Source organism: Sturnus vulgaris, chromosome 3 (genome assembly GCF_052056855.1).
Source record: "Sturnus vulgaris isolate bStuVul1 chromosome 3, bStuVul1.hap1, whole genome shotgun sequence".
NCBI lineage: Eukaryota > Metazoa > Chordata > Aves > Passeriformes > Sturnidae > Sturnus > Sturnus vulgaris.
This window is the reverse complement of record NC_142245.1, coordinates 84,302,631-84,441,620: the sequence shown is the minus strand read 5'-3', so window position 1 is coordinate 84,441,620 and position 138,990 is coordinate 84,302,631. Positions and strand designations below refer to the sequence as shown.

At 40.2% G+C, this 138,990-nt stretch overlaps 3 protein-coding genes and 1 long non-coding RNA gene across 8 annotated transcripts; 1 reads left to right on the top strand and 3 right to left on the bottom strand.

Annotated features, from left to right (window-relative positions):
* Positions 1-11,710: 11,710 nt before the first annotated feature.
* Positions 11,711-15,593, bottom strand: COX7A2 (cytochrome c oxidase subunit 7A2). Its single transcript, XM_014870214.2, has 4 exons — positions 15,446-15,593; positions 14,273-14,362; positions 12,766-12,850; positions 11,711-11,922 (listed from the first exon to the last, which is right to left on the bottom strand). Exons 1-4 carry the CDS (start codon positions 15,461-15,463, stop codon positions 11,864-11,866), a joined length of 252 nt encoding a protein of 83 aa, XP_014725700.1. The 5' UTR covers positions 15,464-15,593; the 3' UTR covers positions 11,711-11,863.
* A 4,117-nt stretch (positions 15,594-19,710) lies between these two features.
* CDC50A (cell division cycle 50 P4-ATPase accessory subunit A) lies at positions 19,711-31,311 on the bottom strand. The gene is made up of 7 exons (XM_014870213.2): positions 30,985-31,311; positions 25,597-25,707; positions 24,871-24,978; positions 24,532-24,619; positions 23,919-24,062; positions 22,101-22,307; positions 19,711-21,210 (listed from the first exon to the last, which is right to left on the bottom strand). Exons 1-7 carry the CDS (start codon positions 31,255-31,257, stop codon positions 21,017-21,019), a joined length of 1,125 nt encoding a protein of 374 aa, XP_014725699.1. The 5' UTR covers positions 31,258-31,311; the 3' UTR covers positions 19,711-21,016.
* Positions 31,312-35,848: 4,537 nt separating this feature from the next.
* On the bottom strand, positions 35,849-138,379 carry FILIP1 (filamin A interacting protein 1). Of its 5 annotated transcripts, XM_014870208.2 has the most exons (8): positions 137,901-138,379; positions 109,582-109,720; positions 95,619-95,897; positions 78,100-78,273; positions 75,853-76,031; positions 50,577-53,382; positions 44,292-44,515; positions 35,849-36,673 (listed from the first exon to the last, which is right to left on the bottom strand). In XM_014870208.2, the coding sequence occupies exons 3-7, from the start codon at positions 95,889-95,891 to the stop codon at positions 44,309-44,311; spliced, it is 3,639 nt and encodes a 1,212-aa protein (XP_014725694.1). In that variant the 5' UTR covers positions 95,892-95,897; positions 109,582-109,720; positions 137,901-138,379; the 3' UTR covers positions 35,849-36,673; positions 44,292-44,308. The 5 variants fall into 5 exon arrangements, with proteins under 5 accessions (XP_014725694.1, XP_014725695.1, XP_088018274.1 ...); XM_014870209.2 differs by lacking the exon at positions 109,582-109,720 and having other exon boundaries at positions 137,901-138,378; XM_088162148.1 differs by lacking the exon at positions 109,582-109,720 and having other exon boundaries at positions 44,458-44,515; positions 137,901-138,376.
* On the top strand, positions 67,162-87,019 carry LOC148224460 (uncharacterized). Its single transcript, XR_015802665.1, has 3 exons — positions 67,162-67,553; positions 68,320-68,581; positions 71,152-87,019. It is a non-coding gene; the product is annotated as an uncharacterized LOC148224460 (long non-coding RNA).
* Positions 138,380-138,990: the final 611 nt, after the last annotated feature.

Below are 138,990 nucleotides of genomic sequence, written 5' to 3'. Positions count from 1 at the left end.
AGGACTTGTGTCTCCTGAGCTTCATTTCTGCAACAGACCTGTCATCTGCACAAGAACCCAAATGCTGAAAAGAAATGATAAGCAGAAGACATGCGCTGACATTTCCAGACACTTTGGAAGTGAGTCAGCTCCTCTTTGGGACACGGCACAGTTTCAGCTGTCTGGTATTGATAGAATGCACTTCCCAAAAGCAACATCTCCTCTGCTGATAAAACTCTTGACCTATTAAACCCCCTTGCCCAGCTGTTGAATTAGATTTTCTCTTTTGGCATCATTTTGGCATGGGAAACTGGATTTCTTCTTATCCAGATCTGATATGGAAAAGCAATATTTATAAAATATAATACATTTTTAAAAATTTAGTTCCCTGAATGAACACACCAAGGACACAGGTATAAACATGGGGTGGAAAATAGTTTCAGAAGAATGGACATCAGCGATTACAATGAAATATCCTCCCACAGGAAGGGAATTAATGCAAATGAGGTATTTTTATCACTTGTGCACTACGGCGGTATTTTTTTACAATATACTGTGGATTTTTTTCATCATAAGATAACCAAGATAGTTAATAGTTAAACGCAATTAATGCAAAAAATGAGGCTGGAAGAAAATATGCATTATTCTGAACAAAAGTTAAATCACTCAGAAATACTGTTTTTAAATGTTTATATAATTTTAATATGTACATGTACATGTATTATAATATGTAAAGCTACAAGTGGATTTACATTAGTGGAGACTTTTGAAAGCAAGAGGTCTCTCAGGTCTGCAAGAACCTCACACACCCTCCCTCTCAGACCTAGATGCTGCCAAGGAGAGTATTTGCCCTTCCTGTCAGCTGACCAGCTTTGCTTAATTTCTTTGTGCAAAATAAGATTCAGAGCTGGCAAGAGCAAACAGATTGACTCCAAGGGCAGCAGGATTTTGTTCTTATCCTTAACTCCTTATTCTAACTCTTCTAACCATGAATCTCCTAAGATCATTTATGTGCAAAATACACCAACAAATTGCATTTAGAGTGTGTGCTTCCATGTATCACAGTAATTAAATGGGCTGTTTTTCATCAGGACAGTTGCTATGTACATTCATAGTCTGAGTACATAGTATGTGATGCAGAAGGCATTTCTGAAATGCATAAACATTTACTAACACTCTCCTGTCTGCTTGTTTCTTAGACAAGTGTTAAACACATTAAGACCATTGCACTCCATCCCCACAATTTTCTTTGCTATCTAACCTGAACACACTGAAACGGTGACAGATTTAAATACAAAAATCAACACTTAAATTCATATTTATACTTTTAATAAAACTGTCCATTTCTGGTATAGGTATGTAGTAGTAATATTGCAGGTATCCAGGAATTTCTTAGAAATTTTGAAATGGTTTTGGATCTAGAGTAATTCAGGCAACTTTGTCTTTCTGACACCTCTTTTGTATTTGTTACCTCAAACTGCATTGCCAGGGCAGAATAATACAGGACATTCTGTATTTCAGCACTGTAAACCTTGAATATCATTTCCATGTGGCTATCACACTAGATTTGACCTCTGTGTTGTCCTGACAGTTGGTTGCATCTGCTTTACATATGAATATGGTAAATGTGTTATTCATATGTATATATGGATTATATGCATTTATTTATTATTATATGTTTTGCACAGAGGAAGAATAATAAAAAAAAAAGTTTCAGCTCTTTGAACATCAAACAGTATATAGATTAAGCATTAAGTGTTGTTATACAAGCAAAATTGTGCTGCTGCCAGTGACTTGCAGTCAGTACAGTACATCTGCCCAGGAAATACTTTGCTGGTCAGTCTATCACTGCATCTATCACTACAGTGCCTCTAAATTAAACACTGTCTTTGTACAGTCATTTAAGAGGCCCATTCGGACAGACTTTCCAGTATATTTTTTATTCCCCATTAAATCAGTCATAAGACTAATATTACACAGGATTATATCTGCACTCATAAAATGCAGAAGGACAAGACATACTAAACCACTTCCACCAGGCTCTTCCTTCTATGAGAGATTTCCAGTCAATGGCAGGGGAAAAACTTAGTCTGGTGTTTGTTTATTTGGATAAGTTCGTTTCAGATTTGGTATTCAGAGAGCAGAACTAGTCTGACCTCGCATAATGAAGACTGGCTTCTTATATTAGCACTGTTCAGACAGGACTGCTGCTATCTGAAATCTGCTCATTCAGTGGAACAACTACAGAAGCAGCATCTCTGGAAAGTGTGACAGCCATGAAATAATTATCTGCCTTACCAGGTATGTTTTCTTTAGCAACTATTTATTTCTCTAATTTGTGTAACTGTCTTTTCCCATCATGTAATGGTCTGAAAGTTATTTATTGTGGCTCCAGATAAGTAGAACTGGAAAAGTAAATAAATATTTCAAAAGCAGAGTTATAAATAGAAAGAAGCTGGTATTTAGTGGAGTTTGGGAGTCTGAGAAAGTCCAGTTAATTTGTAGGTAATAATTTAAAAAAATATATATAGATCTTTAATACTAAAATTGGAAAAAATAGATGCAATGATCTTATAGTCCCATATACATATACAAACACACTTTATATTGTAACATTTCTAAATAAAGTTGCTTTCTTTCAAATAAGCTGTTATTTCATGACAGAGTCCTGATCTATTCAGGAAGCATTACTTTATGAAACCCGTACAAATCTTGCTTGATTAAAGAAGACAATAAAATAAATTAACTCAGGACAGTGACTCTGTATATTTTTCAGGTATCACTGTATGTTTTAATGTAATTGTTCCTGTCACAGCAATGGACTAGCCACAAAGAACTGTGAATGCAGATCTCTTCATGTAGCTAAGGGTTCCTTGGTGAAAGAATTATGACTTACTGAGAAAACCCATAATTCTGAAAAATCAAAATATTTTTAGAAATCACTAGCCACTAGCTGCTATTTGCCGAATATTATAGTACAGTGCTCACCGAGTACCTAATTGGATTCAACATCTGCTGAAGGGTTAATAGCCATGGGTTTCTATATATTTGGTATATTTCAACTATTGCAAAGTAATTTATTCCTATGAAGAAGCTCTCCAAATTTACTGGCAAAAAATTCTGAAAAGGCACAGTGCCAAGCTCTGAATAGGAACATTTTGCTAATTCTTCTTAGCACTTCTACATGTTAAAAAAAATCAGTATATATTGGGACAGCAGGGTCTGTGTAGGTGGTAAGCAGTCTTATGGAGAAGATAAGCTTGTGTCTGAATGGGCAAAGTATTCAAAGCTGTTGAAGGTTCAGGTTGCATTAGCTAATGAGTGACCTGATCCTTTTGTTGCAGACAGTGGAATAATTAATGATGGGGGAATTTTAAGACCTTTGTCATTAGGCCAGCTGTTGATGCTGGCCTTCTCTCCCCCACAAACACAAAAAGCATTGAGGATGTGGTGATTCCTCTGACGGAAAAGCAGGTTGGAGGAAAGCTGTCAAGGGGGAATAATCAGCTGCTGCTGCACTCTATCCCAATACGTATCTTTCCAAGAAGGTTTAGAGGATGTAAAGGTCGGCCCCAAATCCTCAGTTCAGCAGGAAAAACATTCAAAACTCTAAGCATTCTGACAAGTGAATCTGATGCAAATGCACAGAACCATAGTAAATGAGGCTGGAAAAGATCCCTAGAGGCCATTTAGTTCATGACCTGCTATTTCAAGTACCCCAGGACTTCAAAGAGAAATTCTCCATACCATAGTTAGTACTAACAGCATACTTTGGGGAGCTGTTTTGTAGCAGCTGACAATAGATAATAACTTGTTTTAGGTGACTTGCAAGTTGTCCAGAATATGACTATGAGCACAGCTGTCAGAAATAAAAAAATACGACTACACGAGAAGAGCTTGTATCTTTGGATCAGAGAATCATCAAATGGTATGGGTTGGAAAGGACCTTAAGAATCATCAAGTTTCAACCCTTTTGACTCCACAAAAATAACCTTGGTTTATTGTGAAAAATTGCTTGCTTAACTGGCATGTCTGCAAACTCTCAGACAGAGAGCAAAGAAGCCAGACTGGGAGAATCCTTCTTGTATGTGACTGTCAGAGGTGCAGATCCCACCAATCTTGCTAAAACCCCTTTTGCTGTTTCAGTATGTCGGTATACAATAGTCACGTGATTTTTTTTTACCATTTCCAAACTTCATGGGAAATGGATTCCATGGTCACCACCATCCCTGCTCCCCACTCCCCCCAGCTTCTCAATCTCTTATTCAAACTGGCAGGCTGTGGCATTCATAACAGCTTTTTCCTCTGCAAAAGATAGAGCACCAGGGACAAAAGTTGGGCTGCAACAGGCCTAAGGAGCTGGATAGCCTAAATTATATGTACTTTACTAGGACCTATCATCTGGGGCTCTCATCTGCATGTCCCCTATCGCAGATATTGATGGATACTTGGAAACTTTGAGGGTTTGTGAAAAAAGAGTCATGCAAGAGTTTAACTCACAGGCATTAAAAGCACAGCCTAGGTATCATCTGTCACAACATTTATGAACTCCTCACGAGCCAGCTTTGAAAAAGAAACCTGTTTCTTTTGCAGAAGTCATCATTGGCAAGTGACTAAGAAGGAAAATGCATGAACCAAAACAATGCAGATCTAAATCAGTATTTCTTAATGCAGCCTTGTGTCTGCTGCTTCCCAATGTGTTGAATACAGACAGTTCCAAATGCCAGAACACAAGATTTATTTGGATTATAAATAGATGTTGCCCTGTGCTTCAGTATCAGAAGCACTCTGTTGTGTAAATAGAAAACTGTTGGCTTTTGTTTCTACTTTTAAAGGTTACTTGAAAGCTTCCATGTACTCTTTGCTGACAGCCTTTTTCACCTGTTGGAGTTGAGTCTCTCTCCTGGGTATCAACACCTCTACAGCCTGCTGAGAGGCTTCACTTGAAGCTGTTAAAATGTCTCCTCTCATATGCCCTTTCCTCCGATCTCTTGGATGCTCTCCAGCTGGCCTTGCTACTCTGTTAGCTTTTAGTCAGCCCAGTTTAGTGAATGTCTTGGGTTTGGCATTGTCTTGATTTCTGCATGTATTTTTTAGCTGAAGAAATGTGTTTGCTACTAGCTCCAATTTGTTTATCAAAAATTAAAAAAAAATAAACTAATTAATTTGTCTGCTTAGGATTTTAAAACAAATAGGCTTTTGGTAAATCTGACCTGTTGCTCCTTTACCCTCTGCCCAGTGCCCTTTGAAATGTAATTAGGGGATTTCCTGTTTAAGGCACATCACAATATGGGGCTTTACTACATCATGATCTTCTTCCACAGTTAAGAGCAGCTGCTGCAATATGAGGTCCCTTTATGCCAGGAGTAGCTGTTGGGACCTTATTTTCTAATAAAAGCTCCAGTGTCTGTTTCTCTAACCTCCAGAGTGGTTGAGAGGGCAGACAGGGGACGTGCACTCCTTGACAGATGCCCCACCTCTGTAGCTTTGTTCTTTTGGGACATTGGCTGTGCCCACTGCTTTTTCCTGCATGGTCACCTCAGGTGGCATTTGGCTCTGGGTTATGACACATTAGTTGCCTGCATATGAGCCCAGCATCTAAATTTCTGTGGTGGATGATGAAGACCTGAGTTACTGAACTCAGCAGTGCCTGAGCAGTTTGGCCACCCACTATCCATGGGGTTTAGATCTGTTGTTGTCACAGTGGGCTCTAGAGCCATCTGAATGCTCTGCAGCATCAGAGATCTCTTGTGGAGCTGTCAGCTACAGACAAGGACCCACATATGCTGACACATCTCAAACTGTTCTGGACCACCCAGGAGGCAGAGGCATGGCCTCTGTGCAGTTGAGGCACTGGATCAAGCACTTTTACTTGTCATCTCTGGTACTTTAGCCAGTGAAGTCTTCTGCTGGTGCAAAGCTTTGTAGTCTGCTCATGTAAATATCTATTTACCAGGAACCAGAATAAGATCAGTAAATGGGCCTGGAGCTAATCAAAAGATGTGGTTTTCAGGTCCTACTCATCTGTTTTTCTGCTTTTGGGTCTCAGACCCAAACAGAGAGGTACAGATTGAGACAGGTATTCCTGCCTAACTCTGTAAAACACATCATATACGGAATACCCAGAGTGTTGAGGTCTATCCTGCACCACACCCATTTTGCTACTTTCTTTCAGAAACTGCATTTACATCCCACAATTAATTAAACTGGGGAAACCAAAAGTTTCTTTTCCCAGAAATCTGTTCATAAATTTGAGCACTATTTCCAGAAATAATAACATCTTTCCCTGTTGTAAGACATTTTTCTATTTTATTATTTTACTAGAAGAGAATTTCTTGGTATTACTTTTCTGAAAAATCAAGCTATTTATGTAAATGTCAGAGTATGGATTTAGCAGTCTAAGTTTACGTACTTCTTTCTGAATATCTCAGCCAAAGGGAGGTGGGCTAACATCCTGTGCACTGCATTGCAGCTCTGGGGCACAGTGATCCCAGTGCAATGCTCCACACGGAGGACTTATTAGCACACCACACTATATTTAGCAAAATGTGCCCACTGCTCCTAAGAGATGACTGAATAAACCTTGATAACACAGTTGGCCTGACTCCTGTGGGACTTGTAACTGCCCACTGAGCAATAGAGATCATTATAATGTTTTAATTATATAATTCCCTTTTGCATAGTGCTGTGATAGATAAGATTGAGTGTGTCAGCCTTTCCATTATAAACTTCAGGGCCCAGAACATTAGTCATCCAGAGTAAGTGCTCATGTTGAGATGAAACAATGTAGAACCATTTTTATATTACATAAACATATATAACTCAATTATTATTATGAACACGTTAGTAACTTAAAGGTCCTGATAGAATCACAAGCTTCTCTTTGGAACCCTGTAGGAACAGAAGCCACTCACAGTTATTTGGAGAAAACTGTCTCAATACCTGCAATAAAGTCTAACAGCACTGAATCTCCCTCTCTCTCTTTATTCCCAAAAGCATCTGCGAATATCTATGAATCATGTACAGTCGCAATGATGAGGATCACACCATAAGATTTGCATAGAAACTCTTACAAGAATCTTAATCTGTAATAAGGAACATTTTGGAAAGATCATGTACTTCGGATCCTGCACAGCCCAGATTTCTTGGCTAAAAGGGAAAACTTCCATGGAAAAAATAAGACAGCCATCTAAAAGTATTTAATTTTTTTCTGCTGTTTCAGATATTGTTAAAACTGGACTATGTCTCTTTGGGCCTGAAAAGTCCTCTACAAAATGTTTAACTCAATTAGTACATTTTAAGTATCTCCAGTGAGCATCTTACTGTTCCTTTCAAGGAAAACATTCTCCTGCTGCTCCTGGTGAAATCACAAAGAACTGTATCTCTAGGTGAGCTTCACAGGCAACCTCCAGAGAGCTATTCCACAATATATCTCTAAGATAAAGGATACCATTGTATTAGATTGACTTATCACAAGACACTCTACTTCTCTCTTATTTTACAACTCTGTTAGCAGTCAAACATGTAGTTCACAGAGGAAAGTTCTTATGCTGAAATATGCTTTTAAAGCAATACTGTGATCTTGTTCATTTTATACTTAGTTTGCAACAATTCCCTTTAGGAAACTTTAACTTAGAAAACTAAAACTCCAAGCCTCCTGTGGTCTTTCTTATTGTAACTCCTTCCATGTTCTGATATACATAAAGCTTAAATATTACTGAATCTGACCTCATCATCACTTTCCAACTTATTTCCATGCCCACCAGACAGCAGAGACTCAACAAGGCAAGGGACAGACATTTTCATGAATGAAAATACTAAAGTGGGTTAATATAATAATAAAATAATAAAATACCATAGAGGCAGAAGGAAGATGACACCTTATAAACCAGACTGAAGAGACAAGAGATCCTTATGTTTCAGAAAGTTCAGACTTGTGGATTGGGAACTCAAAGAAAGAAACACATAAGCAAAGGACAAATTCATCTCTCTTTGGCAGTTTTCTCTAGGAATCAGCAGACTATATGCTATGGGAGTGAATGTTTTGAGAACTTAGTGAGATGTATACAGATACTGGTTTTCTCTGAGGATCTAAGCTCAGAACTGACTGACTAGGGACTCAGTGGGATAACCCCTTCCCTCAAGTACCTCTCATACCCCCTGAGAATGAATTTGGCTTGTCACAACATTAATAAACAGGAATCCCAGCCAATGACCACCTTTGATGAGGATACATATTTCTGAGGAAATAGGTACAAGTGTGCTTTTAGCTTTAGATCTGTTTTGGGGAAGGCTGTGATCAGTTAGTCTAATAGAAAACCTGTGGATAAAAAAAACAACTCTTCAAGAATACTGAGGCAAGACTGAGTTAGAAGACTTGGATATAGGCTGGACTTCATGATCTCAAAAGTCTTTTCCAGCCTAGTTAATTCTGTGATTCTGTAAATACCTACATTTAGAAAAACTACAGTTCAGCCAAGAGATTCTCCTCAGGTGGTGTTTCTGGATAAGCCTTTATTTTTACAGCAGAATTGACTTGAGTACTGAAAAAATAAGAGGAAAGGCTCAGGCAGGTTAGATTAGAGAAGGTAGTGTTATTGCTAAAAGGAACTTCTTAAAAAAATAATCATACAAGCATGCACATGAAAAGATACATTAATTCTGACTTACTCATCCCCTAAATACCTTATTTAGGGTCAAGTCAGGTTGATCAGATTGATTTTGCTTCTGAAAGTCTGATTCACCCTAGCAACTGTGAAGGTTAACCTCCAGCTCTGATATTTAAAAGAATTAAGAAAGAATGGGAGAGTAAGGAACAACAGCATAGTATGAAAAAAAAGCCAAAAATATCCCAACATTCATCATGCTTTCTCATAGTTTAGAACAGTGACAGCTAAGGTGAGCAACATTAGAAAAGTGGTATTTTTACTCTGGTATCTGGAAAAAGAAAACAAAGTACAATGAACATCATATACTTAGAGATATCCCTGAGTTTGTTTCTTTTTTAACTTCTAAGAGTTTCTGAACTTTTTCATGGTGTCTTTTAGGAAGTCAATGCTGTGTTATTGTGGTTTCATTAGTACTCAGACTTTTACTGGGGAAATTTTTGTTTGTGTCAAGCTAATTGGATTTTTACATGTATTCAGCAGCCAACAAAATGTAGCCCAGGGCACCATTCTAGGAGTTGATACTCTGAGCTACCTTCCAAATGGAGAAAGTAAAACATGGTCTGTACATCTGGAGTCTCGGAAAGGATTGTGGACCTGGAACTGCAGTACTGAGGATTTAATTTTATGGTTAGTCTGATTATTATTTGAATATTAATTTCTCTTACAGTAGAAAGAAGAATTTTTTGGTTTTCATTTTGACAAAGCTGGCACACTTCTAAGCTGAGGGTGTTAACTGCTAGAAGCCCATGACTTCATATCAGTGACCACTTTATTCCTTTATAGTTACAACATTTTTCACATTAGCAAGGAGTAATGGAAGTTGCTTATTTTATTTTCTGCTACTCATATAATACCCATAGGGAGGTTGAAGTTAAGATCTTCAGACATTTCAGCAATAGAGAAGATACATAGCTCTCTTTTTGTATTTTCCTAGAGATAGTACAGGCAATACAGGCACCCAGTTTACCTCTCGCAGTTTGCGATGTGGTTGAGCCTGCAATAAAATACATGTATAGACTGCACAGCAGATGGGAAGTTCCCTGCTAGTGCTGTAAAGCAGTCCCATAAAAAGGTGCTGAGCAGCTGACCGTGGGTTTTGTTTGGCTTCCTCCTGCTCCTGCAGCAGCAGAGCTCCCGGAGTGCTGGCAGCCCCGCGGATCGCGGACGCCTCCCTGTGAGCCCTGGCAATGCCACCGCTCTCCCTCCTGCTCCAGCTGCACGCTCCAGGGACTTGTCTCGGGGTTACTGGACCCAACTCTGCCAGAACAAGTTTTTGCCGTTTGATATTCATTTAAAGAACATTTCAAGGCTCCGACAATAAACAGTGATTGCTCTGTAGGATGAAGGCTTTTCCTAGCTTGCATTTTACCCCCTGTTCTCTTCCAACAGGGCTGCTACCAGCCACACAGCTCACAGACGGCTGTGGATCCCAGGATGTTGGACTCAGAGACACAGCTCAGAGCAAAAACAAGAACAGCTGCACAGTCTGCTTTGGTTGTACACACAAACATGCATTTACTGCCTAGCTCATCACAGGATTTCTATAATTTGGAGTATTTGAACAATTACTCTTTTCAAAGTTCTTCATAATCCCTGTGGGCAGGAAAAGATGTGGGTTTTTAAAACATGTTGATCTTTCCTTATGCTGCCTTCCAGATGCCCATCACTTGGTCCACATCTTGAGGGTAACCCTGTCATGTGATGGCAGCAGAAGCCTTATCAGCATTGCACAGAGCAGAGTGATTGCTTCAGATTCTGTGTAGTATAGTTCACTGTGCCATGAGGTTCCTCTTCTTTGTAGGCATCAATGTTCATCCCCACTTCCCAAACCTTTTTCCAACAAACCCACCCAGGTATTTCTTATTAGTTTAGTCATGCAGTTGGCCAAAGCCACCTGTGCAGAGAAGCTACCACTGAGGGGTATTCCCCCAGTCACCTTTTCTTAAAGAGTTTTAGTTCTACTAGAGAGAGTCCTGAGTACACTTGTTTTTCTCTTCCAGTTTGCCTCAAGTTTAACAAGCATACTCTGGTTCTCAAGGATAGCAACAAAAAATTGGAAACAAACTTAATCCACAAGAGGCTTAAAATAGCACTATAGTGGGAGGCCAGATTTTTGAGCTTGTTTTCACATTTTGAAAATTCCACTGTTTCCTTGAAAAGAGAAACAAAAGGATTACTTTGATGAAACTGGGGGTTTTTAGAAGCCCTATTTGTTACAGAGTCAATACCACACTTTGGGCATAATAACCCGCAAGAAACAACCTGACAGGCAAGTTTAAAAGGCACAAATTCTGTTAAGAATGTAAAACTGAGCTAGGGATGCACAGCTTCGTGTTTCCATTATGATTTTTCCCAATAATTGCAATAATCTAGCTAATAAGAGCCATCACAGTACCTTAAAAGTGATGCTTATGCCCTGTGTTGTCCTTCAGAGACATGGCGTGAAGTCCCCCACGAGGCCCAGGGCTGGTGAATGTGAGGTTGCTCCTGTCTGTCTACAGACTCATCCACTCAGTCCTCCTGGTTGAGTGGCCAGCAACAGACCCCAACCACAACGTCACCTGTCCCTGTCCCCCGCTTTAATCCTGACCCAAAAGCTCCCCAACAACTCCTCCATGCACCCTGGCCGGTCACTGACACAGAGAGCAGCACCTCCTCTTCCCTTGCCAGTCCTTCCATCCCAGCACTCCAGCTGTAGGAGCCACCATCCATCACTTCTCTGTGATGCCACTGAGGCGTGCAGGTACGAGCACGTCTCTAACTCCTCCTGTTCATTCCCTAGGCTGCGTGCATTCCCACAGAGGCACTGTTGTGTCCCTGATGAGACAGACTTCCCGGCTGGAATGTCTGTGAGTCCTTTGTGCTGCTCTGCAGGTGCTCCTGCTGACCTGTGACCCCTTTCCTGGCTCTGGACAGCTATGGCTGGCACTGGCATCAAACTGAGGTGAGGAGTGGGATGGACTGAGCCTCTTCTCTGCCGGCAACCTTAGTAAAGCCCCTTGGCAACCCTACGACCAAAAATGCTCACACACATAAATGATGATACAGCCCAGACACTCACACCACATAAAAACTGCTTTATTGATTGCAGTTTACATGTTACAATCAACATATGATTCCAATCATTAGGCCAGCTGCTTATAATAAGCTGCCACCACAGTCACATGGGAACTTGGACAAAGAGATGTTAGTTGCTGAGGCATCCTCAAATGGAATCAGTTTGGCTTCTTGGGCATTGAAGAGACAAGCAGATAATAAACAGCATACATTGTTCCTGAATTAAGAGACAGAAAAGATATTTTCAGATTAGCATACAGAATTCCTTTCAAGTCGGTTTTCCAGTTTGTTCCAGAAGAAATACTGACAATAAGCATCTGCAATTCACATAAAATACATTCCCACAGCCACGTCTCAATTTTTTTTGGTAATTCCTATTTTAGAGAAAAAAACATACATTTCCATAGGCTGCACAAAAAGAAAGACACAGAAAAAAAAAATGGGGAGAGGCATGTCTGTGAAACCTACACAATCAAGAAGTCAATGTTACTCATTCTTAAAGCAGCTGAACTGAAAATCTTTTGATCAATACATTTAAATTAGAGGCTATTGCAAAATTAGGTAACAATCAACATAAAGGTTAAATATATCCAATATTATGAACCTTGGTTATAATTCTGCTAGTTTTCACAGCACATGAAAACTCAGTACACTGAGTATCACCTATCACTAAGAGGAGTCAGGCTAGTGTGAAAACTGGTTCATATATGTGCTATAATTACATTGTACTCCTTTGCAGAATAGATGAAGTAGTTCTGTTTTTCTCTAACACCATACATTAAAGCTGAAGGAGTATTCAGACCACAGTACTTAGTCTGGGAAAAAGCCATATGAAAATCTAAACCTGGAAAAAGCACAAATGAATACACAGTATGTCCAAATGTGGTTTCTTCTTCTCTACATAAACTTTGCATGTTATAAAGAACAGACTGAAGACACTGCGTAATTATTTTACAGAGCAAACACCATCTGTTTTGGACACTGCACCAAAGAAAAAATATTTTAATGCTAGTGCACTGGAAATTGTACCAAAGCATAAATATTTCAGTATTAGCCTTACCAAGCATTGTGAGACCTGCAGTGGTTCTGTACAACAGAGAATCTTTTGCCCCGCCTTTAAGATGCACTGGGAGGCCATTATCCTCCTAATGGAAACAAGTGACAAAAATAAACTATTTATATGCAGTTCTGCAATATTGTGTTACTATAACTACAATTACCCAGCGGAAGAATTACTACCCCACATTATCTTTCTGACTCCCAAAAGACACTGAACCTTATTTAGACCCCACTCTGTCTTGAAAGCTTTCATTCTGGGATCAGGTGATGACTCACTAGGGGAGTACAATAAATCATGTGCACAGTTCATAACTGAAGCAGTGACTGGCAGATGCCTGAACACTTCTGACACCAGCCAGACCCCTCGGGTGCACGGGATGTGATTACCATCCCTAGAAACTATCCATCCATCTCCAGTATAGTCGAACCCTGATACAGGGAGCAACAGGGGTAGGAGTCTGTATTGTCATTTGGTGGCATACAGGAAATTGTTTTGCTCCACCCAAAGTAAAACTAAGCAGCAGATCCACATGATCTTTACCCCTGTCAGTAAGATCACACTGCTTTGGACTTCAAGCCAGCCTTCAGTGCTGGTGACCTGCAACCTACTCCAGCTTAACTTTCTGTCCCGCAAGAAAGGAATGAAAGCAGGAAGAGATATGCCTAGAGATCTCTGCCAGCAGAAACTGAACCTCTGACCCCCTCCCATCACCTACATCATCCTCCCATTTCCTTCCCTTGGCTCACAATGAACACCATGCTCCTTAGTCAACTGTCTCAACAAGACTGGCTTTCTCTTTCAGGGAAAAGGAAAGCAATAAGACACTAAAACTACTTAGGTGGGGCTTCTAAAGTGGGTCCCTTTCACAGATCTGAAGGCCAGTTTATCCTCAGTATGAAGCTACAGCTCCAGGTTGTGACTCACAGCTGGGATTACTCTCTTTGAGTGTTCTCTGCTTTTACTACTTTGCTCAGAGGCCCTATCAGGAAAAGAGTAATTCAGAAATAACTTTTAAAGATCCAGTAATTTTCAAGGAATGAATCCAATCACTTAAGACCTTTATAGTTTTCATAACAGAGAATAATACCATATCTTAATTAAAAATTATGGTGCTCATCTATGAGTTATAGAAAGAGATATAAGATTTCAGGTTTACTTTTTCACTGTATTTCTGTCTTCTCACTCTTTTTCTCTATTTGATCTTTGGAAATATTCCCCCATATCAACTCATTTCAGAGTACCATGCCTAATACTTACGAGAAACTCTGGCACAAATCATTTCATGGGGTAAAAAAACCCCTAAAGAGTCAGCAAGTCAAGTATGCATATAAAAATACTCAACCTCTGCAGAAAATAACTGCTAATGGCAAACGCTCTAGTCATGCAACTGATTTTGAGAGCTCTCTTCGGATGTAAAGGGGAGCCTGACCAGCTCTTTAGAAAAAAATCATGCAGTTACAATCTAAAACCTTGTTAATCTACTAACATTACTCAACTCACTCATTACCTGAAAAAGCTTCTGACTCTCAGAAACCCTGTTTTCAAGCTGCCTGCGTGAAGCAGTGCTTATAGTCCTCTGGGAAACCTGGCGGAGAGCCTGAAATAAAAGATAAGCAGTGTTTTAATAACAGTGACATTTTACAGCTCTGTCCACACTGGGTAGAAACTGCTTCTTTGAAAAGAAAGAAGTGAGACAGCAAAAAAATGGCTTTTAAAAACAAACAAACAAACACACAAAACTTCACCAAAACATGCTAATTTTGAATTCAGTAAAATTTTCAACAAACTTTGTAAAGGACTGCTTGACTAGCTACCTGAAAAGGAAAAACTAGGGAAAATTTCTTTCAGTAAGATACAACAGTTTTACAGATCTGCAGCATAACCTTCAGGTTCCCTTTCAGGGGAAATCTTGGCCTCTGCCCCTTAGACCTCAGTTTTAGGCACCACTTTCTGTGTCAGGGACAATAAAAATATTATTGTACCTAGCAAAAGGGAGAATAATAATTTAAACAAGTGTGTTTGTGTCCTGTCACTGCTGCAGTTCACCTCCGAGCCACCAGCACAGGAGACAACCTTCACAGTGCTAAGGAGGCACATCCTGCCACAGACACAGTTTAAATCACCCTGCTGTGTCCTGAGCTGGAATCTGTTCCCCTAGACTGATCATACAGGGTAGCCTACCAAAATCAATGACCTATATATACAATTCTTTAATCTGCCTTCGCTAAAATGCAATGTCTCAAAAGCGCAGTAGCCCTAAGCTGCTAGCGGCCTCGGCCTCCTCCAAGCAACATTGACAACACATCGTTCCCACACAATTAACACCGCTAAAAACGCAGCCACGGGGCGAGCAAACATACAAGTGATGCTGTTCCAAGGAACGGGACAAGGCATCTTCTGTCCCTACCCACCCCAAATAAACATGCTATAAAATGTATCTCCTTAAAGACGAGCTAAGCATACCCGAGCCCCCTGACTCAATCTCATCCTCTCAAGTCCCTGAAGCTCAGCACTACGAGCAGCGAGCGGGCCCCTAAGACCTTGCGCCGACCCCCGCAGGTCGCTCCGCAGCGCCCGGCAGGGACGGCGGCCAGCGCGGCCGAGCCCCGCAGCCGGGCGGGCACCCGGAACGAGCCCCACACACCGCCGGCGGCAGCGGGCCGCTCTCCCCGGGCCTCACCAGCACGTTCCGCCACATCGCGGCTCTTGGTCCTGTCACCTCCCGCCGGCAACAAGGGCAGCGGAAGGGGAAGCGGCTCCCCCGCCCACGGCGGACGCACCACAGAGGGAGCGGCCCGGAGCGCCGCCGCAGAGCGCACAGCGCCCCCCGCCAGTCCTCCCGGCCCCGCCTGGCTGCGGCAGCACGGCGGGGCTGGGCTGGGGATGGGCCTGGGAGCCCCGGGCTGGGATCCCGGCACTGGGATAGAGGAGCGGTGACCTCTCAGAAGACGCAGGGCCGGCAGCGGCTGAGACACGCCTAGAGCGTTCGTTTCCTCATGCCACACAGCCCCGGCGGGGAAGCTGCTGCCATGACCTTCTGTGGTTGCCGGCTGCCTCCCTGCGCCTTCAGAGGGCGCTTTGGGAAATCCATGAAACGTCCTCCCGAGCTCCTACGTTCAGAATTTTAAATCTCCTTTCGTTGAAAAGTTTAATATCTGCAGTGGGCGGGATGCGTGTCCTGGCAGAGCAGCGCCCTGGGTCGCGCTGTTCGTACGGACTCGCTGGACATCTGCAGGGCCGCCACTTCAGGCCAGGACACCGAGCGAGGCAGAGCCTGGGTCCCACTCAGGCCAGGGGGTCTGGCACCCCTGGGTGGATGTGGCATCCCTTGTGGAGCCACCACACTCAGAAAACCCCGAACTACCCTTTGTAGTACCTGCCCACTGCATCTGCGTGTGGAAATAAAAAACAAGCCCAACTTCAGCTTCGTGTTTCACGATGTATAATTACATAGAGTGAAGCAATGCCGGAAGTGTATGAAACAAACCTGTTTGATTCTCAAAGACGAATCATTTGCCCTTCAAGAAACTGCTCTGAGAAGTCTGTATTTTTTCTGCATTGCAGAGCTAACCCGTAATTGCATCTTCTCATGCTTCAACCTTATGCTGAAATACAATGCTGTCGGGAATGCTCTTTCCTGGCTTTGCTGCAGTTTAAGTGCACTTGGTTTTTGGCATTACAATGCTTTTGCACTGGTGCCAAACCTCACGATGAACAACGTGTGTCAAACAGGGCAAATCAGTGCTCAATTCAGTATGAAAATAACAAGGATCGTATTTCAAAGCACTACACTTCTCAATCTGATGAGCTGTCCCAGAAATAAACTAAAAATGCAATGATGAAGTATAGGTATAGCCTTAGCCATGCAGAATATTAAAAATGGAATTTAGAAAGCACCATCATGGACAAATAGGTGCTTTAAGAAAGGAGGAAACTGGATGCATTATTTAACAAATGGTTTTCAAACATTCAAGCAGTGCTATCACAGAATAACACCTAAAAATACATTACTACCATTCCAAGACAGATTTCCATTCATTCCTCTTGCAATCCTACGAGTGCATACAATATTTTATTCTGATATTCATACACTCAGTTGCATTGAGATACTGGCAAAAGGATCATAATTCATAGAGAAATTATTTTTCCTAATTTCTGCTGTGTGGGCTACTTGCTGATATGTCTCAGTGTAAACTTTAGGGATAATTTCTGCAAAAATACACTTTACAACAAGGCCATACTTAAGGACTGGCATGTGAGTTACCGAGCCATCAAAGCTACATGATACCTGCTCAGAGCAAGCACAGCTGGTCTCTTCAGTGTTCACCAATTCGTGAAAACTTGAGGGAATGAGAAATGGCAACTTGCTGCTTTAAGATGAAGATATTTAATGAGAAACACACGGTTTCTTCCTAACTGAACAGAGCAACTCTTGAATGTGTTGCATTGTATAACAAAACTGTTTATCAAAAGTCATTGTTGAACAGTTCTGTTTAAGCCAGAAACAAAGTAGGGCTGTTAATCTAGTGTTTAAAAGCGTTCGTCACAAAAGTGTTCTACCTCTTCAGCCCGTAATACAGCGGTATATAAATCCTGCTAGAGATATGACACATAAAATTAGGCCTCAGTAGGCAACCCTAGAGACAATCATATTTTCCTTTCTTCCAAGAACATCACAGTCCAGTCCTTCCATTTTCATAACAGAACTAATGATGTTATTAATTACATTCTTCACCTCTAACACTAAGCAACTCACCATTGTATTTTGCAAAATTTGGGAACAGTACTCAGGTAAAAATTCAATTAAATTTGCACATAACTCTGGTATTCCCTTTGCTCAAATTGTTTATTTTACGTGATCTTTATCCAGGATCCAGTGAGAAAGATCTGCACATACTTCAATTTATACTTTTTAAAAAACTTCTTGAGCTTTCTTAATGGTTGACTTATACTTTTATTCCTCTTTGTTTCATCCCTATCATAAAATGAGAGATAATCTTCCAACTTTCAGACTTTGTAGCAGCAGTTGATATACCTCAAGTGGACAGTATCACTTTCAAGCAGAGTCTGAGGATGTTCAGAATGGGAGGCTTATGGGGAGGTACATTCTTATTTGAGACTCAGGTCATGTAAAGACCAGCTAATTTTTATCAGGCCATTTCGTAATGGTCATCAGTCTTAACTGAAACTGTCAAATAAGATTAGACTTCACATGTAGGCACAGAAGGCAATATTGAACATTCTGTGAGCTAGAAGGGAAGGAATTTTTACATGAAAACACTCCTGGTGCTCTGAGGAAAAATTAATATTACTAAATAAAAAAACAAAATCCCCAAACTTTTCACAATTAGGCTTTCTGAAAATAAATCTCAGAGTCTATTTTTACACTGCCAGATGCAGTCTCTTCCATAAACTGGCTACATTGCTAGGAATAATGCAAGAATAAAATTCACTTAGATTTTCATTGTTTTTTCTTCTCCTTTGAAAGACAGCATTTTGGGCAGATTGTTCAATACAGACAAGCCTTTTATATGTGGAACATTTCGGGGTATTGGAGAGATTTTATGTTAAGTTATTGAATTAAAAAAAACCCCAACTTATGTAATACCAAGCGTAGATCACATTTTCAGGAAAGATCAGAAACCACTGTCTTGTCACAGGAACCCTGAAGATCAGATTACTCTGTGTTTATGCAATGTTCTTTGTATTCAGCAGTTGTATTCCAGTAACTTACTTCTTTTTTTCATTTACTGTAGGTGCCTGATTTAGACTTATTCCACTTTTTTCACTAATCAATCTCTTCAACTCAGTCTAACTGTTCTTTTCCCACTGCAAGTGAGGCATGTGAGAGAAGGGTGCAGTAGTATTTCCTGGGAATCCAATCCAACCAGCCTTTCTCACTGCTCCATTTGCAGATGGTTACTTGACCTACACTGTCATGGCCTTTCCTCCCTCAGAAATTTCTATTAAAAAAAGTCAAAACTTGTATCCTTCAAGGTTTGCTATTCATAATTAATCCCTGAAAGATTCCAAGGATCTCCATTGTTATCAACATGACATCCAGACAAATGAGCAAATGAGTGAAGGAAGAGTTTACAAATTTGACCAATATTTTAAACTCTTAAAAGCATTTTAAGCTCCATGGGCACACTATCCCATGTATTATTTACTGCTAAAGGCTCTCAGAGAACCCACTTAACTGCAACAAAAACCAGATGGCAATTCTCACCCTGGTGCACTTCATTGAGATTGAAGATACATTGGCAACTATAGTCAGTAAAAAAAAAAGTAAGGCATTGAAAAATATTACAAGGTGAAGACAGAAAAATACTTCCTTTTTAATTTTAAGCACAGCCCAAAAAGCAGCCTTTCCCACTTGGAAAAAACAGGAATTATGAATGACACAGAATATATCTGCATTTCAAGTGACAAAGTTTAAAAATCAAAACATTTTAACAACCACTAATTGTGACACATCTCCTTGCTCATTTACTCTATCTTGGACTAGCTGAAGCCAGTTTAACACGTTCTGCAAGTTTTTGAGGGTACATTACCCTTATTCTGTAACTCCAGCAACATGAGCAACACTGTAAATAAAATCTTAAAAGGTACTATTTGAAAGCCGTGGCTGTACTATGCAAATAAATTATTATATGGAGGTACACAGAGCTAGCACACTGGAAATGCTTCCTCATTCCAGTTTATCCTGACTTACATATTTCAACTCTTAGGCTACACAAGGTATTAAGTAAAACCAGCCATGTGATTATGTGATAAATTAATAGTTTTCTTTAAAGTTGCCTGCAGATTAAGCTACGGGACCATGCATTTTTAAATAAATATGCAATCCCAGAAATACAACTCATTTAAAACTGCATTTACACTTAATGATGTCTTTTCATCCAGATAAAAATAAATGTATGTTCAAGAACAAAACCAAATCTCTTACTAAATAGTTTGCAGAATTTATTAGGTCTTTTTTAATATACTCCATACTTTATCAAGCTAGTTGCATATAAAGTGATCTCCACCATATACATTACAGTTTATGTGCATCATCTAAAAAAAAAGTCACCAAAAAGTAGTATTTTACAGGTTGCAGTTAACTTTTAATTAACCTAAAGGTGAATCCTTCTGTAATGTAAGACACTAAGCTGCACATTGTGTCTAACTGCAGTATTTAAATTATGTTTCACAGCAAGCTAAACCTGCATTTCAGGGAAAAATGTCACTGCCATCTGAACTTCTGAACTTCTGTAGTTTAATTCCTTAACATTGCAAAAATTAATGTGGTGTTCACTCCAAATGAGGAAAAAGTATACAATTCCCTTAAAACAAAGCCTGCTCAGAATACATATGCTTTAAAAAATTAGGAAACTCCTCCAAGTAAAAGGAATTCATCCCTATGTATGAATGGAAAAAAACCTTTAAAGTTCTTGATTAACACTTGGTGCTGCTCATAAAAAGCAAAACCAGCAAAAAGTGAATTAGTATTGGATATGACTTACAGCAAAGAAAACTAGAAAAATATTATACCTGCAACAAGCATGTCCCAATTTAGATCAATCTGTTAAAGGGTCTCACACAGATAATTAACAAATAGGTTTTCTGGTATTTTCATAGAATGCTCATTTACTGGCCAGGCACATATATTGTAAATATACAAAGAATCCAGAGTGCTGAAGTTTACAGAGCACTTAAAGGATTTAATATAACAGAGGTGGGTAGGACACAGGAAAAATATTTAACAACTTGTATAAATATATTAAAATCTCAGCAAGAAATGTAGGAGCCCATGCACACAAGACAGTAAATCGAAGAAAACATTTAAGACTTGACTTCTTCCAAAAGCACTGACACCTGAATTCTGGAAAGTCAACAATTTAGAGCATCTTATAACCATCTTTCTCCACACAATCTAAAAATACTGAATCATACCGACATGACATAGCACATGAACAAGCAGCAGATGCATCAAGGGAACAGGAGCTATATGCATCATGTGGCCTGTCCAGTTAGAGGCAAACATCAGAAAAATTGTTCTGACATAGGCTGAGATACAATCAATAGAGCTAATTGTATACCCGTCATTTTCAAGAGTTAATCCACAGTATGGGAAAGGGGAGCTTTAGGTAAAAATTATGCACCCAGTCTCAGAAATGACAGAAGCAGAGATTTGTCTTTCAAAAACTGGGTCCATTCTGGACTGGCCTTGATGCACATGCAGTACAGTTATTTTCAGAATGCAAGATTAATTGGGAATGTCTGCACTCGTGTTTCGATTGCCGTATTTGTGATGAATGAACAGCAACACCACTCCTAAGAAGAAGCATATGGACCCAACAGTAATATAAGCAATTCCCAGGAAGGGATTTTTGCCTCCCATCCACGAGATGGTGCTCAGGATCATCCTTTTTCGTCCATCAAAACTGTGAACAGGATAATCTGAAAAACATTTAGGAAAACAAGAAGCAAGTATCCAAACCCAGCTTGAAGTGGGCACATGAAAATTTTGAGTCATTTCACTCAGGTTCCAAATACTAGCTGCTGCCTTTGGAACTGGAATTGCAAATATGTAACATTCAGCTGTTCTTTTTGGCTAAAACTAATCTGGGCATTGTCAGCAACTTCAAAACAAAAGCCATGTTAGGAGACACTAACCCTGAAGAGTAAAATGCATCGTTTTGTGGCTTATTGAAGCTACTTTCATAAAGTGAGGGAAATAAAAATTTTAGTCCTTGTGTCTATTTTACCACAGAATTTTTCTTTACATTCATTCAGTTTTGCATGCACTCCCCACAGTTTTACAGCAAAGGGAACCATTGCAATAGCTATATAAGAAGTATCATTAAGTGCTTTTGAATTTTAAGAATTCAGTAACTATGACAACTGTCCTTCTCTAGTCTCTTGCATTTCTACCTAATATTTAGTTTCCCCAAAAAAGAATCAGAGACCTTCACCAGATCCACAGCTCTGTCATTTTTGTGACCTTCAGAGTCAGTCTGCCTTTCACTGCATAGTGTCATTTCACCTTGAAGCTACAGTTCTTAAATTCCTTGGCTATCAGCTACCTCTGTTCTTTCCTTTTTTCCTATGCTTTTCTCAATTCCTTCGCAGCACCCAACCAATCTGATTTCCCTGTCTCTATGAAGCTATTAATGCTATAAAACTAGCACGGAAGTAGATGGTAACAGTCTATCTAGGTCTCAGTGCCAGTTTTCAACCACAGCTCAATACCATCTTTTTTAGAGATGGAAAGAAAAAAGGCTAGTTCAATCTGATAACTTGCCAATATATGCTTCTAAGCTCAGCTAAGGTCTCCTTTCAAAGGATACTGTATTCAATATCCAAAGAATATTTTCCAGCCTGTAAGGTAGGCTGAAAGTTATTCTTCCTTTCGATGAGACGATAGAGCTTGCGAAAGGTTGGCAGAGCAGCTGTGCGCATCCACACGATGAAGTCCTCATTGATAAAGCCGTTGTTATCAGGCTCTGTGTCCAGCATATACACTGGCTTGGGCCAGTTCACAGGTTTTGTTGTGCCTACGATTAAACAAAAATAACAAAGTATTTCAAATACAGGACTGCGTAACACACTGGCTCATCAAAATCCATTCTAATATCCTGAAAAACCACATTAACTTCTAAACAGTATGAACAGACAGGCTGACTCACTACTATTGAAACACATTAGGCTGCTTAAGAACTTTTTATTTTGCAGTTTAAACTCTTTAAATTCTATAAATAACATAATTCATGACAGCACTGTCTATTTATTTAAACAATTCATATGGATGGGTAGGAAGTCATGTCTCAAAGCACAGCTTGGTGGGCAATTCTCCATTATGATGACAGATCCTCTGCTCACTTGGTAGAATTTGAGAACCATTTCCTGAACCATGAGCAAGTAATATTGTAAACATTTTTTCAGATTATGTCCAAATGCTTTTGCTACTGCTATTGGAAATACAATTCCACATTGTATTAGCGTAAGGTATCTGCTTTTCCAAAGGTAGCCATCACACTGACAACACATAATTTGGCTGTGACTAAGCAAGAAACCCACATCAGGTTAAGCCTGAAGTTATTATACACCTTGCATAAACACATATGCTCTTACAGCCCTAAGAAGACTTTTCAGACACAGTACCCAAAGGAAACTTTTATTTGCCGAACTGTATATAACCTAAACTATGAGACAAATCAGTCACTTCTAATAACAAAAAAATCCGTTTTTTTAGAGAACAGCACAACCTAGCCATAGAAACATTTAAATGAAAATTCCATATGCAGAGTTTCATTTAGCAACTGCAGAATTTCTTTGTAAGTTAAATCCAAACATGATAGAACTTGTACTGGTCTTGACTGGGAAAAAAAAATAAATTTATTTACAGTGGCTAATAAGGGACAGTGTTTTGGATTTGTGCTGGACACAGTGTTGATAAAGAGGGATGTTTCTGTTATTGCTAAGCAGTATTTTCCAGCCTCTGCAGTTCCTCACCTCACCCCACCTGTGATGAGATTGGGGGACCAGGAGAGATTGGGAGGGGACACAGATGACCAGAGAGATATCCCATACCACAGAAAACGGCAGGTAGAGGTAGGCAGGGCCTGCTTTGGCTCAGGGACTCGGATGGCAGTTAGCAATTCTTTTCTTTTCCATTACTTGTTTTTCTTGGGTTTTGTTTTCCTCTCTCCTTGCTGTGTTTTTGGTTTGGTTGTTTGTTTTTAATTACTAAACAGTCTCAACCTATGTGCCTTCTCACTTTCAGCCTCCCAGTTCTTCCATCCACTGAGCAAGGGCATGGTTAATGAGACATTGTGTGATGCTTAATTGTTACGTGGGGTTAAACCCCAGCAGCATACATTACACATATTTTAGTATTCAGGGTACAAAAAAAAAAATTAAAAAAATTAAAACTACAAAATTAATTATTAAAGAAAAGGTAAAAACCAAATACTTTCATCAGAAACTTGCAGCTTTTATTACTTCAAGACAACCTCTCAAATAGCAGAGTACTCCTTAGCTTGGATTTCTTTAGAGAACATTCATTTAGCACATTCAGTAAAACGTCAGTGAGGCAAAATTCTGAAATCAAAATGTGTTTGAAGCATTTTGCCATTCTTAAAATGTCATTTTTTTTCTTTTTTTACCTTGGAAAAGTGCAGTTAAGTTGTTTCCATCTCCTGTGGGATTCCTGAACTTTACATTTTTATCTGTCCACCACGCAATGCCTTTTTTGATCAAAGGAATCTGAGTCCTCGTGTCATTATCAATGCGGAATAACTTCAGTGTATCTAAAGACAAAGTCAAATTAGAAGACCAGCTGCAGAAACTTTCATTAGACAGATGATCTTGATAAGCACTGAAACAATTACCTCCAGGAGAAAACAAAACAAAAATAACCGAGCAAGGCATTTACTATCTGCCTGACACAATCACAAGCTGTTCTGTAAGAATCAGTGTATATGAGACAGCAGTTTATTATCCATATATGATATCTACATTTCTACATCACAGCAGCAGCAGATTCTCACAACAGGTATTTCCATCCTTTGTGTGCTGCAAGTTTAAATTAATTCTCCTAGCACTTCTGAAACATGTACAAGCAGTACACAGTATTTATTTTATTCTGAACAATGAAAATATGTTAATTCAAAACAAAACAGCTCACAGCATCTTCATTCAGAACAATGTGCAATACAACAGAAAACATACACTAGATCACAGACCCCTATAAATGATAACTTTAAATTGTTACCATACCATTAAACATACTGTTGGCAATAGCTCCACAAGGAGCAATGGGTTTGTCCTCATTTGTGCGGTAAGGCTCACATTCCTTACTTGGATTCTGATAGTTAGAAAGAAAAAAGGCAAATGAGTCTGTGCTGGTTTATACAACTAACCTGCTTTTTACATGATCAATATGAATTATAATACTTTACAGTTATTTTCAGTAAACAAAATATAGATTCCTTATGGTTGCCTACTGTTATGCAAAAATTCTAGTACCTCAGTATAATGAAACTAAATACTCTATGTGGTGATTCATGCAACAGTCAGAAAGCAGTTGCTCAATCACATCCAAGCATGAATACCTACAAGTAGTGAACTGTTATCTCCATTTAGCTGGCTGTCATCCCGAGATTTCACGTAACGACGGTGGTTTTGATAGAAGTTGGAGAGTCCGTAATACATGAATACATTGCTCTACAAAAAGCAAGATAGGGAAAGAGGGATTTTCATTCACACAAACCTGCAATTTTAAGCTCTTAAAACTCTCAGGTTTATAGCAATATTCATAAAGTAAGAACCTCAATCCTCTCTTCATACTGCATACATAAAAGTACTATCCTAACAAGGCTGAAGTCAAACAATATAAACGTGCCACCAACTATCAAAATGATATTCACCATATCTAATCCCAATACCTGTCCAATGTGGAACTCATAAGCCTCATTTGCCTCCAATCTGCCAGAAAGCACTGATCTGCTATTTCCAATTCCTGCTGAACTGAGATTTTTTTTACATCATGCAGGAATAGCTCATCTACTCTCCAGCTATGTAACACATAGGGTAACTCTTACTGTGTAAAACACAAGCATTCCACTTAATGTTGTTCGTTTCCAGATAAACAGAGGCATTAAGAAACATCTCATCCCTGCTGATGAAAAAGGAAACACAAAAAAAAAATCCAAGTTCAAAGGAAAACTAAAAATAATGCTCTAAAATAGAGGAAAAAATCCTTAAGTGACAAAACTTTTATTTTCCATATGAAATAGATCATATAAGCCATTCTGACTTCATCCTGCACACAGGGCAGCATACCTCAAATGAATGTTCCAGTGTGAAATTGATGGTGCATGTACAAGGGCTGTCCCAGGACACATTTAAGCATTTGTTGCAGGGACAAGATGGTTCTGTTCCCGTGTAGTCAATCTGTAATAGGAAAAACAGTCATTAATTTACAATGGAAGAGTTAAGAAAAAATATTATTAAGCCAAAGAGTTGTTGTGGCATTTATTTTGCAATCATATTTCAACATCAAGAGCACATTCAGGCCTATCTGACAATCTCAAGAATTCTCTTCCAACCTTCATCATTCTATGATTCTGTAAACCAGTTTTTGATTCTGACTATATGCTTGATTTCAGATGCAAGCAAATTTAAAAATGAGGTGAAATTACTCCCAAAGTAAAGCCAAACAAAACCAACAAGCACCACCGCCAGCCCAAACCGCACCCCAAACCAACCAACCAACCAAAAAAACCACACCAAAACAAAACCAGCAGACACTCCAGACAACATGATGTTTCCAAACACGCACACTATGAAAAGCAGATTTCAGCTTTTGTATGTTTTTCCAGAGAGATTAAGCTTTTAAAAGTCTAGGTATTTAAAAAATAAAGATTTGTATTAGAAATCTTACTTTGTTGACCATTTTTATCTACTTAATTAGAAAAAAAATTAAAATCAATTAATGTCCAAAAACAGTAAAGATTAATACAGCAATACTATTTTGTCAGGAACGGTAAAATAATCAGTATATGGACAAGAAAGATGATCAGTATGGATCTGGCTTATACAGTATGCTCTGTCTTGAATATTGTAGCCCATAAAAAGCATTTTTTTAAAATCTGTACATTCAGCCTTAGCAGTTACAAGCTCACCCTACAGTCCAAGCCAACTCAAGTAGCTTGACCACATCAGCTCTCTCTCATATGTAGCTCCACCAAGTGTGGCAGGAGAAAGCTTACATCTGCCTATAAAAGATGTATTTCTATACTTACCATGAATTACCGATTTTAGAATTTAGACTCAAACTAGCGAAAAAAAAATCGTGCAGCAGCAGTAGCATTTAAACTACAACATCTATACAGTTATTTGAAAAGCTGCTGCGAGTGGTTTGTCCTATTTATGTTTGTAGTAAAAGGCATAAGTAAGAACTAGTGATTTATGATTGGTCCTAATACCCATGTTAAGGTTAGCTAAAACAAACACACAAGGAAAGAACTGACGCCTGTTCTCCTCAGCATCTTATCGGAGTCTTTTTTCCTATGATTTCTCCAGTATCTATTAAGCTGCAACCAGTTCCATCAGGAAGCACTTTTATTGATTGGCATTTGCTCTGCTGCCAGATTTCTGACAGACAAAACCTACATGCTAATAAGCCTAGCTGAAACTAGAGAGCTTCAGAAGCTATTAGCTGGCAGAGAAGGAGATTGAGAGAGGATCACCATCTTTGTTCCTGAGCTGAGCAAGATATTAAGTTTATGCAGATCTAGAAATAGCACTGCTGCAGCAGCCAGGACGAGCTCTGTTTAGCAACAGCAGACAGACCCCACTGCTGCTCTCAATGAACAATGCATCTCATAAACTGAAGGCTAATTCGGGTGGGTGTGTTCTGCTAAAGTAAGCTGAAGCAAGCATTTATTTTAGAAAGAACTTGCCAGTGTGAGAAGTTTTAGATCAAGAGCACACACTTAAAGACTAAGGCTGCAAAAGACCTAAAGACTCCACTTTTAAAAACGTAATTGACTAAGTTCTGTGGAGCATGAAATTGATGTATATTGAAGCAGAACCATGCTTTAATGCACTGTTATCAGCCTGCATGCTATCAAAGAGCTTTCCTGTACAGTAACTGCTAATACAAGTGGTTTTTTTCTGCATCAATATTTACAGATTACATTCACTAGCAAGCTTATTTAAAAGGATGAAGGCATCCATCTTCAACTCTTGACAAAGTAACACTTTTGACTATGAGAGCTAAGGACTGACTATAGAGTCCACAGCAAGAATCTGCCTGACTGTTCTGTTCAGGTAGGATTGGCCAACATCTGACAACCTGACATAGTAAGCCCTTCCAAAAAAATGCAGACTTAACGACATTGGATATATGTAAGTTATTCCACACCAATGGCCTTTCAGGCTGTTGATGTCTGTCAACTGACATACACCTATAGAAATAACATAACTACTGCATACACATATTCTCCAAATTATTTGTGATTTTGAAGACTTCATACTTTGTCATATATCTATCCTACTCTGCTTGACCATTTCTGTATAAAAGGCAATCCATAAATCTGGTCCTTTCTGCTGTTCCTCTTTGTAGGTTTGATTAATTTTTGTACAATTTCTGACATGGGACTACAGGAACTGCACACAAGGGTGAAGATGTAGGTAACAGTAATGCATTTAAGTTACTTTCAGTTCTCCATTCCTAGCCATGCCTTAAGTCCGTCTGGCTTTTAATCTATCATTATGCATTTCATGTCAGCAGCCACAGCACAAAGATCTCTTTCCTACACACTTCATACTTTGTATATTCCTCATATTTTATCATAAATTAATATGTTCTGTCAATGCTTCTTATTCACTCTGTATATAATAAAATAAAATAAAATTTAAAAAAAAAAACAAAACAAAACAAACACAAAACAAATCTCCAGGAAATACAGAACTCTCTCACCCTTCAGTAACAGGCAAAAAGACTTACACAGCTGATTAATTTTCCACCCAAATGAACTATTTCCACAATAGACCCAAGATAAATAACTGATTATACCCTTTTGAAAAAATGAAAAAATGCTAGAGAAAACACAACAAAAACCCAATAATTCTAGTACACTTAAACTGTTGGAAATCTTCCACATTTAAATTCAAGACATCTTATAAAGGAAATCAATGGAAGAGGTACATTTTGTTGCTCAATCCTTGCACCTGTAGAACAGTGCAGTCCATAGAGACACCAATGGCTAGCATACCTTGTTTCAAGGTATGAAACCTTGAACCTAAATCTGTATTGCAGGGTCACAAATTATACATCCTATTAAATTCCAATACACTAAGTTTACAGGCACATACAAACACATTTTAAGAGGCATGCTATTGTCTAGGAGGCAGGTATAAATAACCACCTGTGCTTCCTCCCCTGATTAGATTTCTAAAAAAGCTTAGTCACTGCATGTAGCTTCTGGATGTCTTGTCTCCCACAGCTAAACTTACAGCTGTTTTTGAATAACTTTTGGAGGTTATAACAAAAGCCAGCATTCTAAGCTGGTATGTATGTCATCTAAGCATATATGTGATAGCAGTGTCTTAAACTGCATCCCTCAGTGGTGCTGAGAGTTGTGATTGGTAAAATGCTTCATTTGTGTTTTGTGGCTGCAACTATAAAAGTTTCTTTTATTTAAACTTGCTTTTTTTCAAAATTCAGCTGCCTTTAGGATGATAATCTCACTTGCAGAACATCACTGGATCAGCACTTCATAAAACATGTAGGAGGATCGCGCAACACAACACAAGTTTCCCCTTCTGATTTACCACAGACTCCAGAGACCCTCTGTCCTCACAAAAGCCTAACAATGGGATTTTCGAGAATTTCAAAAGATGAAGGAGTAAATCCATACAACAAAACAAACAAATGAAACTCTTTCCAGTCTTGAGTATCTTGAAATCAGGGAGGATTGAAGGCCTGTGCCTGCCATACAAATGGTTACTGCTGCTGTATATACACAATCTAATTGTGTAGGGGAGCATCGGTCATACTCCCAGCTCACCTACAACTTTTGTGCCAAATGTTAGGTGGGAACAGCTGATTTTTGGGTTCTACTGGAACTTATCAGGAATATCTGGCTGAGCTGCTTAAGCAACAACAGTATATAAAAATCTCGTACATGCACACAGCAGCATTATAGGCACTAGAAGTTGCATGCATTTTTGGACTCCTGAAACTGATGCATTTCTTGTTCCCAAAGATCAATGCCGATTCAGTCATAATGGAAAAAGGATATGTTTGTCCAATTATAACGATCTAAAACTTTATACTGCTTTACTATTGAAATGATTATTTTAAATGCAGTTGTCAACGAAAATCAGAGTTAGCAAGAATATTTTTTACTTCTCTCCATGGAGTGTTGAAAACATGCAATTGTATTTACCTTAAATATGCTAAAACATGACAATTTAAAAGTCTATGTGCCCATGTTCTCTGAAGCACTTGTGCCAATTTTCAGATGTTCAGCATAATCCCAACAGCTGGTATAAGAAGCAACTATTTTCTAAAAAATATGCTTACATACAAATAAGGATGCTGTAAAATACACTTCCACTTTTGGGTTTTTCCCTTCTGCTTTTCTCCTTGACTGTAACTGTGATCTTAACACAAAAGGGGGTAAAATTGGTTTCATTATAATCTTATTTACATTTTAAGAGAAATATGGAAATACCATTCATTCCCTACCTCATGATTTCTTCAGCCAGTTGGGCTCCACTGACAACTTGCTGCCACCAGGCAAGCTGTCTTAAACACTACTTGTTTGAAAGTGACAGCTTAGTCCAATAACTGGAATGATTTCATCCACAAAACTTCATGTTCTCCAATAAAACAACACAACAAACAACCACACACCTTCTTCCCTACAATCAGTCCCAGCCATATTAGCTCACCGAAACTCATAACAGCTGTCAATTGCTTCTCAAGGCTGTCCGTCCCTAAGCCCTGCGGGTCATTTCCTTACAACACAAACGGGTTCTGTTATCAAATCGATCCATCTGTGACATACAGTTCAGTTTTCAGCTAACGCTCAGCAGCTTTTCACTTTTCACAGCAGCAGCAGATGTAAATGACTCGACTTTTGTAAGAGTTAATTAGATAAAGTCATACTCTTTGATCCTTGTTTCCAAGTTTACTCTGGACACCCTGGTCTCCCATACAGCACCTGCAACATTAAATCGTCGCCGCAAGTAAAAATTACAGCAATACATTCACCACAGAGCTTTGTCCTGGAAATACAATTACTTTGGAACATTTGAAGATAAATAACAGGCTATCCCACGGATGATGCGCATACTTTCTGTACTGAGGGAAAAAAACGTGCACTGGGCTGTGTCGATTAAATGCTGTCAGTAACTTCCCTGGAAGTTCCCTCGGGAGCACTAACAGAACAGAACTGACAGAAGGGCTACAGTCTATACGGAGACGACTGTCAGCTCGGCGTCTGCTCAGGGTAATTAATGGGCGCTTTGCTGACGAGCACAGACGTTAGGCCGGATCGGAGCCGCCCGGGCCCCCGCCGCGTACGGCAGGCCGGGAGGGGACGGGACCGCATTTCCCCGGAGCCGCAGGCGGCCTCGGGGCAGGCCATCCCCGCTCGCCCGGCCCGGCCTCCCCGTGCCCCCAAAGCCCCGGCCCGGGCACGCCCGCCCCCGCACCTCGTACTCGCGGATGTTGTTGGAGGTGACGAAGATGCCGATGCCGATGGGGATGAAGATAAGGCCGATAATGAAGAAGGCCGGCAGCACCGTGCCCGCTGTCAAGATGGGCTGCCAAGCCGGCAGCCGCTGCTGCTTGAACGCGGTGTTGTCGGGCTTGCGGGTCTTCACGGCGCCCCCACCGCCGCCGCCCACCGCGCCTCCGCCCGGCACCCCGACGCCGCCCGAGGGGTGCCCGTCCGCCTCCTCCTTGGCGCTGTAGTTCACCGCCATGGCGCCGCCGCCGCCGCCGCCGCCGCCACCGCGCGACACGTGACCAGGGGCACCGCACCTGCGCACTCGGCCGCGGCAGCTGCGGGAGGGGCACGGCGGGCGCGCGAGTGGTGACGTGGCATGGCCGCGTGCCCGCCCAAATCATGGAGTCATGGAATCGCGGAAACGGCAGGGTCGGAACAGACGCGCAAGATCATCCAGTCCGAGCATCCACTCGGCACTGCCACTGGGACCCCTAAACCACGTCACCCAGTGCCAGATCCAGTCGCCTCTTGAACACCTCCAGGGGTGGTGACTCTCCCACCTTCCCGGGCAACCTGTTCCACTGCCTGACGGCCCTAGCAGTTGTGAAAAACGAGGTTCGCTTTCCTGGTAGATTTTAAAAGGTTTAATAAAAGACAATAAGAGATAAATAATAAAGCAAAAGGTTATGACGGCCGGGTGCTTGGCATTCAGCCAAGAGCACACCTGCTGTTTTGGAGACACCCCTTAAATTCATCAGCCCGTTGCATATTCATAAACCTGTCATACATTTTCAAACTTTCTATAAACTGTTTTCCATATTCCAGGAACTGTTTTACATGGCCTCACCTTTTTAGAGCATGCGTGTTTCTTGGCTGTGGTTTTAAATTTATTTTTCTTATCACTCTTAATCTGGGCTGTGGTTTTCAATTTCTACAGACGGTCAGTGCATGTGATAATGCACAAGAGTTTTGAGAGCTTCTCTGAATGGAGACGTGTGTGCCGACCACCACTTTTGGGAGCTGTTCTGCTCTGTACTCCTGCTCTGCTGTCAGGAGGTGTGAGTGAATCAGTGCAGTGAATACAGGATCACAGAGTGGGTAAGGCTGGAAGGGACCACAGCGGATCATCTGGTCCAACCTCCCTGCTCATGGCACAGGACTGCATCCAGAGGGTTTTTTAATATCTCCAGTCAGGGAGACTCTACAGCCTCTCTGAGAAATCTGTTCTAGGGCTTAGTCACTCACACACTAAAGCTCTTCCTCATATTCAGGTGGAACTTCCTGTGCATCAGTTTCTGCCTGGTGCCTCTTGTTCTGCACCACTGAGAAGAGTCTTGCTCCCTCTGACTCCACACCCACCCTTTAGACACTTACACATATGGATGTTGTTGTTTTCCTGTAAGGAGCTAATCTGTGCTAATAATACTATTCAATCTAAATAGAATCACAGAATCAATTAGGCTGGGACAGACCTCTGAGGTCATTGAGTCCAACCTTTGGCTGAGCACCACCATGCCACTACACCATGGCACTGGGTACCATTTACAGTCTTTTCTTAAACACCTCCAGGAACAGAGATTCTACCACTCCCCCAGGGCCAGCATGTTCTAGTGGTTAAAACCCCTTCCATGGAGAAGCAGTCACCTTGTGGAACATGGTGTAGGAGTATGTACTTGTAGCCCAGAATACCTACTTTAGCAGACATTGCTCAAGCTAATGCAACATTGAAAGTTCACGTTTCTCACTTTATTGGCACTTCTAAAAAGTCTGTTTTGTGAGGACTCCCTAGTCCTTCCTATGCAGTCACTCTAGAGTGCTGCCAAAATCCACATTCAGCAAGTATTTATGAATTTACTTGATTTCAAGAAAAAAAGTAACTCGAAATATGTAATTAAATAACTTTGTAAGTATGTAGTCCAAACTGAAGGCTTTTTAGCTGGCTCTGGAACAGTTTTTGTAAAATAAATGCCTTTTAGTTCTCTGAAGCACTGAGAGCATCAGTGAAGACCGCTGGGGGGAGCACAAGACTTGTGCAAATGTTCGCTCTGGAGCCACAAAAGGCTTCTTTGACATAAGACAGCATAGGAAATTCGGATATATATATATATATATATATATATATATAAGCATCTAAAATGTAATTATTAATTCGGTGCCTAAATAATTATATTGGGTACAAAAGTTAATCATATTCCTTGTGGCATCTGTGCTAAAACTAGATTTCATTCCTATTTTATCTTTTCCACTATCATGTGGACCCCAACTTTTGCTGCCATTCCTCCTAGACAACGGGCTCCTTGTCGCTAGTACCACCCTTTCCTTTATTATCTTCTGTTTGCAATTATTACCTTCAGCTATAGTGACTTTTATTCCCACAGCCTCACAGAGAATCCAGGGAGATGCAGCCTGGGATCCCAAAGGAACAAGAGTGCTTGTAAACCTGTGGTGAGAGATGGCAAGAAATTTCTCTGGCAGCAGGATAACCAAGGGGCAATATTGGGAAGCTGGGACCTGATGCTCTCAGGTGTGAGAGGACTGGCAAAAGTGGGCATGTTAAAGTTGTTCAATTATGTTTCACAACAAGACAAAAAGAAAACTCACGGGCTGTGGAGTTTCTCTCTAGAAATCTAAGTATTTGGGATTTTTTCCATAGATTGAAACGTTATATTTTGTCACTATAATTATACTACACGGGTCTTTCAGTAAGAGATCTAAGGGAAAAGTTCTTTCACTGATTTTCTATTGTTTAAAAGCTACTGATATCTATAGCCTCTACATTATCTTAGTGTGAAAGCACTTCCCAATTACCTCCTTTAAAATTACAGTACTTGTAGAAATTAATCACATCTTTAGTCTATATTAATGTACTTCTTCCTGAGTGTCCCCAAATACAGGTTAGTTATGTGGGCTAATGCACTTTTTTTACATATTTGTCTTAGATTCACATTCAAGTTAGGTAATGTAAAAAATTGACCAGGAACATAAATGCAAGATGAAATCACCAGTCTCCTACTCCAAAGTGTTGCAGTTCATCAAAAATATTTTAAAATTATTTCAATACACCATGATTGTATGTATGCTTTAAACAAAGCTTTATTTTGGGAAGCTTAAAAACGTAATATAAGTGCAAAACCGTAAATGTTTCTGTATTTGTTTATGAATCATAGTCTTACACTCATACTGAATTGGTTTTATATTAAAATTTAGACAAGGAAAAATATGTTCCAACTTCGACTGGGACCTTTTAAATCTAGACTCAGTTTTGGAATAAGATTTTACTTATGTCCTACTCATATTTAAAAGCTGAAGTTTATTTCAGGCATGTCACCGTCACTTTCAAATAGCCAGGAATTTCAGTCCAGCTGAGCTCAGTGTAGATCTTAACATAGTTAAGTTTCAATTCCCAAGTAGTGTTTTGAAAATAGAAGATCTGGGTCGCTACAATGCTCATTCAGCTGCGCTGTAAACTGAAATGTGGCACACACTGAACTTTATTCACCTCAGCTGTATTGCTCTCTAAATGCTGGAATTCTTCTCAGCTTGCACTAAAGTGTGATCTACTGACACAGCTATGTTATTGGCATACATTGTCTGCTGTACAGAAAAAGCTCCACTCCTTAAAAAACATGGTGTACCAGCTAAAAATAAGTTACACTAACAAAATTACTCTTCTGCCAGGATAAACAGCACTTAATTTTGATTCCTCAGTATGGCTGTATTAGTAAACTCTTCACAATGGAGATAAACTCCAAGAAACTTCATACAGGTTCCAGAATATCCTGCTTCTCTAGAGTGTCAGCATTTGCTGCAGAACTCATATGTGAAAGGAAAAACAGCTGCCATGGCTCCCATGAAGACCAAATTGACTACGGATCAGTGTGATATTCCAGCTTCAAAGATGGACCAACCTAACCATCCCAGTGGGATGCTGCATTAATGCTCTCTTTCTGGCATCTCACAGCACATCTCCTGCAAGCAAACACAGTTTTCCTTCCCAAAAAATAGTAATTTCTCCCAGTAGCTTCTGCAGTTAAAAATCTGCAGTATTTTAAGTATGTGCCAATGACTTAGATTAAAAATCATTGGTTATGAAATGTAAAAGGAAAAAAAGACCCTGCCTGGATTGCATGTAGCTTTATTTATCATTCATTCAAAAATCATCCTAAGTATAGGTGCCACAGGACTCTCTGGATGCTATTTGAGAAGCTACAACCATCAGTGTACAAGGGGACTCTCAGTGTGTGGCAGAGTGCCTGGTCTCTAGTCCAGGTGCTAGCCCAGGACTAAAGATTCTGACGGTACCAGTCGAACAGCTCTACTGGTACTGTGAAAGCATAAGGTTAGAAACAATTAAGTCATTAAGGGATTGGTGATTGATCCATCTCTGTATCTTAACTTCTGAGCCTACAAGAAGGATGGAGAGATTTGCATGGGCATGTAGTGACAGGACAAGGAAGAATGGTTTCAAACTGAAATACAGTAGATTTAGATTAGATACTGGTAAGAAATTCTTCACTGTGAGAGTGGTGAGACACTGGAACAAAATGCCCAGAGAAGCTGTTGAACAGCTTTCCTGGAAGTGTTCAAGGCCAGGTTGGATGGGGCTTTGAGAAACCTGATCTAGTGGAAGGTGTCCCTGCCCATAGCAGGGGGATTGGAACTACATGATCTTTAAGGGGCCTTCCAGCCCAAACCATTCTATGAACCAGTTTCACCCTGTACATCACTGGGACACTGTATGAGACACCAGTCAGAAAAAGGAACTTCCAAACACGTATTCTGCCCCCATAAACAAATACATAGATGAGCCAACCTTAAGAAACTGGAGTTGAAATACAAACACCTGATTACATTTGCATAGTTGTGAAAATTTATTAGTTACAGTGTAATGAAAATCAACTTTTTTGGTACAGGCAGAAGTAAAAACATACTTTATATAGAAAAAAATCACAGCTTTAAAAACTGACTGACATTGTTTAAAATGAGTAAATCTGGTTGTACTTCAAGGCATTGGACTTTAATATTTAATTTTATGCCAAACCATCACACAGTGCAAGAAATATTCTGCAACAAATTCCATACAGCAGTCTTCAGAGTATTTAGTCTCACAGAATCTCATGATGGCAAAAAAAATGTACTGAATACTTTTCCATTTAAACAGAAAACATTGCTGAAGTTACATTTTTCTTTCTTCACATACTCTCTATTACAAAAATATCAAATTGAAAATTTGACAGTGTATTCTACAAATAAATGCGTCATAAGCAACAGGAATTGCAACTTTGGCACAGCTACTTTACAAAGTGTATTATAAAAATAAATTATATAGTAAATATCAAACAAAATCAAGCATGTGCCTTAGGCTTTGCAATTAGAAGTGAAATTCAGCTGGCAGAAAGACTGCTGCTCTCTCTGTGATTAGATACTTTTAAAATACCAGCAAGGCCATTCATTTTTAAAGCTCTACCAAGAAAAAAAAAAATATATATATATAAAACTTAATGGAAGCACTAATACTTCCACAAGTAATCAGTAGCACAAGTGACCCTGGTGTTGATGGCAGAGAGCTCCTACAGTGATCCATCCACAGGCATGGAGGGTGGTGCACAGAGTGCTCTAGCGGGCGGTAACTCATCTAGAGTTCACGCGTAACTGGTGAATGATGACACTCTCTAAAAGAAAAGAGAGCAAAACATTCGGGTTTACGAAGCTACAAACACATTGCAACTTACTTTAAAGAAGAACAATTACAACGGCAGTGCAAGGCGTTTTTCTAAAATAGTCTCACAAACTTACTCTCACGTCACTGCTTGATCAATCTGTCCTGGCTAATGGTACAAAGGGAAACTAAATTAGTACCTGTCAAGGGCTCAGAGGGCCTTGGCTTCCACTCCAGTGTCAAGACCATCATTTGGTCGTCCATAGGGAAAAAGGAATAATACAGGTGAATGGATTAAAGCAGAGGGACACCAAAGTTCCAGTTCCACACCCAAACTAGGTAGAGAAAAACTTGGAGTTGGGTGTCTAGTATCTTGTCTAAGCAACTTCATCATAAATCTGGTGGCAATTCATAAAAAGGGATGAGGAAGAGGTATGGGGTCATTTCACATTTTTTTAAATTTAAACTTGGCTTAGAAATCTATGCTGTATTTATTCAATAAGTCTTCTTGAATTTTGCTACTGACTTTAATGGGGATAAATTTCAGCCACAGCATGCAAAACTATGTGTTGGCATTTTCTTTAAAAGTCTGGATTTAATTTTGCCCTATATGTAGCATCAGAGGTCCCTGACCCTGATTAATCCCTGGACTCTCCTGAAGTACTTATGGCGTGGTCTTCTGTTCTTCTACCTATATACACAACTCTTACAGGCAACTTTTTTAATATAAGAATTTACCTGTCAATTAATATTTTTCTCTGAAAAGTGCATTTTAAGCATTTCGAATAATGTAACTGTACCAATACTAATTAAAGCATAGTTATACATTTTCAGAAATATTAATCTTAATTGAAATTACTTTTGTTACCTTCCTTTCTGAATAGTCCTAAGATTTTTCAAAATTTACGTGACCCAAGAAATGACACTATAGATACAGTTTTTGCCTTTTACATTTTTATCGACTTCTGCCTTTATCCACTTCCTAACTAATATTTGCAAAGTGTTTCATGAAGTTACATTAAAAGAAGAAAGAAAAATGAAAATATTTCCCATGTACTCTTACTGCTAGAACTTTGCCACTAGATGGCAGATCCCAGCAGCAGCAGGGCTGAGGCAACGTCCAATAAAATACGTTAAGGCAAATAAAATAATAGAACTTCCCGAATTGAAAGTACTTATTTTCCATAAAATTTATCAATAAAAAATGATTTTCAACAAGAAATATACACCAGTTCTACCACACTTGAGTAATGAATGTGAAAGAACCATGAATTATTGTATGATTTTACCTTACAGCCAGTGCTGTTCTAACTTGAAGCTCTTGTGGAATATGATGTCAAAAGCTCATTTACAAATTATTTTCTTAATATTAAAAATATTATTTTTAAAAGAAAAATTATTTTCTTAGTATTCATAGTGCACCTTTAATAAGCAGTTTAGGCACAAAATTCTAAAAAACTGGGCAGCAGAAAAATATCACACTTCTTGTTAAGGCTCAGTCCCTGAATGAACAGCAAAACTAGAGTCGGTGTCTGAACCAGACACCTTTCTCCCAAACAGTAATTGTGCAGAAAAGAGTAGGAGAAAAAATAATTAAAAATAAAATAAAATAATTTCCACTGATATTTATCTTTCATTCATTTCTTACACACCTAGAGAACACACACTCTAAGTTTGTCCCAGTTGTATTGTATTTGAAATGCTTATATATATATATATATATATTATGTACACACACAGACGTGTAGTTACTACAAGAGGTGTCTGAACAGTTACTAAGCTAAAATTAGAGTAGGATAGATTTTGTCAGAGTTCTTTTAGGCCACCCTCTGTGGGAATATGATTATATTTGAAGGATATGATTAAATATATTTTTCAAGGGTTCTAGATGGGAATATTTCAAGGAGCTATGTATTCACTTAAACAAAACAATTTATTTTAATGACAGAAGAAGAAAATGAATTTAATGTAAAACAGCTAATTCTGCTTTCAGTCCTACTGATGTAAAACAGAATTTCTCGAGGAAACAGATCAGGATACCAGTTCATATAATGAAGCACATCAAGTGGCATTTTAACATATAAAGTTTAATTTATCCTTACAATATATACAAGTATCACCAGATAATACAAAAATGAATGTACCACAGACAATACACACCCAAGCAACAGCAGAGAATCATACATCAGCATTTCTCTTTTTAAAATCCCAAGGAGAGGTTTTTTTGTTTGGAGAACCATTCACACCTGAGTGTTTCATACCTGAGAGCTGACAGCTCTGCACCTGACAGTAGTTAACCCTGGTTACATTTTAAGGAAAAAAAAAAAGCCAAGGTAAGAGCAATGTGCAGGGAATAAGATTCAAAGTAAAGTTAATATCTATAATGAGAAATATTGCATATAATTTTGCCCAAGGGAGCTCAAGCAAAATTAAGAGGGGATAACTCACACTGACACAGGGGAGAAAACCATTCCCCTAAATGAAAACAAGTTCAAAAGATGAGCTCACAAAAACTCCTGCCAGCAAACTACGTGTTTCAAAGCAACTCAGTGAAATTGGCCACTGATGTGTGATGGGAACATATAATTGGTCTGAAAATTGTCTTGCCTGTTGCAGCTTATGCCAAGTACCTGAAACCCAGCAGGGACTGTAGTTTACTTTATTCAAAGACATGCTTTTCCACATCTGATCAGAATTACTGAGTATTCATGTAAATATTGAGCATATTTTAGAATCTGTGTGGCATATTTCAAGCAGGGACATATGACTTGGCATCCTGTTGGCCCGGATCAACATATTAATGTGGCTTTAGAGATTGCTCCCATAGTGGTAATTATTATGTGCTCTAAGTGGTTTGAGGTTTAAATATAGTGATGTGTACTCTATGGGCATATTACAAAGAGTCACAAAGTGTTTGGTTTTTGAAAAATCACTCTAACGGGTGCAACAAAAGGAAAAAAGGTGAGCAAAGTAAATCGAAATCTCTGGTTTTCGTCTACCATTTGCTTAGGATGTTTAGTAATCTGAGGGAAATCCCCCCAGGCATTACAGATGAAGCTCTGTGCTCCTTTTTCAGTTACACTTACTCAAATGTATTGATCTACTAATCACTACATTAAGCAATACCCCTATGTAGCAGTAAGTCTGGTGATGGGATCTAACTTAGGGAACACAGTAGAAAACTTGTTAGGAACTAGATTTAAAATCAGAGAGATCATCTGGAGAACTAAGTGTGCACCTTCTCAATCTATGTGTGCTGCTCATGAATGGGTTGGCATTTTCCCTGCTCTTCCACCTTACTGCTGGTGCTAAGCTATATGGTACTACTGCTGGGCTTGAGTTATCACAACTGCTTATATGGCCATGTCATCAGCCAAAACAGGGCTTGTCTCCAGCTGACATGAATATGACTAATAAGTACAAAGATTGGTCCGTCGTCATTGTTCCTGACAAGGCATTGTAACTATCATTATGACTCTGAATGCATTATTTTGCTACTGAAATTGTTTCACTTCATCATTACAAAAAGCCAAAATAAAACCCAAACAAAATGGCTGAGAAAAAAGGTAAGAGAGAGAAAGCATGACGATGAGTGATCCCAGATGATCACTTAAGAAAGTTTTGTTTACACGTTATAATCCAGTAATGTAGAACACAGAAAAGCCCTGTAAATAAAGCCCTAATACTTTCCTTTGGATTGACGTGTCAGAGTTTGATTCTTTGGTGCCTAGTAAAATCTGAGGTCTGAACAAAGCTTGTTGCTGTGGCATTTCTGACATCACTCTTGTGTTCATTCTTTGATGCTGTATGAAGGTGAGCTCATGCCCTACTCTTCCACACAGTGAGGCACTGCTAAGGTCTTGCTCCTCTTCTCTGCCGTCCTTTTCATTAAACTGGAAAAACTTCTTATTCTGGAGACCCCTATTGCTTTGTCAGGTTTGGATGAAATTGGTTGGTGTGTTCAGTGTTATTCATTAGGGAAGGAAAGATGGAAGGATGGATGAACACAGACACTTCATCTTATAAGCCTCCTTTTCAAAAGGGCCAGGCTCAAAGGCAGCCTTTGGAACGGGGACACAGATCTGGGGAGGGGGGGACTCCCTCCTAGTTCAATATCCCGACCCCTCAACCACTCTCTTGTTTCTGCTCAGTGAATACTGAAGCATTCCATGCAGAACGGCACAGCCTTTCCAGGAGGGAATGAGAATGCCACCTTCTTCCTCCTCAGCTGTCAGTGCCACTAGTGAACCTGCCTGCAGCTGATGTGGGTTTGAGTCTCCTCAGGTACTGTTGAGAAGGGGAACCTGCCTCCTACCTCTGAGAAAAGGTTTCAATCAAAAGCTTTTGACAATAAGCAGCACAACCCCTGCTTTTGTGTAGTATTTGATCTACTAGAAGGCATTCATGATCCTACAGTCACTTTAAAACACCAACTGGTTTCCTACGCCCTCCTTCTTTCTTTTTCTGGCCTGTGAGCCTGGTACTAAGTTATGTCAAAGCCAGTCTTTATGCTTTTTTTTTCCAGATTCCTTTTAATTCAGATCAGTTACCCAGTTGAGTTCAAACACTTGTGCCAGCTCAAAGGACAACCACATAGTCAGTGAGTACTTTCTTGGCTGGAGGTGACAAAGACAGGACTACAGCTTTTCAGTCCAGTGTGGAGTTACAGCCTGACTTTAAGTGATCAGGAAATCGTGGCTTAACTTAAAAGTGTCGGAGGAAATACAAGAATACCTGCTTTAAGGGTCTCAGCGAGGTACAGAGGCTGCAGTGCTACATTTAAGTCATAATAGAAACACTGACTAGATAAGGGCTGTGGAAGAACATCAAGAAGATCTTCAGGATGCCTTTTGGGCTTAGGCACTGGTTTTAGATTTCGCTGTTTAAATTGCCTTTTGGAGCTGACCTAGGAATGGAGAATCTAAACACACTAAACATAACTGTCTTCAGATTCAGAGGAAATTTCAATGTAATACAAATTTTTAGGCTTGAACTTTAAGACTTCTGAACTATAGGCTTTCTTTTCTCTTCATCTTACCCTTCTACCTTTAGGAAACAAGAATATTAGGTCAATTAAAACAGAGGTCAAAAGTTTTGAGTGTAACTAAGTACCTGTTCTTAGCTAACAGTTTAACCAGCTGCCCAATTCTAGAAGTCTCTAGACTTCTGCTGCAGAGCAAAAGTCCGTTTTAGTTGTTCAGCCCCTGGGGAAAAATATCAGGATCGTGACCTCTCTGGAATTTCTAAAATCTCTCTCATCAAATCCTACTGACTCTACAGGAGCAACTCCTGGCCTGTGCCTGCAGTTCTGGCTCTAGCTGTGCCAGTTTGTGTGCCCTAGATTTCAGGTACTGTGAGGCTGGCTTGTTTCTTCAGGTGAATTAGTTTCTTAGAACTCAAACAAAAACAAAATTTTCAACCACGGCCACACATAGAACACTGAGTATGGCAACAGTTAACTAAGTTTCTTTGACACAATGAAGGCTTAAGGCAGCTGTATCAAGCCACATTAGCTTGGGGATCATGTTTGCAGTATTACTTGACTGGTTTGACCTTACAGCTTACTTCAGTAACAGTATTAAGAGTGAATATCCAAAAAAAAACCCCTTTTTTGTATTTAAATATCTGTTAAAATGTCTGTGTTACAATAAGAACAGTAAGATCTCAGCAACAATTTGACTTACTGAGGCTTTTAAGTGATTAGAATTACTTGAGAGGATCTGATGTATTTCTGACATACTAACTCACATTGCTTATGAATTCCAGTTTCCAAGTTTTATCTGAAGTACTGGGAATTGAAGTTATGAAAAAATGCTACTAATACTAATCCAATTTTTGAATATCATAGGAACTAGAACCTTAAAATTAACAGACATTTTAGGTGTTACACATGTAAAAAACCCAAAACCTACTTTTTTTATGTGGCAAAGAAAAAATGCCTTTCAGGTGAATAATAAAATGCCAGCTTTACAATGGGATAATTGTTATATCTGGATCTGAAATTCTAAAGCAATACAAAGCAGATGGAAAACTAAACATTGCTTGGATTGAATATAATTTTGTTGACCTTTGGTGACAGAGTCTTCCATCAAATATCTTCTCCCAGGCCAAATTTCGTATTTCGACCACTGGTGCATTTTCCTTTCTGTGAATATTATTTATAATTTATTGGTGGTCTTCCCACCTTGCTTTCTGTTTTAAGCACTGGGCCCTTCACAGCTTGGTGAGGTGGTTGAAGCATTTCACAACCTTAAACCCATCATTATACACCCTTAAACCCATCTGCTCAGCTTCATTTCTTTTGGTTGTGACTCTTCTGTAAAAACTGATTGCTTAATGGAAATGTGCTTTAATAACTCTACTGTTATTAAATAAACAATTATAACAATCGTCAGCATCCACACTATTTCCATGCTGGAAAAATTCCTTAAAACATGCTTTAAAAATGCAAACACACAGATGAGGAAATCACAAAGAGGGGAGGAAAAATGATGAATCACCATGGTATTGTAAGGTGATCTGCATTTTATGACAAAATATTTTAAACAACTGAAAACTGAGAGTAATTTCCTTACCAAACCCTCTCTCTTTCACTGTCTGTACCTGAGCTGTGCCTTTAGATAGCAATTCCTGCCACCAGCAGTCTGTGCTGACTTACCCTCTAAGACATAAAGATGCTTGGCAAGTAAGGTTTAAATGTTAGACCCCACAGGAAAACTGAAACCTAGTCAGTCAATGGAATGAGTTTCCTCATAGCCTTCAGTGGTCTTTGGAGCAGGCACAAATGGATTGTACTGATTTTTGCCAGGTAGTGTTTCTCAAGCTTTTGCTGAAGACTAAACACCTTCTGGCTCACAAGCCTTTACCTGAGCCCTGAGCTCGCAGTATTCCAGTGTGTGTAAGTCAGGGACCTGGTTCTAAGTGTTGTCTACAAGTGTTAACTCTCTCTGGAAGAATTAAGTTGCTGCCAAACATTGCGCAACATCCCTATGCCCTTGAATTTAGTAACTATTCTGAGAAAGCAGCTCACTACTGAGAAATGGTGATTTTGATGGGAGGCTCCCAGAGAGAAGGCTACAAGGTCACATGGTGCCCATCCCTCTCTTCCCCTCCCACACAGGAGGGACTGGCTTTCATTAAACAAGACTTCAAGTGTGCATGGCAAGTCTTCTGGCATTGCTTCCCCAGGCCATGTGGCATTTCAATAATGTGATCAAGGCAGGAAGGAAAGCAGACCATGCAGCAGCAAAGGTGGAAAGTGATCCGTTAAGGTGGGAAACAATCTAGTAAGAGTGACCAAACTTCCTTTGATCTACTAAAAAGTGACCATGTCTATCATTAAGAATTCCTGAACTAGATTAATAACCTAGTGCAGTTACCCCATTCTCACTTCATAGACTGAAAATCTTCCTGGCATAAAATTGCCTTTTTGACAGCTTTTTTTTTTTTTTTTTTTTTTTTAACTTGAGTAAGAAAACAAAAGCATTTTGTTATTTAAGTAGTCGGTGCACACACTTATTAGTTTGTTGTTAAGTGACAGCTGCAGGACTTCGTTAGTACAGGCAAACGTGAACAACTACACAGACAGGGGAGCTGACTTCCATGGCAGCAGTAAAACCTGCAGAACGTACCCCCTGAGCCACTGCCATCAGCCCTGACCCCCGCCCAGGGAGGCAGAGCTGCTGGCTGAAGATTTCTTCAGTTCTATTTTCATAGACTGAGTCTCAGCACGAGGCTCGAATTTTGTCACATTTCCTGCTCCTGCGGCTGCCACTACTGGCTTTCCTGCTTTCATACCTTTTGACACAGGAATGCGGGTGGGTGTAGGTCTCGGGGATGACCCATCCTGTCCTGTCTGCAAAACAAAGAGACAGAGAAAAATGCCGTGAATTAAGGACTTCTTCTCATACATGCTTACCTTATACTTTTTTTTGGTTCTTCATTTACCTCTCAAACAACAATATCCCAAATCACACCTATTATCAAAGTAATGTTAGCACTTGAAATCTGGCCATGGTACATATTGCTAGAGTAGGGCCAAAGGCACAGTTGGGATCAAATGAGTTTCCCAAAGCTGAAGTCCAGTGTTTTGAATCAAGATGTCATAAGGATGGGAATTTGTGCAAACCTCCCATTCTAAAGCATGACACAGTGCAGGATGCACTTAGAGGCTACTACAACATTGGCTTGGCTGTCAAGATAGGTACAATATTAGCATTTTGTATAGACACTGTGCTCAGAACAGCATAATCAGGTGAGGCTAATGACGAACCATGGGTAACTGCCAAATTTTAGGAGCTGGGACATGACCACTCAGCATTATAAATAAAATTGAATTTTACTTCCCAGAGTATGCTGAGGTCATGGCTGGGGCCACTTATTTCTGCACTGGGCAGAGCAGGGGGCTGGGAGAGTTAGAGAAAAGATATGGATTTCCTTTTCCTATGGCTGTGGCAGGAGGGATGTGGGAAAGGGCTCTCCCCCTCCAAGCCCTAATCACAGCTTGAGAAACTCTGGTGAGGGTGAAGCTGCTAACTCAGATTTCCAAGGATACTTCAAGACAGTGTGGACATGGTCATTTTACTATCTCTGTCAGCCTTCGGCCCTGGACAACAGCCTAGCAAGCACACTTATCCTCAAGTTTGAGTACTTCAGAATTAAAAAAACAAAGAACAGCCTAAGTGGTTGGCTTAGGGCTGGCAGACCCAACATGGCACCTGTGCCCTTCTGGAGCCCCAGCTGGAGACCAGGCCATAGCTGTGAAACTACAATCAGCACATATGCTTAAGCAACCAAATCTCACTGTGTAAATGCACAAGGAGTACCTGGATAGGAAAAAAAGACTCAAAAGGGCCAATGGCTATTTTCTGTCTCTCTTGCCCAGATAATGGTGTGCACACTCTTCAAGGTCAAAACTGCAGCTACCCCATATTAACAATGGCTTAAAGAAAATACTCATAAACATGACAATTCTGAAAAGAAAGTGGGTTTTATCTTCTGCCGTGTGCAATACAGACACAAATGAAAATGGTGACAACTCCAGTGTCTTGGCTGAATTTCATATGTGACTGACATTTCTGTAGAGAGTATTGATAAAGACTTTCATCTCACAAGAGTAAACAATTCTCCTAAGATCCTGGAATCGTAGCTAGACCCACCTGCTAAGTGACTAAACTCTGTGACTTATGACATAAGCAAAATAAAACTAAACTGCTGAAATAGACTGGACTGGGAGCTCCTATCAGCTGTAACATGAATTTGTACATTTACTTAAAAATGCTCCACAAATGTTTTTCAGCCAGAGGCATCAGAGCTTTCTGTCTGCATCCTGAGCATGCAAAGGAAAACCATTCCTTAATCTTCTAAGAACAGTTCAAAACCCCATGTGTACACTCAAAAAAAATCACAATTGGAAAACTTGAATGCTGTCTGCCTGACAGGAAGGAAGCCATTTTCAATAACTAAAAGCAACATTTACAATAGCAGTCTAAAGGCTAATATGGAACTCACATGTAGATGTCAAAACAAGTTAGGCCCATACAATTCTGTAGGGCAAAACATGCAAATGCATTCCATCAGCCTTGGAAAATATGTCAACATCCCAGGGAACCCAAATGACAAACATCTTGTACTCCCTGAAAGAGTTCCACAGTGTGTAAACATGAGGCAATCAAATGGAGTAGCTGGAATCTCAGGCATTTCTTCAGCTTTATTCACATGTAAATTATTAACTAAGGATTTGAGGGCTTTCAAGTTACTCATTTCAAGCCTAAATCACTCAAAAGCACTTTGAAAAGAACTCTAACTTGCTTTAAATTTCTTAGTTGCCTTCATTCCAGCATAGTAAAGTGTTGATTGCATGGAAGCTAATGCCTGCTTCCCAGGCAGCTGCAAAAGCATTTTGTGTTTGCCAAGCGAGATGGCACAAAGGTGCCTCCCCAGCCGGCTGTGCCCTTGGGCGCGGGAAGGGGCAGCAAGCACAGAACACAGCCAGGCTGCAGCTGTGGCAGAGAACCCACACAACTCCCTCTGTCTCCATCGTTTCTTCCAAGAACTCAAAGCCGTTCCTTCCAGCCCTGTTTGTCTATAGGCTGCTGTCTTCTGGTTGATCCAGGAATGTGGCTCCAGCCAGAAACCAACCCTTACACAGCTGGAATGGAGTGCCCGAGATGCGGCCCCATCTGGACACCGGGTGATGCAAGCTGGATCTGAGCTGGCAAGGCGAGACATGGTGCTGGAACAGGGACCCAGTGAGGTTACACAAGACATTACTGAGAGTGACATGAACACAGGCAGCTGCTATGGTGCAGTCATAATCAGCTCTCACTGCAGACACAGGTGTATTAACCTGTGAAGTTGTAATAAAGTTGGGCAGTCCCGTTAAAGGGAAAAAAAGGAAAGTGAACATACAGAGCATGTAGCATGTTTGAGTCGTTTGTAACAGATCCTACTTGGTGCATTTTATTGACACACAAAGATAATGCTTTCATGCACACACTGGCTTCTGGAATATTTTAATTACAAAAGTGCTTTTTCAGCATGTGTTTTCAATCTGATCAGGCCCCAGCTTGCCCTGGACAGAAATGGTTCTGTTCAGTGACCAGCAGACATCTTGAGCAACTTGAAAAGCCCTGGGCTTCTCAAGCCATATACACAGGGCTGGGTAGACAAGACAGATGACCCAAAGTGACCTAAAACTTCTGATAAAGCAGCTGGAAGGTAAATAGACTACTTGACATCACTGAAAATGGCGCTAAAATAAAATATGTTTGGATAACTTCATCCTGAAAGGATGGGACTTGAGATCTAGTCAGTATAGTCAGCAGAGCCAGTGGGCAATTCAGCTCACACAGAAGCCAGCCCTGTCTCAGCTGGATCACCCCCCAGTCACCACAGAGCCAGCACACAGGTCTCAGGGCTGACATGGGGACTGATGACTACAGACTGACTCTGTTGCCCACACTGAGGCATCTCGTGCCATCTGAGGTGTCCCATCAGGTCTGTTATCCTTCCTTCCTATCCTCACTTGCCACAGGCACACAGCCAGCACCACAACACCTCTGCCTCCTGTACCTCCAGGAGCTCTAGCAGCAGCTTAGAGCACACACGGGACACCTAAGGAGGGCTACATTTAGATGCCCATCCCAAACTAAGTGCTGCCCGATTGCCAGTGGCCTCACAGCTGCATAAACACTTTTCCCGTTGGCTCTGGCAGCCCACGGCTCCTGCCATGGCCACAGGATGCTCGGCATCATGGTTGGTGCTGTGCCACCGGGCTGGCTCTGCTGCAGCCGGGATTCCCTCTGCTCCCTGCAGGTTTGCATGGCACTGGAGTCACTGGCAACATAAACAGCTGGCACTCAATGCCAGGCTGGCAGGAGGTGAGGAGCACAGGGATTAACTGATTATAGCACTGACGCCCATCCAAAGAAGATCCACATTCACCAGCAATCCTACAATCAAATGTAAGGCCTAAATCAAACAGGATGTAGGCAGCACTGGTTTGGGTTTTTTTCACAAGAATATTTGGGTTTATTCTATGGGATTTTTTCTGCAAATTGTATGAACTGTCCTGGGAACAGAAATTTGGGCCAATTTGCTAAGGGAAATTTGCTAAGGGAAGACTTATAAGCAGGCTAGTTTTGGTCTCCATATCCTCTGGTCTCTGTGGTCCATTTGCAATAAATAAATCATATCCTAGGTCTGCTAGATAGTCCAAGTACTTTACTGGGAGTGAATTTGACTCTAATCAAGCTAAGGAGGACTAAACACCATTTTTTCTGTTTCTGTGGGAACTATCCAAATCCACAGGCTGCCATAGAAAAGGCATTAATACATTGTACAAAGCATCTTGTGTGAGGAGAGTTAAGACAAAAATTAAAACCAGTCAGCTAAGAAAGCAGCTGTGTATCAGTTTGTCTTGTTCGATTTTATTAACTTAAACCCTCAAAACTGTATCTGTTGGTTTCGTCTAGGGTTACTGAGTAAATGATCACAGCCTGGATTTTCTGACTAGGGGCAGTGAAATGTGTTTGTAAAGTTGTCATTTGCAAAACAGATGGTGAATACACTTTTTTTCCCAAGAGGCTGGGGAGGAAAAGACACATTTGAGCTTGTTCGAAGTTGCCTGCTCAGCTGACTAGGCACATTAAAAAACAAAGGAATGCATAAGATAAAGTAAATCTTATGGCTGAACTATTTTCCTTACATTCCAAACCAGGGGGATAAAGTGAAGAAAGAAGCCAGTTTTTAGCCAGAAAAAAAAACAAAACAAAAAAGTTTTGTCTGCCATGGTTCACTGCATCATCACAGTAGAGACAGACATCTAGTTAAAAATAAAAGTTAAAAAAAAAAAATTTCCAGGCTTCTGAGAGACAAAGGGGTTTGTAAATTAATTCAAGACTTTAAAAAATGAACACTTGCCTCTAATATGTAAGGAAACACTGTATAATAAAATATCTACAATACATTATATAGATGGGAAGAGATAGTGAGTGCATGTGCAATCCCAAACAGATCTGTGTGATGAATGCAAGTTTTCTTAATTCAGAAGCCTTAAATGGGAATGGCAGCTTCTCTCCAAAAGTGTGAAAGTGTATCTTAAATACACTTTGACATTTCAGCTTGGGAAGAGATGGCTGACGAGGCGTGTTGCAGGGGTTTGCTGACTCTGGAGCACCACGGACAAATGAGTAGGGGATGACTATTCAGTATTTGTCAAGATACAAGAAAAAAGCTGTAACCAATGAAGGTATTGTACAAAAGGTATCAAACAAAAAAGCTTTTCCCAAAGCCCACAACTGAATTCACTGCCCCCTGATGTTGTGGAAACAACAGTGTAAATGAGTTCAAAAAGCAATTAAAAGAATAAATAGAAGAAAACTCTGCCACGGTCTATTAAAGACAAAGATGTGGCTACAGGCTCTGGTTCAGAGAGAAATACCCACCTATTGCCAAAAGCTGGGAACAGACGCTGAGGCAAACATTACTGTGTGTTTACCCACTCAAAATAATCTTCCCCAAAGCATCTGTTGCAGACTCTGTCTAGCTAAGAAAGTTTTTGGACTAATACAGTACTGCTGTTTTTCTGTTTTGGTTAAATTCTTCTTTCCCAGGGTATTTCCAAGTAAAGCAATAAAAATATATGTCCAATAATAAACTGAGGGAGGACTATCAATAAATACTGCCCATTATGGTTAAAGACAGAGGTGAGAAATCTTTCAGTATGAAAAACAAGCTGAGATACCACCATAGAAGCCCAAAGAGAAAGTAAAAAATTATGCTACAGGAAGCTCTATTGTAATACAGCACTTACAGAAGTTCAGAGGAACAGAAAGAGTTCTTCTGTTCCCTGGCTAAAGAGGCTTGGAGCTGTAAACAATGATAACATGACTGCTTAATTATTCCTTTGAAGTTCAGTAATATAGCAGATACTAACTGAGTTATACAGGGATCATGGGATTATATCAAAGAAATGCTAGCCTGCATAATTAGAGTCTAAAGACCTGCCAGCTGGGCCAAAAAAACATGAGGTATATTTTCAAAATTCAGAAATGGCACTCATCAAAAATAAAAATACAGTTTCCTGCTCATTCATCACCATCATTCTTTGTCCCTCTGTCTCTCACTTGTAATTTTACTGGGCTGCCATTATGAAAATAACTTTGAAGGGACTCCTCTGGAAGTTAACTGCTTTGAGAGTAATACCGAAAATATACTAGCATCCAACACTGGTACAAAAATACATGAATTGGGTACATTCTGATTTTATGATTAAGCTTGAGCCTGGAAGAAATGTAGGGAAGACAAGAGTTTCTCCTCACCCCTCCCATTCTCCCTGCTGGTGTCTCAAACCCGAGCTACGGTTTGTCCTTCTCCCTGCCACGAAGACCACACCGTGAGACTACACTGCTTACCACTGATTGTGTTCCTCGTGTGGAGGATGTTGTAACAGGCGTGATGGTGATAGTACTTGTCACCTTGCTGGCTGCAGGTCGTGGGGACAGGCTGTTCCGAGGTGACCGAAGGACAGTACCAGTTACCACCTCTTTCTCTGCCGCGATGTTCACCGGTCGCACCGTTATCACGGGGCTCGCGCCGTCAGGCGCGGCGGTGGGAGAACGCTTAAACTGGGAACCCAGGTGGATGTGGATTTTGTTGTCCTCTGTTGTAATAATGTTGGCGTTGGCATTGTACTTGCGGATTGGAGTCGGGACGGTTTGCTTTTCTGGCGTGACTTTGAAGACGGCCCTTCCCATGGTCATATCTTGTGACTGCGGAGAGACGGAGATTTCTGCCGGCGCGGCAGACGTCGATACCGTCATGATCTGAATTGGCGATGCAGGTCTGTCAGCGAACGGTGCTCTCCCTCCCTCTGGGGACTTTTCCCTGGAGAATGTTGTTATGGTGACTGGAGACATGGAACGATCGGGGCCCATGGGACTTTCACTGCCTTTTCCTTTTTGCGGCATAACATTTGGAGAGGGAATGATGGTTATTCGTGGCTTCTGATTTCCCAAAGTAGGAATGACAGTGGTACTTGAAAAAAATTCCTCAGCAGATGGGCTGGTTATCTCCAAAGTTGCTGTACTGTTCTCATGGTCTGGTGTCACCCGAATATGAAGAGGCTGACCCTGCTTTGGTGAAAGGACAACCTCCCCAGGATGTGCAGGACTACTGTGGGTTCGGGCTCCTTTATCAGGAGTTGTCTGAGCCCCAGTCTCCCTCTTTTTCATCCATGGTATCCAGGATTTCCTCATAGCAAGCTCATTTGCTGCTGGAGGATATCTCTCAAGCACTGAAGAACGCTCCATGGGTTTTTTCAGACCTACCTGTCGCAGATTGCTCATGATATGATTCTCCTCCTGGAAGGATTTCCTTATAAACACTGCTGGAGTTTCTTCTTCTGCTGCTTCATTGCTAAGAGCATCTGTCTGCACGCCAGTGGATGTCACGGGAACATCAACCATTCTTCTCCCGTTCATGCTGGGCCTCAGAGCGCGGCTGTAACGCTTAGAAAGCTCCAGCTCTCTGGTCAGGTTCAAAACTTCCTGCCCCATGCTCTTGTTCTTGTTTTCCTCCTCCATAAACCTTTGCTGTAGAACTGAATAATCGACTTGGAGCTGAGAAAGCTGGTCTTCTTTGTTCATGAGCTCATGGATTTTTTCCTTCAGTGCTTGAACTTCTGCTTTCAAATCTCTGCTTTTGGCCTCTTCCAGACGAAACCTGTGCCTCAGCTCTGCCTCCTGGCTCACTACTTCACCTTTTTCTATTGCTTTCGTTTTGGCAATCTGAAGTTTCATCTCCTCCAACTGCTGAGAAAGAAAATTAGCTTTATCCTGCTCAGTCCTAAATTTCTGCTCTAGCTGATCATACTCATCTTCAGTCTTCATCAAATCTCCTTCAACCACTTCCAGTTGTTTGAGACGTTTTTTCAATCTTTCTATTTCAATGGTAAGTTCCTTAATCTTGTTGTCCTCATGACAACCATGCTCTGCTCCTTTCCTAGTTCGACCTCTTGTAATTTCTCTTTCTACTTCCTCCATACCATCAATTCTTTTCTTTAACAGGTCAACTCTACAGCTTAATTCAGATGATTTTTCTTCTTCACTTCTCAGTTTGCCAATTAACACATCCCTTTCCTTTGTCAAGCTAGATACTTTTTCCTCCATTTCAGATTTCAGTTTCAAAAATTTCTTACTTTCTTCTATCAATTTCTCTGTTACATCCATAACTTTCCCTTGTTCAACTTTAAAATTCTTGTTTAGGCCCTCAACCTTTTTTTCCTCCTGTTTTATTTTTTCCATCATATTTTTTCGCTCATCAACCAACATTACAGTAAATGACTTCAGCTTTGTAAGGTCATCTTTTAAGCTTATTTCAGCCTTTTCCAACTTGCTTTCGGATGTCTCAAGGTCCTTCACTCGAGTCTTCACCACTTCCAACTCATTTATCAAATCCTTAGTCAAATTTTTTTCTTTCTCCAAGTTTAAGTGTAGCTGAGTGCATTCCGACTTACTTTTACTGAAAGCTTCTTCCAGCTTCTCTAGTTCTGACATTCTTTTCTGCAGCTTTTCCACTTCAAGTTTCAACTCTTTGCTATGATGCTCTTCCTCTTGCAGTTTATTTTTCAGCTCTTTGCACTGGGATTCAGTTTTTGTGATCTCTTCATCTTTCCCCTCCATTTCAAGCACGCGCTTGCGGAGGTTTTCCACTTCTGCCATTAAGCTAGAGTTCCCACATTCCCCTTTCGCTATTTTATCTCTTAGTTCTTGAAGTTCCTCCTCAGCCTTTTGAAGATTTTTGTTAGTTTCTTCTAGCTCCTCTATTCTGCGAGTCAACCCCACAAGCTTGAGCCTTAGCTGTCTATTATGTGACTCTTGATTAGCCAGTTTAGCAGTCATCTCCTCATGTTCTTGACAAAATGATGATGTTTTGTGTTCAAGTTCTGCCTCTAATTTCATCAGTTTTTGTCCATCTTCTTTTGCTTTTGCACTAATGATTTTAAGCTTTTCTTCTTCTTCCTTTAGTTTTTGGGTTAAATCCTGTATTTTCTGGCTTTGTTGACCAAGTTGTTCAATATGCATTTGTCTTTCATCCACCAGCATGAGTGCAAATGATTTGAGCTTGACTAGTTCTTCTCTTAGTTTATTGATTCTCTTTGTATGCTCCTTCTCCTTCCGTGCTTGATAGATCTTCTCCTGCTCAAGAAGTTTCTTCAACCTGAAAGAAGTTAGAAGAGATGCATTAGACTTATATATATATATATCTGTCTGTGTGTGCATCTCTCTAGTTCCAAATTTTAGTTTCTTTTTTTTTTTTAATTAATGGTAGCCTTCAAGAAATAACTACCTACTACAGTTATACTCCCAAACCAAGTACTTTGAATTACAAAAGTTAAATGAAAAATACATAAAATCATCTAGAAATCTGAAACACAGTAAAATTTTATGCGTGTGTAGATAACAAATACATCAGGTTTTAATTTCTTCTTAATTTATTTCTCTGTTACGATGTGGTTGGTAAAAGTATATAATATACCAACAGGACAGGCATTATCTACTCATTAATCCATTTATATCAAATTTGTTTTACAAGGTAGATTCCTCTTAACGTTTTGCATACAGAAAAGCATGTAAAGTAAGGTAAAAGATTAAACTAATTGCCATATGCAGCCACACATAAGCAGACCAATCCTGGTTACAAATAAACCAGCAGGACAGAAGTTTACAGTAGCACACAACTGATAATCATCTGGGCATCACAGGCATACCACATTAGCAGGAAGATTAATTTTCCAGCACAGTGACTATTATGTTAAATGGTTTCTTCCTCTACATTTCCATTTAGTAGATGTTGTGAACCACAAGGATCACACAAGTCAAACCTTTGGCTACAGCTGACCTCATCTGGAAAATTCTCTTCTCTGTATGGTCTCTATATTGTGTTTTCAGACAATATAAAAGCTCACATATATCCAAATTAGGTGTCTCCTCAGAAAGATAATAAAGACAATATCCAGCCTTACCCATGCAACACGGAGTAATGTAATTATTTTATACCTGTGATTTATATTCAGGATATGTTGACATCAACATAGGAAGCTCCTGCACATTTCTAAGCACAGATTTGTGATTATGGTGATCCTCAATTGACAAAGAGATATAGATAACACAAGGATGTATCCCTGAACCAATCTAAGAGCCTTATTGTAAAAGCAGCAGTCTGACTTAGAAAGACACAGGTATGCACGCTGAATTTACTGTGAAATAATATTTTTTCCGAACAGCTGTCACAGCACCTACAGTTCCCATATCCTCTGTCAAGACACAAGATAATTCAAATCCACTTGCTTCGCCTACCCTAAGCCTGAAGCTTTTCAGCTTCCTTTCTGTAACTGAGATGCACCTCCAGGTGGTAACAGCAGAGCAATTAATGCCTGGTAATTAACTTGCAGTAACTGGAACATCCGTATCTCAGCAAAGATGAACTTTTATCAATATTTTTATCTTACACGTTGGATGCAGATGATAGCAGGTGGAGCACAGATATATATTCCTCTCTGCTACTCCAGCAATGAAGTGGTGCCAAGGGCCCCGGGGCACAATGTTATACACAAAGGATGTCTCCCAGAGCCCTGAACTCTACACTCCGAGCAACAGCCAGATAAACTCAGTACTCAGCAACTGTTAATGTTTCACTCCTTGTTCCTGGGGGACCAGAACCAAAAGGAACTGGAAAGAAAAGCTATAAGAAAAGAGAAGGAAGTCAGAAAGCAGAACACAGGATGCAGTAGGTAGGGAAGGAGAAGGCTGAAGAATGCATTTGAAAACAAGGCTCGGATAGGATGTGGGAGTAAGAGAATAGTAGGAACCAGCGATAGAGAGAAAAACAAACAAACATTGCAGCCAACCTTGCTGGGTCACAGATTATTCTCAAAAAAAAAGTCTCTTTAGTTGTGGCAGCTCTTTGGAAAGGACTGAAAAGGCATGCTGGTGGATGCCTCATTATTGGTCAAGTTAGAATGTCAAAAGGTAAAAAAAGACCCACTGTCACTCACAAAGCATGCACTTTTCACACTGAAGAAGGAACTTTATTAGCATGCAATATATTCCCTAGCTGCTCTATCACACTCCTTCATGCAAATGTTTCAGCCAAGACCTCATCCTCATGTCCCCCGGGCTACATTTTTAAAGGAATAGTATGTGCCCTTCCACAAAAATACTGCTTGCCATGACAGAACAGTGTAGCCGAACCTGGTGGTGCTCTAAATGACTCCTCTTCCAAAGCCACAAGCATAGAAGAATGTTTCCAGACTCTTTTATCCCACAGGAAAATTTTAAGGTGATCCCTATATATTAAAAAACCCTAGAAGACAGCTTTCTAAAAATAAATAAATAAAATTATTGACACCCAAAAGCCTAAAGATGCTTAGAAAACTCTCTATGATTTGCAATTCCCAGGCCTGCACATGTGATTTTCACCCAGCAGTTGCACCTGGCAGTACACACCAGCCAGGCTGCTGAGTACAAAATAATGCACTGGCCACACATGGCTCCAGGTGATTACCTGAGAGTCTACTGGGCAATACTGCCGAGAAAACCACTGAAAAAACCCGCAAATACCTGTTAAACCAAGACAAAAAATGCCAGTTATGAAGCTGAGCAAAAGAAGAAAGCATGTTAGCCCTGTCACAGCCTTGCAGGAGTGCTAGCAGAGGGGAATAACCAGCTTGGCCCCTCTGGGAAAAGAAAGCAACATTCAGCATTTCATTCTGCCTCAGCTTTAGCACAGGGAAACTACATGTCTTAGATATGACAAACTAACTTTCAGAGAAAATACTTGACAATACTTCTGGTTTTCATGTCTAGAAGAACTACTTCTAATATCTGGTTCCATGGTGGGGGGATGGGAAGGCAGCACACAAATATGCGTGTTAATTGCTAAAGTAATTTAATAATCTATACCTTTTCAGTTACTTCTAGACACTAAAACAAAGCTGAGTCTAAGCTTGCTCCCGCTTTTCCATCTTTGTACAACTTTCATACCCCAGTGGCTAAACTGGAATTTCAGCAGGACTGCAAGGTGAGGCTGTCCCCTCTTGACCCTCCCAGCTGCTATCAGGCTTCTGATCTGACTGCTGCTGCTAATGTTTGCTAAGTAACACCAACCTACATGGGCTCCTATGCAACACTAAAAGCCCTTCAGACTCCCAGCACCTGGTCTTCAATGTGTTAGCCAGAGCAACTGCACTCTGGATTGTCAAGAGGCTGAAAGCACCTGCTTGATTCAGGATGAAAATCAAAGCAAAACAAAACCTTTAATAATGAAATATTAGATACAGCCAAAACACTGACAATCTAACAATTTGATATCTACCAGCCCAACCCCACATGTGGTGCCTTGGTTTGTGGTTTTTTTAGAAATGGGGAGAAATGTTTGGATACAACCGGATAACCTGCATTCATTAGTAAGAGTCTCGGGGGTATGGCATCTAGATTGCAGTAGGGAAGCATGCAGATGTGATCCAGTTCTCTGCTGAGAGAGGGACCATACTGCCTGCCCCTCTCTGGGCAGCACTGCTGCAGTCTGTGTGGCACCTCTTTTCCCGACGAGTTACACAAGCACCATGTCAAAGCATGCAGCCCGAGTTAGTCCCTGAATACGTGGTCTTTTGCTGCCATGGGGGTCCTGGTGGTCTCTCCCTCTCCTTACTATCTGTCCTCCCCACAGTATTTGAGGAACAGGTCCAGTACTCAAGACAGGCACGATACCCCTTGCAGTAGTGTATAAATCAGCAGCAAACCCTTAAATATGATGATTGTGTGCAAACTATTAACTGCCTCACTTAAACACCCCAGGAGGATGCCGCTCTGATTTTGTTCTATAAAGAAAGATGCCTGACTGGCATGGTGCAGGATGCTGGAGTTCAGAAGCTACTGATGCAGCCTGACGTGGTCTCTGCTGCACAGGGAGCTGCCTCTCCTGGATCCCCACCAGCCTTAGCTGCTCACAGCCACACCAGGCAGTGCTAGGGCAGCAGGAGAGCTCTGCTGGCAGCCGTGCTGGGAAGGCAGGAGCCTGAAGACTTTCAACAACCAATCCCAGTTGCAGAGAAAGCAGACATCAGACTGGAGGAAGAGCAACTACAGAATTAGTTTTAACAACTTTCATGAATGGTGTGCTGGAAGTAGCCAGCAAAAAGGAATATAGAAGTGGATGGGCAATAACCAGGCTCTCCCTCTCCTCCTTCCTTTAGGTTTGGTGCTGAAGTGTTTCACTGCACAGTCTTTCTGCTTCCTCTTCGCTCCTCAGAGCTATGAATTGACCAACGGAAGGGCAATGGGATGCTGATAGCTACAACTCTATCCCTCCAGAGATGTGGCTTCATTTCTTTCATCATGGCTCCCCTCAAAAAAACATTCATTTCTAAGTGCTTAAAACAGAGCATGCAAAAGCAAAAAGTCCCCTAAACATTTATTGAAATTTATACCACTGTGTGTATATCTTCCTTTCTGTTTATACTTCCATCAAGATGAGAAAACATCACAGGTACTCATACAACCTTTTCCACCTCTGGCATAAAAATGGGCACTCACCTATACAGGGAAGTCCTGGGAAAGCAGGGCAAGCCAGAGGATGCCCTGAAAGGCCATTAGCTACTCCCATGGTTTGCCTACACACCAACATTTCAGCACCACATTTCAGCTGTGTTGGCCTGTTTTAGCCCCCTGCTGTGAAAACAAACAATGCCAAGGTGTCTCCCAGTGTTTAATTAAGCATTCACAGGAGGAGCTAATGTGAAGGGCAATCTGGAGAAGTGGAGAGCTATTTCTCCTGCTATCAAAATGGCAGCAGGAGGAAGAGCAGTTGGAAGAGAGAGGATGGAAAGGATGAAAGCAGATAGGGTCTCTAGAGGACCTTATTAATTGAGTTCATAGCCTAGAGATCCACAGAGTTTCTCATTGCTGCTCTAGCACAAAGCCCTGTGACTTACCACTCCTGTAGTACCTTATTTTGCCATTTACATTCCAAAAAGTCTGTTGCTATGGGGTGTAATGACTTCTATCCCATTTCACGGATGGCCAGTAAGTGGGGGTTAAGGCAAATGCATTGATGAGGACTTGGTCCTCTAAGGATCAGATGACTTAGGGCTGATGAAGGCTGCTTCCTCCTCAGGGGCCAACAGCATTTCTGTGTCCCTCACACACCAATCCCAAGGGAATTTCCACTGGGGAAAGCAAATGTCATCACAAACTCATCTTTCCACTTCAAACCCAAAGTTTGCTACTGTACATGCAGTTAGAGAGACTGGACAACTTCCTAGTGGTAGCCAGAAAGCTGCTGCCCATTAAATGATGTGAGAGTCTGTAATCCCAGGACAATGAAAACCAGCAAGAGGTGGTTTAACTCAATAAAGGAGTTCCTTTTTTTTTTTTTTTCCCTGTTTAATGTACAACAGCTGATTTTGAACATTATTTCTACAGCCGCTGGGAAATCCTCCACATGTCAGAACAATTTCCCAGTGCTTCCGTGTTTGAGGCCAGGCTGAGATACCCAAAAGGCTGAATTTTGCTAGTTCTGAATATTTACAACTTCAGCTGAAGTAAAAGAGAGCCAAAAGATGGTAAGGCTCTTTAGGAAACAAAACAATCGGGCCTAAGACTTAAATTAGGCAATTAAGTCACACTTTCAAATCATCAGCTTCACTACTTCCCATATATTCATCTCAACTGGGGGAAGAAATATGTAAACGAGATCAGATCCCGTGGCAAGAAAAAGAATAAAGAACATCTGTGTTACTTTCTCCTTTCTATCCATTACATTTTAAAGGTAAGGAATGATAAAAATGTTTGAATGACCTTACTACAGAACTTTCCAACTTCTTGTTCAGTTTATCACAGGGTCAACTCTGAAAACAAATACAAGCTTGTTAAAAAAAGTCATTGGTTCTAGTAAACCTAATTTTTTGTGGCTGCCTAATATACAAACTCAAAGTGTAAAAACATGCATGTTCTTCATTGCTGGATTAACTTTTGGAAAGTGGTAGTATCAAACTATATAACAAGCAAATTAATATTCTTGCTAATTCTAAACTACATGATAGTTTCCAAAATACACTGAAAGAAAAAGAAATGTTTTCTTCCTGAGGACACATTGCTTGTAATGTACAACAGTTTATCTTCTGTTTCTAACACTGATTTTGTAAAACTTAAAATCCACTTTGCTGAAATACTTTCAACGCAAATGAACTATCTTACTCCAACTGAACAGTGATTAAAGGCAGTATTTTGGAATAAGAACACTTATTAGATTCAGCGTCCCCCACCTTTCCAGAACACTGTTCACGTAAGAAAAACACCAAAGATCTTTAAGAACAAAACCCGACCGACATCCTTTCAGACTACAAAACAGTATCACCCACATTAATTGCGGAGGTTCAAGGAGGGGAAAGGGGATGCACAGAAAGCAGGTACACAGTATCTGAGGGCGAAGCGACGTTCAGCTGAGAGATGAGAATTGCCAAACCTGTCTGCGGGCTGCGGTTATCCTTCCCTGACCCCTTGGTGTGCCGCTCGGGAGGGGAAACCACACAGCACAGCCGCACCAGGTGCACCTTCCAAGGCTCCAGCCCAGCGCTGCAGCGGCCCGGGCCCCCAGCACTGCCCTGCTCCGTCCAGCCCGCCCGGAGCCGGGGTTCCGAGCATCCCCACAGGCTCCGCTCCAGCCGCGCTCCGTCCCGCCCGCCCACGCCAGTGCCCGGTGCGCTCACGGCACCAGCGCACTGCGCATGTACGCAGCAATTAGCGCCGCTCAAATTAAAAAATGCAATTAAAAAAAAAAATAAAAAGAAAGAAAGGCCGAAAAAAGAAATTCTCTTACCTTATAACTAGACCTATATATTTTTTTTTTTAAGCTACCAGAACGGCGTCCGAGCAGCGCAGTGCCGCGGCCGGGGAAAGCGCGCTGGCCCCGCTGCCAGGTGAGGCTGCGCCCCGCGCTCCGCGCTCGCCCGGGCGGGCGGGGGAGGAGCCGCGGGCCGGGACCGGGGACGGCACCGGGGCAGGACCAGGACCAGAACCGCCGGGGGTCCGGCTGAGCCGCTGCTCGCTGCTGCCAGCCCTTCCCTCTGCGCTGGGGTTTGTTACCGACAGCCCCTCCGGGCTCTTTGTAGCCACAGTTCATAGGTGAGCGATTAAGAACTAATAATCTGATCGCAGAGAACCGCCGGGAGTTGCTTTTGCTTAACTGGAATGGGATGCACGAAGCGCTGCTTCCCAGTCCCAGCTGCCTATTCATTCCGCTGGCTCAACAAAAGTTCCTGTTGCTTTCCTCTTGTCTTCCCGGTGTTTGAAGTGGCAGTGCTGCTGTTGGTACGCGCTGGCTGATCTTAAGATCGGCTGATAAAGGCATGAATACATGAAGAAAATCCCCTGGGGATTTAGGATACGGGCGTGTTTGTTTTTGAAAATCCATGCATAGTAGCAAGCCTAACCGAGGCTGGTGAGGTCTGAAAAGCACCATTCTGCTAGCTCTCTGCTTTAAAGAAGTCCTAAAGCAGCCCTTTTGTTCCCAAAACAGCATAAAAGAATTTGGGGATTCTTTCTATTTCCCTAATGATTCCCTGGATTGCTCACAATCACTTTTTCAGACTTTGTGACGGGAACTAGGAACTTCCCTTTCTTTTTTACCTTTGCTTTCCTCTTCCTGTTCACCTTCCACTTTTCTTAGGAAGCTTTCAGTAGCCAAAACCACTGTAAGTATATAATTTCAAATGTTATTATCCACTAAAAATGGACCTATATGAGTTTACATTTTTGAGAAACTGATTTCATGTTCTTTCATTTTTTTTTCCTTAGGACCTTCATTCAGGTCTGGACAAAGCTTATTTGAAAAGCAGGTGCTTAGAGACTGATTTTATGCTTTTTATTCAAGACGTTATTTACCTCGCCCTCTTCAGACTCTGCTGAGAACAGAATTATTAATTTTTGAGTGAGAGGTAGAAGCACAAAGGGACCAGGGTTTTGCTTGGGACACCTGCTCTGGGGTACATTAGATGTAGGTTTCAGAGTGCAGCAGGGTGGGTGGTGCATGCAGATCACAATCCCTGTGATTTTGCCTGTGCCCAGGAATGGATGCTCCAGACTCCTGCACATCTGAGCCCAGATCCAATATGCTCTCCAAAACGAGAACCATTCTTAGAGTGAAAAACATTCACAATCCATGTAAATTAGCTTCACGTGACGTAACTGGCCCCATGTAGGAAATCCGTCACACCAACGCAACAGTGGAGCCACATTTTCCATGGAAATCTATATTAGTCTTAATCATTCTCTCCCATTTCATATTCCTTTACCTCATTTACTAAATACTTTCCAAAAGATGAAGCTGGGGGTCCTACAGAGAGACTGTTGCTTCCTGTGTGCAAAGCTGATGCATCTTGCTATGTTTCTGTTTTTCCAGTGTCAGAGGAAAAGTGTCTTTACAAAATATATTTAATTGTGCAATTACAAATGATGACATGCATTGAGCCGACCAATGTTCTGCTTACTCTACTTACTGACTCCTTTGCAATCCCAACAATTGTTTGGTAGAACTAAATATTCTTTAAAAAGAGGAAACTGCATACACAATGGCAAACACTAAGATATTGGCCATTGAAATTTAAAGATGTGGCATTATACGGACACTTTAAGAGATTGTCAGAAGAGTTTAGATCCTTTGTATGGCCTGCATAAAAGTCTGCACTCTAAGTTAACAAAATAATTTATAGCCATAGCAGGGTGTCAGCCTCGAGGCAGTTTGATACTAGAAAGGCATGGAGCACTTTGCAGGCAAGTTTCAAAACTATCTGCTGACAGATGGGTTTGGCTGTGATCAGCAGCCAGGAGCAAGGCTCTGTTCCACCGGCGCTGCTGGCTCTGCAGGAGGATATCTGGTCACACACCCCATCCCAGCTGGCTCTGGGCTTGGAGCTCGTTGCACAGCTCATCCCACTCCCTCTGCACCCGCTGCTGAGTCCCAGGCTCTCCTCACCTCTGCACTCCATTTCTAACTCCCACTTCTCCCAAATCAACATCCCTCCTAGGTGTCCTCTCTCTCTGCTCTGGCTGTTCTTGTCTATGTTGCCACACTTGGGCCAGGCTGGAACTGCAAGCAGCACATCGTCCCTCATCTGTGTTTTCATGGTCTCAGCTCTGAGCAGGAAGTTCAGGGATGTCCAGAGGATGTTGGAGAAAGTGCAGGGTGGTAGTGGTGAGCCTAGACACCTGCACTAGTTGAGATGGGTCTGTACCACCATAAGATTTCACAGTTAGAGTGTTCTCCCATCACCATCAGGTAGGATGTCACAGCTACGGTCAAACAGGCCTTTAGTATTCTTTTTAGTATTAGCTTTTCTTTCACTGCTTAGAAATCACATGATGTGTCTATATAAAAATATAAAGGTACTCCATATGTTGTTATTTCTCGAGAGTACCTTCAACTTTAAGTCATTTCAAAGGCTGGGAAAATTTAACTTGCTCATGAATTTTTTTGTTCACGCTTTCTTTGGGATGAAGCAGTTCAAGAAATGCATTCCTGAATAAGGCAGCACTTGCAACATTGTGAGACCAGATAAGAAAAACAAAAAGAAATAAAAGTAGCAGAGGGAATAGATAGGAATTCCCAAATTTCAACTCATGTCTGAAAGCCAGAAATTATACTTTGCATCTGTCACGATTGCCTACTACAGAGGAGAGTAACTGGGAAGCAAAAGATGGAATTGGTTTAAAAATTTAATGATGTGCTAATAGACTACACATTTCTTTGATAAGCTGCTCTCTTAAAAAAATTCCTAACTATGCACAGCAATAGATTCCTCTGTGGATCTTAGAGACTTGTAACAAATTATTGCCTGATTATAAAATTCTCTGTAAACAGAGCTTTGTAACCTTCCCAGCAGACTGCCCTGCTCTCGGTTGCCTCTTTACCTTCGCTGCAGAAACACATGTAACATTTATAGTGAAAGCAGAGAGCTTGCAACTCTCTCCAAGTTTTCAAACACGTTACAAAAAGCCAAAATATTTCTATTTGTGCAAAGAAAGCTTTTCTTAAATTTGTGTTTACTTACATATATGAAAAGGTATACTGTGTGCTTGCCAGAATTTTTTATTTTTTGTTCATAAAAGCTTCAAAGCAGTAAAAATCTTCCATCATTATTTTGTTTTTCTTTTCTTCCTTTCTCCTGGTTAAGTCAAACTCATCTGGTAAGTCAGACCTGACCTCCACTCTGCTTAGAGTTGTCTGCTCTGAGTGCAACAGATACAAATTGATTCAGTGGCATAGAAATAGAACAAGAAGATTTTGAATGTTTAGGGAGGGAAGAGGCTGATTTTAATTTGCTGCTGAAGATATAGTGAGCAAGGTGATCCATTGGGCCTTTTGGAAAGAGAGAAATAAATAATGAAGATAAATGCAGTAAATTCTTGAGACATGACTTTGTAGGAAAAGCCTGAGAAAAATACTTTAAGTTGGACTCTGTGCTGTTGTATCTCAGGCAATACACTTTATATGGCATACGTCATGCACATTAAAAAACTTCATTTGGTGAGCTGCCCTGACAACTGGCTTTGTTCACCTTTGTTCTTATTTAAAACAGGTTGTTCCATGCAGCTGTTAAAGAAACTGTGTGCACACACACGTTTGCACACAGGCTTTTTTATTACTCCTCAGATCTTTCAGAATAAGTCATGCTGCCTAGGTTTTAAATTATTTTTCTCTTTATTACAGCATGAAAATCACCTTACGCTGGGATCTGCTGCCTTTTGTAGAAGCCTGATGCAAAAGTTTAACAAAAGCATTTCTCGCTTTTTTCTTTTTTTTTTCCTAGTGCACTCTATCCCCTTCCTTTTGGTTTTCTGCTTTCTTAGCACTTGTGTGTATCCTTTTTCAACATCTCCAATACTGCTGGGATTCTTTTAAGTAAAAGTGATTACAGCTGAAGCTGGACCTGTCTGTGTCACGGTTATTGTTTCATGATTTGGTCATATTTTGGGAATAAGCACCAGGAATTTCATAGAAGCCTGTTGTGGCCCTTCAGCAAGAGTGTCCTGGGAGCCAAGGCAAAGGTGTCCAGGAGCTTAGACAAGTGCAATTGGCAGGATGCCTCTTGCTGCCCTCTGTACACCCACTGTTGTTAGTGCTGGCCTCTTCACTACCTGTGCTCTATCAGAGCACCTCACTCACTCTGCCTGCCTGCTCTGGGCTCCACCCTTGCTTTTCTAAATTACTCTTTTGAGGTGCTAGGTGTTCATGGGGAAATATTAGGTGGAGGAGTGAGCTGGAGGCTTTAAAAGCAGGGAGAGCCATGCCTATTCTCAGTTTACCCAGAGAGAATTAGTCTTTTGGGAGTGTCTTGGTCTCTTTGCTCCAGGTGGGTCTAGGATGTAAAGTTAATCCTGACTGATTTTCTCCTTTCTGTTGCTTTTGTACTGTTGGCCTAAACCTATCTCTTTGCTATTCCTCATTCCTTATGATCCAGGTCTATCAGTTCAGTTCTTGCCCCATTGCTCTCACTCCTACTGACCTTTCCTGGACTTATTTTTCTTTTGTGCTTCTTCTCACTGACCCTTCCTTTAAGCAAGGTAACCCAGTGACTGACTGGGGTTGAAAGGCACCTGAGTCCTACACCTAAAACTAAAGCTTGTCTACCTCACTGCTCCCCATTTGATACACCACTGGAATATAGAATTTGACAGAGTGAGTAAAAATAGTGGGCAGGAAAAATGAGAGAAAACGGAATCCAAAGAATTCCTGTTTCATTTTAACATCAAACAATACAAGTGATAGTGTGTCTGGAGTCACCACGAGAGGGTCATGAACATTGGAAAGTGTACCAAAAAAAAAAAGAAAATAGTGACAAAGTTTAAAATCTGGATTTAGGAAATAGCATCATTAATATAACTGCACACACTGGGCTAGTCAAGCATGGAGAAGCTCGCACAGCTACAACAGCAATGCAGCTTGAGAGAAAGTAACATTCAAGTGGGGTCAGTATAAAAACTCATCCCTGTCAATGCAGGGTCTCAGACATTTTTAGAAATACAGCCTTTGTGTGCGCTTGTTCATATCGTGTTTGGCCACCTTGGTCACAATGACATAAGAATAATACAATACACATATATAAAAGCAGAGAAAAATAAATAATCTTATGAAGATTCCTTCTTGAGTTTTAAATTACTTCCTGTGAGTGTCATATTATCAATAATTTAGCAAATATTGAATCCTCAGAAAAATTTTCAAATGCTGTAGAAGAGTTGCCAGCAGCTGCTTTTATGATCTAGAGAGGGACTGATAGATTTTAACAACATCAGCATTGAGTAATCCTGGCTGTCATACCACATCCTAATATGCCATGTCCCAACTCTCAGTCTGAAAGGCTGTGGAGGTATTTCCATTATTTTTCATGCCAGGACCCTCAGCTCTTGCCCTGAACACAGAGGAGTGCACGCTTGCCCACCACATCCATGCCACAGCCCCACCTTTGCTACTGCTTTTTCTTGTATTCTGGAGGTGCAGCATAAATGGGCACCTCTTCCCTCAATAAAAAAAAAAACCCAAACCAAACCAAAACACCACCCAAATAAACCCCAAAAACAAAACAAAAAATACCCCACAACAACAACAACAAACCCATCATATTAATGAAAAGCCACCAGATAAACACCCCTACACCTAAACAAAGCTTTTTGATTACTGCATAGCTATTTACTACAGCTCATGCAATTCTAAGGTTTGCTGATTGCATTAGATTTGTGTCTATTGAGAGGCAATTAGAGAAGAGTCTGTCCCCACAGCTCCCCTCCCCAGCCAACACACAGGGCCTAGACTCACCCAAGGTTTGAGCCTGCTATTTTAACCTTTTACTTCTAGGTGCTTAGAGCAGAATCTGAAAAAGACTCCCATAAATATCTGGAATGCAACCAGTGAAGAATTTGAAAAGGAAAAGATAAAGAAAACAAATAAAAACTAAACAAAACCCACCCAAACCAAAAATACACAACTAGTACACATATAAATATGAACGTTCACAGGCATCTGATTTTTGAGCAGATCTGTATTTTGGTTGCCCAGATTTGCTGTTGCACATCCTTGGTAGTCCCATCATCTTGCCTGAACTGAACATCATTCTTCACCTGAGGTTGTTTGGGCCTTATGAAATACATGTCTTTAAAAGCAAGGGCTTTGTTCTGAGGACAGGCTGACCACAGCCATTGCACAAGAGCAGAAGCTGTCAGTGCTTCCATTCAAAGAAACATTTACTTGCACCAGCCCCTGTTCATCCTTTGCCACAAAAACAGCATGTGTGGTTTTATTTCTCTCCTCAGTCTGAAAAAATTCTAGTTTGCACTACCCCTTTCCAAGATCATGTCCTGACTGTAGCCTGTTGAGTATATGAATAGCAAAAATATAAAGGACAGGGAAAACTTAGGTTCTGAGATGGAGAGCAAGCAAGGACAAACTGGACCAGTTTTATACATTTAGTGGGAATTAGAAGGTGCTGTGCTTGCGTTTGCCTTCAGATTTCTTTCTTCCATGTCTGTATTGCCCTCTGAATAACTGCAGGCCTTATGCAATCTGTCCTTGTTCTTCTCTAATCAGGTATTCAGTCGATAGCTGTTGACTTCCACTGAGCATCCTCATTTACAAATCACTATTATTTTTTAAAATCTTCTAGTGACATACTCATGCACAAGGAGGCAAAAGCTTATAGCGTCCTTGGTAGAATCAACAGGCAATACTGACCAAAAATAATTCAAAGCACAAAGGCATAATTTGGCTGTGAACATTATGTAAAAAATTATAGTCATTAAAACTTTGCTATTATTATTGCTGTTATTATTGTTATTGTTTTTATTATTTCTATTATGGTTTATATTATTATTGTTCTTGTTGTTGTTATTGGTATTACTATTGTTATTATGATTACTATGATGAACCAAAATTAATATATAAGTTATATAAAAATATTATTTTACAGGAAATATGCATTGCTGACAAGTTAATTTTCGGGAGAGCAGACTCTCATGCAGAAGCTATAATTCCACCCAAGAAAGTACTGTATGTAATACATTTATATATGCATGTATAGACTTCTACAGGTACAAGCATACACGCATTTCAGAATTCCTACTCTGGTTCTATTAATCCCGTTAATCAAGAAGAGCTCTACTGACTTCAAAGGAATTGCAACAATGCCAGCTTTGTGCTCATAAACCCCAGCATCAGGATTAATTATTTCCTAAGACGTGAGGAAGATGGCTGTGGAAAGCTTGGGTGTGCTAAGGGCGGGCACAAGGCGATGGTGCTTGCCACTGAAAGCCAAGTTGGAGTGACAGCCCTTGTTCTGTCAGGTGAGGACACGAGGCAGTGAAACCAGGACAGACTCTCCTCTGTGGCAGGATGAGCTGTGCCCACATCACGTGAGCTGTGCTCCAAGCTTTCCTTCCACTGGGACGGACACCACTCTGCCCCTGCTGTTCCTAGAAACCATGGTTGTACCCCAGGCAGTAATCTTCAAAATGAAAAAATGTTGAAAGCTGTGCATCATTTTAAATCAAGTTAAGTCATCTAGGAAAAGCCTGACATTTAAATGATGAAAGAGAATATGTCTATCCCTTTCTGATTCCTCTGAAAATGAACTTTTTCAATGGAATTGTACAGAAGCTTTCATTCTATGATATATGCACTTGTCACCAAGAGATACTTTTTCAACTATGACATAATTGCTATCATCAGAAAAGCATTGCTGTCATTCTGCTATAATTTAGCCTCATTTTCTGCTCATTTCTTTATCTTTCCTCATTAGGGCATTACATATTCAGCTGCATTACTATTAATCATTCTCTAACATAAGCACTGCATAACAAATCTGTGTGAGTAATTGATTTTTCAGTTTCAGAGCTAAACCAAAAAATTTAAAAATATATTATAAAAAGCTTAATGTTTTTCTCTAATTCAAGTGAAAAGTGTTTCATGTGGATTTCAGTGAAACATTTGTTTGTTTCAGATCAGTAATTTCGTTTCTATTTTTGTCATTTTAAGAATAGCAGGGAATAGAAAGGACTGTACCTTGGCCCATTTCACCAAACCAACAAGTGAAAATCCTCCCTTTTTCAGAAACGAAGTGATCTGCCTGGACCAGTGAATCCCTCTGTCTGGGAAATTTGAATACTCACACATTGACCTACAAGAAGATTTTCATCTCTTTGGTGAAAAGAGCCCAAAATTATGTAAGTGACTTGTAAAAATAGAACAATTTTTCCCAGGAAGAATGGGAACAGACACCCAGGGACCCAGTGATGTGACCAGGGCCTCTTCTGAGAGGTGGATTCAGGTCCCAACTGGTTGACAGAAGGATTAAAAGTCTATCATGGTCCAGGTGAGTGGCATAATCATTTGATATGCTTTTTTGACTAGCTAGTCTTGTGAATTAGGTCACCAGATTTTCTTTGTTGACATTAATAATAGTCTTACATCCAAAATGGTATGTCTTAATGAGTTTTTAAAAAGGTAGGTGCCACTATCTGTGGCAACACAATCTTATCATCAGGCACCTACTCAGGTACCTTCCAAATATGTAGTGAATTATACATTTTGCATTTCTCTGCCCTCACATTTGCACAGGCCTTGGCAAATCTCACAAGAACGTTTTGTCTGGATATTTGCACCCCCTGGGCTTTTCTATTTCTGTCTTAAGATTTCTTCACATAGAAGCCTTAAAAAGAAATGAAGACTGAAAAGATGCAAATATAAAACTCACTATTTCTAATCTCCATTGCTGCTGGAGATACTTCAGGAATGAGAAGAGATGCACAACTTAGCACCCTTTTGGGGAAAGAAGGTGGAAAAAGCATTAGACCTGTTTAGGGTTAGGAAAACTTACATATAGGCTCACTAATTTAGAATAACCTCCCTAGTCTGATCATGTCTTAAGGTTCTTCATACAACTTATTGAAGCCATCAGACCATACAGAACAGGTCTTGGGTATTAGTAGGGCATTAGGGCAGTAGGTCATATACTTTGCCAATTGGACTGTGCATTTCTGCACGGGTAAATTTTCATTTAAGCATAGAGCAAATATCCAGCATGTTCAAGCTTGAGTGCCTATTATCATATATTTATACTTGTAAATAAGTGGTATATATTTAAATTTTTTAGAAATTCACTGAAACCTGGCATTTCAACTGAAACCTGTTTCTAATCTTTCTGAATGAGGAAGCAATTTTCCCTACATGACCCTGATTCAATTCTTGTTTTCTTTGCCTAAAAAAATGACAACTTAAAAAGATGGCCTCAGCAGAGCTGTGAACTGATATTTATTTCAGTAGTATAATAACTCTGAAACATGCCAAAGGCCTCTTAAATATTAAAATTGTTACCTATTGCACCCTGGACAGGGTTTGAATTTGTGAGTAGATTTTGAATGAAGTAATATTTTCCCCCTGTCTGACCCTGGGAGCCTTTGAATTGATGATTTTAGCAAGCAAACTTGCTAGGAATAATGAAGTACATATAGTTTTGTATAATAATTCTCTCTCAAGGGCTGTGAAGCTGATGCCTACTTAGAAAAAATTTTGGAAAAGTAGCTGAAACAACACATGATGCCATTTTAAATAATCCCAGAAGTGACTGAAAGACTGGACAGTTTTGAGGACTATCCAAGTGTAAAGAGATGGATTTGGATTAGTCCCAGCTCACATTGTGTAAGACTTGCAATACTTTCATATTGTTTCTCCACAGTCAGATGTAACTGTTTGTTCTCTCGTTTTCAAATTACCTTTGGAACCATTTTGTTGGAAGTTGGGACCAGATTCATTAGTTAAAACATAAACTTTGAGTCGTTGCTGCCTTGCAGTCGGCTAGAGCTGTAAAACAGGACGTGCAAAATGGATGACCTTCAGATTTACTTAACTGTGCAGAAATTGTATTTGTCATTGCCAGGTTTTTAAATTCATTTCTTTTACTAGACTACCTCAGAATTTCTGATCTGTCACCCTGTGAATATATTATTGAATATATACATTGATAGAAAATAACCAGATTTTCCAAACCATACCCATAGCATGTCAGCCTGAAAAGAACAAAAATGCATTGCTGCCCTTCTACATTATAATATTAAAAGTTTAGAGATGCAATTACTGGAAAGTAGGCAGAGTGACTCAGTGCTCTAGAAAGGCCAGTAACGTGTGGTAAGATGAGTAACTGCTGTAGGAAATGGTGAAGTCCCACTGGGATGACTTTTCCTTTTTTTTGGTCACAATTTGGAAACCAGGACACAGAAACAATCACCATATGAGAAAAAAAGTCAGAGTACAAATATGTCTAAAAATTACTGGGGGGGGGGAAGATAGCAAAAATATTTCTGAATAGTAACTTAATTTCCAGGCTTTAGAGGAATCACCAACAGATTACAGTTACAGGCCAAAATCTGTGTTACATGTTTGGATTTTATACCTCACCCCAATATGGGCCTATTCTTACCACAGAATTTGCGTTATTTGAGAATTATGGTGATAAATCACAGAAATTTATTAGTCCTGAACACTTCATATTTTTGGCTTGATTGTTCTCTAAACAAGTAATTGACTGATGGATACTCTGCCCTGCTGTCTTCTTGCCAGCTCCTTTATTTTACAGTCTTCATAAAAATCGAGGGAAAGCACAAAGTGGAAAGGCAGCACACACAAAATCTCCAATCTGTATCAGACTCCAGTCTTTACACTTGCTTGGATCCATGAAATACAGAGAAACAAAAAGGCAAGCCCTCCCCAATGAAAGGCTTGGTGCTGCCGTCTCGTGGGAAAAGGGAGAAGAGAAGCTTTGGTAATAAAAGCAGAAATGCAAAAAGGGGAAAAAAGGGAGTTTGAAAACTTGTTAACATCAACACTCCCATTTTTGTTTCATGAGGGCTGTGTGCTTTATTGCTCACAGATCAGTTTCCTTTGCAGGTGATGTGGGCCCAGAATTACATCACCAGCAGAGCAGCCAAGAGCATCTCGGTGCCAGCATGACTGAAGTCGAGAGGAATGTATTATCACAGACCTCCGAGGGACTTGCCAGTGCATTCCTTGCTGGGGGTGCTGCGATGGGGGAGGCAAAGAGGAGACAATTTTACGTGAAGACTGAAAGGGAACTTTGTGGAGGAAAGAGCTGGGGTCACAGTCTTGCTGTCTCCTCTAGGCAGATCTAATTATGGCCATGTACTTCAAAAAGAAGGTTTAACTAAAACCAGATTTAGCAGGGCAGTGCTTAGGAAGTACAGCTTGAATTCTCAGCCTTGCCTTTGAGGAAAATGTGAAATGCTTCAGTGCACCGAGAACACTCGCAGTGGTTGTAATATGAATAATTTGAAGCACTGAGGAAAGCAAGACCAATATTAAATCCTCATCACTTCAGTGAAGCCTTACAATAAAACATATCTATCCTTTAGCACAGACAACACTGGGATACTGGGTGTATATTCCCTGATCAGAGTCTCAGCAGTCTCAGGGTTCATGCTGGAAATGATCAAATTACCCACAAAGCAGTCACACGGATCCCCCATAACAGAGTTCCAACAAAGCCTTTCTGCCACATCACACCCTCTGTTCAGCAACCCACATCTCATCCATATAAAAGAATTCCCTCCTCCTCCCATTTTTGCAGGCTTTCAGGCTATTTCTTGTATCCATCCTGGACGGCAGGACTGGCTCAGTTGTCCTCACCTCAAGCCTCTCTCCGAACCATTAAAATCAATGGGAGCTTTCCAGTGCTTTTAATAGAAGCAAAATGTGCTGTCAACCAACAGGATTAAAAGAAGGGTACAAGAAAAATTTTTCAGAGATTAGCACCTCTAAAAATGTCAGCATTTTAAACCTCATCTCCTAGGTTAATCAAAACATCGAAGAAATGCTGACACTACAAAGATCTCTACCCTTTTCCACAAGAAAAAAAAAGCCTTGCTGATAAGTTTATATTTGATAAACTATGGATTTCCCCCCCGACCCTGCCCCCAGTTCCCTAAAAGGGAAGGCAAGAGGGCTGGGACTAGGCAGCACAGGGAACAGCCAAGTACCATTTCATGTTAAGCCTGCTTTACACAAGAATTTTTGGGGTCATGAAGTACCAATAGGTGGTTTAGCTGTGCCCAGCTCAGACCAAAGTCACGCCACCAGCTCCCTCCCCAAAGCACAGCTGAAGTTCATGAGGGTGCCTGTGCTGGGAAGACTAATTTTATCCCTGAGGCTGCTGATGCCTGGTCTGCTGCTCGCCAAGTGCCCACTGCAAGCCACAGCATTAATGCGGTTCAGACGAGATCCTTCATTCTCCACCTCTCAGAGCAGAGACTCCTTACACCACCATTTATCATCCAAGTCTTTGAGGGGGCCTTCAGCTCTTCTCCGTATTCCTCAGCCTCCTCAGGCTGAGGCTCCAGGAAGTTGTCTGCTTCTGCATTCCCTGGAATTGGAGTTATCCAAGGATACCTTGATGTTAGAGGAACAACAGCTGAGGTGGGCAATTGTTGAAAAGGGAAATTCGATTGCATAGAAAAATAGAAAATGCTGTCCATAACTTTCAAAGAACATTAGATTCTATTATAGCATACTATAGGGAAATTTGCAAAACACTTCAGCCACCATATCTGTAGAAGTACCTTCCACTAAAGTACCAGATTCCTTTCATCTCCACCTGGCAATGATCAGCACTATTCTTTTCCAGCCTTTTCCACAGTCTTTCTTCAGGTCAGTTGCACTTGGTCTTGCAGAGCCAACACCAACAGCCTTCTCACCCCCACGCCCCCAGCTGTCTACTTTTGAATATCCCAGTGCACAATTTTCTCTTTTTTATTCTTTCCAAGCATCATTATTTTTGAGAGATCATGTTTTCCTGTTACTTCCTTCCTGTATGAAGCTGACCTAATAATTAGTCACTCATAGGAACTGTTTGCTTTCATATCATGTTGTTGTAGATGGATTAGAGATAATATATGAAAGTGCATGTAAAAAAATATTCCAAAGTAAATACATTAAGAGAGTGTTAGACATACATTAGAACTGAGGTATATTTCTTTCTTAAAGAATTCAGTTTTTGCTTTGTTCAGACTTTCACAAGACGGCAAAAGCAGATGTAGCCTGTGAAAGTTGATATAGACAACAGTGGTTAGGAAAGATTGATAAAATACTGTGAGGAAAGAAATTACTGAGATTATTTAGATCTAGTATAGAAATTATGACTTCTCTCATTGTAGCAGGCTGCTGTGAGATGGCCATCCTGCAGCACTGTTCTTCCTCTGGCTCACCCTGTCTCATTAACATTATAACTGTGAGTGCAGCAGAGTGGCTGACGGGCAAAGTTCAGCTCTGTGTCCCTTTTCGTTTTCATGGAGACTACAAGTCTGTTCAGCTCTTAATAAAATAACCCTCAAAGTACCACAGTAAAATGGATTATACGTATAGTGGTACTTATAAAACAAGAATGCCTGTGCAGGACCTTAAAAATGCCTTTAGGCAGGTCAGTTCTCTGTCCTGATATGCAGTTTGAGTATGAGTTTCTTCTACTATGTTTTCATCTGTCGCAATTTAATTTTTCCACTTCAAACTCTTTCTTTTTGACAAAATCTATTGCCACGTTGTGGCTTTCCTAAGAAGTCATCCTATCAACCCTCTCTTTCTTTGTGAATAGAGGCCTCAAACAATACTATGTCTAGTTTTTAATACCTGCAAAGACGTGGGTGCAACCTTGGTTTCATGTGCACTCAGAAAACAAAGGTAAGAAATCGAGATAATTTAAGATTTTATGCTTAATGAGTGGTTTCCAGCCCATCCTGATTTTGCTAATCTGCTCTGTAAGTGGTCTGAGAGGAAGAACCTGAAGAGGGAGGTACATGCATCTTGGTTTTCTGTGTTTAGCTACATGTCTTGTTATCTCTGCTTGGTCACTACTATCTTGAAACAAATTAGTGTCATAGACAAACAAAGTGGATTAAATAGCAAACATCAGATTTCTGGTGTTACTCAAATCAAAAGGGCTTCAGCACTGCAATTATTCCCCTGCAGCCACCAGTACAGAGAGACTGGTGAATAAAGCCAGTGGATTTAGTTGATCTTAAAGATCTGCTTTCAAGAGAAATTAAAATTCAAATTTTCCTTTTCTTATTGCTGTTTTTCCAGAAATTGTAGAATATAGAAATCTTGAAGTTTAAGAGAGCAGGAAGGGTAAGAGATAATGCCCACAGGTATGGGACATGATATCTTAGCAGTGGTAAGACAAAAAGCTCTTTCATCACTTCATTAAATGAAGTAAATTCAACCCAGGTCATAATAGTAAACTATTTAGTGGCCTTCCAAAACTGAGAGGGAATAATATGAAGACAACAATTGTCAAATTAATGTGAATATTAAAATGTTAAGACAAATTTAAACGGTATTTTAATACCACTTTTGTAGCATTTTAGTGGCTGCATGTCCACACATACATGGATATTCAGCATAGAGACAAAATGTCTTCTATGAGAATCAGATGGGAAGTTGCTCCTGACTTGAAAATACAACATCTTTTTTTTTTAAAACATATTTATTTTTACATTTTTCATTTTCTACTGTGCGAATCAAGTTGCTAAGACGCAGAAGCATTTTTGTTCTTTAAAGTTTGCCAATCAACCCAGGAAAGTAAAGACAGAAGAAAACCAAATTCTATTAAGCCAGGAAGTATGGTCACTGTAGCTCATGTGCCACCTACTCAAAGCTGGCACTGAACTGAGTTCAGGAAATACACTAAACAGTTTCGCTCCTGGGTTTTTGCAAATGTCTGCCACAAGCCTGTGGTTTCCTCAAAAGCATTTCTTCTTTGAACTTAAGTATTTTTCTTAGAGCCTTAAAAAAAAAAAAAAAAACGAAAAACAACACAACATGGATTGATTTCAAGTAGTTTGGTATTAGCACAAAAATTCATGTTGAAAAACTGAAGCTGTTAGCTGTTAGCTTCAGCTAACGTAGGTGATCTTTCTTTTCTTAGAGGCACAGAGAACAAATTACTTTTCCAATAAGCAGGATAAACACTCGAAAAAAAGAAATGCAGGGTGTATGAGTCTGTGAGATAAACACTGCAGATAGTCCACCACAGGCTGGGCACATTTTGTAATGCATGATAATATTTTCTACCTCTTGCCTGAGGTATGCATCTTCAAAATATGAAAAAGAATGCAAATAGTTTGTGACTTTGCAAGCCTAAATGGCAAAGGGCATGGCAGAGTCCCACCACTTGTGTGCCAGTATCCTGGTGTGTGTTGTGGTTTTCCTTACCCTGCCCTCCTGCTGTGGCAACAGTGCTCTGTCCTTCACAAAACTTAGCGCTTAGCTAAGCAAGCCAGTCCCAAACTTAGCCAACGTAAATAACATCTGATCAAAAGCTACCTGGAGGTGAACCCAAAAAGGGGCATGACTAATTCAAAACAAATTTGTTTCTTAATTCAAGCTCACACTACAGGAACATTCAGTGGTATTCCTCCAGCTCCAGACTTGCACAGTAACGTACTTACAAATGACATGAGCGGATCAACATTTACAGATGTTTTACACGTAAGTTTAGTGTCATTTAAACACAGAAAATACCAGGCCATGTCACTGCTGAGGGGACAAGCAGTGGGACGCTGGGGGTAGTCTTTTACTCACCTCTCCCGCTCCTGTTCCAAGAGGTTGGTAAAGTCGTCGCTCTTGTTCATGTAATCTGTGTGCTTGTGTTTCTCATTCTCGAGCTCGTAAACGGTGCGGCGGTGGCACTTCTCTGCCAACAGGAGCTGCTCCAGCATGCGCCGGTACGTCTCCTTCTGCTTTTCTTCAAGTCTGTCCAGCTGGATTGTAGGAAAGCAGAACAGGCTGTTTTCAAGGTCTCCTTGCTTACTTCATCTGATTTATTAACCAACAATGTTGTGTTTGGTAAATGCAAGTCCCGTAATTTTATGTCTTGGGTTTTACATAAAGCAGTGACTAGAAATAAGTGCCCCGTGAAAGTAATGATTTATTTGGATGACATATTAGCAATAAACATTTGCACAGTTTTCAGATACACAAAGGACAGAACTTCACTTAGCTTTAGGGTAACAAATAATATTGTTGCAGTGCTGTATTTCCCCTGTGGTGAGGTGCTGTGCACATTTTCTTCATTTCACAGGGAAAAAGCTGTAGCTCAGAACTCAGAGCCTGGGAGTCTGAATTCACCTCTATGGGGACTAGACACTTGCATGTGGAGCATAAAATGTAATCTGAAGGCTTAAATTTGAGTTACACATCTTTAACACACATGTAAATCTGCTGAGATAAAAGATTCAAATTACTGAGACTGTCCAGAATCAGTTTTACATTTCTAATACAATTAATTGTAAGCCTTAGGAGTTTCTCCTTAGCCTGTTTTTTGAGAGAAATTCTCTTTATTTGTTCACAACCCTTTACCCTTTTTGTCTTCTGCATTTTCCTATTAATTTAGTATGCCAATTATTATTCAAACAAACAATAAAACCAGGGAGGTGTATCTAAAAAGTTGCCAGGGCACTCCAAATCCACCACAGCTATTCGTGTTACTTGCTGTTTCTTGGGTGCAGATGACCAACTCCAGCCTTCTCCCTGCTGAAGCAGCCCTCAGCCCTGGTACTTGTCTGGTTGCCTGCCCCTGGCACAGTGGCTGGCAGAGCCTGCTCTGCCCACCCCCAACCTTTACCCTGTGACAATCTCATCTCCCTCAGCCCCAGCTGCCCTAGGCTGCTGTTGTTTCACAGGGTATCTCAGCAAACTGTGAGAAATAAGAGAGCAAGAATGCTCTTTTGCAATTTTCTCTCCAAAAGCTTACCATAGCTGTCAAAGTGAAGAAGCCATTGCATTTTATAAAAGAGCCGGGTTGGGTTCAGCTTTTCAGAGTAGATATTTTGCACTTAATTTTTCTATTTTATTTCAACATAAGCCTTGTGAATCTGCACATGACACAGTTTTTAACTGATGTCCCTGTCAAATTATCAACTTCTTTGGAAAAAAGCCTTGCTAGGCTCTTTTAATCTTGTTTCAGAGTATTCTATGTATGCTCCCACATACTAAGGTTTGATTTCTTTATTTACTATCATCCCAAAAATTCCAGGAGATGCTTCAATGAGAATACACAGTACAAGATAGCCCATGGTAGACACAACTCCTGATGAACAAATTAAATGTTCTAAGTGGATGAGCTATGAAGATTTGGACAGGCACTACAGTATGTCATATTGTACACTGTTGCATGCTCCTTCTCCATGACCTGGACTGTTATGAAACTATGAACAGGAGCAATGGCTGTTTATTTTGGCATTCATGCTGGCCTCAGACACTCTCAGGTCTACTCTAATTCTCAGGTCTACTTGACATTCATTTATTGCTCAAATTTTAAAGTGAGGAGTCCTATAAGTCTCCTTTAGGGGCTGAACTGACTTTGCAGTCATAGAATTTAAGTGACGTAAAATGAATATGGATTTATGATCCCATAAATATGGTCAAAATCAATCTCCAAAGATCTTCTTTTTTTAACTACCCTCATGACAGTGTTCTAGTTAGTATGCCAAGAAAATCAAAGAGTTGTTACGAGTGCTATGAGCAGTAAAGGTTGCAGCCTATCATTCAAAGGAATTTAAAAGCTAGAAATTTAACACCCAAAGATTTTGGTCCTGCTTAACAGCACCAGCCCTAGGAAGCATGCAACCTCTTTATGGTTTGTGTTCAAATCCAGTGACTTCATTTACAAATTATTCTGCATATGAGTTGAACAAGATTTTGTTTTCAGTGTACAAATTCTGTGTTATCCTCTTGCATGTTTTGCATACATCCAAAATATATGGTGTCTCACTTCTGGTTAGGCTTCCCCCTGCACAGACATAATGCTGTCAATCAATAAGTTGTTACCTCTGAAATTGGTTTCTCATAGACGTCTTCCCCTATAGATTTTTCTTGAGCAAGGATGGCATCCCTGTGTAGCACTCGAAGCACATTCTCTGGAGTTGCAGACCCATAATGAGCTTCTAAAACTTCAGGTTTGGTTTTCTCTGTCTTCAGCATGTGGATCACATCCTCCCTTGCCTGCAATAATGCAAATCACTACCATGCATCAACCTATTAACCAACAGGGAACATGGGGAAAATAGGGGCATTTCATATGTACAGACTGCATACACAAAAATACAATAAATTAGAAAAATGACAGGCTGTCAAGGCAAATACAAAAATTTTGGGAGGTACCAGATTAAACATGATCTGTCCAATACAAATATTGTACTTTAAGGGATGAATTATTCTGTTCTTGCATTACATTATATTTGAATGCTATGAATTCTTATCTGAGTTGCAACTACAGCCAGGGAACATCATTATTGTTCGTATACTGGATCTTAGTTGTTGCCCATGCTGTTCCTTGAAGGGATAAGGAAGTGAGTAGAAAAAGCAGCACAAGTGAGCTGAACTAATATTTCTCAGACAGCTACTTCCTAGTCACTCCCTAACTGAATTCGCAACTAAATACTCTTCAAGTAACTTTTAAAATAAATTTTTCTAGGTGTTTTTCTTTAAACAAACCCTAGACACGTTGCAGTCCCCAGCTAAGGAGACATGGAAAGTCTGAGCAAATCCTCCCAGCAGTGGAGGGTAGCTGTGCTGCTGGAGCTGGGAGCAGGGATGCACCTGTGGCCAAGGGCAGCCTGGAACTCCCTGCCCCAGGTGGAATCTCCCAGTTTCAGGCACCATGAGCAAACATCTGGGCATGATGAGACAGCCCTGCAAGGCCACCTGGCTATGAATAAGGAGCATTTTAGGGCTATGCTATGGACAAACACTTAAGCCAGGGCTCTGTTTCTAATGGTACTTGCCAACACCTGTTAAGCCACCTGCAAAACAGGGGCATGGCACCTGCTTGTCTTGCAAGGCATGTTTATGAGGCCATAATCCAGGGAGGGACTGTAAAACCTACAGGTTCTTGGTGGGCAAAGGGGAGCTCCTGGATTTCCCTAGAGAACATCTTTTCCACAGGTGCAAATGGATGGGGGAGCAGAAGAGTATGGGCATTTTTCTCTTGCCTGCCTTTCTGACAACACATGTCAGCTTGGGAAGTAAATTAAGTACTAAGGAAAGGTTCAGACATTTTAGGAAAAAATCCTTTACAAATCCTGCCCCTATGTAAGCAATGACTGCTTAAAGATTTATGAGCTGACCAAACTCTTCACGCTTTTCCATGCCGTTCATAACAGCATTCAATTCATCCCTGTAGCAAATCTTAAATCTCTACCCAGAACCATAGAGGCACCACAGCTTAACGAAACCACCTGATTTTAAAATGGGCAAGAAAAATATTTTGGGAAATGGCAGAGACTCTTTAATTTTATAATGAACTTCAGGCAAAGATCATGCCATCTAATTAAGAACTAGCCCAATTACACTGTATAACATTTTGTAACCTTAAGTAAAATCTTTGCACTTGTCTGCAAGAGACAAAATGCAAATTGGAATGGTATTCATGTTTTTTCAAAATGAGACTGTCAAAGGTTCATCACTCATGGTTGTTACAACTAAGTGAATTATGTGAGCTAGTCCCAAAGAAAAGCAGAAGAGCATGTACACCTCACTACCTCACATCCTGAGACTGTGCCACTCTAAGTACAGGAAAAATGTTATTTTTGGCAAGTTCTAGACAGGTTTGCAAATGTATTACTCTTCTCTATCCCTGTAGAAATAACAGATGTCTTAGTGTCTTCATCACTGTGAGGCCAATGCTTCTATATTGAAGAAAAAGCCTTTAAAAAGTCCAATAGGAAAGCATGGGAGTATGGAGGGATTTCTAAATATCCAGATTTTATGATGTGTAGTCTAAAGCCGTTTTAGGAAGAGGCAGTTTTGAGGCCATGCCTTCATCCTGTCCCAATGAACTAATTTGGTATCCTGCTGTGTGCCTCCCAGCAGGGGCTGTGTGCCACAGGCATGCTCGGGGAGAGCACTGTGCAAAGGGAGCACAGCACACAGGGATGGGGATGAGGGAGTGGCTCCCTTCTACCCTCGGCACCGAGGGACACAGCCAATCATGTTGAAACGTCTTTTTGTTTGGATTCTGAGCACACAAAGCTTCAGGCCCCACACAGCCCATTCCTCAGGGACAGGCACACCTCAGACCCTAAGGTATTTGGGAGGGGAAGAGGATGAGTTCCTTCTCTCACACTGTTGGGCCCAGGATGGCATAATTAAACACTGGCAGGGCTGAGCAGAGCAGACAGACAGCTCAGAATTAAGGGTTTAACATAGCGAATAGGCAGAGCAAAAAGCTGGACTCCAGTCCCTGCAATGGTTATTTGATACAGAAATAGCTGCTGGAGGCAGCTGTCTGCCCAGCAAGTGCCCCAGCCCCTGTGCAGTTGTGCACTGCCTGACTTTCCTTCAGGCCTCATTAGTCTGTCATCACTCACAAATAAAATGGAGCAACTTTAGCACGAGGGAGTAGGAATAAGAGTCCTTGAAAAAGCTAAGAATGTCCCTGCTAACTAAGAAAGGCCTCTGGAGGTTTGGGTCCCCCAAAAACCAGAGGGAGCCAAGCCAGGGGAGTAGATGATGCTGAATGGAGGAGCTGACATCCCTAGAAGGAAAATAGGTGCCCAAGCTCAGTTCAGAACTTTGAAGAAAAAGACCCATTCATTGCTTCATCTTTAAAGGGAAGCAGTGACACACCTAGCTCCAAGGGAGCAGATAGAACAGTCAGCACTGACCACTCCTTGCTGCAGCCCATGGGGAGGGTACCTAGCCCAGAATCAGGCTGGGTGGCACCATCCCCTGGGTACAGTCAGCTTCCCTCTCCTGTACCCCTTCTTGGGTACCCTGCACTCTGCTGGGCCTCTGGATTTTGATGGTGGTATTAGTGTGGCAAGCTGCCTTTTGCCTTTTCTGGGCTCAGCCATTTCTCCTATCGTTATCTTTTCGAGGCTATTGGTTAATTCACCAAGTACTTTGTTTCAGTTATGATAACAGTTTGTGAAAAACAAATGACAAAACAGACACACAGGTTGCTAGGAAGCATTGGACCAAAATGGGAACCTAAATCTAATAATAAACTGGAGACAAATTTGCTTTTATTTGGTCAGAAACAAGCTCCATCATAGGGAGATTCTGAAGGACAGCTAACCTAGGTCAGAGAGACATGCAGGCAATGTCCTAACCTTCCATCAGTCTCAGGGTTTGTGAATTCCAGTTAGTCTCTCTGAAACTCCTTAGGATAATAGAGAGGGAAGGGGCTGAAACAGCATGCCTGTGCATCTCATGATTTCATGTTTCTCCAAATGACCAATTTTCCCCTGAAATGACTAGAAGAGAGGTCAGATAGAGGTGTTTTGTTCCAGTGTATAGTGATCTGCAGGAAACAAACCATTTTCAGAAACCAAGTCAGAATAATCCTCCTTGCAGAGGAATGCTGGGGCTACTTCAAAATACCTATGAAGAGGCATGAGAGGCTAGAGTGGGGAGCCCTAGCAAAAAAGGGGGGACTTTGCTGGCAAGCTGTTTCTACTGATGGACATCACTGCTGGTGCCTCTCTTGTCCCAAAGCACAATGCTGTTTAGTGTAAATCGTAAGCTGGAGACAAACACAAGGAAGATATTTCAAACTGCAAGTAAACTTGCATATGAATCCCAGAGAACAGTTTTTAGCTGTTTTGGTAGAAGGACCATGATGTTTGGCACAGGAAAATCATCTCTCAAGTCCTGTTTCTATTTTGTTTTGTTGGTGCTGTAATGAGAAAGAGCATCCCGGCTTGAGAAGACCACATATTGCAACAGCTTGTAACACAATAAAACTTATTTGCAAAAGTCCAGAAGACTGCAATTAGTCAGAGAAGCTCTTTAAAGTCAAAATACGGAATTTAAAAAATTTACTTTTATTGGTTTTTCATTGTTTCAATTGTCTACAGAAAACTCCAAGCTACCTTTCTATATATACTGTTAAGATTGTGAGTTCTTGAAAATAAAGAGACTTTTCCATTAATGAAGTGCCCCAAGTACTTGATTCTCTAAGCAGTAGGAGCAATAAAGACAGATTAAAGATGTACTAATTTAACTCCTTCAGTTGCTTCTGTGCATAGAGGAACTGCAAACTTGAACAAAGTCTAAGCCTTGTCTTATGCTTACTGGAGGTGCCAAAATCTAAAGGCTGATGACCTCAGTTCTTGAGTAGACCCATGGAGGGCCTGAGGTGCTGTGGAGCACTGCTGTCTCACAAGGTTTTGCCTGCTCTCCTTTCCCTCCCCTCTATTCCCCACTCATGAGTGCATTTACCAAAGAGGTGAGGTCTGTGTTACTACCTGGGAAATCCAAGACAATGCTCCCCTTCTCTCATGAGTGCACCCTACTTGCCCAGATGGAAGGCTGGCATGAGCCCACTCCTCAGAGGCTACCCTGAAACACTCACTTTTTGGCAGCACAAAGTAGAAGGACTTTCTTTTGCTCACCGACTTGAGCGGAGAAGGGGGCTGTGTTCCAAACCTCACTTTACTACGTGCCTAGTAAAATATTTAAAAGATATAGAAAGGATGTAAAGAGGTTCCTGCATAAAATTGAAACCATTTAGGAAACAATAGCATGACTCTGCTGCTTGTAAAACGGGTCTGGCAGCCTAGCAACCAGATTCTTGGTCAATGGAAAGACTGTTACACAAGCCGGGCGTTCAGACGCGCTCCTTCCTCATGCCCTGCCCTGCCAATTTACTACAGCCCTCTCTCCCCATTCCCACAGTCTTTGGCCTCTCCCATGAGCCTGCTGACAAAACTCAGCACCCACTAAACGGGGAATTTTTGCCACAGGCCATTTGTCACCTGGGAAATGGGACTGAACTGATCAAACTCATTTCATATAAGGGATCTAGTAAATCGGGAAAAAATTCCCTTGTATTCAAGATGGGATGAATGGAGTTGAAGTAATCACTGTCAGCTAGGAGTAAAACCCAACTCAAGATCATTTGCCAGTACATGTCCTAAACTCTTCTCCTGCTTTTTTTTCATAAGTAGTCTTCCTGCAAATTCATAGTTTGTCTCTCTCAAAATCAGTTACTGGTAACTATTACCCTCCATGTTTGGAGGCATCTAACTACTTTACACCTACTTTAGAGAAATCTCAATATTCCAGTAAAATGACAACAATCCTCTTAATTAGATGAAAGAAGTTTTGAAAACTCAGGAGCAGGAGTAGCATTTACAAGAAATGCAATTATGTAACAAGTTGGCAATCTAATATTTCAAGCTTTTGATTATTTCTCTTCTGGTTATGAAGACACTTTATTATATCTACACAAGGAAGTGCTCTAAGTAGCAGATGTTTAATATTTATGAAGTTGTATTTTTCTTTCCAGTGATTAATGACAAAAAATAACTATGTAACCACAGACAGGAACCTTTACTTCTACTTGTGTTGTTGTTCCTTGCATTGCACACAGTTCGGGTTATTTATAGCACAACAGCTGCTCTGTTCAGCATCCGAAACTAGATAAGGTCACAGGTTATCCATGTAATGTTGGGGTCTTACCAGTGACTGATTTCCTAAATGCCAGTAGGCTTTACAAATATTTCACCTAGAGTTAATAAACATCACACTCAAGGCATCCAGAGGGAGATCAGGAGAATGTTCTCACACTGCTTTCTTTGCTGTCCAGGACATGATGTGCTGCCATCAGGGCAGAAATAGCCTTTTTTCTGAAAAATTCCATTAGAGACCTCAGAAAGTGGATATCCCTAGCTTGGTTAGTTGACTTTAATGAAAGAAAGCACCTTCAAGCAGAGGTGCTCACACACCTGTATCTGAAAGAGTTTCCTAACACTAATCCACTAGTCCCTGTTTAAGACCAGAACTTCCCTTCTTTTTTAACTTAGAAGGAAACAAACATAATTAAAAGGAAAGTGTACTTTCTTAATTTTGTCTCATAATACTATAAATATAAATATATATATCTACAGAACATAATAAAAAACTACTCCTGACTGCTGGAATGACACTTTTGTTAAAGGCCTGATTTCTCACTCTAGCCCTTCATACTGCTACAATGACTGGGTAGCAATTTGCCTTCCAGAACAGTTATACTTATTGTAAAAAGCATGTTTCAAAGCAGAAAAGTTTGATGCTCTATTGCATATTGCATCACACAAAGCTCTTTTTGCTAAAAACTCAATAATTTTTTTTTCTCCTATACCAGAAACCTGAAGTAGCCTTGTTTATATCACTTACTCAGTGATGCTAGCCATGCAAAAAGCTGGCTAATTACATAAAGTCATGGAGTCATAGAAGTCCTGAGTTGGAAGGGACCCACAGAGATCATCAAATCCAAATCCTGGCCCTGCACAGGACAGCCTGAGAATCACATCCTGTGCCTGAGAGCATTGTCCAAACGCTTCTTGAGCTCTGTCAGGCTTGGTGCTGTGATCACTTCCCTAGGAGCCTGTTCCAGTGCCCAGCCACCCTCTGGGAGCAGAACCTTTTTCTAATGTCCACCCTAAACCTCCCCTGACACAGCTCCAGGCCATTCCCTTGGGTGCTGTCACTGTCCCCACAGAACAGAGATCAGTGCCTGCCCCTCCTCTTCCCCTCCTGAGGAAGTTGTAGATTGTGATGAAATCTCCCCTCAGTCTCCTCTAGACAAAATAAACCAAAGGATCTCAGCTGCTCTATGGTTTCCCTTCTAAACCCTTCACCATCTTCACAGCTGTCTTTGGGACATGCTCTAATAGCTTTATATCTTTCTTATATTGTTGCACCAAAACTACACACTGGAGTCAAAGTAAGGCTGCACCAGCAACACGAATATATAGGTTTTACTTGCAAGGAAGACTTTATGTACAGCAAAGGTTTTTTTCTCACCTTTTATCTTAACTCACTTTCCTGATACTTGAAACTGTGGATTTCACTTGCATAAATTACTTTTAATTTTTCTGTATTCAAGTCTAGGTACATGATGCACTCTGGAGGTAAAGAGATTACTTCAGTGATGAAAAGTGACCATTGTTGATTGTTGATTTTGTACAAAGGGTAAGTGATACACCCAGAAATAAAAATAATCCCTCACCACCCTGAGGATATTAAACAGAACTGTCCTGTCTTCTCCACACCATGCAGAACTTTCTGGCCTTGTATGAAGCCTTTGGAGCTCTACACTGTATTTAATTTTATTGTGCACTATCTTTCAGTGATAACTCAGAAGGCTCTTCTAAAATCAATACTGGAGAAGAGGCACATGATAGACCAGCTCAGCCACTGCATAAATCTTCTGAAGTGGCTCCAGAAGAATTACATCAGAAATTAATTTGGCCTCTTATGCTTGAAAAAGCCCCTGCTAAAGATTGCAGAGCTGAGGAGAAGCAGCACTGAGCAATGTATTACTTCTTCCAGCAAGCTTTGAAACAGATCAAATGAGCACTAGAAGACATCTGTCTGTTATTTCCTGCCCACACAGCTTTGTTCTGCTTTATTGCCAGAGCGCTCCATGGATGATGTCACTTTTTTCTGAAGAAAACAGGCCACCAGAGCCTTTCACTGACATAATTAATTATCTGTAGTCTGGGCCACAGCCAGCAAAATTCCCATGGCAAGGCCCTGAGAAGTATTAACTCCACACTGCTTGATGTTTTCAGAATTATTATGGGCTGGGATACCCTGTCTTGTCTTTTCACACTGAAAGAGTACTTTGCTCGATATTATCAAGCCATGGGGCAGTTGCTGCAGAATGTAGAATTACAGTGTCATGATCCAGTCAGCACAGAGACACAAGGACAAGGGGTCACTGTCAATTTATGTGCATGACTCTGCATGTTGAGATATGTTCTACATGCTCCAGCAATGCCTCACAATGGCTAAACACAGGGTTCGGGCTTTGCTGTATCCAGTCACTGAGTTTTTGTCTCAGCCAACATTAACTGTATAATATTTTTCACATGGCCTGAAACCCAGCAGCAAGCAGAAACCACAGATTGATCCAACTAGCCATCAAGTAGCCATGTTCCTTTTGTAACCAGAACTTATTTTGTGATCTGTTAGAAGCTCTTTAGGAGGAAAAAAATTCACTAATGAAAGGGCACTAACAGGAGAAGCATTTGTTTTCCTCTTTCTTCTGTTATCATCTGGCCCTATTAGCAAGTCTGGACCAAGACACGAGAGACCCATGGATCATGGACCTCTTTCTCATGCTTCACACATAAAATTAACCCCACCATGCTCCAATTTCCATTCCATACAGGAAATAATATTTCTCATGAATGAGATTTAATTCCCAAGTATACAGAAGATCTAGATACACTGTGAATGCTACACAAAACACGGCACTCTGACATCAATATAATGTTTTCTTATTAATTTTTCTTCATTTGTTATATTCTTTTATTTCCTCCAATTTCATGTTCTTCGATATCATCCAATTTGTTGAAGTCCATTAGAAACTAAAAAATATCTTCCTTATATGTGTAACTCGTCTAAATTGCACTTTGCAAATGCTACATTGGCAGAATAAGGAACATAAAGATCTGAAATTGGGGGCTCTGACCTGAATTTCAGAGATGCACTTGAAGCTGCTGCTGTGAGTACCCTGTCTCCAAGAGGAACAAATCAGCCCAGGCATTTTTTTTCCACAGTGATCACGCTGCCTTCTGGCAGGAACAAGCACACAAGGAGCAGGATGGAGCAAGACAAGCTGGAGCCAGCAGGGCTGTAACCACCAGCATGATGAAGTCAGAGGCAATCCTTCTGCCTCCTCTGTGGAGACAGGAGCATGTGGGACACTAACAGACCTAAGTCTGTGTACATGTGTAATAAACTGTATACACAACTTTCTCTTGTCCAAGCATTTTGTTGGCTTCAGCAAGATGTTTTTGAGTACTCTGTGCTGCACAATGTGCATCCGAGTTACTGGTTGCTGATGAATGGGTCTGAACAGTGGGACTGCATTACAGCAAGCACTCACCAGCACAGCCACTTACTAGAATGGAGGAATTGTCAGAGGAAACGAGGGAAGTGGCCAGACTCCTAGTCTGAAGGAGCTAGAGAGGATGGGCAATGAAAGGTGCAGAGAGAGAGCTCCCAGCCATGCCCACAATGCCCTCAGTTGTCTCCAAAATCCCCCTGATTCCCCCCAAAGTCTGTCCTTCCCTTTGCCCTCTCCAAGCCCCACTTGGGGACATCCTTTCCCCTCTCTATCCTCCCACTGCATTTCTAGGAATGACTCTGAAGCCTTTCAAAATGCTCTTTTACCCGAACTGCTGAGATTGCCCAAGCCAATACTGAAGAACTGTGGTTTCATTATGAAGCCACCTCAATATTTTTGTTTCTGACTTGTTTAAACTTGAAGGTGACAAACTTCTGAAAGTTACAATGCAAACTGTATTTGAGTTAGTTCAGTTCCACTCATTTTTCTGGCATGGAAGAGTTGATGCTACTTTTTTTGCAAAGAAAACCATTAACTTCCAGGATAAGAAAGACATCTCTTGCAAAATCCAAACCCTTCCTGTCTCAGGAAAGGAGTTCCTTTCACAGTGCCTCCCCCAGCAGTGCATCATTTTGGGTGCCACATCTGCACAGCCCTTTGAAATAAGTCAGAGTTCACTTTATTTTGGACATCATGCAAACACTAAAGGCAGCAATTTTGTAAGCTGTGGCAAGACAAGGGAAGTTCAGTAAGACCTGCAGTTTTCTATGTGAAAATGTTACATTTCTCTCACTTTAGTTAACCAATAGGTGGAGCCTTCAACCCTAGAAACAAGACATTTTCTCAGCCATGTTATCACAATTATTATGAAAAGACTTACATTTGCATTTATTAAAGCTTGTTTTGGATGAAAAATAATCTGTTTTGCTCTCAAGAGCTTACCAGAGCCTCAGCTAGAGGACAACAGAAAAAAACTTAATAAATACACACAACTGGGGCAGCAAATTTAATAAAAACAGGTTCATCTACCACTGCAATGTTAAATTAACAACTGGTGACTCAGAGCTGGACAGCATTATGACACATAAGACATATGCTCATTGCAAGCTCTCCAAAGAATCCCAGATATTTTAAAGCCAGAGCGCTCATGCATTTAACATTGATTGCAAAATGATTGGCCATGTGCTCTCCCACAGAGTGAACCTTCTCTTAAGAAAAATGAGAAAAGATACAAACTTCCTCATTACAGTTGCACTGAATATACAATTTCTAGTAAGTAAATGTAAAGAAAAGGAAAAAGAAAAATAAATAGTCAAATTATATCATTATTTAAAACTAATTTTTAAAAGTTTGCAAGAGAGGATCAGTTTGGAACAAGAGCAAAACTTAAAAAGCTGGTTTGGGGCAATTCTGTTCTGTTTTGAACAGAAGACCAAGAATTTTTGGGAAAAAAATTCCAAGCTGTTCATACTCTTCCTTCTACTCTAGAAAAGATGTTCAATAGATCAGAGACACTTGCCAATTATTCCTCTCTCTTCTGATCCTTCAAGCCTAACTAACACAACAGATAGAGCTCTGTTAAATACAGCTCAAGCATTAATAGAGAAGGATGTTAAAATGTCTTTGTGAAAGAGGTCTTCAGCCTACAGCTGTCCAGTGACAGTGATATTTTATTGAGGATCATTACTTTGAAAAGCATATAATTATAAAGCGATTTTAGTACCAAAGAGATGGATGGCTGTCATTCCTATGGTTGGTAGAACCTCTGCCCTTTATTTCAGAGGGAGCAGGAAATTGCCTGAATAGCACAATTTAACTATATTTCAGTATACTGTCTTACCTTTATTTTTTTTCTCTCTCTCACACAAAACAGCTGGATTCTGTTTTAAAATTTATGATTTTGGGACTTGCTAGACAAGTTCTTCTTACCTCCTATGGTATGTTCTGCACTTTGCAGAGCAGCAAATGTAAACTACAGAAAACAAAGCATACTATTCTGGACAAAATTAATCTCTGGTTATAAATTATTCAATAAAAATAGAAGAGAGCATCTGTGGTCTGAAAGCTTTTTTTTTTTTTTTTTTTTTTTTTTTTTTTTTTTTTTTTTTTTTGTGCTGCAAAAGCATTCTTCACCAGGAAAACACAAACAAACCAGGGGTCAGTAAGAGAGGAGAGAGTTTTCTAACTCATGGTACTGATATGCCAGACATTTTTAGGGTTTGTTTTTGGCTTTTATTTTGCTAGATTGTGGATACCATATTTCCCTTCATTTTCTTTCCTTTTTTGTGCCCACTTTCCATGTCTCTAGCTTGGCTCCGTTTATCTCTGTTGTATTCCCCTTTTGCTTACACTCTTTTTCTTCTATTGTCCAGCCTCTTTCCCCTCATTCCAGTCTGCTTAAGTCACCTCTCCCTCCTCACATTAACCCTATCTGCTCTTTTTCCCTGTAGCTCTGTACTTGCCAAAGTTTTTCCCTTGGGGAATGTGTATTTCATCTGTATGATAAGCTAATAAATCCTAAACTAATTCAATTCAATCAACCCGACTTCGCAGATACCCTACATGCACTTTTCTTTGGCTTTACCTATTTTTTCTGCCTTGGCTGATCTGCAGCTTGTTAATCTGTGCTATTTCACTAATGACCATTTGAAAACATCTTCTTTTCACTGCTTTCTCTGGTGCCAAGGCAAATTGCCCCAGCTTTCTCTTCTGATTTCAGTTCCTGCGCACAAAACACATCTGGTTTCTACCACCTATCTATCTCATATTCCTCCCTTGAGCGTTGAGGCAGATCCATGTTTATTAATATTAATGCAAGAGTATTAAATCAAGGCACTGAAGAAAAATATAGACGTTTGTACAGTATTTTTAACTAAACAACTAGATGCCTTTGCCACTGTTGTCACATTCTCTTGGAAATCTCAGTACAAAAGCAGTTTGAGGCATTACATATTGCAGAAATAGGAAAAAAGAGGCGGAGAGAAAAACATCACAACAACAGCCACAGAGTCAAATTCTCTTGCTTATGCTAGTCAGAATGACAGGTGATGGGAAGGTCAAGTAATGTCATGCCTTAAGAGAAAGGCAAATATGAAACCAAACGCACAAGGCACTAGGGAGCTCTCTCCTACAGCAAGCACCATGTGCAGTTCCAGCTACAGACACCAAGAAAGGTGAAGCCAGGGTGTGACTGCTGCTGGTCACGGGGTGATGAAGACATGGAGAGCCTGTTTTGCCAGAGGCAACTGAAAGGATGTGGTATGGCTAGCACGGCAAGAACAAAGGCTCAGAGGATGCAAGACTGCTGTCTACAAACACATTAGGCATTAAAGACAGGAGGGGGAGAGGTGGGCTTCCAAAGCAGGATCACTGAATATAGCAGAGTTGCATAAAGGTTTCGCTAGACATAATTTAAAAAGCTTTGGAAATTAAAAGGGAGAAATCAGCTAAACATTAAAGCTTTTCAGTTCTGGGACTATTTTCCAATAGAAGTAGTAAACAACCCACCTAATCTTAAAGCACAGCTTACTAAGTTAACAACAAAGGTAAAATGGAGAGTTTGCCTAAAAAATTAGATGCTGGGATTTGATATACAGTAGATCCTATGATTTTATCTCCAGAATTCTCAGGTCAGTCAATGCATCTGCAGTACAAAGACGAGGAAAGTGAGTTGGGAAGTAACAAAAAGGAAGAGTAATAAAAAAGGTCACAACAAGAGAAATAAAGAACGGAAGAAAAGGGAATAGGGAAATTTAGATCTTAGGAAAAAGAAGAGAACAGAGTGATTATAGAATAAAATTTATTATATAATATGTAGACCTACAAAAGGGAAAGTAGAAAGCAGAAAGACGGAAACAGCAAAGAATCTTCCTTTCCTTTACATTTACAAAGCACAGTTTTCTGCTAGAAAGACAAACAGAAAAATACTAAAATACCTTTGAAAATGTTAAAATGTAAAAAAATATATCACCTATACCCATGTGAGTTAATTGACTTTGGTAAGAGAGACGATTTTCCTCATGGCAGGATGTACAGCCACTAATATCTAAGTGTTTCATAAGGACTTTACCAGAGAGAACAAAACACAGAGTCCTCTGCTAACCTTTCCCTGATCCACCCAGGTTGAGAAGAAAGTCTTGCAGCCCACCTGAAGGTGAGCTCCTCCTGTCTCTGTTGCATGAGAGCTCCTTCCCCCAGGACTGATTTCAGCCACCAGCAGCCAGCCTTCCATACCTGCCCTTCAACAAGCTATTGCTCTGACACCTTGTGTAAGCATTCAAATTAACCATTAAATGCAGTCTTGAATGCATACTTATAAGGAAGGGACTTCTTTGACAGCAGAGTGATTTGGTCTTTCCCTTTGAATAAGGGATGCTATATAAATAGGTTTACCTCTGAATAGTTGCTACACAGTGTTTCCCTTCAAATATCAAACCAAACCAAACCCAGTGTTACATTGGACCATTTGAAAGTCTGACGACTTGTCAGAAATTGTGTCTTGTGATTAATTAATATATCACTTATATATTACACATACTGTTTCTCAAGACATCACATTTCACATACTGCCCATCTGCACCCTCAGGTCTGCAACAGAGGAAATGTGCAGCTGACAACTTAATGTGTATTTCCTTTACATCCCATGGCTGCATGGCTTTGAGGAGCTCTGCTCCTCAGCACTGCCCAGGCTCTCAGGAAACATTTCCCTCAGCCCTAAAGCATGCAAGGGACCTCAACAGGAATGGGGGGTTGAGCTGCAGGGGATGAATGCCATGTTGGCACTGGAGAAATACAGTAAAGCATGGGCTATAATAAAGGCTTCAAGTGGAAAAGTTGCTCCTTTTTAAATTGGTATGAAATATAGGAAACTGTCTCCCAAGCTTAAATTGTTCTCCAGCAATAGGCACGAAATCTGGATTAAAAAATTATTTTTCTTGAAAAACCTAATGATTTGAAGTGGGATGCTGTCTTTATAAATATACTTTTATTATTGTGGGGCTTTTTCCCAAACATGCAATAAGAGTGAGTGAGTTGTAAACATGTAGGAATACTGCTGCTCATTTCCTTTTGGGCCCCCAATCAGGAAATGTTGAAAATCAGTGTTAGTATTGCTGAAGATTAATGGCTGCTGCTCAGAAACCATATAGAAAGGGAATATATTCCTGCCAGGACAAATACATAGGCCATCGGAAAAAATCTGTGAAGCACAGATAGTATTATATCATTATTGTAAAGATCCACTCTGCCTGTCTTGCTCTGTAATTAATAATATTCACATGTGGGTTTGACTGAAATCACTGTAAGAACCAGGCAAATTAATGCCATGCCTTCATGGTCTAATTTATTCTACTGGTATTTGAAGTTTGCTTTTCAAATCAGCTTTACAGTATTTAAAAATTAGATTTTTTTTTTCCAGGTATAGGAAGCAATCCTTAATGGATTTTTTTGCCACTATATGTTCAATATGGGTTTAAAGACCATATAATCTCTACTTTTTTATATGAGCAGTTAGATCTCACAAGAGAAAATACACTCCACTGAGCTAGAGTGCCATTAAAATAAATCCCTGTCATCAGTTCGTTTGCTTCCCACTCTCCTTCAAAGAGGCTGTACTTAAGAGCTCTCCTGCCATGTATATTGGGACACATTCTCATCACCACAGCTTCTGTAAACTTTTTTTTCTCTTTTGTTTTCTTACAAAATAAGGCATAGGCTATGGTGACCTCAGATGTTTTTGAAAAGCTTTCCTTCTCTGTATTCAGTAAATGCACAGGGTCCAGCCAGGAAACATGAAGACAGGCAGAGCTGAGTCCAACTTGGTTCTAGAAGCTAAAGCACAAGCAAGCTACCCGAGGGTATTATAATTTAAAAAAAACAATCAAGGTAAAAATAGGGACATAAACAACATTTCCAGGGCATCTCTCCATGGTTTTCTGGCACATTTGGCTTCAAAATGAAGACCTGGAGCATCAACCTGTGAAGTGCTCAATATTGATACTGAGATCAGTGTAGTGTGGGTCTGTGTTGTCAGATGATGTGAGTAGTGAACTAAACACAGGATGCATGTGAATACATTACCAGTTTACCCTGCTAACCCCACAGTTGTCACAACCAGATTACCTCCCAATGCTTAGCTCACTGTTTGAGGGTTCCAAGGCAGTGTCACCTTGGGGGTATGGGCATAGAATACCCTCTGCTCATGGCTGAGTAAACAATCATGATACTTTATCCCATTTTTTTATTCAGAAAACAATGCATCTCCCTACAGGTACAGCCTGATGTTATTCTCAGAACAAAATCTTCTTAACACATGCCTAGATAATGTTTGCTTTGCCAGTATTGAAATGGCTTTAAAGTAAACCCGCAGTGTGATTTGTCAGTCCAACAAAATGCCAGCCAGCCACCAGAGATGTCTGAACAGATCTGAAAATAAAAAGCCATGAAATGACTCAGTGCATTAGGTCACTGTGACAGCTTGGAGGTAATACCAGAGTATTTACTTTGGCTGGAGTCTTCCTTGGCTCATCTTCACTTGTAGTGTTAAAGCCAGGCTCTCATCTCAAGCCAAAGTGCTGTAGCTTGCCCACTTCAGAAATGGGTCACACAGGTACCAGGGAAATAATTAAAATGGGGAGTTTTACATGAAATTGAAAACCTCTGTGGATTAAAAATAATGACTCTCTTCCCTGCCTGGCTGCAAGGAGCAGAACAGATGCACTCTGCAGCTACCAGGGTGGTTGTCCCCATTCCCTCCTATCATGCCCAGAAGCTTCAGCAGTGCCTAACATCTCTTTGGGGTCTGTATGTATGAAAACACCCCTGAAAGTATTGTCCAGGATCTCTTCCCATAGGGATAATGAGAGCATGGGCAGTCCTTCAAAGGTTGTGTAACTACCCCACAAAGTAAAAGACTATGGTGAAGAACAGGAGAATTACTCAAACAGTCAAGACCACATTTATTGCCACACAGGAAACATTAGTGACTTCCTTTACCTCCCCTTCCCAGACCACAAAGGTGACTTCAGGGTAAATCTTTCTGAGCGACACAAGCATGATACATTTCTATTGAGGTCTGGCTCTGTTCACCACATAAGCTTCATGCTAACTCCATCTCTAAGGAAATTATATATACAAGGTTTTGAATAAAGTAAAATGAAGCACAATAAAAATGGTTACTTCTCTGTAATGATAATTTATTTTTCTCCTCTGCAAAATTGCATTCGACAATTTTTTTCCTTTTTTTTTTGCCCTGCAGTTTTCATTGTAAAATGACCATTCTCTGTTTTTGACCATTTTTTTTTTTATTTTGAATGCATACTTCCTGTAACTTGAGAGTAGTTTCTGACAAGCTAGAGGTGAATTATGTGCAGAAAAAGTGATACTTAAAGATACTTAGTGAGATGGAATCTCAGAGTTGTGGTAATGGCATCACATGTACCAAAGAAATTAACAGAACAATTGCTTCTTGTAATCAGATAAGATGGTAGCAAGTTCAACATTAAAGTAATAATGTTATGAATGTGGGTCTCAGGGGAAAAGTAAAGCCTTCCATGAAAAGCTAAATAGTAATGGTTAATTGGAATAAAGGGATTAAGACAAAATGTTTTCACACAGGTCAGTTGTATTTTTTTCTGCTTGTCCATAGGTTCAGTGAAAAAGGTCACTAAAGTATACCAAAATAACATATGAATTTGACAAACAGTCCTACCACAAAAGGGGATAAGTCTTGAAAAGCCACAAGTCTTCATATTTTTTGAAATACCATCTACCAGATTCTTATTTTGAAATTCTCTGAAGGCTCACACTACAGAGTGTTCAGTGATTTATTAGCATTAAAGAGAATCTCAAAACTGGATGGACATTTGAGGACAAGTTAAGTGCAAAATCAGGCTGACTGCCATCAAGGACTTACTACTGGGCTGAATTAACCTGCAAACTAGGACAACTGAGAAAGCTTTCAAGTAAGCACTACTCCAAGAAATAAAACTAATGGATCTTTGAAAGGCAAGGAATGTGCAAAGCACTGGTGTCCAGAAATCAGACAGGACAAGCAGAGCTCTGGCTGAGCCCTCAGTAACATCTAACTATGCTGAAATTCCAGAGGACATCCTAAGTCCATGTTCAGTATTCCTGACTTGTATATTTGTCTCTCAATTATTTTCAATAATGATTGTAATTACATTCCCTATATTTATTTGTCCTTCCCTTCTTCCCACCCACCACTGATTCCTCTGTGGTTGTTTTCAGCCTCACCTGCAGATCCCCATTTGTTTGTCAGGTGTTTTTTCTCCAGGTGTTTATAATTTATTTTGCTTTGGTAGCTGCAGTGGTAAATAAAGCATCACTTAAAACTGTGACTGTTAAACACCAACTACCACTGCTCTCTCCTTGTGGTCCTTTGCCTTAAATATGCATGTTCCTGTTGGTTGAGCCCTGTGCTCTTTGGACAACCTAAAAATAGATAGGTACATAGAAAATGTGGTTTAGAAGATGTTTAATTTACCTGCAATTCTCCTTCCATTATACTGAGTAGTTTTATCAAGTCTTCTTTAGAAAGCTCTATGGACTTCTTGTTCTTTCTCTCACTAGGACCAGGTGATTTTGAGTGCCGTTTGACAGTTGCTGAAACCATGACCTCATCTTCCTTCCGATGAGGTTTGTTCTTTTTCTTGGCATCCTCCTGAAGTTTTTCATTCTCTGCATGGCTGATGACAGGCCTGGAACTGGAGAAGTGCCCGTTAGACGAGCTTTCTCCACCTTGGTTTCGGGATCTCATCCCTGCCTAGAAAGAAACAAACATAAAGATGCATTTGTAAACAAAATTACTTACAAAAAAAGAAAGGTACAGTGGAAATACTGCCTTTGGTAAGAACACAGTCTTCTAAAAACTGAAGAATACTTCCATACTCAAGAGACTGTGGTAGAAAGCTCGACCATTTCAACAACTCTGTGTGTGGCAGAAAAAAAGTCCTGAGGTAAGGTTAGCCATCTTTTTCAGCAAGCCAAATGCTGGTATGAATTCAATGTATGGAACTTAAAAGTGATATGGTATAACATGTTCCAGTGTTTCCTTTTCTTCAGTTGACATTTTGATCGCTCATAAGTTAACACTACAAAACAAAGCAGGTTGTCAAATAAATCTTATTTTAACATGTGGGAAACAGAAATGCAATTAAATTTTCGAAAAGCATATTGCTGGAGTATAAATTCTCTATGAGAAGAGAGTTCCAATGCATGACAAATGTCAGTCTGCTGTTCATCTGAAATAATTCTCTCTAATTTCAGAGAATATTATTCTCTGAAAAATAAATATTGCAAATTAATGCAAAGTCAGATGGCAAATACCACACAGGATTGTTAGACAATAAGTTCCATAAAGGAAAGTTGAAAAGGAGTTTGAAAAATTAGTACAAAGGGTATGAAATCACTAACAGATAAATGGGCAAGATCAACACACTCTTTCCAGAAGATTCAGGGTTTCTCTAAAATGTCAGGTCATGGTTATTCAATGCACACATTTCTGTCTTCTTAAGCACCTACACTGAGTCTTAGACTACAACAGAAAACGCTCCTCAGCTCTGTCACTTGACCTACTGTATTGCTAAATTTTAATAGCAATAAATCTAATGAAAAATATTCCACTGCTTCCAAGTATTTCCTCTCATTTAAATTAATCTCTGGTGTTAGTCTGCAGTTTGTTCATTGTTCAAACAGATGCTTTTCAACATCAATATCAGACACTCTTCTGATAAGGAATTCAGAGCAGCAGTTCACTAGTGATGGAGAAAAACCTAAAATACATTGACTAATCAGCTTTCCTAAATTACACTGCTCTGCAATTGACTTGCCTACATATTTGACTCAGGCCAGCATTATAAATCTCTTGCCACAATTAGCCTTGCATTTTTGTAGTTTCACACTCAGCATGAAGATTGTCTTTTTATTATGGCTGGTTACTCATGTCTTCGCTAATTCAGTGGAATTCATCCAGCATAAATAGGGAGAGAATTAGACCCTATATTTTGAAGTGAAAGAGTTTCACAAAGAGATTCCTTGCATTGTAGGTCTGCTCTTATCCAAACAATATGTGATACAGGTATACAATGGCCTTTAGCTTCCTGAATGCTTATGCAGGGTGTTTTTCATCAAACAGTTTGGATTAAATACATGAATTACACTTTCTATAAACAGATCTCCATTATAAGCATGAACAATACCTGAGAAACTCAGGAAATCTTTTAGGCTTCAGATTTATAATGGAAAAATAAACATAGTACTATGTTTCCTCTCAGATAGGGCTTTTCAATTTGTTTAACTTTAATGGGTTTGAAACTTTCCAACCACGCTTCCTCTCAGGAGAGAGCACTTGGGATTCAATCTGTCTCTATTTTCTAAGTGTTTCCTTCTGAGTCCCTGTGGGTCACAGCCTCCAGCCACTTTCATCTCTAAACCAAACCTATTTTTTATGTCTTACAGCTTCATGGCTCCAGGGCATCCTACATGTTTTAAGAACAAATATTTGAAGCCTGTCTTGTATATGTTTTTCAGCAGAAAACTGATTATTATATTACAGTATATTCTGCTTAGTAACATGCCACGTTAGGGATTTCTCTGCAGTAAGATGACTCAACTTATAGACCTGAAGGTGCACAATTAATGTTAAATTTAACTTATGGCTAGTTGAGACACATCATCAACCTGAAACATTACATAATCAACCAGGTGCACTTAGCTGAGTATGTTAGACTTCAGGAAAGGTGGTGTGTCACCCAGTCACACCATAACTCAAGACAGCCACTTTGATCCATCTGTCCCTGGGAGCTGAGATAACAATTCATAAAGCCATGTAAAGACTGAGCAGTTGACTGTAGGCTTATCAACAACAGAGAAATTAGGAATGCATATTTCAAGTGTGCTTATGCTCAGGGTAAATCCATAGAGGCCCACAAGGACAAATGCAAAGTAATGGTTTTTTCAAAATTCATTAAAATGGCAACAGAGAAGCTTAACCAATTGACCTGGTGTTTCATATCATCTGGCTAATTAGCATATGATTGCTGTTAAAGGACATCGAACTTGACCTCTTTCAAAATGTCTTTTAAACTTGTAGATTATTTTTCAGCAAGCCTTACCTGACAGTAAGTGTGGCAGACTGTCTGCCACACTCTGGGACCCTGCCCCTAACAGCCTTTCTTAGTGTGAAAGCTGCCAAAATCAGAGTAATGCCAACACTTACTCTGTCTTCGCCTATGAAGTTGATACTTTCTCAACACTTTATCCAAATGCAAAGGTGTCATGCGCTCAAGCCAGAGATGCAGGTGACAGAAGCTTAAATGGTGACAGAAAGGGCCAAGGTTTTGCTATTCACACAGTAATTTCCAAGGAGTTTAAGGGCCAAAATCAACGGCATGATCCAGCTGTTGTGCAGTGCTCTAGGAATATAAAGCAGCTGTAAGGATGACTGAGCTTTAATTAGAGCAGCGTGAAGTAGCCAGAACATGCCAGTGATGTTGGCTGAAACACTGTGCTTTGGAAAGGAGTGCTCACTATTATCATTTTGCATATCCATCTGCATTTCTGATGGCATCATGATAAAGAAAAGTTTCTGAGTATTTGCATTATATTATTTCAGTATGCAAATATCCAAATCCCAAAACTTTGCTTATCTGTTGTTTCACCAGAGTTCCAAAACTGATTCTGGGGACACTGCCAGTCTAACACTGGTAACAAATGACCTCCTGCTGTCAGTCCTGATCACATCTCCATATCTTACAGCATTCCTGATCTGCTGAAGGGATTGTGTTCCCTGAAGAAATAGCTCATATGATTTATAACAATTTTAGCATTTAACTCTACTTTTTTTTCCCCACTCCTTATCATATTGCATATTAAACTAGAAACCTTTCCTAACATTTTCCAGTCAAACAAGAAGACTTTATGTCATCAGTCACCTTGATTTTGACATTTATTGGCTACTCATTTCAATATGTGCTCACAGCATTGGTACTCAGCATGGGAACTCTTCAGCCCCTCCCTGGTTCAATCATTTGTTAAGCTTTATGCACAAAGGACAAATGCTATGATTATTTACTTGAGCCTGTATTGTTGTTCTGGGCATGGATCCTTCCATTTTCACAAGTTAGAATCCACACAAGATTTTATGAAATAACCTTTATGTCAGTTATACTGACATCAGGAGGAAATCTGTGAGGAATTTGCTGAGTAGGATGTCAGGAGAGGACAGGCTGTATGCCATTCCAAGTCTTTCCCCTGCTGATGGCAATTTGTTCTCCCTAAAGCTCTTGAAATGGAAGATTAGATTAGGCTCTGTTACTAGTGCTGCTAGAATCAGATAATGCAAAGAGATTCTTTAAACTTAATGTAGCCCCTCTTGCCAATTGGACATGATGATTTTGGCTCTGTAGTCCTCTCCCTTAAAATAATTAAAATAATGTTATAATATACACACACACACACACAAAAGTTGATTTAAAGCCATGATGTGGTTGTTGCCATTGGCAATAAATTTGTAGCCTGGATCTCAGTTGCAGATCTAACTGATTAGAATATGACATGAAAGTGAGTGGGTTTCCGACAGGCTAACAAGGTATTGTAGGGACAGTGCAATTGGGTTAGTGAACAAAAACTGGAATTTGTTTGTCTGGTGTGGCTTTGGGGACTATCTTTCAGGGGCTCTGCTGTGCAGGAATTTGTAGTGGAGCAAAGTGATGTGCAGAAGTGCCTGGTACACAGGGTTGATTGTGGAGAACTCAAGCACTGAGCAAGACAAATATCTGCCTGAGGATTAAAGATCAATATATATCACTAGGAGTGAAAAATAATTTAAAAATACTCAAACTGGAGACCAAAATATTAAACCTCCATCAGATCTGAAACAACCCACAAATTATGAAGAGAGTTAGAATTTTTTTTAAATAGTATCAGTCTATATCTGAAAATAGCAGGTACCAATTAAAAAAATCAAAAACAAGAGAAAAGACAGAGAAGAAAAGAGAGGAGAGGAGAGGAGAGGAGAGGAGAGGAGAGGAGAGGAGAGGAGAGGAGAGGAGAGGAGAGGAGAGGAGAGGAGAGGAGAGGAGAGGAGAGGAGAGGAGAGGAGAGGAGAGGAGAGGAGAGGAGAGGAGAGGAGAGGAGAGGAGAGGAGAGGAGAGGAGAGGAGAGGAGAGGAGAGGAGAGGAGAGGAGAGGAGAGGAGAGGAGAGGAGAGGATACTTTCTCAAATGTCAGAAGGAGAGGAGGATGGGGGGCATCAAATTGACCTTGTTGGCTTAGAAGTCCTCAGCAAAGACCACCCCACATTGGAATGGATGGCTTTAGCCCCAAGGGATTAGGATAGCCACAAATAAGTTTACCTGGCTTCAGCTGAGTGACTTTCACAGGACAATCGTGTAGAGATACAACTGTTCATACCATTTCAGAAGCTGATTAATAGTTTTCATATTGGTTATTCCAGGTCATTTTCCTTGATTCTACAGATGTTCATTATTATTATTATTTTGTCCAGCTTGAAGAAATGAAAAGGAATCACATTCCTAAGAGGTTGTGATACCAGGTAGGACCAGGCAGGAGCTGTGGCTGCACTGAAAGAGCAATGCTGTGTGGTTGGACTCTAATGCTGTGTGAAGCAGACTCTGGATGTGACAGACTCTGTATCTGACTCTGGATTGTGTCAGACTCTGGATTGTGAATGAACCAGGTCAAGGGAAAGCAGACCTCATTCTTGGTTTTGCTTTTGCAGATGACTGCCATGTTTGTTTCCGTCATGATGGCCAGAGGAGAGCAATAAACCTAATGACTAATACAATGAAGAACAGAAAAAATATCTGGCCTTAGTAATCCTGGAGTTTCCTGAATTTCTAAATTTTCAAGCCTAAAGCAGTAATCCATTGTGCTGTCTAACCCCAGCCTCCTGTCCTCATATGCATCATGATTTGAACAAAGAAGAAAAGGTCTTTGTTCCTTTTGACAGTGTTATACTTCGCCAATGTGCTTTTGTGAGAGCACGTTTGCTGCTTGCCCTTCTTGTTGGACTCTTGGCATGGAGCTATGGATACTCTTTGAATCAGGACAATTCTCTACTCAGTGAACAGCTTGAATAACCAAACCACAGGGCTGCAATTCCTGCACAGACTAGGAGAGGACCTGTGGCTAGTCTAGCTATGTAAACCACTGCTGCCTTCATCCTTCCACCTGGTCTGCTTGCTGCCCTGGGAAAGTGTTTGTCATACAGGTGTTAGGAGAAGCAGCATCCCAGTGCTGAGCCTCATGCACTGAAGAATAAATATTTGTTCCATCCTGTTGACACTGCTGCCATAGTGGGGTTTGCTGTTTGCAAGTAGTGTAGGAAAATAGCAAAGTTATAGCAGGCATACTTGCCGAGGTACAGCATGAGAACCAGCAAAGCCTTTTTGCTTTATGATAGACTTATTTTTTTGCTTTTAAAATTGATCATTGTAACAGTGGTGCATAGTAACACATGGACTGTATTCACCTAGGACTATATCAACAATAATTGTTTTGGGGGAAAAAAAAAAAAGGAATAAGCATAAATGTACTCTCAGGAAGAAACTAGATTTCTGAAAATTCCCTATCCAGGTGTCTTTCTAAAAAATATAATCTGCATGGAAGCAAAAAAGGATTTCACAAAATTAAAAGAGGAAACACAGTCACCACTAAGGCAGATTTATACCACTTTAACTCCATTTTCTTAATTCCAAGGTAAACTCTTCTCTAGCTAAATTATGGCACAGATTTACAAAGAACAGAGTTTATGCTGGTATAATTCCATTAATTTTGTCATTTTCAGGAAAACTTGTGGTTTCATCTGGAATACTTTTATGTGAGTAATGCATGCTGACCAACTAAGGAGTAACATAGACTTGTTTCACAAAGATTCATGTTTCCCAGGCTTCATCTGGAAAAACATCTTGGATGCATGAGGCATGAGGAATGATAAGCTATTAGATCATCACTGAGTCAAAAAAATAAACTTTTATATATCACCCTACCCATGTTTTGATTACTGTGCTTCCCAGCTGCCAGAAAGTACAAACAGGAGCCACAGAGGAGACAGTTGAAGTGGCTGACACCACTAGACAAACATGCCACAAGGTCTGATGAGGGCTGAGACATTTATTCTCTGGAGTGGCCATGTGGCTGAAAGGGACTATCCAGGTTCCAGGAGGGTGGCAGCAGTGGCAGCAGCCTGCAATGCAGCCTTTCTAGCCCATTTCAGCTGAGCTGGGAGACGTGGACAAATCATCCCTCTTCCCAGCCCACTGGGGTGTCCCATGCCTGGGAATGCCTCTAATTTGAAGGAAAATTAATCTTTGGAGGAAAGTAATGCTGCTGCTTTCTGGGGCTTTGCAGCCAGCTGATGAAGGCTGTCTTGAGACACAGCCACTCTCAGAGGGCTGGATTGAGCACTGTGCCCTATCATGGTTCCTCACATACTGTTTTACAGCTTTCTGCTCTTTTGAGCTAATCCATTTCAAATCAAACTATGAACTTCACATGAAGACAACACTAGCAGTGTCACCATTAGTTCCAGTCCAAACCTCCAAAGCATTTGTTTTATCACCTGACAGCCAGAACGTGCCTGGAAAATGGTGAGAGAGGTGATGCAGATTAGCTGGCCTACCAAAGATTTTTCACTCCTGCAGTTGGGAAATCTCTGGTGTTAGGTAAGCATTGGTCACTTCTTTTTGTTGGCAGCATAGAACCAAGCTGATAAGCTACAAGGTGGAATACACTGTGGACTTAGGAAGAACACTCTAGTACCTCTAGTAAGTGTTTTCTAAAGACCACTGCTCCTATAACAATGCACTGTCTCCTGCCAAGAAGGCAGAAAACCTCTGAAAGCAGCAGTACACTGAAGCAGGTTGAAAATCATGACAGGCTTGTTTACCTTGTTTGTATCCTTACTATGACCAACTAAAATACCTAAAATATCGCAGAGGGACTATAGTACGGAAACTAAAGTAATTCATTGAGCCTTGCAAGCCTGCTTTAACTTAGGAATGAACCATGAGGCAAATAGCAAATACAATTAAGAAATGAGGAAGCCCTTAGCTTTCTACAAAATAATACTTTTTATTTCGAAATTAACTTGTATTGTTAACAAGTATGAGATGAGACAAAAAGATTAATGTCCTAAAAGCAAACTCTAAGCTTTGAGTAGAGGTAACATTTTGCTGTCTCTTTCTGACCTGACGTGGATCTTGAATCTGTCTTCTTTTCAGTAGCCATAGTTTGCACAGATCTGATTTTGCTGAAACCAGTAAACTATAGCTACATTTTACATGTGACTAATTTATCTTTCTTTTGTTTAAAAAAAATGCAAAAAATAATCACAATGTAGATAGCCTTACAGATTTTACAGTGACGGGAATAAATATTAAACAGAGGACCTGTATCTTCTACAAATATAGTCTCCAAGAGACAACAGTGTAAAAAAAAAGCCATCTGTAGCATCTCAAATTTCAACTGTCAACCAAAGCAGGGAGCAAGTTCCAAATCTCTGTCAGTGACTCCTTTGTAGGAAGTTTCAGTTGTTGATAGACACAGAGTACCAGCTTGCACATGAATGCCTTGTCATCTGGTGAGATGTGAATTTAACCCCCTCCATTAGACTGGGCTGCCTTCCACCTCTCAAAAGGTTCCTCCTCTGTGAAGTTTAATTGGTTTCAAAACAAGGAGTTAAAAATAATCTCTGATACTAAACCTGCCCTTGGGTTTCACTATCAATTTTGGTGGTTTTACAATAATATATTTCCCATTGGGAAAAAACAAGAAAAGAATTCTCTGGCTACATGTATACTGGAGATTAACCATGCCCAGGACTCCTCTCTGTGAGGCCAGCTGTCCTGGAAAATACTTCAGGCTCTTAAGCCCTCTTAGCATCCATAACATGTTGGCTGCATCCACAGTGCCCACTGGGAATTGCTCCTAGCCCATGCTGGCTCCTGAATCATGCTCTCAGTTGGGTTGGGAGGCTGTTAAGTGGCCTGGCCAGAAGTGTGCCAAGGACCACTCCAAGAGTTTAGCATCAGTACAGACATTCACCTTCCAGTATCTGTGCTCGTGCCCCGTCACTGTTTAATTTACAACCTTTCCTTTCCACAGCCTTTACAAACAAAGGAAATGGAAAACTAATCAGCCATGCTAAGGGAAAGTGCAACTCACCATAAATACACAGTCTGGAGAGAGAAAATAAGCAGTGGGTGGTGGGAAAACAGAAAAAAAATCTGAATTTTTCAAGTTAGGTCAAGGCATGCAGAACTCTAGTACTTTTTCTAGAGGCATATTTTTAAGCTGCTACTGAGGGGTATTTTGGTGATAGAGAGGTTCAGCAGCAGTCAGGAAGAGACAGGGAAGCTGAAGCACAGAGAGAGGTTGTACAACATCCCTACTTCACACCAAGCTTATCCTGGCTTTTGCTGGGCTTGGTGGCACAAACTTTGAGCTTTTCTGCTTGGTGTCACTGATAAGGGGACCAGTACTGTGAGGCTCCAGAGTGGCCCTTGCATTATTCAAAGCCCTGGCCTTCACTTGTCATTGCTGTTTGCAGAGGTAAAAGGAAAGGAGAGTCTTACTTCATTCCTGGCAGTGCCAGCCCAGTGACTGTCATCATTTCCCAGTAATCCTGCAGGCTTTCCACTGACTTCAGAGCTTGTGGCAAAGAAAGTAAAGAAGTAAATGTCAGCCTAAATGATTTAAATAATACCAGAGTCTCACGCTGACAGGGAGCAGCACAAAAACCTGCAGATACCTCACCTGGGCATTGAGAATGTCCTCAGCCACTTTAGTAGCTTTCATTTTTAGAAACTGTATTTGCATGTCTCTTCTAATGTCATGGTTTCAAAATCCCAAGACAACAATTTCTTCACTTGAAAAGAATGAAGTTAAAGAGTTATCCTGCATGTACAGGTTGAGCTGGCTTTGATGGGGTTTTTTAATAGCCTTTTAATGTTAATCTGCTTAAATCTTCACCTGGCTTTTTAATTCAGAGCAAAAATTCAGGCTAAGCTGAAAATACAGCATAGTTACTTCGAGTAAGGAAGGAAAGTAGAAGGAAAAAGTAAATAAATATTTCTGCATGGGCTTGGTCTTGCATTAGCCCTACTAAAATTACCTGCTGCCAGATTCTTTAGTGCCTGTGACATCTTAAAATCTAATTTCAGCAGGGATAAAAAAAAGTTAAATGCGTTTGTCTAGTTGCAACTAGGCAAACACCCTACCTTTCTTAACTTCATTTAAAGGGTTTAATTTTCTTTATTTTCCACTAGAATAGAGAAAAACTTTCTCAGCCACTTTTCTTAGAAAGTAATTTCAGTTCAAAGCCACGGAAAGACATTAAAAAGAGATCCAACAAATGGAGTGGGTGTTTTACAAGTCTACGTGATGTTAAAGTTGTCTGCACTGGTATAAATTCGTACTGCTCAGCTTTAAGTATTCCACTTGTGTGACTTAGGTAGAAGTTTAGGTTTCATCCATAATCTGCAGTGTCTCTGAAATGGGGTCTGAGCTCTCTGTAGGCTGTTAGGACTTCAGGTCTGTCCTCCTGCTCAGTCATGCCGTTCCAGTGACCACTGCCAAAGCCCACCATGACTCCTATTTATCAGGGAAAGCATCCCCTGATTATCTTCTCATGGTGAAAGGTGCTGGGTGGAGGGTAGTGGTGTTCCAGTCTCCCTGTGAGAGGACGTGGCTGGAGGTCTCAGTTTTGCCCCTCCTAATCTCTCTAAAGAGGTTGTGCCCTTAATTTGGGCACATCAGTGAACTGACTGATAAATTGGGGCTGGATCCAGAAATGCATCATCACAAAGGCCGCTTTTGCTGATGGGTGGAGAGGCAATAGCAGGTATTTGGCACCTCGTTATCAGCATCTGACACAGTGCCACGCTTGGTGGCAAAAGTCAGGACATGACAGAGGCTGGGGGCTGTACCCGACCCTCACAGCCCTGCCGAACCAACCCTGCCAACCAATCCTGCAAACTGAGGAGCTTGTGCTGTTGGGATGGATTTTCCACAAGGCATCAGACCTCTGCTGCAGGCGCACTTGTGCCTGAGAGGGGCAGGGAACGCAGTATTTCTAATAAGAACTGAAAAGAGTCCACAGGTGACCCTTCCTGAGCTCCCTAACTGGGAAATGAGCTCATGTGATACTCCAGCTACAGCCTCTCATGCTAAATTCTTTTCTTGGGAGAAAAAGTGGGGAGAGTTTGGCTGCAATTTTACAAAACAACTAATTTAAGAAAGAGCAATAAATATGGATCTACGTTAGCTTTCTTTTAGTTAGGGAAAGTGAAACTAGAAACTAATTCTTATTAATGAAAAATCTGAAAAAATTAATAAAATTTTCAAGTTCTTATTTCATATGAGGAGCTGTTTGGCAGAAAAGCAGCGGGGATCTCTATTGCTAAAGGGAATTGGTGGGATGTCTCTACATATGAAGACATCACTGGGGCTTGGAATACAAATTTAAAAGAGTGATTTGACATTTCACAATAATGCCAAAATTTTGGTCACCATCCAAAAAAAAAAAAAAGGGAGAAAGGTGCATATACAGATGACATATTAGATGACATATTATTGGTAGATCAAGTAGAAAGCAGCATAAAAGTACATTACTAGTTTTCTTTATTTAGTGAAAAGCTGTCTGACCTTGCAGTTATGTAGTGTCTCAGAATTCCTTATTTGTTTCCCTTAAGTATTTTTCATCTGCCTTCAAGGAAATTTAGGTGACTGAGAAATTACTTTGCCACCACTCCTGTGTGGTGGCAAAGACCTGGTGGTTTTGCTGCTGGCAGCTCTGTCATGTCTTGGCTCTGCTGGAATTAAGCTGGACCAAGCTGTGATTGGGAAAAGGAAGATTAGCCAGTTTTCCTCCTTTGAGGAAGCAAATCCACCTCTTGTCGTATTAAAGGTGCTATACTTACTTATCTTAAGAAAGAAGATTTAATTCACTGTTTTACGTTTCACATTTCATTTACTGTTTTATTCCCAGTGAGAATAAACCTCACTCAAGTTTATTATAAGCCTAGTGAGAGTGTCTAAGTGGGCTTTCACTATCACTGCTTGCTGTGGTGCTGTTCACTACAGAGACCACAGATAAGAGCTTTTCCTTATCTGCATTTGTCCACATGCAGACTGCATGAATTTCAGAGGTAAGAGAGTTTTTTCAGACCTGCCTGGATGAAAGTTAGAGGGCAGCTCTCCAGAGCATCCAATAGCCAACTGGTAAGCACAGCTGTCCCAAAAGAGCAAGCTCAAACTAGACAGCTGAGCCTCCACTGTATATATACTGAAAATATCTCCCAAGGCTTTCAGAAAAGTCAGAACAAAGTCTTCATGTTGAATAAATAATTCCTTACTTTTACTGATTAAGGATATTTTATACCTTTAAACTTGAAAGACTCTGCTAAATTAAATGGGATTTGAGGAATACATACACCCTATGCTTCTATATTAAATTGTACAACTCGTTTAATCAAAGTAAATTCAAAACTATGGTATCCTACTAAATCTTTTCAATTCATCCTGTGCAGCACCATTAACTAAAAAAAAAAACCAAAACCAAAAACAACAACAAAAAAACCACCCTGCTATGAAATAGCCAGAGAATTTAGAGAAACTCTGTACAGCTGGCAGATGGCCACGAGCTCAACCTAAGGTCACTGTCATGCTTGCAAAAAATATCTTTATTCTGACTGTACTTACTGGCATTGTTATTTTTTTTTTTTGCCATCAAGAAAAACCAAAAGCCTGCATGGAAAAGTGCTCAGCAGTACATCCCAGTGCTGTAGGATGACTTGGCTGCAGCACCAGATTTCCAGAATTCACCCGGCCATACCCTGTGGAAGCAGCAAACACCAAGGATTCAACAAACTTAGGATTTGTTGAAATAAGCATGCATGTCAAAGGCTAAGGATTGCAATCAAAGAGATAGGAAAGCCTAGAAAATAAAAATGGTGGCAGGACTGGACACTCAGGGTTATGGTGCAAATGTCATAAAGTGGTTGGCGAGTCCCCTGTCCTCTGCTCAGCTAGGGTGAGACACAAGGTCTCACAAAGGATTTCTGCATGTAGCCAAACACCAAATACATGACATTGCTACTTAAGTAAGCAAGAACAAGGCTGGGGAGTTCTGGGTAAATACTTGTCACTGACTGATCTCTTATACCTTGAAGCTGCATTTCTAGAAAGGAAAATAAAAACGAAAATTGTTCTTCTTGTATATTCAAAGAGGCTGAGAAGTGCCATTATATTAGTCTTTCTTAAACCTCGGAGAAACTTTTCCAAATGTCTATAAAGGCAAATATTAAATAAATGGCTTGCTGAAATAATGGAACAGTTGTTGGTCTTCAAAACACATGCATATTTTTAAAAGAAAGAAAGAAAATACCAGGAAGGGGAGTAAATTTTTTGTTAATTGTTTTGAAATTCTTAACTAGAAACACATCATTACCAGTTTGTACTCACATCAACTTTATATCAGAGAAGAATAAAGTTTTGTTTGTGTAACATTTTTAGATAAAACAGTAACCATATAAATTTAAGAAAGCAAGTCATTTATGCCAAGTTAATGTCAATTAGCATTATGGATGACACTTTAAGGAGGATTACATGATGTATTGCAGGTTTGAAACAACTAAAAATAGAAAAGCTATACAAGCCATAAAAATTGCACAATGTACAACTTTCAGTTCCAGGAAGACTGTGTTTGCAGTCCTTGACTACAAATGGAATTGCTTTCTGACTGTTGGGATAGATCTTCTGGGGCCATAATTAGTACAGACAATTCCCAGCTTTCGAAATGACTCAGACTTTTAAAAATATGGTATGATATTGGACTTAAAGTTGTGAAATTTTTATAAAATCATTTTTGTTTGCCTTTCAGTTTCTGAGCTGTGTTCACAGTTTCAAAGTATGTTCTAGCACCTTGAGGAACTTTAAAACTGGAAGTAAAGAATGCTGTATAACCAATGTGATACTAGCAACAGGGCTTTTAAAAGAGAGGAAAAATCCCATATGAATATTGTAAGACATCCTGGAACAGGATTCCAGAGTGCCTGCTGCAGAGTTCCTCGTTACACTAAGTCCTTAACTCAGGACGCTTATTTTTTAACTCATTATGCTAAAAAATTTCAGAGAAAATCATGTGCATTGACAATGTCCTTGGGAATCATCAACAGTCCCCGAGGGCTTTAACAACTCTGCAATTCAGATGAGCCTTTCAAAAACTCTTGGTTTTCATGTTCACATTTTCTTGTTTTGAAATAAGTGATTTTGGTTACCTCCTGGAGCTGACATCTGCAGAAAGCTCATGTATTGCTTTCCAGCCATGCTATTATTGCAACAGCACCTCCTGAATGTTATTTATTCAGGAGTGTGGCTCCAGCTGGGAGCTGTGTCAGCAGAGCAGCTCGTGGTGTGCAGTAATACCTGTGTCCAGGGATGCTCCCAGGGCAGGGGCTTGACTAGAGCCTACGTCCAGAGTGGGGAGGAGGGAGTCGAGGGTAGAGGTGTCCCTGTGCCATCGCTGCCGCTCCCACCTGAGGCTGACTGGGGTCCCTGCTGCTCCCTAGAGAAGAGATAAGGCTCAGGAGCCACATGCCAGGACAAAGAGAGAAGCAGCATGTTCTGCTTGCCTGCCAGCCAGCCAGCAGGCCAGCTAGAATGCACAGCCTTCCGGAATTAAAGTGGCTTGAAAATACTTATATTTTTATTTAAAGACTCCCGTTGACTTTATCCATGTGTTTCCAAAGCCATGACGGTACACAGTGGCCTGAAGAATCCAGAATACACGAGGTGAGGCATTTGCAGGTATGATACAGTACAGCAACTAGGTAGTGAAACCTCACACTCCCTTTGCCTCCAAAGAGCTGCTACCCCAAGTCACAGCTTTCTGCTGTAATTTGGCAATCAACACCAAGAAACCCCTCCAACTCAAAAAAAGGAGCTGTAATGAGGGAAGGAAAAAGCTGGTGATGTGCTGGGTTCCTCACTGAGTAAAGCAGTTCTGCAGAATACGTGCAGAGCAATGGCACGACATGGTGACATGACAGCAGAGTTTTAGTGACACTAAACTCAGCAGTGCAGCCTGCAGAGTCCTGCCTGCTCAGTGGTAACATGGGACTCCCGTGGCTGGCTCAGCTGGCCAACCTGCAGCCCAGCAAGGTGTGCAGACTGGTTTCTCCTACAGCCCACAAGCAAACAAAGGATGGCTGGGGGCTTGGTGACAGCTCCAAATCCTGTGGAGGTATAGAAGACATGCAGGGAACTTTGCTCTGGGAGAGCTGGAAGTGCTGCTGGGGATCAGAGCCATTACATTGGACAAAGGCAGGGTCTCATGTTGATAAAATCTCATCCATGCGTTTGATTAGGTTGCATAAACAAACAGAATTAGGGATTCTCTGAATTCTGCCCTGACCCTCTTGACTGAGCAGCCGTGGTTATGGTATAAACAAAGTTTTGCAGGTCAAATTCACTCAGACACAGCTGGCATGGAAACACCAGAGCCAGTGGGTCTGGGCAATGCTGCATCCAGGCAGGCTCAGTGGCCCAGCTGGAGGGGTCACAGAGATTCTGAGGGCTGTGAGACCATGGAGGTCTTTCCTGGGCAAGGAAAACATGGTGTTCTGGGAAGCTGCAATCTTTTTAAATAAAACAGTAACAATTTTGTTCAACTCTGTAAAATGAGTGTTATTCAAATAATTTATGTAGTTCTAATAACAATATAGTCATATAAGGAACATTACCATTCAAGGAACAAAGCAGGACTATTGCAGTATCTAAATCAGTAACAGTCAGAGCAGTGTATTACCTATTTGCCTATTATTTCTTAACAAGCTGTATGTGAATTCTTGCAAAATAGTAAGTATCAACTTGGTATCTTTATTTGTATCTTTTTTCTTGCTCTTAATGGAAAGAACAAGATCTACTGGATTATGAACAATATAAGGAGAGAGACAGTAATGACATCTTAACCAGCTGTAGTTGGTGCATACATATTAAGGAAAACTTAGCTTTACACAAAGGTTGTTTTACTGATAAGTATTTTCATTATTTAGAAAATTTACTTAGAGGACTTCAATTTCTTGGAAAAGATTGAGCAATTACCCATCTATTTATTTATTTATGAATAGCAGAAAACACTTCCTACATGTGCAAGAATTCAGGTTATCACACTCTTATACCCACAAGCCCTGAATCACAGTTTTCATGACAACTTACAAGAAGCAGAATAGAGATAACTTGTATGAGGCACATGGGATTTACAGCAATTAATTCTTTGGCCTATGAAAGGTTTGTCCTTCAAAAAAATTCAGTGAAAGTTTTTCTCATTAATTTGAATGGGGAAGGATCAAGAATACTGTCTTTGAAAGTTAATATGCAACTATCTAGACCTAAAAAAAGAAAATTAGTCATATTTTTGCAATGAAGAGCTGAATTTTCAATGCAATTCACATAATATAAGAAATAAAGAAGAGTTTGCTGTCAACAAGCACATACTAATTATTAAGATACAAAAAAGGGTGGACCAAGGCTTAGTGGGTCAAATTCTGACCTTATTTGTCTTTACTCTTCTGAATTTAAAGATGTTATTATGGATTTACATCAGCCTAGATGAGAGTGAAGTCTGATGTTCTGTAAGCAAACAAAAGTGGCATCATTCATGATTTACAGAAACGTTGTTCACAGAAGACATTAGTTAAAAATAGGCCCTTAAGAGTACTTTCTTTCCACTATTTATTGTTTTAAAGTAATTTTACAAGTGTAGTAACTATACCTATGTCTTCCCAAGAAGAGACATCCTGGAACACAGATAGTACTTAAGTAATTTCCATGCTCTGATATTTGACCAAGCAGCAGGATAAGGTAGACACTTCAGAAAAGCTTTTTCTTCATTAAGCATTAAAATATCTGAAGATAATATTTGTGCCTGTAGATGCCTTTTTCATTTGAATTAAGTGAGCACACAGTAAATATAGTGATCAAAAGAAAGAGTCAAGGTGAATATCACTGTAGTAGTTAAAATATTCCCCATTATACAATAATGTGTTGTATTAAAAGTCCATGGGACTTTGCTGCTGAATTGTATACAGCTGGTATTTCACTCACAGACACCAAACAGGTGCATCAAAATACTCCTAAACCCCTGTTAGGCTAATGAAAGACAAAGCTTTGGTTGCAGACTTTCCCTCATGAGCAGCTTAAACCTAGCAGGGCTGTGATAACATCACAACCCTTTGCACAGCAGGAAGCTTCTTGGGCTGCCTTTTCCATCCCTGTTGTTGAGAGTTTTATCATGTGCACTAAACAGAATCATTTTTGTTTGTGACTCTCAGCAGAGTGATAATAAGCTATTGATTCTCTGTAGATTTGTTTTGGAGAAAGCCTCTCATCTCTCCTCGTTCACACACACATGCTCCCTCACCCAAGTGAAGGATGGATCAGGAAACGAAATGTAGCAGAAAGCTGAAGTTTTCTTTGGCAGGTTTGCCAAGAAGTCCTAATGAAAGGGGTCAGTGAAAGTCCCTATATTCCCATTGATCTACAAGCCACCATTCCCAGAACTTTCAAAGGAAAAGCCAGGGAAAGCAAAGAGCTCTCAAAGGTGCTTTTCACTCCAAGCTCCGAGCCCCAGCAGCCACACTGGGGATAGTAAAACAAAGAGCAAGCCCTGGACAGACAGTCTGGTGGGCTGCTGTGAAGGTCTGGCTGTGCACAGCTAGTCAGAATGGGACACAGAATGAAGCTGATTTTGTCGAGCACCCTACACCCCACAGCACCACTGGACAAGGCTTTGGGATGCAAGAAGGGGCACCTCCTTCCCATGACCCACAGGCCACCACGGGGCCAGGAGGCGTGTGACAGCTTCCACCATCAAATCACCTCTTTGACTATCACTCTTACCATCAGAAATGTTTGTTAGAATTACAGTTCCATTTAATTTATTTTCGGTGCCCCAAGAACCCAGGACCCCACATCAGCCCCCCTGGGGTCACCAGCCCTAGCCCCAGGATTGCCACAGCAGGGTTGGTCTCCAGCTCCACACAGCCCAGCCCTGCCCTGCCCTGCCCATCCATGGAGGCCACCAAGCTGGGCACACAGCCCATCCTGGGGTCCTCCTATCTCCAGGGACGTGCCTGATGCCATCTCCAGCTGTCTTCCTCAGGTCTCTGTTGCCCACTGGGATCCTCAGTCCTCAGAAAGCAGCCCTGACATGTTTTTCCCTAATTGTCTACTAAACTGCTTGTATTCACGGTTGGGATTCCTCTTTGTTCAAGTATTTAAAAGCTTTCCATTTTCATTGATCTTCTTATGTGCATGTAATAGCTTAAAATTGTGCTTTCCTTTTCCTACAGTATATTACAAAAAGCTCTTTTTCCCTTCTGCCACAAAGCAAGAAAATGCTAAAAAGCAAATCGGCCTGTTTATTTCTGAGAAAAGGACAGTAGAAAAACAAATGCTCTCCCAGTATCTCTCCTTTACACTAACAGAGAAATCCTGTTCTCCAGTGATCCTGATTCCAAGCACTGGATGTCAGGCTCAGCATCACTGGAAAAAAATTTCTCTCTGAAGCTCCCCTGAAACTTGATTAAACTATCAACTCAGTAAAACAGCCAAAAAAAGATTCCTGTTCCAGTCTTAACAGCTGGCAGACAGGAGTCTCCTGGAGTTTTGTAAGAAGCTATGGCACAAGAGACCAGAGGATACTGGATTTGACCAAACATCCTTTTCTCTGTGGTCCTGGGAGGTGGTGGAATCATTTGTACCCACGTTCTCTTCTGCTTTCCATTGGCTCACACCAACAGGAGCATTCTGCAGGGGTAATTCCAGGGAACCAACCCTCCAAACCCTGTAACTGAAATTTCTTAAGGGCATCATGTGAATGCATTTGTGCCTTCCCCAGGAAAGGTTCATCACATATTATATGGTGTTCATAGGAATTTTCTCAGTCAATAATTGTCAAACGTTGTCAAATAAACTTTCAAATTGCCAGATCCATTTCTCCAATGATTATTGTCACAAATCTAATGAACTATACAACGGTGGCTGAAGGTCTCAATCAAATAAAAATTTTCATTGATTTCCCAGCTTTTGATTGAAATCCTAAAACTTTTCATACTGCAATTTCAATCAATAACTAGAGGGTGAAAACCCACATTATTTCTAATGAAGATCCCCTCAGAAGATTAAAAACCTTTTCTCAACCTCCTAAATATTTGGCACAGCACTTCCTTGCAAGCCTGAAATTATTACTCTGTTTGCTATGGTTTCTTTTATTGTGCCATTATACAAGACTGTTGTACTTTGTCATTTGTAGCACATTACCTCAGACTTGTTCAGGTACAAAGATGGACTTCTGGGATGATCAGGGTAATGGAGAGCATATCACATGAGAAGACAGAATGAAGAGCTTGGCTTGTTTAACTTGGCAAAATGAAGGCTGTTAAGGGATCCAGTTGCTGTGTATAAATATATCACAGAGGCAAACATCAGGGAGATGGGAGAGCCATTTCAATTAAATGAGTGTTGGCAATGGAACCCAATGCAATAGATTGGCCAGAATTTAACCTATGCTAGAAACCAAAAACAGGTTCTCACATGGGGCAATGAGATTTGGGAACAATTTTGCAGTGGGAGAAACAGCAGCAAAACTCCTAAATGCACTCACAGTGGAACTTGGTAAGTGTATGAAGGGGATTATAAACCATGATTCCTGCAATATTATAACAATACATTTGATGGCCCATTAGATCTTGTCCAGTCCTGTGTTCCCATATAAAGCTATAGTATATCATGCAGATTCTGTACACTTCAACCATGCATGCTTCAAAACAAGAGATACCAGCATGCTTTCTATGCTTCAAGCTATTTAAAAACAAACCAAACCAAACCATCTCTAACTAAACAGTTCAGTTTAGTAAGTGTATTTGTTCAAGGTAGGGATAAAATTTAAACCATTTTCTCTCCCACAATAACAATAAATTCAATAGAACCAAAATATATTATAAAACAAGCATCTTTTATATTCAGTTGTCCACCACCAAAATTCCTAACATTATTGATAATTAGTTCTACTTGTCATCTAGAAATGTTAAAGGTTTATTAGAATTTTTTATAAATATTTTATCCATGGATTTAAAACCTTTGCAGCTGAAGTTCAACTGTTATTTATGGTATTCTGCTCTAAGCTATAAATTAATTAAGGACAAGAACATTTTTGTGCTAATGCATTTTTATGTTGGAGGGTATCCAAAAGATATAGCCAAGGGAACAGAATTATGATTGTTTCTAATTTATGTTGGTCATAGCATGGGTTGAACACATGAGAGGGAAGACTTTTTTTGAAAACAAAGTCGTCTGGTTTTGGAGATACTTCATTTTTTTCCATGCTTAAAAGGTTTCTTCTACTGAGCTTGAAGTAAAAACCCATGAACTTCTACAAAGCAGAAAATTTCTTGAGTAAAGAAAAAAAGTTTGTAAAAATCTACTTCCACCAAAAGCAGTAAAACGGTTACATAAAAATTAATCATTTATGAAAAGTTCTTCTTTCTAAATGCAAACCCACACACATGCACACAGAGAACCCCTGTGAATGGGACCAAACAATAGCCATGACAGTACTGCATTAATTTTCACTTTCTTGTAGCTCCTACTTGAAATTCTGATGAAAATACCAGTATGCTATCTTCATATAAAATATACTAGCTCAGTGAAGGCAAATTTTACTACTAATATGTCCCAACAATACTATAATATCATATCTTATGGTAATTAATAATATCAAATTCTGATTCACTCTACTCTCAACTAAGATGGCTTCATAAATCTAGATTGGAGTTTCCTGGTTTTATTAGCAGTTCACTGTCTTAGTTAGCATTAAAAATTAGTTTTAAATCTTTCTTGTGAGCATTGCTGAATTCAGCTCTCAAGATTCAGCATTAGATACTCAGGAAGAAAGGATCCAGAAGAACAGGAAACGTGTCTCCATTGTCATCAGTTAATGGATGGCTTAGGACCTGAATTACTGACTTCTAAGGTCTTTGCCTATCTTACATAGAAATTCTTCTCAAAACATTCAAAGTTTCTTAGTTTCTTACTTGAATCAAAGACAGTGAAAATCAATTTACATATGTCTACATAACTTTGCATGCTTTTCTTCATTTTAATTTTTTTTATCATATGCACATTCACTTGTATTGTGAAGGAACATCCACCCATCCATCTTCTCTAGCCTCTTGTTATTCAACATCCTTCTTCCATGCCTCTTTACACTTTTTTCTCTCAAGTAAACAATGACAGTTTCACTTTTGACTCTGACATTGCCGGTGGTTTTCGTCATAGCCTCTGTTCCTATTCCCATTTAGGCCAGGTTTGGCTGGGATAGAGGTAATCACAGTAGCTGGTATGGGGATGCATTTTGGGTCTGTGCTGGAAACAGGGCTGATAACACAGGGAGGTTTTCCTTACTGCTGAGCAGAACTTGGACAGAACCAAGTGTGGTTACTGTGCTGCAAAGAGAGAGAAAGGACAGCAACACACACGGACCTCTTTTGGGGGAAAAAGGGCAACTTTATTGTACTGACAGCCCGTATTTAAAGTGTGTTACGTGCAGCTAGGACAGGACAGTAGTTCATTGGACAATTGGGAAAAACATCCTTGGGACAGCACCTCAGGATGTATCCCACGGGAAAGACACCAGGTGTTAATCTTTATTATGAATTCCACTCTGTTTTTCACCATGTTATCACCCTGGGAGATTTCCTCCCTAACTGAAGCTGTAGTCAGCTTGTCAGCCTGGGAATGGACCTGAGAGACAGGAGAAATCCAGGCCTGAAAAGAATTTCCAAGCTGTAGTTCCCTAGCTCTCTAAATGTGTGTGTCCACAGCCAAGGCCTTTTCTGCTCCTCACCCCATCCCACCAGGAAGGAGGCTGGGAGGGGACACAGCCAGGACAGGAGAGCCCAGCTGACTACAGGGGAATCCCATACCATATGGTGTCACATTCAGTATACAAAGCTGGGGGGGAAGAAGGAAAGGGGGGGCATTTGGTGTGATGGCATTTGTCTTCTCAAGTGGCTGATACCCATGATGGTTCCTGCTTTCCTGGGGATGGCTGAACACCTGCCTGCCCATGGGATGAATTCCTGGTTTTGCTTTGCTTGCATGTGCAGCTTTCACTTTACCTGTTAAACTGTCTCTATTTCAACCCACAAATTTCCTCACTTTTACTCTTCTGATTCTCTCCCCAGTCTCACATGGGGGAGAAATTGAGTGGCTGCGTGGGGCTGAGTTGCCAGTCAGGATTAAAACATGACACTGTTTATATGACTGAGGATTTTATCAGAAGAGATATGCATTTTTCAAGTTCCTGATTTGCCTCAGCAGAACACATGACACATATATATCAAAACAGTTGTGTTTCTTCCTCAAGCTGCTACTTTTGTCTCAAGCAAAATTAGTTCTTGATTTGAACAGAAACCATCCACATGCTTTGAACTCTTTCAGAAACAAACTGGTCATGAGTAATTGAAGACTGATCCATTTTTGGAAGACTGATATTCTGAAATATTTTCTCTTACAGGGAGAAAATATCCTTGCAAATTTTAAGAGAAAACTCAATCCATGTGCAAAAGAAAAAGTTATATACTGTCTGACACTAGATTCTGGATTTACACATTATTAATTCTCAGAAATTCTAATATAATCCTCATGGACCAATTATTTTGTTCATGTTTGGTTGTCAGAAAAGAGATAGCTTCACCAAGAAATCTCCAGTCCCTGTTGTGACTGGTCAAAGTATAGTAGAAACTCTGTAAGAACTGTTTGTTTCTGTGCTTCTCTGAAATATTAGTGAGAAATGGTGTAAGGATGCTCAGAAAGTGTATGGTACTAACTCTAGGTTTAGAACCCTGGTCAACAATTTAATGTGCTTTTTTTTTTTTCATTTCCTGTGGAAGACAAATCAGTTCTCAAAGATCTCCCAGTTATCAGACGATTTCTGTTCATCATAGCAGCCAGAGAGCATTTGCCTTTGGCTTTCCTTGTTCATCCACAGCTCAGGGATGTGAGCTCTGCAGGGCTCTGGCACTGACTGCCTTCCATCCTGGTTGTGTCTGGGAAGAGAGCCAGAAAGGTGAGTGATGCTGACATCTTTCAAACCCATAGAGTTCTAGTAGAAAACTAGTCTATGCTCCTATCATATTCTGGCATCTGCTCTCTTTTGCTGATTATTGCTTTGCATGGGCTTTGAAGCAGTCTTCACCAACAAACAGAACAGGATGGTTCTTCACACACTGGGGATGGCTCTTCACATACCCAAGAGCAGAGCTACAGAACGCCTTCTCCACGAATGCAGAAGTAAACTTGACTTGGGAGGAGATGTTTTGGCAGAAATATTCACTTATGGTTGCTACCCAGATAAACCACATCAGGTTAGGGCAATCTCTTGAACTGAAAATAGATGGAGACAGAAAGAGTGCTCAAGGGAAGTTTCAAATGCTTGCCATGCACTTGCTTTCCCCTGCTGGCAGTTTCCAGCCGCTGGTTTGTGTGTTGGTTGGTTTGTTTGCTTGCCCAGAGTGGAGCACAAATGCAATCCCCAGCTGCCACTAATTATGCTGCAGAGTTCCTTGCAGCTGATTGAATTTCAGGGGTTTGCACAGAGAAGCCTTGAACCTCACTTTGGGAAAACGAGTGGTGGCTTACTACTAATTCAGTAAACTTCCCTCTCCATCTGATTGCTTATGACAAGACATGGAAGTAAAACTGAAGGACTTGATTCTCAGCTATTTTAAATCACTATGGCTTGGCTGGTACCCTTGAAAGCAGGCTCCTTTGTCCCACTGTAGGTCTGACATGAAAAACATGCTGTTATCTCAGCAAGCATGGTTTATTGAACTGCTTTGTTCAAATACAAAAGACTTCTTTTTTTAGAAGCAAAACTGTAATTCGTACCCTGCAACAACAAAAGCCAACTGTATCCTGAGCTGAGGTTCACAAAAAAATTATAATACCTCCTGGCAGGTATCTGGAGCTGACTTATGTTAGTCTTAAACCACAAAAATTTATTGCCATTACTAAGTGGTTCAAATGTGAACGCTATTCTTGCAAGACAGTAACTAATGGGCCTGCAAATAAGAACAGAGCAGCAGGGAACTGCAAAACGTTATCTCAAAAGTAGTTGCCTCACCCTTAAATGAAATCCAAAAGCAACTCTTCCCATGGACAGAAAAGAAGGGCAGAGCACATTGCTTGTTGCTGAGCATGTGAACAAATTGCATGCCATAGCTCAGATGTCACAGCACTTTTTCAATAACATTTTTAAGCTTTCGCTAATGCCTCAAGCACCTAAAATTAAAGGTGAAATATCTTGGATAGGAAGGATCTTAATCTTATGTATATTTAGATATTTATATTTACTGATGTAACAGTTGCTCCTCAGAAACTGTTCTGTTGAAATAGTGCCGGAGCTGCAAGCTTTTTAACAATGTGTATCCAAATTTTTGTAAAGCCAAAAGGACTATTTAAGATAAAAGTACTGGAAACATCAATCATGTCTTCAGAGCTACAATTTAAAAGTGTATTGAGTTGCTTCTTAATTGCAGAACAATCTTATATATGAAATCATTATGAATGTTCATGGTGCATGTCACAACTGAAATTCCATTTAAGCATATTTTTTTAATTATTTCTTCTTTCACTTAGCCATTTTGTTCCAGAATTCCTTTCTCATGGATGGGTTGGTAAAATATGCATCACTCAAAGCTCTGTAAAGAATGCAGCCTCTGCTCTGTTTTATGTCAGATTATTTCATCAGCTCCTGGAGAAGGATTTGAAAGGCATGTTGGCAGATGAAAGTCTCTTGGTTTGCTCTAAAACTGTGATTTTCAAATTTTAACAAAACATGCATTGAACACAGGGGGCTGAAAACTTATGGAAGAAAAGGGGTGATCATTTTTTTACTTCACGCTATCATTTCAGGATGGAGTTGTCTCTGAGGTTCTGCTTCACTTACAGGAGTGAGCAGCTCCTGGGGCTCTAAGGCACCACCACAGCCCTTTCACAGGAGAGGAAGGCCAGAGAATTCATCTAGTCAAATTCCAACTTCAGTGCAAATTCCAATGCTCTGCTTCTGCATGGACCAGTGTAGAAGGCCCTGCAAAGCCTGATATCAAAGGAGTTGTGTGCTCTATTCTGCTCTATCTGCTGAAGATAAGGGCTCAAAGTGGTTCTTTGAGTTTCTGGTTGGTTTGTTGGCTGTTTACAGTTTAGTTGTTAATGTATCAAGAAGTTTTGGGGTTTTTTTTCCGATGGAGCTTAGAATTGCTGTTTGAGTTTTTTGTGTTACTCATTGAATAAAAAAGCCACATATGGTTAAAACCTCCAAAATTGCATATGGTTAAAATTAACTTTTTTTTACTGGCATTTTTTTTCTTGCTTACATGTTGTCTTTTCAAAAGGAGATAGTCCTGTGAAATCATGTGCCCAATTGTTCTTGTAGCTCTAAGCACTGTTTGTCCATAAGGAACTAAGAAGACCCAATGAGGTGTTATTAGCTTTGACTCATCTGACTGATGCATCATCTGCTGTGCTCATTAATGAAGCTAGTTCAGGTGGAAACACTGATCCCTGAGCTTTATTAAAATTATCTGTGCTGTTTTCACTCATCTAATGAAAAGAGAAAAAGGAAGTAGATAGTGAAAAAAAGATGCATACAGAGGATATATACTAAAATAATGCCTGAGGAAAAAAACTCCAAAAATCAGTTTAAACATGCATTACAAAATTTTTTCCAATGAAAGAATTTTCCAGTGTTAGAAGTTCAAAATATGCTTGGAAAACAATCACTCTATCTGTAAGCTTAGAGAAGTCTGATTCAATAATAATAAAGTATAGCTTTATAAGAAATGTTTTATGTGATTGTTCAGATGATCCCAGGCACTTGGTATGCTCAGATGAGTATGACATGAGGATTACATCTAAACTAGGAGATTAAGCAGTGCCAGGGCTTGGTCGAAATTTTGGCAAAGACTAACCAGGGGCCTTCCTAGAATGTTTCAGGAGTTAGCCCTGCCTGGGGATTAGCCTAGCCAGAGTTTGGCAGCTGAACATAGTCAACCTGTTTTGAAGTCTACATTTAGTAATGCAGGTATGGCCAGCCAGTGACAGCAGGACTGAGGGTCAGAGAACCAGCACTGGCATTGTTTTGTGCCCCCCACATATTTTTAACTGTTTTTGTGTGGCTTTCAAACTGTGAGAAGTGGAAACACAAATTGTTGCTTTACAGAGCTGCAGCAGAACTGCAAAGCCCTGGCTTTGGAGAGGAGGGCAAGCAAGTGAGAAACACTGAGACAGATGGCACAGTCAGATGGAATGGATTCCTGGGGGGGAGTGCAGCAGGGAGAAGAGGAACAGTGAGCATGATAAAAATACGGGAACAGCAGCTGCCGTAGCTGCTTCTTGTTCTACAAGAGTAAAGCAGGTTGAGCAAATTGCCTTAGGAGCCTGCCTGTGCCCAACCCAAAGGGAAGAACTAAGAAGACAGCTTTGCAGGGAAGTGTGGTACCATGCAGATGGGTGAAGTTAGAGAGTTGCAGCTATTAGAGAGGGATTGGAGACTGAACTGAACACTTCCAAAGCTCACAGCTGGAAGATGAGCTGAGCTGGATGCTGGGACCCAGAGAGAAGTCCAGCTTGCTTGTCAGGCAATGGTGAATGCCAAACAGTGCAATGGCATAAATCTCACACCACAGAAAGACACGAACTGAGATGATTCTGCTTCCAAATATGAATCAGCTGAAGATTGAGATCAATTCCTAATAAAAGCATATTTACACTGGCAAAATGTCAGTGTGATTGTTGATTGTTCTCTGCCTTCTCAAAGGCAACAATTCCATCCTACAGCAACGATGATGGCCAATATTTATTAGTGGCAAAGAAACCCTGACAGACAGGTACAAAGGTATCACAAAAGGGCTTGTCACTGTGCTATTCCTCACCAGTGACCCTCCCTAGCAGCAAGAGCAATCATGCTATCCATGCATCTCCTGCCACCATGGCAGAGGCTCTGCTGAGAAAGTATTGTTGAAACAGAAAAAACAAGGCTTTTAATCTCATTTTGTTCTGTGCTGTAAGCTGAAGCACCAGATGAAGGAGTAACTGTGGGAAGTGTTACTTAACCCAATAACTCTGAGGTGGAGGTGCTCTCTGGGAATGGCATGTGCCTAAGACAGCTGCAAAAGGTGAGATATGAGGGACTGGGACAGCTTTCAGCATGTGTGGGCTATTCTGAGAAGTTAGTTACAAATCTCTACCAGGTATCTTTTCACAAGATCTCCTCGGTGAAATGCTTTGGTCAGTGGCTCCTAGCCTGGCATAATTTTCACAGGAATGGCAAAAGTCAATTTGCTGCCACAGAGCAGTTTCCTGGCTGAATTTCAGTAGATCACTCTGGAGCACGGAGACATTAAAGCTCTTCAGCAAAATGGTTATGGGATTGTTTTCACATGGGCAAACAAGAATTTTCTCTCAACTAATTCTTGGAAATGCTCAAAGCATTCTAGCTAAAACTTCCAAAAACAATTCAGACTCAGCCAGACATCCAGCCTGAACAACTGAAGTTTGGCAAAGCTGTAAACAATTGGGCTTCATACAAGACTAGATTTTTTAATGAAAAGTGTCAGGCAAACTTAGATAGGGCTTTGTTATCAGCTTACTCTGCAATATGTGTTCTCTTCTATATCCCAGCCTCACATTTCATTTGTAAATCAATTGTCATGCCTGTTACAGTGTTTTGATATAGCATTTTGTATCTGCTCACATCTATACCTCCAATTTTCATCTATTGTGAATTACCAGTTGATTAGATATATTTTACCAATAGTAAAGCAAACCTTTAAACTAAGAGAAATCCATCAAGTGCCACCATTAACAGAGTTTCAGGTTATTGTCTAGATAAGAGAAATCTGTCAGATGCATATAAAAGTATCTCATAGAATACCTTGATTTTTACCAGTTTTTTCTTGCCTTTAAAGAAGGACTTGCAAAGAAAATTTAAGAGAAAGCTACTGAAGAGACTCAAAATGTACCTAATGTTGATAAGACTGTTTATCAACAAATCCATTCCCTCACTTCTGTGTTCCAAAAGAAGTATTTTTAAAGATGATAAAAATAAAACCAGAGGTTTTATTAAATAAATTAATATTTTTTGTTTGTAATCAAAACATCAGAAGGGGTGTCTGTTCTGACTTTTGCTATCTTTTCTATTGGTGGATTTTGTGGTTTCTTAGAGAACACATGAAAAAAGGACATGATCATAATCTGTGAGGTGACTTACACAGCACATTCTCAGACATGCTCTAAGAAATTTCTCAATATTCCTTATTATTATTTCAGCCAAACTTGCTAAGTTTTTTTCTGTATTTGATCTGCAAGTGATGCCTGTTTTGGCAGCACTCAAAAAGTATGTAAAAATAATATAATGTCTGCAATTTGTGTTTTCCTGTCTGCAATTCTCTATGACAGCATTTTTAAGATGAACCAGTCTGACACTGCCAGACTTTTATGCAATGTCCTTGGGAATTTTGACCTATTAGCAACAGCAGATTTTTAATGCAAGCTGTTTCAGACAGGCACATTTCCATAAAGAAAGTGTTTTGATTTGAGGGGTCACACAGATCAAATGCTGCTCGTCAGAGTTAGAAACCAGATGATTCCACTGAACTGCAGGACAGAATTGAGAAGTTTTGTCTTCTTTGAGAAACCTGTGGGAGGGGAGTTGCTCCAAAGAAGAGAAAATGAATCCAGTATAACACAACAGTACCTACACTAGGTATTTCTTGAACTGTCAAAGACTACATAATCTAATATCATCACCTGACACAGAAAACTGAGGTTCACTGCTTTCTTCATTGTATAGTGACACTGTATTATTTATTTGTATTGGTAGGTATGTTTTTCAGTGGTGGCTTTGTGCTTGCTTAGGTTCTCTCACTGCAGAAAAACGGGAAAATGAAGTTAATACCAATATTCTCCAATAGATCGGGTCCCCTGGGCCCTAGAGAAGGGCTAGGATACCTTCACACTACCCCTAGAGGCTCAGGGATGTGCTTTTCTCAGCTCCTGGTGTTAGAGCTGTGCAACCATCCTGCTGCTTGCCTCTTGTGGATTCCCACCACAGGGGAACTGGAAGCAGAGCAGACTGATTAGAGCCTGCAGCTGAAATTATGCTGGGTAATTTCTTCTAGTTTCAACAATTCATTCTGCCTAAAAGAATGGGTTTGAGTACTCTGAAACAGATTTGGGTCAAATTCAGCATAAAGTTGAAAATAAACCAGACATGAAATGGAATATATGAACTGCAGAAACAGATCCTTTTCCTATTTCTGATATGTTTTCCCCACACTTTCTGACAAGAAGTCAGAGGTACTATGGGAGGGAAGTTGAACAATTTTAAGAAACTTATTTTTCTCCTTTCTTTTACCAAAAGTCCCAATTTTCTGTCAAATCCCAGTAGTGTCTTAAGTTCTTCCAATACAGAAACTGTTTGTCTGCAGGACTCAGGGTATTTGAACAAAAACGTGCAATTTTGAATCACAGGCAGTCAAGCAACTCCATCACTTTGCATGTAGCTTTGGGTCTTTCCAAGTGTTAGCTCTTGCCCCAGTGAATATTTAAATACTTCACATAAAGTTGACAGTTTTTCTGCAAAGTGAAATGGTCAAAGTATTTTCCTGAAAGATGTTTTAATGTCTATGCTGTAGTAAAAAGGTACTGTAACCTTTTCCTTTCTGGGTTGTTTTGGTTGGTTTTTTTCATGGTTCCAAACTCCCACTTGTCTTCCTGTTCTTTAAATTTTGATAGATGAGCCCCATAAACAAAGCAGTATTTTGAAGTCAAGTAAAATATTAAATCCAAACAAAAGCTAATGGATCTCACTGCAAATCCTAAAAAAAACCAAAACCAAAACCAACCAGAAAACACAGCAAAGAATTCATTTTTTTTCTTTTTTTAATTCAGTCATCAATCAAAAAAGTAAAGATAAATCATATTTAATTTTCCTGAGAATTTCTCTGAAGGACTAACTGAGCAATGCCTTCTTCTCACTTTTCTTTGTCTCTCTCTCTTACATGTTGACTGCTTACTTGTCCTTCAGCTTCTTCTTTCTAACAGACACAGATGTTCAAGGACAGAACTGGGAGCACTGTAAATGTTCTTGTTTTTCTCAGGGAGGAAAACAGTCCTATATTTGTGAAAAGTTCCTTTTGTGGGTGGATCACCACAGTATTACTGAGTGCTTGATTATGACCTGAAAACTCCTGTGGACCAAGAAATCAAACCCTGTTTGCTAGGGACTCATACATTAAGATGGACAAAATAACTTTTATATTGTCTATGGTAACAAATACAACTAAAATAAAAATATAAGATGACAGCTAATGTAAAATGTAAAATATCAGTTGACACATTGCAGAGCAAAATTATTTTTATTCCCAGGCTCAGGTGCCTATTTCCTTAGGATGTGGAAGAAGGAATGAAGAGAAAGAAGAGGAGCTGTTGCTGCAGCATTCACAGATGAGAGATGGCTGATGTGCTCCCCCAGCACACGACCTGACTGCAGCCCTGTGCCTGCTGCTGCACTACAAGTCACCAGTGAATAATTGCACACTTGCAGAGCTGCATTGTGATGCAGGTAAAGCCACAAGGAAGGCAGCATTCTCAGCCTAAGGGAGCCTTGAGACACAGTTGATGTTGGGGTGAACTGAAATGTTATCTGTCAGCTGTAGCTGTCAGCAAAAATATTAGAGGAATAGCAGCTGCATCATGCCACAAGCAGGGGAGTGGAGCAGCCTTAGCTCCAAAATAGATCTTAGAGTCAAACAAGAGTTTTCTTTTAATGAACTCCAGTAATAGCCATTTATTTTCTAAGCTGCTTTGAGCCAATTGATAATGTTACTGCTTTAAAATGTTATAAACAAATGTTTATATGCAAGTAAACATATGACACAAGTAAAGAAGAGCTATTTAGAATAGGACATATTGAAAGGTATGTTACTAAACCTTTAAAATGTAATTCTCCCTACTAATTGTTTTCTGCTTCTCTAGCTTTAAATTTGCCCTCACCATTTTATTCTTTAAGTCCTGGTACAGCAAGAAAACTGATACGTCAATAAAAAATCATAACTGTGTTTCTCAGCTGGAAGAAAATGTATTAACTTAATTCAGCTTCTGTAGGATTTATTCTTCCTTTTCAGATAATTTAATTAGGAAGATACTAAGTTATCCTGAAAGTATTTATTAAAGAATAGCATCTTACATTCTTTTTGGATTGTCATTAAAGAAAATAATAATAAGCAGTGGTCTCTTCAGGATCTTGAATTCCAAGATAAATGTAATAAAATTTGTGGCAGTCTGTTATTGTTTACTGCTTGGAAAAACTTACGTAAAAGCAGAATATTGCTCCTGATTTTTGAGCTGCTGCTAATGAAGTACAACCAGACAGGGAGCAGTTGCCATGAGTCAGGAAATGTGGATGTTCCTGGACAGAGGCCAGTGGGGCTTAGACACACAGAGAGGAGATGTATATGCATCCTTTGGAGGAAATACACTAAGTTTTTTTGAAACATCTCAAGCTGCCTGATCCAAGAAGCAACCATATGACCACCTTGAAGGAGGTTATTACCTCTTGGTTTCTAAAGGCCCCTTGGATTTACATCAGGAAAACAACAATGAAGTAGGCTGTCCAGGGGAGCTTCAAGATCAGATATTAGGTTCAGCCATGAGACAGTAGGTTCAAAACCCTGAGGGCTTAACTTTGTTCTTTCATTATGAAAAGAAGAAAAAAAAAATTCCACAAAAAAACTGCACCAATCCCATACCCCTAAATTTAAAAAAGAAATAAACAACCCAACAACAGCAACAAAACACCAACCAACCAACAACTAACCAAAAAAGTCTCCTGATGTGATACAACTTGCTGTGAGACTTTAAACAAACCTTTTGAACTCATATTCTGCTATACTATGAGTTTTTGCTAAGAGAATGGGTGTTACCACTGTACACATGGGGAGAAGCTCTGCTCTCCACAATAACAAAGCATTTGCTGAAGTGCTGCTACATTTCAGTGCATAGTACCTATGCAACTTCCTTTCCTTTTTTGAGCATTCTAAATGTCATCACTATGGGTCACTATTTTCAAAGTGAAATTAGCTAGGATTATTTAAAATACACAAATGGTTTCTTTTCCTTTCCACACTTCTTTTTTGTACCTGAATATAACTGCCCCAGAAGGCTGATTTTTTTCTCTTTTGGTAGGTGTCTTTTCTTTGTCTTCCCTCAACCTCTCCCTGTGTCATTCCCCAAAAGGGGAGTACAGCTTTCACTCTTCTCCCAGCAGAGCAGGACATGCAGACCATTTTCCTGTGCTAGTAAACCCAGGATGTAGGTGGCTGGTTGGAGTTCCATATAGGGGAATAGTTTATAAGGATAGTGCAGAAGGCAATCTTTCCCAATGAATTACAGCTGCAGATTACTGAGGAGTGAAAACAGCCTTGCCTGCCCAGTGAGGTTGGGTGTTATAAGAGTGGGTTAGCTGGTCACAAGTTAAGTTGGAGCCCTAGAATGTGCTGCAGTTTGGGATGGAGTCTGCTGGCTGTGCTGTGAGGAAGTAAGGGACATGTGGTTGTGCAAGGGACAGACAAGGTAAGAAGATGTTGTGTGAGGGACAGACAGGGTTAGGCAGCTGGGTATGGGACAGGTTGGGGTTTAGCCAGTCATGCAGAGGGAAACTTGCAGAGAGGAGTCAGAGCTGTGTGGAGGTGCCTGTAAGAAAAGGAGTCAGAGTTGCCTGAAAGAAGGTACGAGAAGCTTTTAAAAAAGGACTGGTGCTCATGCCAGTCCAGTCCATCTCGACATAATTACTACACTATCACATGTCACACATTTTTATTCAGGAGGAACCCTCACAATAAAGACCTGGGCTCCCTTTCATGAAATCCAAGGAAAGGTTATTTATTACCCCATTCTCTACCCAATCTGAGAGGCTCACAACTAAACTAAGAGATTATTTCCAGAGCTCTTGCTTTGATCTGGGCTGGTTTTGAGGTCACCTGTGCAGTTGTCACTGCTGTTCCATCATGGCAGGGTGCAGTGTGGCAGACTCATGCTGTCCTTGGCCATGCTTCTACAGCTGTGGCCTCTTCTGAGCAGTGGCACACATGTAAGGGTGGCACTCTGCCCTGCTCTCAAACTCAACATCACTTCTGGGTACTGGCATTGCCAACCACACAGATTCAAAACCTTGAGAAAATCTTTCATTGTTGTATTTCAGGACATTTTAAAGCATCATGGCACCAGATCATCTAGAGATCAGATACTTCAACTTCCTTGTAGACATCAGAACTGTACCTCAAAATTTTCTCTAGTTTTAGTTAAGGCTGAGTGTCCTGTAAAGGCAACTTAATTCCTTGGTAAGACCTTACAAAAAAACCTAGTTGGCTGAGCTGCCACTATTGCTTTAACAAAGCAGGCATGCCTGGAGACACTGGTTACCTGCTGAGCCTGGAAGAGACAGGCAGCACCATAGGTTATTTCTGTTTTCCAGGTGCCCCCTCTTCCTCCCTCCCCACATCCCCATAGTGGCTCCAGAGCTGCCAAACTCCAGCTAATTTGGGCAGTCACGTTCAGCTCACTCCTTCTCTCAAAGGTTCTTTTTCCTTCAGGATTTTTTTTCCCAGCAGTCTTCTCCTTGTACTAGAGAGTTTGTCCTGAGCACTCCCAAAATAACAACAAGCTCACGAGCTGGCAACACCCTCTTTCCCCTGTAAATTACTTCTGGTACAACTCAACCTGAGAGAATGGTTTTGATTTTCCTGAAACATCTTAGTATTGACACTGGTTTCTATTCTGGCATAGTTTTATTCATTAACCTTTCTGGTCACATCCCTGGTCCTCCTCTTTCCTTTTTTTTTGCTGTGCTTTACCAGTATAGCTGATTTTTTGTGACCTGCAACTCAGGGCACAGCTAAGCTTCCCTCTGGGGAGCTCATCTAAAAATACATATTCTTGTCACGTAGACTAATTCAACTTCTATTCCTACTTCTCCCTGCAGAATCTGGTTTCCACGGATGGCTATTTAAGTCTTCTTATTCAAAGCTGTTGACGTGATGTTCAATACTGCAACATCTCAGAGTGTCAAAGTCACTACTGTGTTTATTCTTGTAACATTGCAGGTTGTTATTAAAAGTGGAAAAGTAACTTGCTGGGAGTCACCAATGTGAAATCAGCAATTTAACCAGCATTAGTCCTCCCTGGTATGACAACTACCTCCTCACATTTTAATGTTAACATTATTTTAAACAACAAAATTCAAACATTACAGGAATATTTTGGAGAGGGAACCTGAATTTAGCAAAGTTTTTCCGGTCCTGCCACTTACAGCCTTGCCGTTCAATCACACTCTTGCAGTACGATTTAGACTTTGTTTACACAACTAGTGCTGGTGGTAACTAAATTAACCCTCCTTGTGTGCATTGTGCTTGCCTTATTTCTAGACATTCACTGCTGTCCTGGAGGGATTTTTGGAGCTTACACCAACAGCCTGTAGAACTGTTCCCATTCTACTTATTCCTTAACAAAGTCTTACAAACTGTTGTGTTATGTTGAGAGTATTCACTGAACACTTCTGTAGATTATTCAGTTTATTTCTGTTTATTTTCCTAGGTTCTTTTTGTGCTAAGCTAAGGAGAAACACATTACACTGTCTACAGCTCTCACATATTTCTCTAGCACTCCATTAGTTCTCAGAGACCTGCAGTGATAAAGGTTGTGTGGCTGGTAGTGATACTGAGCAGGGGCTAGAAACTCATATCACTGCAGGGAGTTTGTTTTCTTGGAATGAGGCAGCTGTGTCACTATCACAGAGAGGGCTCTGAACAGTTCCTCCTGGGCCCCCAAGTACCACAGCAGTACAATCCTGTTGTGTAAGTCCTGTAAATTTTCATTTGCAAACAGATAGAATTCTGTACCAAAGATACTTATATTGCACCCCCTCTATCTTTCTAATAAAAAGCTGTTCCAAAATAATTGGGGGTTTTAGAATATATTCTCTGAAAGCAAAGGAAAATCAATTTAGGTATTTTTTTTTTCCTCCAATCCACTAGCTACTTCTGAAACCTCTGCCCAAATGGATACAAGGCAGGATAGTTAAAGATATTTACCTGGAAATTCATGGTTAAGAGGTTTAGAGTTTAAAACACTTTAAAACACTCAGCTTCCTGGCCTCTGCTACAGCTCTTCTTGTCTGTCCTAGCCTGTTCTGGTGTCTTCCAAAGCATAAACTCTTCTTCTTCTTAAATCTCACTACCTTTCTTATTAACTTAACCCCACTGAAGCTTATGGCAGCTTTTTTTATTAAAAAGGCTGCAAAGGTATATGACGAGTGTGTGTGTGTCCAAGACATACCAACTCCTCCAATTCCTCCCTGCAGCAAGTGCTGAATTTGCTCTAGACAAGTACAATGGGATCTGAGACCTCTGTACACCACCAGAAATGAGAATCCCCCTCCTTTTTCCCTCCATATGTACAGACAGTAATATTCTAGTAAAAGTTCCAGTTTTAGGAACATTATTTATCTAAGGAGAAGGTTACCTGTCTCCAGTGGTTATTCTTAATAGATATAAGAAATCCTATATGGAAAGGACTGACTGCCACATCCCTTTGAGTGCCACAAGGCTTCTGCTTTGTCCTTGTTCCATGCTACAATAGTCACTAACAGGTAAATTTAGATGTTTCCACAAGTTGGGCTTTTTAAAACTAGCCTAAACTAGTCTCAAGTTAACTAGAACTCCACCTAGGAATCCTGTTTGCCATATGTGCATCATGCTCTGCTCCTGATTAGGATACAATTGGAAAGAGATGTTCAGTGAGAAAAGGAAACTCAGCAGTGGAAATGGTCTCCAGAGCTTCCTTCCTCAAAAGCAGCATCTCTGTTATCCTTCTTTATATACTTATTTTCTTATCACTTACATTCTCAATGATAGCCTTGCAACTAATTGGACTACCCGGATAGAATATACTTAACATTTTTCAGAAAGTGCCAAAGACCTGGGATTTGTTACTATCAACCAAATCTTGAACCACCTTTTGTTCAGTGTATTACGTATTTTGATACACTGATTACAATTTCTTGCAAAATATTCCATAGCCAGCCATGTCCAAAACTTTGTGATCCAAAGATCACAAAAATGAGAGACCTTAGAATATTTATAAATTAAAAATACTCAAAATACATGAAAATAAGCAAAGCCCTGAGCAACCTGATCAGACTCTGGAGATAGTCCTGCTTTGAGGGAGACTGGGTGACTTCTGCCAGTCCCTTCCACCTGAATTATGGTTCTGTAAATAAGTGGCACCCCCCCTGCAGAGGATATGCTACTGTGACTGTGCCTTTTACAATTTGCACTCTGATGCCTTTTGTGCCTCAGATTCCAGCCTCTGTCTCATGCCACTTGAAGCAGCAGTGGTTCCCACAGTTCCCAGCTGCCTGAGAACATGAGGCTCCCCTGGCACTCAGGAGCCCTGCTGCCATGTGTGTCCCTCTGTGCACAGGGACATCTTGTTCTGCACTATGATTGACGTGCTTGAGGACATCCAGCATGGCATCATTCCCTTCCTACCATCTCCTGCCCAGAGTCAAAAACTGGAATGTATCATTTTCTGTAAAGAGTTTTATCAGACTGAGGGACTGAAATCCTTATCTACTGGAATAAAATGTATGCTTCTTTTCGTTACAGAAGTCTTTGTTGAAAAATAGAAGGAGAAATAACACACTATAGAAGAACTACTGTAGCCTTTACCTTAAAAGTTAGATCCAAGAGGCTTTGGATTACAGAGGGTGAGACAAGTGAGATTTTTGGGATATGTCTGAATGACAGTCACAGGAATTGAATAACTTCAGCATGAGAAATATATGCCTAATTAAATTTTAGTCAGCTCAACTGTAAACCAGTCATCATTAACCACATGTTCTTTCCCACTCTTTTGTTTATGCCCTTGTTTATGGCCTTAAAAGGGTAATTTTTTTAACAATCTGGGTTATATATTTTAAAAGTAAGAATGTTATTTGAGACATATAACTAGATAGTGTGAGATTTTATGAATACCCTTTCTACTCCGTTCACCAATTTGAACTTGAGGATAAATTGTGTATGTTTTTTTCAGTGTATATTTGTTGTCACAGTAACTGCAGTTCTCCCAATAAATGGAAATTGCATCGTTTCCTTAGCATTCAGGTTATTGCACTGAAATAGCACCATGAACTCACCATTACTTCTCCCTTCCTGTTGTCAAGTCTGATCCCATCTAGTTACAGGAGCAGGCACTAAAACAGGTTAGTTTAGATTTGTGCACATTAGAAAACTGAAGCAAGTCTGCTTAGCTGCATTACATCCTATGACTCATGCCTGTGTGGGAAAGACCTTATTTTCACAGAGATCTCTTAGATAAACAAGGCAAGTTGGCAGCAATTCGATCACACTGATGCAAGCAGTCTCTGCTTTCTGTTGCATTCATTTGTTTTATATTTTCTGAAAAACGCAAGCAGGCTGATAAACTCTAGTGAGAATTCTTCTTCCAAGGACACATGAGCTTTCATTTTCAATTACTTTTTTTTTATAATAGGAGCAGCCTTAAAACCAGTTTCTAAAAAAGCCCTATTCTCTTACTGCAATAAAATCAATTTTTTTATCAGTTGGGGTTTTTTTTAAGTTTGTTAGCGAAGCTGTAGCTCTTGCTGTTGACAACCATAACACAGTTATGGTTAGTTAACAGTCAGTTAGATACCTCCCTCCCTCAAACATACAAGTCTCTAAATACTGTGGACTTCAGATAGAAAATGGATTTAGATTCCAAAATATCACTTCTACACATGCGCTGGAACGGACTTTTGAACAGCATAAATCACAAAACATTACGCTCTTTGTCACCATTTCCCCAGAAAGGAAAAGTGAAGACAGTAACCATTACTGTATTACAGAGATCTAAAAGTGTGTAAATCAAACTGGACAAATTTATTGCAAATTCATCGAGGTTTCTGCTCTTGTTTTGAAACCCCACCAATTTATATCAGAATGACTTTGGCCACATCTTAGATAATTAAGATTTTAATTGTCGCTTTATCAGCTCTGAAATGAAACTCACTTGGGCAAAGTGCAGCGATCTTTCGGATTCACACCCCCCTTTGCTCTGTCAGCACACAGCAAGCAGACGGGTTGTCCATTTAAGGGAAAAAGTACAAGCTCCAGCCTATTTCCCTGTGCTTTGGATGTGTTTGTCCCACTCCTTCAGCAAAGCATTCTGTTGTGCCAAAAAGCATTTCCTCCCTTGCAAAAGTCATGTGCGTGTGCACACGTGTACTCCCATTGCTGATGAAGGTTTAATTAAGTTTTTATTGTATTTTCTCTGTATTTGAGTGTGTAAAACATTGTGAAGGATGCTTCAATCTGTGTAATCTTACAGATCACCTTCACAGCTACAATTTGCATGTTTTACTCGTGGAAAAAAATTAGAGAGATGTTCTAGACAAAGCAGAATGAGAATCACAGGGCAAAGCCATCTTGAATTAAAAAAAAAAACAAAAACGCATCTCTCCCAACTTAGGAAGAGTTTCTATTTGCATTCATATTAGTACTTCTTTTACTATGATGCTGAGAATAAAAAGTAATACAGAAAATACAGATTATCTGCAGAAGCAGGAGGAGTAGGTGCAACGACCCAAAATAAAAGGGAAAATCTAATCAAATGTCTTGAAATGCAGGATTTTCACAAATACAGGAGGCATCACACATTTTCAACATGATCAGAGACTCTCACTGTCTCTCCTGAACAGGACACAGGCACAATTGTTTCTGCCCTTCACCTCCAAGCATAACTACAGGACTGTATTACAAGTTTTAGTGTCACCAGCTTGGTACAAATACTGGCTACTAAGCAGAAAAACAGATTAAAAAAATCTTAATATTTTATGAAATGATTGATTTCTCAGATATCCAAAATGAAGAAAAGCCTGTCTCCCTCAAATTACCAATATTCTGTATAAAATTAGGAAACAACAATGAGAGAAAGGAAATAGAAAAGGCTAAAAATGAAAACTACCACAATAAGATGATAAAGCTGAAAAGTTCAGACATTTGGGCTTCTTGTAAAGAAGTATTTAAACACTTCTCTACAATGGAATATCCTGATTTATCTTTCTAGCTTTCAGTTCTTATCCTAGGTTTTATATACTAAACATTTTTGATGAAATAGGAAGTATGACTAGATATGGAGTTCCTTCACATTTGTAATGTTGTTTCATCTGGCTTCTTCACAGATATTCACTTTATTTCTCCAATTGTCATTTTAGATATGTAGAAGGACAAAACCCCTGCCCCAAATTCATTTTATACGTTTAAATAACATGGCAACCTGCAATGACAGACCTTCAGAAAGGAAGGGAAGAAACAGGAAATTGGAGGAAAAGTAAAATATCTCTCAGAAAAAAAAAACTTAACAGGAATAGAGATGATCTGTTTCATTAAATTATCTTGAGGGGACTGGGAATTTATCTGCTAATTCCTGAATACTAAAACCTGATCATATTAAATTCAAAGGAAACTTCACTGAATTCAGTGGCATAAACCTGACCTTTGGCACAGCTCTGAGGCACATTCTTAATTTCTGCCTGGGGGTACCCGAACTGACTTAGATAAGATTACCAAAAGCCTTAAATTAAGCATGTGCAGAATCTCTGCCAACAGAAAGGTCCTGTATCAGGAGGGCTTTCACTGATACACCTCTATCAGTAAGAAGCTTTTATTGTGGAAATGGCTGTAGTGGTTAAATTGTAACCCAGGGAAGCAAAACAGGGCATAGCAGCAAAACAGAGATTTCCTATATAGTGATGCTTAGGCTGCTTGCAGGAAGCACATCTGTTTCTTCAGGAATGCTACTTTGGCTGTTAATATTAATGTTTACTCTTTCCATTTGTGTCAGGTGTGACAGTGAGCAGCACTATAGAAAACTCAGATGTCATGAGGTCAACATCAAGCTCACTGAAGCCAGGAGCACAAAGGATGTACCAGTAAACACCAGAGCCAGAGGTCAACAGTCAACCAGATAGGAGCAGGAGGAGGTCAGGAAAATCAAGGCAAATGTAAGTAGGGACAGAACAGTGCTGAGCTTTGAAGATGGATTCCAAGTATTTGAATTTGGTGTTAAAAACAATCAGATCCTCTATAAAGAAATTGAATGACTGAGGTAATGAAAACACTCAGTTAAGACGGTGACTTTAGCTGGGGCTAGATCAGCTAAAATTATAACAAAATTAAAATAACAATAATAATTCATAATAAGCATAACTATGAAAATATTATAATAAAATCAAAAAAGCCACTGACAGAGTCTGGAAATGGATTCAGATTGGAGTGAGTCTTTAGCACCATGAAAGACACCATTCATTCCACAGTTATGTAAATATAAACTAAATCAAAATTATGGATGAGGGGGAAAATTAATGGGTATCCTATGTCTACTTGTCTTCCACAAAAATCACTACAATGGAGTGCATCACCAAAATGACTTTTTGATTTGATATAAAATTGACCTTGGTTTCACTGCAGTCATTAGAAGAATTGGCTATCTTTCAAATATGAAACCATCTGTTGAATAGCCACGTTATATATTCCACAGATTTGATTGGAAAATCCCAGAGCCTCTTTGTGGACACCTGTTGAAAAAAGTAATTTTAGCCTCCTCCTCCATTTTGAAGTGGAAAGGAAGACAGATGTATGTAAAACCACAACTCCATGTGTTACATTTTGAAGTTACTATAAGACTGTTCAAATGTCACTTCATTTGACAGTTATCAGGCTAATAATTTGGCTTTTGATTTAAAAAACTTTGCTAAAAGTAAATTGTGCAAAAAAAAGAGGAAGTTGTATAACCACGCATTACCCTGAGCAACAACCAAAACCAAAAAAGGAGTCAATATTACCATAGCATTTTCACAGATTTTGCCATCCCTATATTTTCAGAAGGTCAAATTTGTCATTTCTCCACAGTTTAATTTGCCAGATATTTCATTAAAGAGAAGAAACAGTAATTTTGACTCTAATGTCAAGATGACAAAGACAGTACAAATCATATTGTCTCAGATTCATTTCTCACTCTGTAGCCTTCTTATTAAAAAATAACTTTCTCAGAATATGTCCTTATTAAAAAAGTAGTTCCAAAGTTTCCTTTTGAGACTCAGATTTGGGATACCATAATGCTTTAGTAATTCCACAATAATGATTATCACATTAAATGATAGTTGCCAAAAAGTGTTTCTGTTTAGTGCTTTAGTGTGCCCCTTTCCAAGTAAATAAAATGCACACTGTGGTACTTTTTGCTTTTAAGAATTTTCTTCCGTCTTAATACTTATTTTATCATTTCACAGGCAGTTACATTCTCAGTCACCAAGTACAAGTTGCTTCAGAGTATTTTAATTCCATCCAAACCATCCACTACTAAGATGTGGTATTGATGTCATTTATGCAGTATGCAGGGATGCAACTAGAATTATTTAGCTAAAGCAAGACATTCTCATCTCCCTGGGGCAGTCTCAGAGTCCACAGACTAAGTGTCAAACACCACAGACAGTCAACACAGACTCAGTTAGTTCATTCCTTCTTTAGGACAAATATTTTTCATCTGAGACAATTCTACATAAATCTGTGAACAGGGTTTTATCACAGGGTAAGTGCATTCTTTAAATCTCTGCCTTCATAACTGAATTCATATTGCGTATGAATTTATAATCAGTGTGTCTCTTAGAAATTCATGCGTACTAGATTTCATTTGTTTGCAGAAAACAGCTTTAAGAGAAGTGGCAGGGAGAAGTGGAATTCATTCTCCAATTGATCAAACAGCTTTTGTCAGTTAAAACAAAATAAATCACACTAAGCAGTTCCTCCCCTAAATTACACGACTACTATGGGGAAAAATGCATTTCCAACAACAAACAGGCTTCCATCCAGCTGTCAGGGTAAAACATCTGAGAGCTGGTTTCTCATTTATTTTACTAAAAGAAACATACAATTTAACAACAATGACCCACCTCAAGCACCCTTAGGTACAATGAACATAAGGTCAGTCTTTAGGACAATAGCATTTTGCTGCTAATCAAAGCAGCAGAGATTAATACTCATTCTATGTAAATAAGCACAAGAGAAAGAGCCAAGAGCAGTTGTCACAAAGGTAGCATGAAAGGCACCAAGTGTGTCCTAAAAGTTAGCAAGGAAACAAAAAGTACAAATGCGCTGGGCCACGAACTATTTGTTATTCCTGTTACTGAATGGCTGTTTCCTTTTATTTATCACACAGGTTTTCATTGTTTGTAATAGCTGCTGGACTATCACTGGTCAGGGATGACATGTATTCTATTATTAAATGTTGATTTGTCTTCTGTCTGAATGTAAGCAGATATAAACAAGATACACGTCAAAATCTATGCACATTTTTTCATATTACTACTAGCTACTTCATTATGTTTGTTCTCAGAACTGCAAAAGTTATTTAAGCAATGCTTTTTTATCATGAAAACATTAAAAACCCCTCTAATACTTTTATTCCGGCTTTCATCTATTGACATTTCCAAATTATTCAGAAGATTGTTCATTAGACAATTAGACATTAGGAAAAAAAATATGACAGAGTGGTTAACTCAGTCTTACCTGTCAGCAGCACGGACCTAGGAATATATCCTTTACACTGCAAGATCACAGTAGCCTGTCCCACAGCACTACCACAGGAGCAGAATGATCCAGCTCAGGAGAGAACAAATATAGAAACTTTTCCCACTTTCCTGGGTGTACCAGCAGTTGAAGTAATGAAGGAAACAAGGTAGAGAACAGAAGACCGGAGCTGCTTCTCACAGAAATCCCAGGCAGGAGAAGTAGGAGGTATACTCTGTCTGTGTCTCACCCAGACTTTTGTTTAAAAGTTTTTTCAACTGTTGCTAGGTGGTGTTAGGCTTTGGCAGTTTAGTTCTCAGATTGTATTTCCCCTCTTCTGGTCTCTTCACACAGTGTTACAGCAATGACTTTGTTGAGCTCAGCTCGCTTGTGCTATATTTAACCAGTGTTCTCAGCAAGTCAAGCCTGTCAACAGCTGAGAAGTTTGGAGCAGGCTTTGCTGAGTTCCTCAGCTGCTGAATTATCAGTGGATGTTGCACTGCACAGCCCAGCTACTACATTCACTGAAAGATTGTGGGGAAACTGTCAAACCCTTTTAAGGGCTTCCAGTGACTTCACAGGAGTAATTACTATTTAAAGCACTAAGTACAAGATGTGTGTTTAGGCATATATTTTAGACTGCTAGAGAAAGGATACTTGTGTTCACTGCAGATGAGTTCAATTATTTATACAGTGAGAATTTTCCTAAGACAAGTAGGAAGTTTATAATTTGAAAGGTATGCACTTCACTTGAGGAAAAATTACACGTGGGAAGAACTTTTTGCAGCATAATTTCTTACAGAGTTTAAATATACTAAGATGACATGGAGAAATTAATGAAAGGCTTAGGGTGGAAAGTTTTCACGGTGATATTTATTCCAAAGACAACCTTTTTCTCCCAGACCAAAAGCTTCCTGCAGTTATTCCTACACTGTCTCTCACTGAAGAAAAGGAAAGCCACACAAATCACAATAGGTTTGATAGGAACACTTTATTCCAGGGATGTATGCATTTTGATGTATCCACACTTGCTTCTGGATCTAATTACTGCTCCTAATTCTAAGCCATAAGTCTCTTAATCAACAGACCA

Excerpts from the sequence above, each read along its gene's own strand:
- COX7A2 (XM_014870214.2), bottom strand. Across the intron at positions 12,851-14,272 it reads AGAGTCAGAAGCTTTTTCAG|GAGGATAATGGCCTCCCAGT; the intron begins GTAATGAGTGAG and ends TGTTTCCATTAG. Across the intron at positions 11,923-12,765 it reads TGCAGGTCTCACAATGCTTG|GAACAATGTATGCTGTTTAT; the intron begins GTAAGGCTAATA and ends CTCTTAATTCAG.
- CDC50A (XM_014870213.2), bottom strand. The coding sequence starts at position 31,257 with ATGGCGGTGAACTACAGCGCCAAGGAGGAGGCGGACGGGCACCCCTCG. Across the intron at positions 24,979-25,596 it reads CACTGGAACATTCATTTGAG|AGCAATGTATTCATGTATTA; the intron begins GTATGCTGCCCT and ends TGCTTTTTGTAG. Across the intron at positions 22,308-23,918 it reads CTTAACTGCACTTTTCCAAG|GCACAACAAAACCTGTGAAC; the intron begins GTAAAAAAAGAA and ends GTTTAATCGTAG.
- FILIP1 (XM_014870208.2), bottom strand. The coding sequence starts at position 95,891 with ATGAGATCCCGAAACCAAGGTGGAGAAAGCTCGTCTAACGGGCACTTC. Across the intron at positions 53,383-75,852 it reads TTGGAACAGGAGCGGGAGAG|GTTGAAGAAACTTCTTGAGC; the intron begins GTGAGTAAAAGA and ends AACTTCTTTCAG. Across the intron at positions 44,516-50,576 it reads CACGAGGAACACAATCAGTG|ACAGGACAGGATGGGTCATC; the intron begins GTAAGCAGTGTA and ends TTTGTTTTGCAG.